The following is a 144179-nucleotide window of genomic DNA, read 5'->3' as shown; positions in this document are numbered from 1 at the left end:
CAAAAGTCCTCAGCATAAAACTAACAAAATTAGAGTTGGGCTGTTAAGCGCAGGTGGCGCAAAGCACAAGGATCGGTGTAAAGATCCCGGTTCAAGCCCCCAGCTCCCCACCTGCAGGGGAGCCACATCACAAGCGGTGAAGCAGGTGTCTATCTTTCTCTCCCCCCTCCTCTCTCCATTTCTGTCTGTCCTATCTGACAACAATGACATCAATGGTGACTACAACAATAAAACAGCAAGGGCAACAAAAGGGAATAAATAAATAATAAAAAAATTTAAAAAAAACTAACAAAATTGTGATTTTTGTCAGGTGAAAGTTGTGTTAAATAATCTTATTATGCAATTATTTTTCAATATATTTGTGTATCATATCATCACAATGTATACCTTAAACTTGCACAAGGTGGCATGTCAATTATATCTCAGTAAAGTTAGGGGAAACTTGAGCTACTATCTTAGACAATCACCATGGCAATATAAACAAAGAGTCTAGTCTAAAGACTTTAATAATAATAATTTTATGAGTTCCTGTATTTACAACTAAACTAAACATGGTTAGATTATAAATTTCTTGAATTTAAAAACTACATATGCCATCATCACCCTTCGACATGGTAAGAATTGAGCTTAATCAGGTTAAAAGACTAATATTCTTGTTAGCAAGAATGAATCAAGGCATTTTGGAATAAGTGTGAAAGAGGATCTGGAAACAAGATTGTCAAGATTCAAGAACTCTGCATCAGCAAGAAAAAGATATTTCTTAGCAAAAGATTGTTTTTAGGTAGAATTTAACTAGGTGATAGAGATGGGAGTCTTTAAATCAGGATTCGACTCACTATACCTTTATATTAAAAGACAGTTGAAAGTAAAGAATGAGGAGACCATGGATAGCAAAATCACATTAAATGAGGCCAAAACCGGCTGTGTGGACACATAGCCACATGCAAGGAAAGGAGTTCAAGAAGTCCCCAATCTGTACCTGTAGCGGGGAAGTTCCTTACAAGCAGTAGAACAGTACTGCAGATGTCTCTCCTTTTCTGTCCCTCTGTCCCTCTTTCTCTCCCTCTCTACCTCTCAGTCTCTCACCTTCTATCAAAAAGAAAGGAAAGGAAATAGAAACAGTGAAGATGTGTAGACACTGGACCTAAGCAATAACCATGATAGTTGTTGTTGTGCGGGCCGCGGAGAAGAGAGAGAGGAGGTCCGGAGCGAAGAGGGAACACAAATCTTTATTTGCGCTGGCACCTCAGAGTTGGGTGCTAGAGAAGCAGGTTGGGCCATGTGGAGATAGCGAAAATGGCCGCCTCACGCAGTAACCTTTCCTGCGTCTGAACACCAAAGTGAAGCGCTGGCAAGAGAGCTAAGTGCGGAAGAAGAAGGGCTTTTATAGGAGCAGCTTTTGAGAAAATGGGAAGGGGGAGGAGTAACCATAGCACTCCAGGATAGGATAATAACTGTCATGAGAATGGGAGGGGGAGGAGTGACCAAAGGACTCCAAATATCGCGGGGGGAAATAGACAATGCCCTGAGGGCACAACATGGTGGAGCAGGCTCTCCAAGAATGTCCCAACTCTCACGAGAACTAGCAATAGCCCGAGGGGACAACATGGCAGATGTGACTGCACAATTTCCCAGCAATAGTAAAAAAATAAATAAATAAAAATGAAATGAAATCACATTAAGCAAAATCAAGAATTGGAGTCAAGAACATCTCTGGTCAGTATTCAAATGCTTGATTTTCCTGAGGCAGATATAGTGCCCTGCACATATGTGCAAGTATTAGGAGCTAACGAGTTTGTTCTTTACATGTGCTTTGATGAAAAAGAATTACGAACAGCTGTAGAATTGACACTGCTACTTGACCCGTGAGGGGAAAAAAAGAGAAAAAGAACAAGGAAAAATACAAACTAAATGCATAAAGCAAAGATTGAGGAAGAAATTTCAGTTAGGCAAAGCACTATTTATTCACAGGAAGAGGAAACATGCTCTATATCTAAAGAAATAAGGCGAAAGAGAGGATACGACAGAATTCATTTTCCAGAACTCCCTTCAAGAGTTAATTCATGTGAGGAAAGTGTTCTGAAACCAAGGGTATGAAAACCACTTAAATGCAAAGTCTCAATCACCATGGCTGCAGGCTGCTTTGTGTAGCTGCTATTTTTAGCCTGCATTCATGCTGCTTTGGGTCAGGGTTGGAGGGACATCTGTGGAGAGAGGAATGAATTGCTTGCAGCAAGACATGTTTTGATGAATAATTACTTGTGTGATAATATGCAGTCAGGGCCAGCTCCATACCAGAGAGTGAAAACGAAGACATGCAGAAAGTAATCATGGGCAGGTCCGCCACAGCTGTGTATGGCTGCCAGAACTAATGACACTTGCCAGTGCTTCCAGGATGATCAAGAATTAATTGATTTGTGTGAAGGTTAGCATCAAGGCATTATGAGACACAGTGCAGTTACATTTTCAAAGTATGCTATAATAATGTTTTGTCCTGATGTTCCAGGGAAGTAAAGAATACTTTTCTTTGTAAAGCTGTTGTCTTTTTCTTCTTTATATTTCTAAGCCCTAGATTTTCTCTTAAGCCTTTTTTTTTTTATGAATTTCTAAAGTTATGGCAAGTAAATGGCAAGTAAAACATTTGTTTTTCTCTGTAATTCTTTTCTAAAAAAGGTTTATTTTTTCTTTCCTGCCACCCAATGATGCTAGCACCTTCTCAACTCTTAACTTTTAATATGTATCATGATACCATAGAATAGCAAAGTTAATCTCTTCTTTTAAAGCCCCATCATCATCATCATCATCATCATCATCAGCTCCTCTCTCTCCCTTTCTCTTATTGGATAAAGGCAGAGAGAAATTGAGAAGGAAAGTAGAGATAAAGAGGGAGGGAGACAGAGTGACAGCTGCAGCCCTGCTTCACCACTGATAAAGTTTTCCCCCTGCAGGGGGGACCAGGGGTTTGAACCTAGGTAATTGCACACTGTAATGTGAGCACTTAACCAGGTGTGCCACTGTCTGGCCACCAGAATTAATCTCTAAATACAGATTTAGTTTTTGGAAATCTAGACTTACAAATTCTCATCATAAAAATATAAACTGGAAGGGGGCATGACATGCTGTGCCTATTTGTTAAAGACTATACTATAAACCATTAATTCCCAATAAAAAATTTTTAAAAAATTAAGAAATATGGACTGGAGAGATAGTTCATTGTCATATGTGCAGCCCATGTTCAATCCCCTGCACAGCATAGGAGGGACGTACTATAGCCTGGAGGTAGGTTTGCTGTTTTGGTTCTTTCCTTTTTCTGTCTCTCTTTTTCTCTGTATCTTTCTATTTCTCTATTTGATTGTAAAAACAACCTGGAAGCAGGAGAATTATGTATGTGATGGCCCTGACTCTGAAAAAAAAATGAAGCAAAGGTACAATTCCTGCTTTATTTAAATATTTCATTTATTTATTATTTATTGCATACATATATAGAGAGAAAAATCAAAAGGGGAGGTGGAGATAGAGAGGGAGATAGAGGAAGACACCTGAAGTAGTGCTTCACTGTTTGTGAAGCTTTACTCCTGCAGGTGGGGACTTGGAGCTTGAACCCAGGTCCTTACTCATGTACATATGCATATACTCTATGCTCACAAATGTTGCTGGTCCTTGTTCTATTAAGAGCTAGAAAACCTATTAGTATTTGCCAGTATATATTTTATATTATTCTGTTTTAATTATTTATTATTTATTGCACATTATTCTAGTTAATCTGTAGAGTCAAATTTTGTATGAATTTTTCTATATATGTTCAAACATCCTCAGTGAACAGCACTTCAGTGTTTCTTATTTTTAATGTAGATTTATCATGATTATTATTATTGTTTACAAAAAGTATTACTTTATTGAGGAAATGTTGATTTATAGGGCTGCTCTTGTCACATGGGTACTTTTTTCCACATTTGACCAAGTAAGGTGTTTGTATACCTCACCTTCCACCAAACTATCATCCTAATGACATTATATGTTATCACAAGGGTTTCACTTTTCTGGGTCAACTCTTTCAAATAGATGATAGGTGATGACAGATGGATAGATAGACAGAGAGTCCAACACCATAGCACCAAAGCATACCCCAGTGTCATGATAGAGTATGCAATGTGCTGGACAGTACAACCTAGGTCACATATGTAGCAAAGCAGGTATATTCCCAAGTTAGCCAGCAACCTGACTAAAGAGTTTATTTATCTAGATTTTATATCTATTTTTTATTTTTGGTTAGCATTGGGGCTTCTCTACTTTAGACCAAATTTTAGACAGAAAGAAATGATTAGGGAAGATAGTATAGTGCTTATTCAAACAGATTTTTATGCCTGAGGCTCTAAAGGCAAAGATTTAACCCCCAAGAATATCATAAACTAGAGATGATGTATTCTGTTATCTATCATCTATCTATCTTTCTCTCTGTAACTTTCATTAAAAATAAAACAAGTTTATTTTTTAAAAGGAGAGATACAAGGAGAAACAAAGTCAGAGAGTGTCACAACACCATGGGGACTGGATTTGAACCTGGGTCACACATATAACAAAGCAGTCATGTTCCTTTGTGATCTCTCTATTTCATCACCCACACCGTGGTTATTGATTTTTTTTTTTTTTAACCAAAGTGCTGCTCAGCTCTGATTTATGGTGGTGTGGGAAATTGAACCTGGGACTTTGGAGCCTCAGATATGAGAGTAAGGGCCATAACTATTATTTTATCTATCCCCAACTTTAACTAATCTTTTATCATTAAACATGTATTTTTATGTCTAAAATAGTGCATATACCCATAATTAAGCATTTATGTATACCTCTAACCTTCCCTTGATACAAATTAGAGAATAAAATTACTGTGTCATGATATAGACATTTTTATCTGTATTGCTAAACTCCACTTAAGATAATTTCCCACTTTTTAATTTAAGCCTAATACTAATTATTTCTACCAGATATGGTTCAAATAATTTCAGTTTATTATTTGCCTTTAGCTATGGTGAGAAAGGTTACTATAATTTGGTTCTATGCTTTTCATATTGTTGATTCTTTGTAATTTTGTTATACTTTTTTGTATATATTTTTATTATTTTTTTCTCTCTGCCTCAGGTCTTGAAATGAGATGGTAAATAGCCAAAGCATAAAACATGTAAAATTGATATGGAGATCGAACACAAGCATAGGCTATTAATGAAAGATTTAAATATTGTGGAAAAACTATTAAGACATATGGGGGTGGATGGTGATTCTTCCAGTATGGCACATGTTAGTTACCATGCTCGAAGACCCAGGTTCAAGCCCCTGCTCCCACTGTAGGGGATAAGCTTCAGAATCAGTGCAGCAGTGCTGCAGATGTCTTTTCAACCCTCTGTCTCTCTCTTTCCCTCTTCCTTCCTCTATGTATCTATTTTTATTTCTCACCACTGAGAACTTACTATCTATAAATTACAATAAAATATTGTTTAATAAAGTTTTCAATATAAACTATTCAGAGACAAGGAGGTAAATCTCTGTCACCAAGAAGATATTAAGCAACAATAGCAATAACAACAAGGACAACAAAATGGGGGGAAAATTGACCACCAGGAGCCGTGGATTCATAGTGCTGAACCCCAGCAATAACCCTGGAGGCAAAAAAAAAGACAGGCAGAGAGAGAGAGAGAGAGAGAGAGAGAGAGAGATTGAGAGAGAGAGAGAAGAAAAGAAAAAAGAAAGAATTTATCTCTGATAACTCTGATAATTGGAAAATGACTATACAACTAGAGGAAGGACATGCACATAAACTTTTGATCCAAATACTCTTTAATCTATTTTAAACTGATGAAATAAGATGTAAAACAACAACAACAACAAATTTAAGAGTAAGGCAAGTTGAAACACCTGAAAATTAATGTACTACTTTTGAAGTTTCATTGTGTTTAACTATGAGATGCCAAATGGCAAATACAATCTTAGTGAAGTAAAGGCATCAGCAAAAGGAATAATATCAAAAGCTCTATCATGTATTGCCTTTTAGAGAAATGGCATTACTGCTGTTTAATATAGCACATCATGCATTCTGGTGTAATGGCTTCCAGTAATAGAATAACATCTTATCCACAAAAACAGAACAACACAAAGAGCAAAGTAGATTTAAATTACATTGACATCACACAAATACAAACCAGTAACCACCCACTCTGCCCTGCATATTTGTATTAAATATTAATTTGAATTGCATCTATATTTTATCCAAGTTCACAAAACCTATAGGAGTAGAATGCCACTTTGTGTCCAAAGACTGACCCATGTTGAAATCAAAGTGTTCTCACCAAGAATATTTCATAATATATACTAAAATAGTTTATCAGGAGAGTAATGTGAAAAGGGTCCTTTCAATGAAAGACTAAGACAAAAATAAACAAATGGGACTACATCAAATTAAAAAGCTTCAGGACAACAAAGAAACCACCACCCAAAGAGACCTCTTACAGAAGAAGAGAAGATAAACCATATATTAGACAAAAGGCTAATAACAAAAAATATATAAAGAGATCATCAAACTCAACAACAACAACAAAAAAGACCCCGCCCCAAAATAAAAGAGGACATGAACAGAATATTCTTCCTAGAAGAGATTCAAAAGGCCAACAAACATACGAAAAAATGCTCCAAGTCATTGATTTTTCAGAGAAAGTGCAAAGAAAGACAACAATGAGATAATACCTCACCGCTGTGAGGTGCCATACATCAGAAATGACAGCCACAACAAATGATGGAGAAGTTGTGGGAATAAAGGAACCCTCCTGCACTGCTGGTGGGAATGTAAATTGGTCCAGCGTCTGTGGAGAGCAGTCTGCAGAACTTTTACAAGGATAGAAATGGACCTACCCCTTGACCCAGCAATCCTTCTCCTGAGGATCTATATCCTAAGGAACCAAATACACCCATCTAAAAAGATGTATGTATACCTGTGGTCATAGCAATACAATTTGTAGTAACACCCATCTAAAAAGATGTATGTATACCTATGTTCATAGCAATACAATTTTTAATAGTCCAAACCTGGAAGCAACCCAGGTGTCCAAGAATATGAGTAGCTGATAAGTTGTGGAATACTACTCAACTATTAAAAATATTGAATTCACTTTCTTCAGCTCATCTTGGATGGAGCTTGAAGGAATCATGTTAAGTGAGATAAGCCAGAAGGAGAAAGATGAATATGAGATAATAGAATTTGAAAACTAAAGACAGAAAGGAAAACACAAGCTAGAACTTGGACTGGATTTGGTCTACTGAACCAAAGTAAAGGACTCTGGGGCAAGGGGTAGTGTTCACATTCTAGAAAATAATGGTGGAGGAGGACCTAGGTTGGGGGGGTTGAGTGTTATGCGGAAAACTGAGAAATGTTACACCTATGCTAACTATTGAATTTTACTGTCAACAGTAAACCATTAACCAACATACCATTTTAAAAATTATTTATTTATTTATTCCCTTTTGTTGCATTTTTTAAAATTGTTGTAGTTATTATTGTTGTTGTCATTGTTGGATAGGACAGAGAGAAATGGAGAGAGGAGGGGAAGACAGGGATGGGGAGAGAAAGGTAGACACCTGCAGACCTGCTTCACCACCTATGAAGCAACTTCCCTGCAGGTGGGGAGCCAGAGGCTCAAACCAGGATCCTTACTCTAGTCCTTGCACTGTGTGCCACCTATGCTTAACCTGCTGCACTACTGCCTGACTCCGGCCATGCTCTTTTTTTTAAAGAAAAAAAGTAAAAAAAAAAAACAAAAAACTTAGATCTTGTTAGAATAGATTATTTCAGCATCTAGTGACCAATTTCAAAATATTAAGAAATGAATAAGAAGTTTTTCTTCTACTTACAACTGTAGGTCAGGCAGCGGGGGTAGTGTAATAGTCATGCAAAAGACTTTCATGACTGAAGTCTTGAGGTTCTGAGGTCCTAGATTCAAATCTTAGCAACACTAAGTTAGCTGGTCTCTTTTCTCTCAGTATCAATCTTTGATATGTATAAATAAATAAATATTAATGTTTTTTAAAAGACTGTAAATGAAGAGAAATTCATTGATGGTAAATCAAGGTCCCAAGCATATAACCCTGGGTGTAATTGTTTACATGAATATTGCATAAAACCTAAGTGGAAAAATAAGCCCAAACACAAATTCTGGTCTTTTGACCCATGTTCCTTTTCCTAGTAAAATAAAATGCTCTGTAAACACAAGTCCATGGCCTAAGACATAATTCTACTGAAGCAAGACAGGAAAAAAAGACTTCTGCTGAACAGAAGTCCATAATTACAAAAGATGATGAAGAACTTAATGGAGTAAAAAAGAAAAGGAAGTGAGCAGATGAGGAGAACTAGGAGAAGAGAGGGGAAAGTCATGTAAGGATAAGATAGAAGAATGGGAGAACAGAAGGAACTGTAGATCATAGAAGAATATGGAAGGCAATTATATAAGCAGTATTTTTAATGAATTAGAAAATAAAACAGGGACAAGAGTGGTGGCACACATGGTTAAGCACATGCATTACCATACTTGAAGACCTAGGTCTGAGCCCCTATTCCCTGTTTATGGGGGAAAGCTTCATGTGTAGTGCAGTAGGTCTGCATCTTTCTCTCTCTGTCTCTCTTTTTTCTTTTTTTTTTTCTCCCTTTGTTTATCTCTTCATCCCCCTTCAAATTCTATCTTTCCTATAAAATAAAATAATTTCTTTTATAAAAGGAAAAATTACTGCTGAGAATAGTGGATTTTTTTTAGTGCCAGCAATGATAATCCATTGCCAATAAAAAATAATAATAAAACACCAGAAAATATAAACTATGGTGCATAAAAAGATATAGTGAGAGAGGAGAAAAGAATAAGCAGATTTATAAATACCAAATTTAACTTCTAAAAAGGTAACTAATTAGCTAAAAAATGGATGATTCAGCTTAAAAAAACATTTAGCTGAAAGGCAAAATGATTAAAATCACAGAAAGCAGTTAAAGATTTAAGATTCACGGAGAATAGAATCAGAAGTTCTCATGTATACAACAGAAATTTTAGAAAGAAATATCAAGAACGTCTCTCTTCAAAAGCACTAGTTAAATTTATAATGCAAAAGAACTTTCCAGAAATAAAAAAAAACTTTTCATAAAGAATATTCAGGAGAATTTTAATGGGATGAATAAAAGTGGATCTGCATCTACACCCATCACAGTTAAACTTGGCATATTGAAGACAAAATGTAACATTTTCTTAAAAGGACAGTCATTAAAAATTAAAAAAATAATAAATTGACAGCAGTTTTTTTTCCCCCTAAATCAGCAATTGGCTCTTCCCCCAGTTTTCTCTAACTCATTAAATGTTTCCAAAGTTGTTCAGGTCCCAAACCTTTGAGTCATGCTTGAGCCTTCCAGTTCCTTCACATTCACCCTTCGTCCTCAATGTAAGTATGATTATCTCTAGCTTCTAGATACCTTCTGTATGTGAACACTTCAGATCACTTTCAGTGACTTTTTCTCTAAAATCAAGACTTCATCTGAGTAAATCTAGAGATCTGAAATCACCTTATTTATCTCCCAATGTCTACTATCAACCACACCACCTTCTTTTACAAATCATCAAAGGTTTCCAGCTTTTCCAAAGTCAGCTTGAACTTCTGTTCCACAGCCTACAAGGTATAAACATAATCTCACATTTCTTTTTCTTTAATTACTCATTTTTTTTCACCCATCTATTTTAAACTGTTTCTCACTTTGGGGCAATTGATGTGGTTGGTCCCTCTCCCAGGAATGACATTCACCTACATTACCATATAGGTTGCTCACTGAAACTAGATTTATTCTCAAAGATCTCTTCAGAAAAGTCTTCATTCCTATAACAATTTTATATACTCTTAGTATTTAACAGAAAGTAACATTGTATATTACATATTTATTAGATTACATGTTTGCCTATCCTTACACTTGAAGGTGATTCTATGAATATTTAGTGTCATGAATTGTATTTCAAAATACCCAGAACAGTATGTGGTATATAGTAACTCTCAATAAAAAATGGTAAAAAAAAATGTTTTCAAGGCTGGAAAAATAGCTCACATTATTAGAGCATCAACTTGATCTCTCTCTTTCCCTGCACTCTGTCTATATCACTCACACTATATAAACAATTTAGGGGAAAAAAATGCTTTTAGAAAAGTGGTTAAACATTGTTTTTCAACCATAAGTGAGACATTTACAAAAAGCTATATTGATATAGACATATACATACAAATCCAAGTAATTTATTACAACATATCTCATGACCATCATGAAGAAATTACCCACATGCTCACTTAAGCCTTTAAATTAAAAGGCAATTAAATTGTCCTTGTAAACTAATTATTTATCTTTCCAACAGAATCTATTATGATTCTGCCTACCAAAAGCAATAGTTGAAAGACATTCATTCAGATAAGAATTATTCAGTATCATTTTTGCCTCGTTCTTGTTTAGAGTTAAGAAGATTTTTAAAATTTTTTATTAGTGATTTTATTATTTCTTTCTATTTATTTATATTTATTTATTTTCCCTTTTGTTACCCTTGTTTTTATTGTTGTAGTTATTATTGTTGTTACTAATGTCGTCATTGTTGGATAGAACAGAGAGAAATGCAGAGAGGAGGGGAAGACAGAGAGAGGGAGAAAAAGGTAGACACCTGCAGACCTGCTCACTGCCTGTGAAATGACTCCCCTGCTGGTGGGGAGCTGGGGGCTTCAACTGGGTTTCTTAGCGGGTTCTTGCTCTTTGTGCCATGTGCGCTTAACCTGCTGCTCTACCACTGGACTCCCTACTAATGATTTTATAATGATCAACAAGATTGTGGGATAGGAAGGGTACAATTCCATACAATTCCCACCACCAGAGTTCTGTATCCCATCTCCTTCATTAGAAGCTTTCCTATTCTTTATTCCTCTAGGAATATGCAGCAAAGATCTTTATGAGGTGCACAAAGTATAAGTCTGGCTTCAGTAACTGCTTCTCCACTGAACATGGATGTTGAAAGCAAGTTGAACATATTCACGTTCAACATGGAAAGTTTCTATCTTTCCCTAGTGGGTTAGAGTTTTTTGTTTGCTTGTTTTGTTTGTTTGTTTTTAATTGCCACCAGGGTTAGCAATTGGGCTCTGTGCCATCACTCCAATGACCATGCTTTCTTTTCTTTTTATTTTTTTTTTATTTGCTAGGATTGAGAGAATTTGAGAGGAGAGAAGAAGAGAGGGAGAAAGACTTGCTTCATCATTTGTGAAGCTTCCCCACTGACAGTGGTGATCAGGGCTCAAACCTGGGTCCTTGCTTTTGGTAGCATAGTAAAGTGCACTTAACCACCTATCCCTCTAAAGAGATTTTTTTTTTTAAGGGCCAGGTAGTGGTGCACCTGGTTAAGTGCATACATTTCTGTACATAAGGACTTGCGTTCAAGCCTCAGGCCCCCACCTGCAGGGTCCTCACAAGTGGTCAAACAGTACCGCAGGTGTTTCTCTCCCTCTCTCCCCCTCTATCCACCTTCTCACTATACTTCTCTCCTATAAAATAAATAATTTTTTAAAAAAGATATTTTTAAAAAGAATATTTCTAAAGTGAAATTGAATAAAATAAATTGCATAAATTTGTATCACATTGAGATCAAAGTTAATGTTATAGAGTTTTAAAAGTCTGGTTGAAAAGTGACCCTTGATCTGCGTCTTCATCAGTGGATAAAATGGAGCAGATACAAATAGGAAGGAGAGAAAAGAAACACTAGTATAGCCACAGGCCCTTTGGAATATAACTAAAATATGCCTACGAGCTATCTACATAATGGACCCCCCCCAACTCTTCATCTGCACTATTCCAGCCTTTAGGTCCATGATTGGTTAACAATTTGTTTGGCTTTGTATGTTAATTCTTTTTTCAGCACCAGGTTCCAGATGCTAGCATGATGCTGACCAGACTTCCCTGGACAGACAACCTCACCAGTGTGTCCTGGAGCTCCGCTTCCCCAGAGCCCTTCCCCACTAGGAAGGCTGGAGAGTATGGAACAACCTGTCAACGCCCATGTTCAGTGGGGAAGCAATGTCAGAAGCCAGACCTTCCACCTTCTGCATCCCACAATGCCCTTGGGTCCATACTCCCAGAGGGATAAAGAATAGGAAAGCTATCAAGGGATGGGATGGGATACAGAGTTTTGGTGGTGGGAATTGTGTGAAGTTGTACCCCTCTTGTCCTATGGTTTAGTCAATGTTTCCTTTTTATAAATAAAAAATAAGTAAATAAAAAACAAAAATAGGAAGGAGAAAGAATGATTTTCATATGGAGAGACTGATAAGCACACATCTGTGCAACCAGATATTGTACTATTGCCTGGGGGTGGGGGTTGGCACAGTTCAAAAGGACTTGCAAAGCTTGGGGTCCTAAGTTCAGGTCTTACATAGCTTGTACCAGAATAATGCTCTGCTTTTCTTGCTCTCTCACTCTCATTAGTAAACAAATCTTCCTTTTTTGAAAAAGGAAAACAGGCCTTGATAGATAAGAAAAAGTTGATACAAATATAAATCATACTGCAGAACATTTTATTAGAGATGTCTGCATTGAGAACAGGGCACACAGAGTTCAGGAAATACATGTAGGAATCTTTCTTGACAAGAGTCAGCACTAGGATGCTTGGCTGAGCTACTTCAGTAGGGCTTCTTTATTTTTATGAGGGAGTGGATCACTACATAAGTAATGTCACTAATTGGTAGTGGACTGAGGGAGTGGTCACCAAAGCATTGTCTAACTCCTGGGAAAGAAAGAAGAATTTTACCTTACATTGATCTTTTGTCTAAAATGCATTCTGAAATTCTGCTACAGATAGTCCACATTATGCAGTCCTGCTGACATCTCCATAGCAAAGAGAAAGCACAGAGTCCCTTGTGATTTGACTAATTTCCAGCCTATTAGAAAAGTAAGAGTGTGAGAATTCTTAGCTGAAGAGTAAATGGCTCCTGGCTCCCATCACTGAGAATAATAATTTAAAAAAAAAGTCTCTGGTTTCACCTCGGAATGAGAGGTCACTAAGTGAGATGAATAATGCTCTGTAATTACTGAGCCATGCAGGATGTGCTGAGTAACATATTTATGAGTAATTTCCACAACTCCTTAATTAGTTTCAAATATCAAGATTTTCCTAGCTGACATCTAAACTTTAATATTATCTGATTCCAGTTAAGTGTGTGGTTTAGAATTTGCTTTGCAAATACTATGTACTTCAGGGTTGCTTATAGGGCACTATTCTAATCTCTGTTGCAAAGGATCATTCTTTAAGATTCTGTCCAGATAATTCTGCTTAGCCACAGGAGTAAAATGCCAATCCCTAACCAATCTGTAGAGATAATGATTTCAGAATATTAATTTATCTGACTTTAAATTTTTTTAGTGATTTCTGAATCATGATGGCTGATCAAATAAATACATAAATATATAGAATTAAATTGCTCAGGGGAAAAAAAGAGAGAGAAAATGAAAAAAAGAAGGAAACCACACACATTTAAGTTTCTACAAAGGGATTTTTGTGAATAGATGGAAGCTCAGATGGGTGAATAAACAATAGATGGGCCTGTGGTGATCATGACCTCTGTGTGTGACAGTGGCTGCGGTGAGGGCCAATGGGAATTAAATCCAGCTGAACATTTTGTCTTTCCTGTGAGACCTGTATCCTGGAGGGAAGACTTTCTTCTCATCTACAAGTATAGCTGGATTAACAGGTGAAAAAAATAAATAAAGTTGGTGATAGGAAAAACAAAGAATAAACATACTTTGTATTTTAAGAAGCACAGGGATAGCAGCTCTAAGTGTGAAGGTAACTGAAACTCTAAGCAACTAGAGGGACCTATGCTTGAGAGATGAGGTCCATCTTCTGTGCTATCACAAGGGAAATGATTCCCAGAAGTACATAGGCTTAGTCTCTGACCAAGGTGTAAAAGATTGTTTCTTTGTTAGCACTTTTGAGAGGATTTTAGAAGATACATTTTAGAAGCATGGAGTTAAATAACCATTGTCACTATAAATACTGAATGCAGACCATTCTCAGCTCTTCTTGTTCAATTGGATTAAGAACCTTGAATAATCTCACTATCACAGGATACATTCATGCTATATTCTTCAAACAAATGAAGAGCAGAAGAGCTAGCTTTGAAGTGAGATTAAACTAGGGCAGGGAGACAGTATGGTAGTAGTGTGCCAATATTGCATACCTAGAGCTGCCTCAGGGGTCCCAGGTTCTATCCCCAGCACTACCATAAGCCAGAGTTGAACAGTTCGCTGATTTTTTTTTCTCCCTCTCTCTCTGTAAAACAAATGCACCTTTAAATGTGAAATTATAAACTATATGAACAATCAAAGGGGGGAAAATATATTGAAAGAAATGGACTATGCAGGGATAAAAAAAACATTGGTATTCATCTGATTAGGAGTATGATGAGATATTGCTTAAATGTCTTCAGTTTGCTTAATAAAATTGACAAACAGGAATTCACAGGAGTTAGAAAAATTAAAAAACTATAAGTGGTTGAAAATAAAACTGAGGAAATCTTTCCAGAAATATAGCAAAGAGACAAAGAAACTATAATAAGAGAAATAGGAGACAAGATCAGGTCATGCAGCAGTCTCTTCATACTGTCTTTTTTTTCTATGATTCATTCAATGCTAGTATGAAGTGACATGTATTATGTCTCAAAATTTTTTTTTAAAAGATGCATGGTTTTTAGATAGCAAGCCAAAGTTTGAGAGAACATCAGTATAATGGGTTATTCATTAGTACCAATGCTATTCTTCTACATATACCTCACATGTGTTTAGATGTAGCATAGCTACTTTATAAGAACAAATCCACCAATGGCTTTGCATAACTTCAACTAATCACATGCATGGACACTGTTTTTCCATAACCAGATTTTCTACTTCCAGAGGACAAGGGTGATATTTCTCTGATTCACTATTCTTCATGTAAGTTTATCTTTGTGGGTACATAGTGAATATCTACTAACTTTTTACTGAAAAAAGTTAAGTGAATTCTCATAAAAGTTTACCTAAGGGTATTTTTGTCATCTATGTATCATAATATCTATGATATATAAAAACACATAATGTATATTTTAATGTGTGTGATATGTTATATATCTCTGTCATATAGATGATATATCATATCACATATATCATTCATATATATATGTGTGTGTATCATTAGATCATATTGATATTAATTCATCTGTTGGCAATCATTTGGTAAGAAACCATAGAGAGTTTCTGTTTTCTAAGAGCATTTCAAAGGAAACAGGAAGTAAAGATCTCAACATACAGCTGTAATGGATGTTACCATTATCTGAATGAACTTGCACAGGGCTCCAAGTTCCAAATGAGCGAACAACTAGAATAGTCTCCTGGTTGTTATTTTGTGAAACTTAGCAGATAACTGAGGTATTTTGTACTCAGATTTCTGATGTCAAAAAACTATAAGATTGTGAGTAAAGATTGTTCTAAACAACTAAGTTTCTGGTAATTCGTTGCACAGTAATGGAAAGTCAATACTGTGATAAACTACAGTGAAATATCCCTTTATATGCCCAGTTAAATTTCAACAATGTCAGTGCTGATGATAATAAACATACACTACTATCTTAAGTGTCTGGGAAAAAAAACCTTTATTTTATACTCTGTCTATAGTATTTTAAACAATTGAAATAGATTGATATGACTATTATGATTATTTTCTGAATGGGAGGCTAGATGAAATATGCTGCAGTGTCAGTCTGTAAATTAGTTTATAATCAAATGCATGAAGTAAAATGGAATGACATATTTATTTTTTCTACTTTGGGATAGTCTTGCAAATGATTCTGATTTCAAAAATGCTACAGTGGTTTTAAACTCTGGCAATAAGTATTCATTGCCTATTATTACTTGGGGGAAAATAAGGCTATTATGAAAATGAATATAATTAAATAATGAATATACATACAATATAAAATTAAGAATCTAAAGGTTTTTTAATATTTATTTATTTTCCCTTTTGTTGCCTTGTTTTTTTATTGCTTTTGTAGTTACTGTTGTTGTTGTAATTGATGTCATCTTTGTTGGATAGGACAGAGAGAAATGAGAGGAAGGGAAGACAGATGGGGAGAGACAGATAAACACCTGCAGACCTGCTTTACTGCCTGTGAAAAGACTTCCCTGCAGGTTGGGAGCCAGGGCCATGTGTGCTTAACCTGCTGCGCTACCGCCTGACTCCCCTTCTTTAAATCTAAAGTTTTTAAAATATAAACTTTAAATCTAAAGTTTTAAATATTTAAATGCTTGCCACTACATTTTATATAATTATGTTCTCTCAATAGATAACTTTTCAATAATTAATATTGAAGATCTCAACTTTTCAATAACTAATGTTGAAAAGTATAGAGATCTTGTCTTAAAGATTTGAGGCTTTGAAATTCAAAGATCGAAGAGGGTGCATTGTCATATCTAGCAGAATTAAAATTCTAACTCTGGTCAATCTGAATGGGAAGATAATATCACACTTAATTTAAACTCAAATTCTATGTTAAAAGCTTTCTCTGATTCCCTGTCTCCAATTCCATGATCCTTAAGTCATCAATGTAAATATGTTTTCAACCTTGGATGGTTTCTCTCATGTGTTGTATCTTATGAAACAAACCTTTTACATTACTTTATATACTAGGGTGCTTTACAAATAAAATCAATTTCCAAACAGCAATCTGAATCTAATTTTCACTTGAGACTATTTTTGTTGCAGTATTATAAGATTGCAACGCATAGTTCCACACCACAGTCACCACCAAAGTTCTGTATCCTTACCCAGATTTCTTTTTTCTTCAAGTTTCATTTTTCTCATGTCTATGTACTTGTCCCCCACCACTCTCACCTCACTTATGATATTACATGTAAATAATGTGATGTTTATATTTCATTAATTATATGTAAATGTGTATATAATTGTATACAAACATAAATGTACATAACAAGATGCTAAACAGAAGATATCATTGGGATAGCAAAAGATAAAATTTTGAAGAAGAAAGACAGAACTTCTGAACTGTCAAAATAATGAGAATTAGTGAAATGATCTCCCACACTTACAGGCTAAGTAAGAAATGGAAATTAGAAGAGGTTTTTAAAACTACTCCCCCCACACATCTGGAATGAAGAGGTGATAGACTATTTATTTACTTATTTATTTATTCCCTTTTGTTGCACTTGTTGTTTTATTATTGTAGTTATCATTGATGTTGCTGTTGTTGGATAAGACAGACACAAATGGAGAGAGGAGGGGAAGACAGAGAGGGGGAGAGAAAGATAGACACCTGCAGACCTGCTTTACCATTTGTGAAGCAGTGACTCCCCTGCAGGTGGGGAGCTGGGGGCTCGAACCGGGATTCTTAAGCCGGTCTTTGTCTTTTGTGCCACGTGTGCTTAATCCACTGTGCTATCGCCGGACTCCCAGTGATAGATTATTCTAGAACTTTGGGTCTAACAAGAAATGCTAAAGCCATGCTTTATGATGAATGTTCTAAGTGTTCTCTAAAGCTGAACAAAGAAAGTGACTGGTGCACAGCTCTTGAAGAGAAAAGTAAAAATAGCATCAGGCCCAAAGAGAGCTGCTGCTGCTTCTGCTGCTGCACTTCTCCTCCTCCTCTTGCATAATTTCCACCTTTTCCTCTTCCTCCTTCTTTTTTCTTTGAGATGAGACAGAGATGGAAAGAAGCAGAGAAAAAAATGAAGGAAATACAGCACCAAAGCTGTCTTCAATGCAGTAGGGTCTTGTATATGGCAAAGCAGTGAACTATCTGAGTGAGCCATTTCTGAGAGGGATATTTCTGAGTAGGTATGCATTGCTTTCCAATGGTGGACTGGACACAGGGTACATGTGACATTTACAAATGAGATGGTCAACTTGAAGATGCATTGGCTTCTTCTCTTAGAAAGGTTAGGGTGACTCCATTTCTATCAGGAACAACAAAAATAGAAAGACAGGACCAATGATAGCTCAACTAACCTTTATGCCTGAAGCAACAGAACGCCTAGGTTCAGTCCCAGGCAATACTATAAACCAGACCTGTAGAATACTCTGGAAAAGAAAAAAGAAATCTTAAAAAGGAAATTGTAGTCTGTGATCTCACAAATGAGATCCTGAAGAGATTCTTTTTGTTTGTTTGTTTTTCTGTTTGTTTTAATTGAGAAAGATAGACACCTACAGTCCTGTATCATCTCTCATGAAGCAGACGCTTACATATGGGCAGTAGGGGTTCAACCCAGGTCCTTGCACTTGATAATACGTGTGCTTAAACCAAGTGCTCCACAGTTTGCCTCCTCCAAAGAGCTTCTTATACACACAAAGAGAGAAAGAAGCAAATTCCACATCTACTAAATGCAGAGAGGACTAAACTTCCCTCTGAAAGCACTTGCCTATGGTGAAAACCTTTCTTTAATTCTTCTCTTTGCATTCCCTTGATGCTAGAACATTAGATGTCAGAGTAAAAAGAGATGGTTAGTGGGAAATGAAGGGAACTAGCAATCTAGAGGCAACTAGCCACAGATAGTAGTTCTGCCCATACCTTATTTCTGCTGCAGAAAGTATTTATTATAAATTAGACTTCTTTCTTCCTTTCTGCTATGAGTCCAACACTGACCTTTCTCTAGTAGACCATACTAAGAAGCTTTAGTGTTAGCTAACTCAAGGGAACCAGTCTAAGATGCTGCCTCTTCACCAGGTCCTCCTCAGACTGTTTATAAGGTGACTGAATTGCAGAAATGTGTGTCTGGAGGCCTACAGGGGTGGGCAGGGACAAGGTTAAGAAATTAAGTTCACCCTCTCAACTTTTCTGCCTAGTTGACATGTTTCAGCAGTAAAGCTAATGATAGCCTGATAGCCACTCAGCCTTATAAAGCAGGGATTGGTTGCCTTAAAAAATAATGCTATTTCTTAATTATTTCTTAGAATTAAGTGAGTCATATTAGATCATCATTCCTGAAACAAATCCAAGATAATAATGCCATAATTTTTAAGAAAATCATGGTCATTATGTCATAAGCTTATTATTAAATGTGTTCCTCCATATTTATGTGTTCTACTTGTAAATGGAGTTCTTGTTAGTTTGCGTGACTCAGAAAAGTCATGGATCTGAGGTAGGCAGAGAAATGATCTATGAGTTTCTTTATGAAAAGACATCTTCAAGTGCTTGCATTAAATATGGTCATACCAACATCAAAAAATAATTTTGTTTTGCCCAATAACAGGTTCATCTAAAGAGTACACATGTCAATATGAATGAATCATTAATTTTCAAAATTATGCTAATACTGACTTAAAAATATGAGTTTTCATTCAACAACAGAAAAAGACTTCCTTAAGGGAGTTGGGCTGTAGCGCAGCGGGTTAAGCACAGGTGGCGCAAAGCACAAGGACCGGCATAAGGATCCCGGTTGGAACCCCGGCTCCCCACCTGCAGGGGAGTCGCTTCACAGGCGGTGAAGCAGGTCTGCAGGTGTCTTTCTCTCCTCCTCTCTGTCTTCCCCTCCTCTCTCCATTTCTCTCTCTGTCCTATCCAACAACGACGACAACAACAATAATAACTACAACAATAAAACAACAAGGGCAACAAAAGGGAATAAATAAACAAAATAAATATTTTTAAAAAAGACTTCCTTAAAGTAATTAACTCTAGGGAAAGACTAAAATAAATTTGGGTTGCAAATATTTTCAGTAGGTCACTTATTACAGTACTTTGATACAAACATATATATATACATATATATATAATTTATTCAATTGCAAACTTTTTGACTACATAATAAAAGGCATTTCATAAGTTATTAGAATAAGCAAGTTATAAAAACGATGTCTGATATTGAGAAATGCAAATTATAATGGCAAGAGATACAGAGTAAACTTAATAATACTGAAATGTATAATATTTACATGAAGATATATGGTGATAAATTCTGTGAAAACAGAGTATTAGAAAGAGGGGGTGGCAATATGATGTAAGGAACAGAAACAGTTTTTTAAAGTAGGCTATTCAAGATAGACCTCATTTAAAAGGATTTTGAGAAAAGTCTCAAAAAGTTGATAATGGTGAAAGTTTTGTGGATATCTGAGGAGAAAGTAAACCTGGAAGAATAAATGAATCTGCAAAAAATTCTAAAAGAAAATGTGAGAAATTATAAGAAGCCAATGCCACTGAGAAAAATGAGCAAGGGCAAATGTTAAGAGAGGTAAAGTAAAACAGATTATCTGGTAACAGCACCTGAAAAGATAAATTGAAATTAAATCAGGTGAAAGAGGCTGCGTGCAGTGAATGGAACATGACCAGTTAAGCTTTGTACATATTGATATGTGGTGCCACTACACATCTACATAGAGACATCAAGTGAGCATTTGGGTATTGATTTCAGAAATGGCAGGAGATATAAATTCATGCATCAGTAGTGATCAGATGTAATAAGAAGACAAATAGTGTGGCTATAGGGGTACAAAAGGTAGAAGAATGAACTCCTGGGAACATTCGAGATAAAGTTGCTGAGGAAAAGACATCAGCAAATGAGAACATTAAGGAGTGGCCAGTGGAGTGGAGGAAAATTAAAGTAGTTTGATATCCTGAGAGACAAGTAAAGAGAAGTATCAAGTGAAGAGGAGAATACCTATGTTAAGTATTGTTATAAATTTCACTAAGACATGAGTTGAGAATTGCATGATGGACTTAGCAATGTGGAGATATGGCCAAAAAAAAAATCTCAGTACATGTCAATGTCCAGTGGACATTAACTTGAAAATGGTGTTACTTAGGATCCTTGGTATTGCTTTGAATTGTATTTAAAAGTATTTAAATGCTTTATACTGTTTGTATATTCACATGCTAAGCATGATCTGGAACATGGTTTAAGGATTTTATCAGAATTTGTCTTCTGAGTCCCTCTAGGTAAGTTGTAGTTCTGGGTTCTGCCTGTTACAGCAGTTACAGACCCAGATCTTCCACCTTCTGCACCCCATGAAGAATTTTGGTCCATTCTCCCAGAGGTGAAGGAACATTAGGCTCCTGTACTGAATATAGGCACCAGGTCAAATTGATGGGGTTTACAGTTAATGGTGTTTATATACTTTTCCTATACCTGGGAACTACTTTCTTCCCTGATATAGCTTTCTAGTCCTATTTCCAGCTCTGAAGTGCCCCCCACCCCCAGACAATACATTTAGCTCACCTCCATGTTAACAGTCAGGCTCAGGAAAAATTAGTAAAGTCATAGGCTCCTTGGAATATAAATGAAAACCCCAAATTTCATATGCTCTATTCTTGCCTTTAGGTTCCTAATTATCTAACAATTTGTTCTGCTTTATTTCTGCTTTTATTTTATTTTATTTTATTTTATTTATTACTTTTTATTTTTTTTTTATTTCTGCTTTTATTTGTTTACTGCTTTTCAGTCACCAAGTTGCAGGTGCTACCATGATGCTAATCTGACTTCCCTGGGCAGATGACCTCACCAATGTGTCCTGGAACCTCACCTCTCCAGAGCCCTGCCTCACTAGGGGAAAATAGGAATAGGCTGGGTGTATGAATCGACCTGCCAATGCCCATGTCAAGTGAAGAAGCAATTACAGAAGTCAGACCTTCCACCTTCTACACCCCATAATGATCCTGGTTCCATGCTCCCAGAGGGATTCTTCTTCTAGCATTTGCCCTTCTTCCGTAGCCAGTCAACAGCGTCAGGTTGAGCGTGATGTCTGCTTGTTACTGGCTTTGAAAGTGACTGGGATCCATGTGGATTCAGTCGGCTAGGAAGGATCGTCAGTTTCCCCAATAAATGGGTACTCACGGGATGCACCACGAGAAGGTCGATCCAATGCATCCCAAAGGGATAAAGAATAGGAAAGCTTCCAATGGAGGGGATGGGATGTGGAACTCTGGTAGTGAAAACTGTGTGGAATTGTACCCCTCTTATCCTAAAGTTTTGTCAATCAGTGTTCAGTCAATCAATCAATCAATACAACACTAGATTATTTAACTTGAAAATGTTCTTAGTTAGGATCTTTGAAGTTGGTTTGGATTGTATTTAAAAAATTGTTAGATGGGGCTGGGGAGACAGCATAATGTTTATGCAAAAGAATTCTATGCCTAAGGCGCTAAGGTCCGAGGTTCAATCCTCAGCACCTCCATAAACCAGAGCTGAGCAGTGCTCTGGTCTTTTTCTCTGTGTCTATCTATTTCTCATTAAAATAAAGTAAACAAAATATTTTAAAAAATTGTTGGTTGTTTTATACTATTTATATATTCAAATGTTAATTTAAATATGTGTTCCACATCAGGAACATGGCTCAAGGGTTCTATCAGCTCTTCATTTTTTTTTCTGAATCCATTATTTATACCGCAAGGAAGTTGTAGTTCTGGGTTTCTGTTCATTACAGTTAAAACTCAGCTTCTGGGGAAATTAAATAGTGCAATTTCCATAGGAGATGACCTCTGTCTACCTGACCTGGAAATGTTGTAATTACCAGTTTGTCCTCCCCTATGATGGGAAGATTTTCTGTTCCATGGTGACCCAGGCTTCTAATTTTCAGTTGTAGAAAACTCAGCCTGCCTTTTCAACTGCATCACTGATGAAGAAAGAAGGAAGCAATGTGCATTCATGTAGGCACAAAATTTAAGTAAGTCTAAACAATAAATAAATAAATGTCAGTAAGGAATAGCTATCAACTTAAGAAAATGGGGATGGGGGGGCCTGCTAAGTCAGAAAGATAAAGATGAATATGTGATGATCTCACTCATCAACAGAAGTTGATTAAGAAGATCTGAAAGGGAAACTAAAAGCAGGACCTGATCAAATTGTAAGTAGGGCACCAAAGTAAAAACCCAGTGGTGAGGGGTAGACATGCAGCTTCCTGGGCCAGTGGGGGGTGGGAGTGGGCAGGAGGGATGGGTCACAGTCCTTTGGTGGTGGGAATGGTGTTTATGTACACTCCTAGCAAAATGTAGACATATAAATCAGTAGTTAATTAATATGAGAGGGGGAAATCAATTGTATGTCTCAAAGTTTCTCAAAACATAAACTGAATCCTTTTAATATATAGGCTGTGTATTTGATATGCGGACTCTCTCAAAAGCCTAGACCAAGTAAATTAGAAGCATCCAATAGCACAGCTATATACAAGATACTGGATACTGTACAGCAAACCATAACAAAAGGACTTTTCAAAGTTAACCCAATTATAAATAATGTGATGATAACATTAACTATCGATTGTCTTTTTGAACCCTAAGACAGCAGGAACCTCACATCTCCACTATAGAGCCCCTACTTCCCCCAGTCCTGGAACCCTTGGATAGGGCCCACTTTCCCGTATGCCTCTCCCAATCCAAACCAAATAATATTGCATCCGCCGATCACAACCTAACCAACGCAACGATTGCCACCTCAACATGCTTCACCTCAGACTGTGTCCAGAGACTTCACGTGTGGAATGACAACCCTTCAGCTTCATTACTCGGGTGAGACCTTTCCTTTTATAGTACACTCTAATTTCATCTCAGGTAGTTCACTTTCTAACAGAGTCCCATAACCTAGATATACACCAGTTTCTGTGAGAGACAGCTTATGTGCACAGATATCCATAAACTACTGCAAAATATATACCTGAAAGCAGAAGTACACTAGAGTTTGCAGTGAGTACCTCCCTAACACTTCCTCTCCACTATTCCAAGCTTGGGATCCATGATTGCTCAACAAATTTGTTTGGCTCCGTATGTCAACTCTCTTTTCAATCACCAGGTTCCAGATGCCACCAGGATGCTGGCCAGGCTTCCCTGGATTGAAAACCCCACCAATGTGTCCTGGAGCTCCGCTTCCCCAGAGACACACCTTACTAGAGAAAGAGAGAGGCAGACTGGGAGTATGGACCGACCAGTCAACGCCCATGTTCAGCGGGGAAGCAATTATAGAAGCCAGACCTTCTACCTTCTGCAACCCTCAACGACCCTGGGTCCATGCTCCCAGAGGGCTAGAGAATGGGAAAGCTATCATGGGAGGGGGTGGGTTATGGAGATTGGGTGGTGGGAATTGTGTGGAGTTGTACCCCTCCTACCTTATGTTTTTGTTCATTAATCCTTTCTTAAATAAAAAATTTAAAATATATATATATTCTAATTAATTTTAAAAAAAGAAAGAAAATGGGGATGTTTTTCCAAGTACTTGTAAAACTTTTGCTACACCTCAGTTCTAGTTTCTTAGGTGACATTTAATAACTGATCTTAAACTGTGATTGCTTTTGAGTATGCCTTTCCATTTATTCACTTTTAAAGTAGAAATAGTAAGAGCCAGGGAAATGTCTCAGTATTAAAAGCACAGAAGCCCCAGTTTCAAGCCTCAAGTTTACTGAACAGTGTTCTTCTCTCAGCTTCTGTTTCTTTCTTACTCTCTCTCTCTCCTGCCTTTCATTCTTTCATAAAAATAAATATTTTCATTCTTTCATTCATTTATTTTCATATGAAAATAAATATTCTCATTTTTTCATAAAAATCAATATTTATTTTTTACAAAATGCTAGGATTAATAGTTGCTGCCTAGCTACGTTAAATGGAATGGTGTATGAAGTTATCTTGAAAGACCGAAATCTGTTTTGTATTTATGTATTTTAATTGAAATGATATTTATTTAATACTACTCTTACCAAATATAATTACTAAATCTGATAACAAACAACAAAGAAAGGTGCCAAAGAGGTGAACTGCTGTATTCTAAAAGAACCTCTGGTCTTGAAAGACAATGCTAAGTTCACAGTGGGAAATCCACATAAGGGTGAGTAAGGTGAAGAATATTGTTTGTGTTTTGGGAAATATTACTGGAATTTCATGCATAAGAAAATTCAACTTTTAAGCAAATAGCAATAGCCATGGAATAACCAAGCCAAGTATTCAATCTTAGAGGAGGGGACTTCCAAGTGTTTATTTCCCAATTGTAGTTTGTTTGTTTTTTTTAAGGTGTAAGCTCTGGGACAACATTCTAGTTCCAGTAAGTTGTGCTGAACAAGTACACAGAGACTGTTTTTCCTCTAAGATTATAATCTGCTGGATATGTTCATGGAGTTTGCAGGATCATCAGCTATTAAATATAAAAGAGGAAGTTGAGTGAGTGTACCATGAATGTGCAACACTGCTTGCATGAAAGAGTGAGGGGAGGTGGTTATATACATTCATTCCCTCATTTCTGTGATGTATTAGCTTTTTGTTTCTTTCAGTTTCTTAATATTTTGAAATTAGAAAACAGCTTAAGGGGGGTAGTTTGTGATATAATTAGTAGAGGACAAACATTATCATTCCCCTAACCCCCACTTGAAGGGAAAAAGCTTCAAAAGTTGTAGGGCAGTGTTCCTCTTTCTGTCTCTCCCTCTCCCTCTCCCTCTCCCTCTCCCTCTCCCTCTCCCTCTCCCTCTCACTCTCACTCTCCCTCTCACTCTCCCTCTTCCTCTCTCTCTATCTGTCTCTGACCCTCTATAAAAATGAAGAAAAAGGGGAGCCGGGCTATGGCACAGTGGGTTGAGCACACATGGCGCAAAGCACAAGGACCGCAATAGGGATACCAGTTGGAACTCCAGGCTCCCCACGTGCAGGAGGTTTGCTTCACAGGATGTGAAGCGGGTCTGCATGTGTCTTTCTCTCCCACTCTCGGTGTTCCCCTCCTCTCTCCATTTCTCTCAGTCCTATCCAACAACAACGACAGCAATAACAACAATAACGATGATAAACAACAAGGGCAACAAAAGGAAAAAATTTTAAAAAACAAATAATTTTTTAAGAATGAAGAAAAAAATGGTTATTGGGAATGGTCACATTGTGCAGACACAGAGCCACAACAATAACCCTGGTAACAAAATAAATAAACAACTAATAAATAAAAGAAAACAGTTTATGACTCTGTTCATTTAGTGCAGTATTTTTTTATTTTTAACGTTTTATTGAGGTATTAATAGCTTACAGTACAGATGTTGACATATTTTTCATCTTTCCATGATAGATACCTACAAAATATTTTCACACTCAATTTAGGTCTGTTTTGCAATATTGCAGTGCAGAATTTTTACATAGTATGTCCCCACAATAAAACCAACTGTTAAAATGATGCATTTTACATTAAAGATATATATTTGCAAAGAAATGCAATAGAGATCACAAGATTTTAAGGCTCTCTGAAGTGTAAAGTACATTTTCAACAAAAGTAATATTTGAGGATGGACAATTTATACATCTCGCATTCAAAAACTTTTACTATGGGGAGTCTGGCGGTAGCACAGAGGGTTAAACGCATGTGGTGCAAAGCACAAACACCAGATTGAGGATCCTGGTTTGAGCCCTGCACCCCACCTGCAGGGGAGTCACTTCACAGGCAGTGAAGCAGGTTTGCAGGTGTCTTTCTCTCCCCCTCTCTGTCTTCCCCTCCTCTCTCCATTTCTCTATGTCCTACCCAACAATTATGACAACAATAACTACAACAACAACAAAAATAAATAAGGGCAACAAAAGGGAAAATAAATAAATTAGAAAAAGAAAACTTTTACTATGTGTCCACTACTTGCTAACCCTACCCCAGAAAAATAAGGTTATAACCTCTTAAAGAAGGTGAGTTATCTTCTGCATAGAGACCATTGCTCATAAATATCCCTGAATTATTTCTGCCAGTACCAAGGAACTCACCCAGATTATTTCTGTATTTCATCTCATATGTTCCTATGCCTTTAATTTTCCAGATGTGTTAATTATAAAATCAGCTATCATAGGAATGTTTGAAGAGTACTTATGAAACACTTTTGCTTATAATGAAGTGATTCTGATGCTTCTCCATTCAGTAACCATGGCCTACTAAAGGGTAGACTTTCATAGATATAACAATACTTTCCGGATGATCCCCAACCAACAATATCAGTAATCAGATCATTCCAATGGGAAGCAAGATTAGCTATCAGATAGAAAAATCACCACTAGATATATCAGATGTAAGCAGCAAAGTTTAGTTTCATCAGCATGATATTAGGACACTAACATGAAAATATTTTCAACATTGCCACATACCTACTGTATAAAGTTAACTACCACAGTCAAAACAGATTGCTGTCTTATTTGTTCCTCAGTGCTTGAGATCTGAAGATTTTTTTCTACATTAAAAAATGAGGAATAATTCCAGGTGGATCAAGGACTTGGATGTTAGACCAGAAACTATCACATACTTAGAGGAAAATATTGGCAGAACTCTTTTCCGCATAAATTTTAAAGACATCTTCAGTGAAACAAATCCAATTACAAAGAAGACTAAGGCAAGTATAAACCTATGGGACTACATCAAATTAAAAAGCTTCTGCACAGAAAAAGAAACAAATACCCAAAACAAGAGACCTCTCACAGAATGGGAGAAGATCTTTACAGACCATATATCAGTCAAGAATTTAATAACCAAAATATATTAATAGCTTACCAAACTCAACAACACGAAAACAAATAACCTCATCCAAAAATGGGGAGAGGACATGGACAAAATATTCACCACAGAAGAGATCCAAAAGGCCGAGAAACACATGAAAAAATGCTCCAAGTCTCTGATTGTCAGAGAAATGCAAATAAAGACAACAAGATATCACTTCACTCCTGTGAGAATGTCATACATCAGAAAAGGTAACAGCAGCAAATGTTGGAGAGGTTGTGGGGTCAAAGGAACCCTCCTGCACTGCTGGTGGGAATGTCAATTGGCCCAACCTCTGTGGAGAACAGTCTGCAGAACTCTCAGAAGGCTAGAAATGGACCTACCCTCTCCTGGGGATATATCCTGAGGAACCCAACACACCCATCCAAAAAGATCTGTGTACACATATGTTCTTGGCAGCACAATTTGTAATAGCCAAAACATGGAAGCAACCCAGGTGTCCAACAACAGATGAGTGGCTGAGCAAGTTGTGGTATATATACACAATGGAATACTACTCAGCTATTAAAAAATGTGACTTCACTGTTTTCAGCTAATCTTAGATGGATCTTGAAAAATTCATGCTAAGTGAAATAAGTAAAAAACAAAGGGATAAATATGGGATGATCTCACTCTCAGGAAGAAGTTGGAAAACAAGATCACAAGAGAAAACACAAGTAGAACCTGAACTGGAATGGTATTGCACCAAAGTATAAGACTCTGGGGTGGGTAGCTGGGGAGAATACAGGTCCAAGAAGAATGACAGAGGACCTAGTGGGGGCTGTATTTTTATATGGAAAAGTGGGAAATGTTATGCATGTACAAACTACTATATTTACTGTTGAATGTAAAACATTAATTCCCCAATAAAGAAATTAAAAAAAATTTTTTAAAAGAAAGAAGAATAGTGGTACAAGGTCTGAAATGGATCAAGTGTGAGACTCCCAAATGTGAGGCCCTGAGTTTGGTTCCTGGTAGCACATGTGCCAGAGTGATGGGGTGTGTGTGTGTGTGTGTGTGTGTGTGTGTGTGTTAAATGAGGAATAAATTCAATACAGTGTAAATACTCACTTTTCTCTCTCTCTATATATATATATATATGTATGCATGTATGTATGCATGTATTCATACCTATGAGATTACTTCATCTGGGAGTCGGGCGGTAGCGCAGCTGGTTAAGCGCAAGTGGCGCAAAGCGCAAGGACTGGAGTAAGGATCCCGGTTCAAGCTTCTGGTTCCCCACCTGCAGGGGAGTCTCTTCACAGACAGTGAAATATGTCTGCAGGCATCTTTCTTTCCCCTTCTCTGTCTTCCCCTCCTCTCTCCATTTCTCTTTTTCCTATCCAACAATGACGATATCAATAATGACAACAATAATAACTACAACAATAAAACAAAGGCAACAAAAGGGAATAAATAAATAAATAAAAGATTATTTCATCTTTCTATTTAGTACCACCTTCAGAGATAATTTTACCTTAAATTATCATGTATTTTCTATAATAAAAGTTGACTTAATTAGCAATAATAAAGAGTAAGAGAAGGGTCATATGAAAAGTAAAACAAATATTAATTCTTTGTAAATCTACCTAACAACCATGGTTTTGCTGAGCTCATGTTTCTTGTATTTAAGAATGTTAAATGGCAGCTCATTCAAATTAAGTCAGTTTGGGTGAAATGTTCTTATCAAATTCCTGCTGAACTTATGTCTTAACTCTTGACAACAAACATGTTTTTTAGGTAACAGCAATATGTATGGAACTACACTAAACAAGAAATAGAAAACAACTCTCCATCCCAAAGCTAATTAACACAATTCTCTGTGGGAAATAAAAATATGAACAGTGTAACTGACTGAAGTTATGCCAAATTACAGCCTTCCCTCTCAAAAGAAACCTTAACTGGAGTAAATGGAACTTTAGACAGTTGTGCTTGATAGTACACACCAAAATAATACAATATAAGGTCAAAAGTTGCAAACAGTAGACAGAAGAGAATCTTTTAGTGAAGGTAACAATCATTTTTAGGTATCCATTGGAACCAAAAAGATAGAACTGAAATCCAATCTCAAGTTATTTCAGAAAAACTCAACATATTATTATTAAAAGAAAATATTATTAAAAAATTCAACCCTGCATTTCATCGTCATTGCCTTGAAGAATGATGCTTAGAACAATCTGGATAGAATTAAAATTCAGCTTTTTTGCCTATGTTTGTGTTAAGCAGCTATTGATATTGTGGTGGTAACAAGTAAAGGCATATATAAAGTATTAAAAATATTAAGACACACTTAAGACACTTCTTTTTCAGATGTGTCTAAGGTTTAAACGATCTTTTTTCAGTATTTTTATTTATGTATGTATTTATTTTGGATAGAGAAATAGAGAGGGAAAGAGGATACAGAGAGGCAGAGGGACACACACTTGGGGACTGAACTTTTCATGTTTTAAATGCACATTTCAAATGGATTTTATAAGGATTAGCAAAGAAAACTATACACTTGTCTGATTCTTTATACATCTCATTTCATCTACTGCATGATAGAACACTGTATTTGGCTGTACAGAGGGTTCTTAATTGATAATGGAAAAAGGAAAAAAAAGATGTTATTGTTTTCTTCAATCTATCTTTTTATATGTTATGTGGATATATAATATTCACAAATGGTTCAAAAAAGAAAGGGAGAAAGAAAGAAACGAAGAAAGAAAGAAATATGACTTTTTTTTTTGCTCGTTTCCCCCTTTCAGCTGCTCATTTTATTTTCATTATTTGAGCCAAAGTGTCATTTAATATAGTAGAACTTTCTTGCCTTGACTTTTAAGTCAATCAAAGATTGTTTCCTGAAATAAAATACTAATGTTTTCCAATAGCCCCTGTGACTAACATTATTGGAAAGGGTAGTGACCTTCCTTCCATATGAAAACTGCTAGCTTTTTATTTCACAAGGAATTTCATGTGAAACTGGAGTCATTCATTATTAGATGTTTGACTCTACAAGGCCCAAATCTAGGAAACAAATCATTGTTTCTAGTCTGACATCTGAAACTGAACAGAATCAGTCTAGTGTCCCATTCCTTATACAAATAAATAATTATTTAAATCTAAGTAGATTCTTGCTTTGCTGTTGTTGTTTTGATAATGAAAATGTCCAGACAAAACTGTGTTTTCCTTGTAGATACAGAAGTTCTGAGTTTCTTCTTTTTGACCACTGAATAAACTTTTGACTCACATTTCTCTTGAGAAATGAGAACATTAGCTTCCTCACAAGTCTAGTCTTCACAAACAATACAACACAGAATGATTATACTTTAAAAAATCACTTTAGTTCATTAATTGTCTTGCAATTAAAATATTTCACTTACTAGAAGATTGGGAATATTTGGCCTGTCAGGAAGAAAATGCATGTGATGCTACAGGATTCTTGATAAATTAATAGGAATGAAAGTCTTCTTAAGTATTTAACTTAAATTCACATGTTCTATAAACTCTTCCCATTCTCTAGTTTCCTTCAAATATAGCACATCATTATTTTCCTTTGATGTTTTGCTTGTATGGTGGTTATAGCCCAAATTTGTGTTTTGGTTCTATATACACAAATATGTCTCCCAGACAGATGGTGGGTTACTGAAAAAAGAAACTTGACCATTTACTGTGTCACTAGAGCCAGAAAATTTGCAAGGCATGCATAAATACTAACTGACTTGAATTAGAAATTGAATTAACTCCATTTTCCAAACACAAATGAAATAGATTCTATTGACTTGTTTCAGGGTCAAGAACTTTGATAGTTGAGAATGAAGCTGATTTAGCTTTTCTGCTCTCATCTACACCGGCTGACATGATACACCCTACTCATGCATTTCATGGAGCTATGTTCCTATGAAAAGCATTGATGCTTGTAATATACATAATGTGTATGTGTTGCAAGAACTACATCTTGAATAAGGAATCAATTTCTATCAAAATTTCTCTGAAATTTACACTATATATGATGCATTTTTCTCTCCGAGTCATTTTCCTATACATATCTAGTAGTCCTTTTATCTTAAAGCTTACATTTTCAATATCTCAATATTGTCTTTTTTTCACAGTTAGAAAAAAATTACAAGGTTGGTGAAAAAATGCAAGCTAATCTTGGAATAATATAATAAGTAAAACTGGAATGGTAGTATTGCACTCTGTAGAGTATAAACATTTTCATGTACAACAATCTGGGTTCAAGTTCCCAGTCACCACCTGCAAGGGGTAAGCTTCAGGAGTAGTGGAGTAGTGCTACAATTCTCTCTTCTTCTTCTTCTTCTTCTTCTTCTTCTTCTTCTTCTTCTTCTTCTTCTTCTTCTTCTCCTTCTCCTTCTCCTTCTCCTTCTCCTTCTTCTTCTCCTTCTCCTTCTCCTTCTTCTTCTTCATCATCATCATTCCTCCCTTCCATTTTAATTTTTATCCTATTAAAAAAAGAAGGGGGTCTGGGAGATGGAACAGCAGTTTAAGCACACATGGCACAAGGCACAAGGAGCAGCATAAAGATCCCAGTTAGAGCCCTGGCTCCCCACCTGCAATGGGGTCACTTCACAAGCAGTGACGCAGGTCTGCAGGTGACTATCTTTCTCTACTCTTCTCTGTCTTCCCCATCTCTCTCGATTTTTCTCTGTCCTATCCAAAACCAACAGCAAAAAAACAACAATAATAACAACAACAAAAAAAGGGAATGAAAATGGCCTCCAGGAGCAGTGGATTTGTAGTGCAGTTACAGTGCTCCAGGGATAACCCTGGAAGCAAAAAAAAAAAAAAAAAAAAAAAAGGAAGGGGGAGAGGAAAGTTGGACCGAGAGAGGAAGAGAAAGAAGAAAGAAGAAGAAGAGAGAGAGAATGGCTAGCAGAAGTGGTGGAATTGTTGTGCAGGCAGCATCATGCCCCAGTGATGTCCCTGGTAGCAAAAGTAATAATACTATGCAGCTCTTAATAATAATAATACTATTTAAGCTCTGGGCTTAAATGAAAACACTAATAAGAATGTCATCATAGAATAAAGATAAACATTTCTGTCTGATTATGACACCAATCTCACAAAATCTAAGTCTAGAACATTGTCACAGACACTTACTACTAATCAAGCTTACATGGTTGATAAACAGTCAATGATATGTTGCAAAATTCTCAAGTCATTTAAAACACAAATGAGAAGGTATAGGGCACTATGTTGTAGGTCCTGTGTGTTTTGATTGCAACTTAAAAAAAATTATTTATAAAAAGGAAACATTGACAAAACCATAGGATAAGAGGGGTACAGCTCCACACAATTCCCACCACCAAAACTCCATATCCCATACTCTCCCCTGATAACTTTCCTATTCTTCAACCCTCTGAGAGTATGGATCCAAGGTCATTGTGGGATGCAGAAGGTGGAAGGTCTGGCTTCCGTAATTGCTTCCCCGCTGAACATAGGTGTTGATAGGTCGATCCATACTCCCAGCCTGTCTGTTACTTTCCCTAGTGGGGAAGGGCTCTGGGGAAGCAGAGCTCCAACATATTGCTGAGGTTGTCAGTCCAGGGAAGTCTGGTCAGCATCATGCTAGCATCTGGAACCTGGTGGTTGACAAGAAAGTTAACTCCAGGACATATTGCTGAGGTTGTCTGTCCAGGGAAGTCTGGTCAGCATCATGCTAGCATCTGGAACCTGGTGGTTGACAAGAGAGTTAACATATAAAGCCAAACAAATTGTTGACCAATCATGGACCTAAGGGCTGTAATAGTGCTGATGAAGAGTTGGGGTGTCCTCCATTTTGTACATAGCTAGTAGGCATATTTTAGTTAAATTCCAAAGGGCCTGTGGCTATACTAGTTTTTTTTTTTTTTTCCTTTTTCTCTTTGCCCCTGAGCCTGAAATCTGATATGCAGGTGGACATGAGTTGTTGTCTGGGGAGATGATGTCATGGCTGGAAAAAGGACCAGAAAGCTGGATCAGGGAAGAGAGTAGCTCCCTAATATGGGAAAGGGGTATAAATATTGTTGACTGTAAACCCCATAGATATGATGTGATCTGGGGCCCATAATTAGCTTAGGAGCCTCTGTGACCTCTGCATCCCTGTAGATCTGAACTCACATTCTTAGTTCATGAGTGGGAATATTCCATGCTGCCCCAATATCAACTCATCTTCCTCAGGTGTAGTATAGACTATGTTGTCCATAGTCCAGGGAAAACAAAAGCAACCGGTGACATAGCTATATACAAATAATGTCAAAGGATATAAAATATGGTGATGGTGTGTATGATACAGCAAATACTAATAAAGGGACTTTTCAGAGTTAACCCACTTGCCAAGCAATGTGATTATAGCAATAACTATCCATTGTCTTCTTAAACCCTAAGACAGCAGGAACCTCCTGCTTCCTCTATAGAGCCTATATTTCCCCCAATCCTGGAACCTCTGGGGTGGGGCTCACTTTCCTGCATGCTTCTCTCAAGTCATACCAAATGATATTGCATCCACCAATCCCAACTTAATCGATGCAATGAGTACCATCTCAGCATGCTTCACTTCAGACTGTGTCCAGAGACTTTAGGCTTGGAATGCCAACCCTTCACCCATATCATTTGGGTGAGACCTTTCCTTTCCTGGTATTCTCTAATTCCATTCTAGGAGGTTTACTTCCTAACAAAGTCCCAAAACCTAGATATAGACCAGGTTCAGATAGAGCACAGGTTCATATATACCCATAAATTATGGCAATATATATACCTGAAAGCAAAAATACACAATAGTCTGTAGTGAGTCAGTATCAAGTTCATAATGAAATAGTGTCTACTTAGACTTAGATACCCTTCTCACCTACTTCCTATTACAGTTATCTCACTTACTCCAAAGATAATATTAACAAAGCAAGGACTGCAAAAGCTGAATAAGGGAGACTGCCATACTTTAATGATGACTCTTAAGTCACTATCAGGCCATTCCATCAGCTGGGGCTCTAATCCGGGAGTTCAGAGATTCCGAAACTGACTTGATGGGCCTAGAACTTGAATAAATTCCTCTCTCCATTGTCCATTGGTCATTTCTATCAGGAACAACAAAATAGACCCCTTTGTGGGACCCCATAGAGCCTTGCTTGGATCAACAATGGTAGAGAATGATTGCATCTTTTTATCTTTCTGGGTTGTTGATTAGCTGGAGGCTACATTTCCCGATGTTTTGAAGAGAAGTGATATACATCTACCTCAAGGTGGGCATATAGAGGCCAAGTAGAGCCAAGAAAATAGTCAACCTAGGAATGAATTTCAGTGATGTTAAATTCCTTTCCACTATTGATGTAGTAGCTGATTTTCAAAAGGTCAGTTATTTTAAAGGATCTCAGTACACAAGAAATAGGTACTGAATCCTGAAATAGGTACTGAATTCTGAAATATATGAAGCAAGATACTTTGTAAATCTGTATCCAACTCTTCTGAATTTAAGTTTCCTAATCAGTAAAATTAAATGACAGAATTCAATTGTTCCATTTTCCCCTTAACTGCTAAGTACATTGGGGTCAATTTCATAGACTTAGCTACTTCTACATTTTATTTTATTTTGGAACATTCTGTACCCCCCAAAAAAGAAAAAGAATCACTGATGAGAAAATCTAAATAATCATAATCTTTATCACCACACTATCACCATATTCGAAATATTACACGTATGACAGCATAGTATGATATTCCTTAGAATTTTCAATTTCTTAGGGCAGGCCATTTTGTATACCTACGGGTTTAATCTTTGGCTAGTGCAAAAGAAAACTTCAATTCTTCTAACAAAATACTTGTATAACTTCAAATGTATTGTATTTATTATATTAGCTATAGACTTCTTAAGTAAATAACCTGCCCTTGTCATGTCTTTTAACATTAAAAAGCTAAAATAACGGTTACTGCATGTATATTATACTACTAATAATAAAAATAAGAATAAAATTTAGCAATTGGAACTTTATGAATCTTCACTCAAAGATGTGTATCTTTCACTTTTTCATTCTTAGGTTTACTAATTATTTATTTTTTATTGAGGGTATTGATGGTTTATAGTCCACAGTAAACATAGTTGTTAATGTGTAATTTTTTTTTTTTGCAAAACACTCTAACACCTACCTAGATCCTCCTCCCCATCTTGCACCAGGATCTGAAAGCTCTACCACCCCATCCCCCACCCCCCAAACCCTAAGTCCTTTACTTTGGCACAATACACCAAACCTAGCCAAAGTAATACTTCATGTTTCCCCTTCTATTCTTATTTCTCAGCTTCTGCTCATGAGTGAGATCATCTCACCTTCTCTTTCTGCTTATCTCATTTAATATGATTTCTTTAAGCTTCAGACAAAATGAAATGAGGAAGGTGAAGTAATTATTTTTAATAGAGTAGTATTCCATTGTGTGTATATATAGCACAACTTTCTTAGCCAGCCACTCATCTACTGTTGGACACCTGAGTTTATTATTTTTCTTGATTTTACCTAGCATCTACACAGCCACCTTGAGGTAGGGATATATCACATCTCTTTAAGAGGTCAGGGAATGTAGCTTTCTGCTAATCAACTACCCAGAAAGATAAAAAACCCTTCAACTTCATTACTCGGGTGAGACCTTTCCTTTTATAGTACACTCTAATTTCATCTCAGGTAGTTCACTTTCTAACAAAGTCCCATAATCTAGATATACACCAGTTTCTGTGAGAGAGAGCTTATGTGCACACGTATCCATAAACTACTGCAAAATATATACCTGAAAGCAGAAGTACACTAGAGTTTGCAGTCAGTACCTCCCTAACACTTCCTCTCCACTATTCCAAGCTTGGGATCCATGATTGCTCAACAAATTGTTTGGCTTCATATGTTAACTCTCTTTTCAATCACCAGGTTCCAGATGCCACCAGGATGCTGGCTAGGCTTCCCTGGATTGAAGACCCCACCAATGTGTCCTGGAGCTCAGCTTCCCCAGAGACACACTTTACTAGGGAAAGAGAGAGGCAGACTGGGAGTATGGACCGACCAGTCAACGCCCATGTTCAGCGGGGAAGCAATTACAGAAGCCAGACCTTCTACCTTCTGCAACCCTCAACGACCCTGGGTCCATGCTCCCAGAGGGCTAGAGAATGGGAAAGCTACCATGGGGGGGGGGGTGTTATGGGGATTGGGTGGTGGGAATTGTGTGGAGTTGTACCCCTCCTACCTTATGTTTTTGTTCACTAATCCTTTCTTAAATAAAAAATTTATAAAAAAAACATATATACCATCTTCTGAATTTTTTCCCTCAACAGGACTATATTCTGGAGTTTCCTCAAACTATTTCTAATTCACACTCTCTTTTTCATTTTGCCATCATGATCTGCATATACATAACACATTTTTGTGATTTTTTAGCTCTGATAGTTCATATTTTCAATACTCTTTCAAATAAACCACCTTTTTGTCTTCTTATATACATGATGAAATACATGCATTGAAGATAGTATAAATATATGTTCATTTTATCAACATTCTAGTTCTTTTTTTAAAATAATAAAGTCTTTAAAAAAGTAACTTGGCATTAAAAGAGAAACACATATAGTACAGGGGTGGGAAATTTATAATAAATTTAGAAAATAATCGTCTACCACAATATATTCTTAACAAGTAGGTTCATATCATCTGTACCTTTTATAAAAATTCCTACAGTCATTTGATTTTGCAAGAGAGTTGTGAGCAGCATTAAATGTGAGAAGCAATGAAGCAACAGTAACTGAGGGACAGCTGTTGGAACATGAAGCTGGGTGGTGGGTCCCTTTTTCAAAAGTATCTTGTTCGTACAATTCAAATGGAAACTGGAAGCAGCAGCATTCTTTGAGAGAGTGCAGCCTTTCATCATAATACTCACACACAAACACACACACACAAAAATGAAGTTAAAGAGGCCAGACTCAAGTCTAATTTGAGATCCTACTGCTTACTTAGCCTTACAAACTCTCTGACCATGAGCATTCAATTCACTTCTCTGTGTTTTTGTGACCTCATTGGCAAAGCATGATAATAATATTCACACCTCATCATTAGCTATTAGGAACATTAAAGAACTTTGTGAATGTTAAATACCTGGCATACAGTTAATGCTTGAAAAAATTTATTTATATCATTATGGGAGTGGAAAGACGACTCATGAGTAGGGTGCTTACTTTTGCCATGTACACAAATGGGGTTCTAGTCCTGACACCACACAGGAGCCAGTTCCCTTGATGATGAGCAAAACTTTAGTACTTCCTCTCTCCCTCTGCCATTCAATCTATTAAGTAAAAAAAAAAAAAAAAAAAAAAAAGTGACCCAAACTAGTGAAATATCATGTGTTAGACTCCAGTTCCACACAAGAAGAAGAAGAAAAAAACACATAGACCAGTATGTGGAGAAGATATTAGTAAAATTGAAAATATTTTGAGGAGCGCCATTTCCATTATCTTTAGCTGATAATATTAAAGAGCACATAATTATATCACTACTCTGTGTAACTATATATGGCTTTATCAGGGTCATTACTGGAAGAGGTCTGGACACTTTGTATTTTTTTAAGTCAAGAAAGGATAACAGAAAATACTTGAATTTCAGAAATGCCTTCACTAATGGAAGGTTATCAGATGCTTGGGACCCCTCTCAGAAAAGCTGTTTTGTAACCATCACTCTTCAGAGATAAGTACCATACTTACTAATATGGGGAGAACCAAGATGTGAAAACAGAAGTTAGTTATCAGTTCTGGATAGATTCCTTTCAGTTAAAAATAGTAGCAGAAGGGATAGAGGAATTTCTTTTCTTTTTAACCAGAACACTACTCAGTTCTGGTTTTTGGTGGTGCTAAGGATTGAACCTAGGACCTCAGAGCCTCAGGCTTGAAAGGCTTTTTGCATAACCATTATGCTGTTTCCCTAGCCCTGGATAGAGGAACTTCAAAGATTTTTTTTTGTAGACTATAATGACAGCTGAGACAAATAAAATTAATATGAAACACACATGAACACATTAACTCACCTTAAGAAGTCCTCTCCATTCAAAAATCTCTCTTTTTTTTTTTTTTTTGAGATGTAAGGACAACTAGAGAATGAACCAAACCCAAAGTCTGACTTTTGTATTAGTCTTGTTATATGTTGGGAGTACTAATGCAAAATGAATTGACAAAGGGAAGTTGTGATCCTCGTAAAAACAAAATAGCAATAAATGTGGGCAGCAGACTGTAAACTGAGGAAGCAAACAATATACACTTCTGAAATGAATGGATGAGTATAAAGGAATGGGATGTGACTTTATTCCTGCCATAGCAAACTTCTCTATTAACTAAAATCTGAGTTTTTATTAAAATTATTTGAGATTTCAGTTTTCCTGACAATAAAATAAAACAGTAGATAATCAGTATTTTAAAATCCCATGCCAGTCTATCAAAAAGAGAAGAAAGGGCAACTTGAGGGAAAATATCATGAATATATATATTTAATGATTTTCATTATAATTGGCTAAACAGTAATTTACAAAATTCTAAGATTTCAGAAGTATAACTTCACACTCAAATATATTTGTGTTTATCTTACTGTAAACATCTTCAAAGTTCCTGTGTATTCCTGCTCCACCACTTATCACCAGTTATCACAAAGACTAAGAGGCAGTTTGGTTACTATTTTCTTCCTGTGAACACTTCTTTGCTTTAATTGTCTATATTTTACATATAAGCAAAACCATCTGCTAGTTGTCCTTCACCTCTTTACTTATTTCACTTAGCATAATCAATTCCTGCTCCATCCATGCTATTCTGGATGATATAATATCATCTTTGTGTTCTTATATCATTTTATTTACAGGATAGAGACGAACAAACTGAAGTGGAATGGGGGGGGGGGGAGAAGAAGAAAAGCAGAGAAATTCCTCCAGCACTGCTTCACCACCTGTCAAGCTTATCCCTACAGGTAAGGACCAGGGATTGGAATACAGATATTGCATGGACACATGTATATTCTACTGGGTGAGCTACTACCTAGCCCTCTTATTTTTATTTAAACTAAATTTTTTAAAGTGTTTATTTATTTTTTAATGAAAGATAGAAAGATATAGAGGGAAAGATCAGAGCACTACTCAGCTCTGGCTTATAGTGGTGTTAGAGATTGAACCTGGGACTTCAGAGCCTCAGTTAGGGAAGTCTTTGCATAACTATTATTACCACTACGTTGTCTCCCTGACTCGGTCCTTAGAATCTTTATCTAGCCATCTGTCCAACTGTGAATAATGCATCCAACTATGAATAATATCCTTCCAAGTTAGTGTCCTTTACGTACATGGTTAGTGGTGGTGTTGCTGGATCATAAATTATTTCCATATTTATTTAAGTATCCTCCTTAGAGGGTAGATAGCATAATGGTTATGCAAACAGACTCTCATGCCTGAGGCTCCAAAGTCGCAGGTTCAATCCCTGGCACCACCATAAACCAGAGCTGAACAGTGCTCTGGTTAAAAAAAAAAATTTAATAAAAAGGATCCTCCTTATTATTTTCCATAAGGGCTTCCCCACCACCAGGATACCAGAGTCCCTTTTTATTCACATCTTTACCAACATTTGTCACGCTGATTATTTTTTTAGGTAAACCATACTTACATGTATAAAGTGGTATCTCAGTATGGTGTCAATTTGCATTTGCTTTTGCTCATATATCTGTGGAGGTGCATGTTTGTCTTCTTTGGAGACTGTCTAATCAGACCTTCTGCCCTTTTTTTTTCATTGAGTTGCTTGCTCTTTTGAGCTATATGATTTGAGTTATATAATTTCTGTCTTTTCTGTGTCAGTCTCATGTCAGATGCATGATATGCAAATACCTTCTTCAAAATTCCAGGTTGTCTTTACATCCTTGTAGAAATTTCTTTTGATGTGTTAAGCCTTTTAATCTTATAGTAAAATTAAACTTTTTTTCTTTCTTCAGTTTCCCTTTCCAATGGGGTTGAGTCTCTGAATATAACACTGATGTTAAGGCCCTGAAGCATATCACCTATGTTTTCTTCTATGCACTGTATAGTTTCAAGTCTAATATTCATTTACACACTTTTGAGTTAACTTTCAGGTATGGCATTAAGTTATGGTCTGTTTTCATTGTTCTAACTAAATCAATTAGTTTTCCCAACACCATTTGTTGAGGGAGCTTTCTTTTTCCTATTGAATGGTGTTGACTCTGTCATGTATTATATACAATGATTATATGAACTTTTTTGGGGGGGGGGCGCTGTTCTATCCCACTGTTCTAAGCGATTGATTTTCTACCAATGCCAAATTGAGTATATATAATTCAATTTGCTTGCTACACATATATTGATAGACTTCTTTTGATTAATTATTTGTTAACAGAATTATCAATCTTCACAACAACTAAATAGATCAAGTTTGATTTTATTCCTATTTAGAAATATAGAAATAGCCCCAAAGAAATTAAATAATTTGCCAAAAAAACTGTCAACAGTTTGTATGAGACAGATACTATCCCTAATGTACCTGCCTATGAACCTTTGCTTATTGCAGTTTGCACCACTGTATGCAGTCAGTCAGAGGCTGACTAAGTCCTTTGCCTGCCTGCTTTCTACAAGGACTTAATGATGTCTAGCTCTCTAGGAGACTGACTTTTACAGATAATAATAGTGCGTTATTAGCTTCTTACTCAAGGTTTACTCCTTTTTGGTAAGGGCTGAATGATTCTTCTGGTTCAACCTAAGAAGCATAAAAACCAATTAATTGACTCACTGGGGGGTGGGGGTGGGGAGGTCAGTAATAAGCTTGCAGACAGTTCCTGGCAGAGAGGATTAAAAAGTAAATAGCATGTTTGGAGAGAGTATTGGAACTGTAGAAAGGAGCAGAATTTGTACTTGAGAATGAGGGAATGTAATTTTGGCTCACAAACTTCTTGCTTAAGAAAGAAGTTATTAACCTGTGATCCAAGTTGTAAATAATTAAACCAGATTCTTCCCAGAACCCTGAATCCTTCTTGTTAGTCATGAAAGCTCTCAGGACTTTGTTATTTTATTTTGTCAATGAGCACTCACACTGACTGAGAAAAGACAAAATAACAACCCTGAAATTTAGCTTGGTTCCCATGTTACTCATTGAGTCATTTTTCTTACAGCTCAAATTCCAATAATGTTGTATCTCATCCCCCATATCCTTCTCTAGGTTATGTGTGAACTCCATCACCTAAAGCCTAACCACATAGAACCATATCTGAATTACTGATAATCTTCTATTTGACTTTTTTTTTTTTACTTTTTCTATCATAACAATATTATCAGGAGACCCTCAGGTTATAGGGTCATAACCAGTGTTCCTTTTCAATCCTAGCATACAATGAAATAGTGTAAAAGTACACTCTCATACATAATTTTTTTTTGCTTTTTCTCTCTCCCTCTCTTCCCTCCTTCCTATCTTTCTTTCTTCCTTCCTTTCTTTTTTTTAAATAATTTATTTCTTTATCTTCCTTCCTTTCTTTTTCAGTGTTTATTACATTAATTTTCCCATCACTGAGGCACTACCACTCCAAGCTGATGTTTTACATAGAGATTGATACAGAGAGATAGAATCTATGAAACAAGACACTTGAATACTGTGCTGCTTTGTCTTATGCACAGTTCAGGTTTGAGCCAGACCCCCAACACATTGAAGGAAGCTTTGGTGTTGTGGTATCTTTCACCCCTCTTCTCCCCCCCTCAAAAAGACATTGAAACAAGGGGAGAGATACGCAGCACCAGAGCATCCTCCATTGCAGTAGTAGCACAGTCTGGGTCTGGGCCATGTGCACTGGCAAAGTAGATGCACTCTCCAGACAAATTATTTTGCCATTCCATGTTAATGTTTTTTTTTTTTTCAAGTGTTTTCATCACAGGAAAAAACCTCTGTAATAATATATGCTGACAGATGTCAACTAGATTTATTGTGGTTATCATTTCATGTATATGTTCATATATATATTTCATATGTATATATATATGTTGTAACATGAACTTGAGAAAAGTATATATATATTTTATATAATATATATACATACATATCCCATATCCATGACCTTAGGAGAATTATAGTGGCTGCTGGAGGAATATGGGAGCACAAATTTTGGTGGTATAGAATTATACCCTTATTATCTTATAAGCTTGTACATTGCTAATAAAAATGAATAAAAATATAAGTATTTATAAAGATATTGTGTACTTGAAATGAATACAATGTTATATGTTATTATATGATCTTAGAAATCTAAATACATAATAAACTACTTATTATTATTGATTTGACTTTGCCTTACAGACATAAAAATTCATGGACACAGAGTCACATCTATATATCTGTGTGTATAACATACTATACTTGTCACTTAAGTGCTGCCCTACAGCTTTTGTGGCACCCACTTTTGTATTTTTGCAAACTCTAAGATACAATTTGTTTACTAAATAATAATTCTTTCGGATGTAGCATCATTATAACTTAATGTTGTATGGAAGCAATTTTCTCAATTACTAAATGAAGATTTTTAGCTAGTAACAGTGAGTGACTTGAGATTCAGCTGCATGAGAAAGTTCTTAGCAGAAAAATAGTGTTTCAAAACGTGTTTTAACATTCAGTTTATTTTCACTAAAGTTATTCAAAATATGAAAAAATACAAAATTTATTGTTCGTTCAACTAGCCATCTGCAAAAATTACAGCAAATATGATATTTTGCAACACATTATATGAAGATTCACTAGAATAAAATATAGGATAGAAATAGTCAGCATTATTGCACCCAAATAAAAGTCTTTGGGGGGGGGGGGAGTTCAGGTCCTGGAATAGGATTGCAGAAGACATAGTGGAGATTGTATTTTTATGTGGAAAACTGAGAAATGCTATGCATGTAGAAACTACTGTATTTACTGTCAACTGTAAAACATTATTCCCCCAATAGAGAAAGAAAGAAAGGAATAAAGAAAGAAAGAAAAGAAATAGCATCCCACTTAATCATGTTTCTCTTCTCTCTAAATGCAGTCACACTTCTGAAATTGCCACATCTTTTCCTTATGTATAGATTTTATATTTTTATTATATTTGCCTGTAATAATAGATACTATGAAATTCTGTGTGACTAGAATGTATGTAACAGCTACCTAGGGTCTTTTATCATCTTATTTCATTCAACGTCGCTAATGGTTTGAGTTTTTGTTACAAAATGTTGTCTTCAGGTGTATAAATTATATTCTTAGGTATTAAGGCATATGACAAATACAAACATAAGAACATGAAGAAAAACACATTTAACTAGCAAATCTTAGGAGGGTATTCATGTGTCATATTTTACACATTTTATAATCTTTAATGAACTTGGCATGATTCTTAAATATGTAACAGTGATGCAAAGATGGAGTAGAGGTAGACTATATTCCCTTGTCCTAGTTCTTTGTTTTAGACCTGCCAGGAAGTGACAATGGAACCTCCTCCTCTCCCTCTCCCTCAAAAGGTTGCTGCCCAAGCAAGCCTCACAAGCCTCCACACCTGCCTTGGAATTCTCTTGTAAATGTCTTCTCTTTAGGAACAAATTATTTTTACATGTCTTCCTTGTTGAATTATTCATCCTTCTGGTCTGGAATTTAAAAAAAAATCTTGTGGCATTTTTTATTTCTTTTAACACAGAATTCTCATTCCCCATATCTATGGCTCTTTGGAAAAAAAATATAAGTAAATATAAGTAATTTTAACAACTCAATGATTTCTTCAATTATATTTCTTTAGCATCCTACTATCATATCACATAAAATGTATGATACCGTTTCTATAAAAAAGTAAAATGATGAATAAGAAGGTCTGAACGTAAGGGTTCAATAAGTGTGCTGGTCTCTAACTCACCTAAATTCCCAAGGTAAATGTCAGAATCACAAACTCAGGGACTCAACTAAATTCAGAGTAGGTATTTGCATGCAAATGCCACATCATAGATTTCTAAACTAGTCACTTTTGTTTATATTACCTTACTTGGTATTCACAGCAGTGGACAGGTAAGAAAATGATATTTTGAGCTGCAGACTACTCATCCATTTAATTTGTCTCTCCTGAGACAAAATACTTGCTTTTTAGAAAGCCAAGCAGAAAGAGACATGTGGCACACCCTGAGGGAATAAGCACTGTCAAAACAGTTTTCTCTAGAGGGGCCTGCTTACCCTTTAGTAAGGTGTACTTAGTTCTCAATATCCCAGTGAAATATTGAATAAATAAATGCAATTCCAGGTAATTTTTCTGTATTTTCTTCACTTGTATTTTTGCCACAAACATTTTCATCTCATAGCTAACTGGTCATAAAATAATTTTGTCATAAAAGATAAAAAAAATAACTGTTACAAAAAATAAAATAACTTTGGTTTCAAGTCTGACTACAGATTACTTCCAATAATCTGTACTATTATTGGTGTTTTTATTCAGAGAGTTTTGTGATGAACATAGGCAAATTTTGTAAAAGAAGAAATTATCAGCACTGGAACGGTCTGTCATTCTGAGTGATTAGTTTTTTGGGTTTGTAGCCTGATGAAATAAAGTCTAGATGATCATCATGAGTTTTCTTCAACTGTAAGATTTTCTGATCAACTGACTAGAGTTTTGTATATTTTCTGGCTATGTTGAACCTGATAGCCACATTCAAAATGAATGTAACTTGAATGTGTACAATTTGCTCTACTAGGGAGTTTTTACTATCATTTTGCAAACCATGCTATTGATCCAGGTAACATCAGATAGAAAGCATAGGAAAAGGAATTCAATCTACTTGTCAACATCACTATGGAAAAGCAATTAACTACTTGATTTCAAAGTGAAAAGCCTATTAGATTTGGTTTGTCATAAAATACTTCAAACAATGTTTAAACATATTTACAAAAAATATACAAGTAATGGACTGGAGAGCTGACATTATTGTTATGCAAATAAGTCTCCTGCCTAAGGCTCTGAGATCCAAGGTTCAAAACCCAGCACCACTATAAGCCAGAGCTGAGCAGTGTTCTGCTATCCCTTTCTCTCTATATATTTCTCTCCCATTAAAATAAGAATTTTAAATACTGAAGTACACACAAGCAAAATAATTAAATATCTACATTGTTGTAGATTTAAGTTCAAAATTTTTTTACAGCATGCTCAGTTAGGTAGTTCATCAGAGAAGATGCCCTTTGTCATGCACTACCTAGATTCAATTCTGGTACCCACTGCACTGGGGACCTAAAATTTTTTGCACAGGCTTTCCCTTCCCTCCCTCTGTGTCTTTTTCTATCTTTCTACCTGAAAAATAAAATTGGCCCAGAATGGTAGTGTTAATGATATATTTTATTTCCTGTAGTTATGGAGTAACTGAAATGAATTATACTATATAACCTCATATAATATGTTAGATTATCCCTTCACAAATATTTTTTGATAGCTCAGGGCTTCATTTGTTAGAGTATTTTAGGGATAAATATAATATCACCCTTCTAGGTAAGGAATTCTTTCCAATTACTTTATCAAAAATGCATAAAGTATTTATTGTTATATAATAATCATCAAGATATTTTTTTTTCTAAAGAGAAAACAAAACTGTCAAATTCTTATCTTTGCAGTTAATTATAATTAAACTTTTGACAAGGTCTTTTCCTGAAGAAAGTACATAGTCACAGAGTTATTTCTATTTGAGCAATGTTTAGCTGTGGTTGTATTTTTTTTCTAAAACTTTTTATTCTTAAACACTGGAATGTTTTGGAAATATAATATCTTTTATTAATGTAAGAGTCCTGCCCGTAAATGCGAGTTCATTCCGTCAGAACTGAGGATAGATTCCTGAATTTAGCCAGAGTTTTAAATGTGTGTTCCAAGTGCCCTTTGCCCCCAACAAATCATAGATTGCATTAATGCAGTTGTCACTGTAATGTTTAATAGTGAGCCTTGTGTAAGATTTTAGAAACTTTCCATTTGAAGGTGTTTTTGTTCCTGAATAATACAGAAGGTATCAATATACAAATAAGGCTGAGAAGACAAAAATCTAGTCGATTGTGCTTACTCTGGATTTCCAGCATGTAGAAAAATGGACATTTTAAAGCTGCAGTCCACAAAGAAAAGACTTCAACTATGCTGTTTTTCACTATGTGAGGACTTTGAAATTAACTGTCAAATGAGTTTGAGTTCAGCAATACGTAGACATAAAAAAAATGTTTTTTTTTTTAATTACTTTTGTCACTGGAGCTGCATCATTCTGAGTTAACTGTTTCAGAAAGAGAAACATAAAGAGTGGAAAGTTACAATAGAACTCAAGCTTCCTCTAGTGCAGTAACATTCAGGCTCAAACTTGGGATATGAGCATGACAAAGCAGCTATCTTATGAGTGTACTATCCAGTAGAGCTATGTTGCTGATACCAAAGTTTTTTGTTGTTGTTGTTGTTTTTGTTTGTTTTGTTTTTAACTTAAGCATGACTGTTGCTGTGCCAAAAAACCACAAGGGAAATAACAAGGATGGCTTTCAGTAATGATGATAACAGAGCTCATTTCCATTCATGTCTGATGCATTTTGTAATTTCTCAAAAATATTGTGCATTCATCCTTGATCTTTCTACATGTAAATTCAACCATTGATGAGCATTCTTTCAGCCATGTATATAATTATTTCTTTATATCCCTAGCTTCGACACTAAATAGAAAATTATATAGGAATAGAAAGATTTTCTTTATTTGTGACTCATGCCAGGCATAGTGCTTTAGATAAAGAAACAAACATGATTGCTTACTCAGAAGTAGTTACCTCGTATATCATTTGAAGAATAAAAGAACTGTGCACAGTGAAGGACTCCCGGCTCCCCACCTGCAGGGGAGTCACTTCACAGGTGGTGAAGCAGTTCTGCAGGTGTCTATCTTTCTCTCCCTCTCTCTGTCTTCCCCTCTTCTCTTCATTTCTCTCTCTCCTATCCAACAACAACATCAATAACAACAATAATAATTACAACAATAAAACAACAAGGGCAACAAAAGGGAATAAATAAATAAATAAATAAAAAGATATAATTCTATTTTTCTTTCCAGTTAGGAAAAAACAGGGAAAAGGGAGAAGAGGAGTAGGTGAGGGGAAAGAGAAAGGAAAAAAAAAAAAAACAGAGTGACACTAAATTGTCATAATTAAAGCAGTCAATTCCCATTTAAGTTTATTTGGGTCACTGCTCACACATATTGTGCCTAACTTGTCACAAATTACTGTTCCTTAAATTATAATTGATAGGTTAATCAACAAGTTGAAAAAAATGTCTCCATATTAAATCACTGTTATGTTTTAGGGACAGTATAGAGATAGGAGGACTGGAACCCCAAATAGCTAGAATGTGGCCACTTTGTTTTGTTTTATCATTTTTCCCCATACCTGTGGGGAAGAACTGTAAGGTAGTACAGGGAAATGATAGAGCAGTTTTTGGAAACCACAAAAGGAAGAACCTTGCACACTTTAGGAGGAGTTTTAGGAAGATAACCACACCCATGTATCTATAACCCAGTAACAGATGATCTCAGTAAATGAATGAGAAGCTAGCCCCGGGTGTAAGGAAGATGGAGGATTTATTTTTTATTTTTTTATTTCTTTATTGGGGAGTTAATGTTTTACATTCGACAGTAAATACAATAGTTTGTATATGCATAACATTTTCCAATTTTCTATATAGCAATACAACCCCTACTAGGTCCTCTGTCATCCTTCTTGGATCTGTATTCTCCCCACCCACCCACCCCAGAGTCTTTTACTTTGGTGCAACATGCCAATTTCAGTTCAGGTTCTACTTGTGTTTTCTCTTCTGATCTGGTTTTTCAACTTCTACTTGAGAGTGAGATCATCCCATAATCATCCTTCTATTTCTGACTTATTTCACTTAACATTAATTTTTCTTTTTTTTAATATTTATTTTATTTATTTATTCCCTTTTGTTGCCCTTGTTTTATTGTTGTAGTTATTATTGTTGTTGTAGTTGTTGGATAGGACAGACAGAAATGGAGAGAGGAGGGGAAGACAGAGAGGAGGAAAGATAGACACTTGCAGACCTGCTTCACCACCTGTGAAGCAACTCCCCTGCAGGTGGGGAGCCAGGGTTAGAACCGGGATCCTTATGCCGGTCCTTGCGCTTAACCCGCTGCGCTACAGCCCGACTCCCCTTAACATTAATTTTTCAAGGTCCATCCAAGATAAGCTGAAAACAGTGAAGTCACCATTTTTTATAGTGGAGTAGTATTCCATTCTGTACATATACCACAATTTGCTCAGCCACTCATCTGTTGTTGGACACCTGGGTTGCTTCCAGGTTTTGGCTATTACAAATTGTGCTGCCAAGAACATATGTGTACACAAATCATTTTGGATGGGTGTATTGGGTTCCTTAGGATATATCCCCAAGAGAGGAATTGTAGGATCATAGGGTAGGTCCATTTCTAGCCTTCTGAGAGTTCTCCAGACTGTTCTACATAGAGGTTAGACCAATGACATTCCCACCAGCAGTGCAGGAGGGTTCATTTGACCCCACAACCTCTCCAACATTTGCTGCTATTACCTTTTCTGATGTATGACATTCTCACAGGAGTGAAGTGGTATCTCGTTGTTGTCTTTATTTGCATTTCTCTGACAACCAGAGACTTGGAGCATTTTTCACGTGTTTCATGGCCTTTTGGATCTCTTCTGTGGTGAATATTTTGTCCATGTCCTCTCCCCATTTTTAGATGAGGTTATTTGTTTTCTTGTTGTTGAGTTTGGCAAGCTCTTTATATATTCTGTTATTACCCTCTTGTCTTATGTATAATATGTGAAGATCTTCTCCCATTCTGTGAAGGGTCTCTTGGTTTAGGGAGAAGTTTCTTTTGCTGTGCAGAAGCTTTTTAATTTGATGTAGTCCCATAGGTTTATGCTTGCCTTAGTCTTCTTTGTAATTGGATTTGTTTCATTGAAGATGTCTTTAATATTTATGGGGGAAAGAGTTCTGCCAATATTTTCTCTAAGTATCTGATAGTTTCTGGTCTAACATCCAAGTCCTTGATCCACTTGGAATTTAATTTTGTGTTTGGTGAAATATAGTGGTTAGTTTCATTCTGCTGCATGTTTCAACCCATTTTTTCAAACACCATTTGTTGAAGAGACTCTGCTTTCCCCATTTAGTAGTCTGGGCACCTTTGCTAAAGATTAGATGTCCATAGGTGTGGGGGCTTACTTCTGGCTCTCAGTTCTATTCCACTGGTCAGTGGTCAGTGTGTCTATTGTTCCAGTACCAAGCAGTTTTGATGACAACAGCCCTATAATACAATATGAGATCTGGGAGTGTCATTCCTCTTCTCAAGATTGTTTTGGAAATTTGTCTTTTCAGTGGCTTAAAAGCCTTTTGGTTCTTTTTCTTCCATGTAGGCTATGGGAGCCTGCGGGCTTTTGAACTATAAGTAGGCTTCTTAGTTTAATCCCTCTTTCCTTACCAAGAGATAAGGCAGGGTGGAGCAGAGATAATCCAGTGGTTATGCAAAGAGACTCTCACAGCCCTACTGCTAGGCCACCAAGGTAGATCTTCTCCTGAGTTTCCTGGTTAGTTCTCTGTCCCCTGGTGTCAGCACAGGGCCTCCCTGCAGTTGCTCCAGATACTGAGGGCAGTAGTGGGAACTCACAGTTGCATTTAGTGAGTCTCAGGGGAGTCCTCTCCTTTCAGCAGTCTTTTTGTTGGTGAAACAGACTGGAGGTTGTGTCTCAACTGGTAAACTGCTGGACTGTCACCAGCCACCCAGTCTCTCCCTAGGCTCCTCTCTGTCCAGGAGCCACACATGTTTGCACTCACTGGTGATTTGGTGGGTTCCTGATGTTGCTCCAGCCCTTTCTTGTTGAGGTCCCAGGTGGTCTCCTTTGGTATTCCTAGTTTATCTGGGAGAGGAGAGGAGAGAAACACAGCTGCTGCTGCTCCATAACCCCGCCTCCGGAAGTTCATCCAGATGGAGGATTTAAAGAGAAGGAAAAACATATAAGCAGGTCTTGTCTTTTTCACTTTTATAGGCCTGGTAGGTTCTGTGCCCATCAGGCTTTTTGTTCGTTTGTTTGTTTTTGAACTTTAATTTCATCGCTACATGATTTCTACTTTACATCTTTGTCATAAAATATGTTTGAAATTTGCACAGCTGACCATGGAGTCACTTGTAATCCTTTTCTAGAGGGCACATGACTGAATCCTCCTGGAAGCTGACTAGTAGTCCCAAGGCTCCCTGAGGACATGGTCCAGTCTCCCCCTCAACCCATGTTCTAAGTAATCTTGACAATAACTCACAAAGATCACATAGTAGAATACTTTAAAATGTTTCACAAACCTACCATATCTCTACAGATGCAAAGAATGCTGCATGTGCTGAACACTAGTTTTCATTAACCAAAATAACTACTGTAGTGAATATTCATTCCACAAACTTTCCAGTAAGATTACAAATGAAATTGACTACTGTCTTTGTTTATGGTTTTTATTTTATATTTTTATAAATGTTAATGATGCAGGCTTGGTGACTTTAAAAGAAGAAGAGATTAGACGTATGCACCAAGATAAAACCATGTGAAGATTATAGGGAGAAGATAACCCATGTAAATATGGAGAAACACCTGGAACATCCTTCTCTTGTGGTCTTCAGAAGAAATAATCAACTGCCATCACTTCAATCTCAGTCTTATAGCTTCCACAAATTGTGAGAAAATGCATTTTATGTTATTTGTCACTCAATCTGTGGTACTTTATTATGGTGTCTCTAGCAAGCAAAGACATTTTTCTAGAAGATAAACACAGAATATACAGAAATGGTCAGAACAAAACTGTCATTAAAGATAGAATCTTGTTTGAGGCAGAAACTTAAGGGGCAATAGATTAATTTCTTACAATGAGTTTGATACTATCGTATTGGAATTTAGACTCAACAAATACAAACACACTATAATATTCCCAGCAATCAATACTGAGAGAAATACAAAGGCTCTGTAAGTGTATGAAAAGATTTCAGATTTTTTTAAAACTGTCAATAGTAATAGCTTTAAGATTGCAATATCAAATGTTCTCTCCTCTCCTGACAAATAACCTTGATCACTACTCTCCTTTTGCTACAACCCAGAGAATTCCATTCTACCCAGAAAAATAGAAAACATGATATACCCTCCTTAAGAGCAATACTCCACACAGAGAAAACTGTGAAGGTGATTGGATAAACATTAAACAGAAACTATGCTTGGAAAAAAATGTCTATAAGTTTTTAAAAATGGACAGAGTGAGTTGTATTACAAATATGGGATATTTTATATATCTCAACATAGCTGTTATTCATAGAAAACAAGCTGATCACTTTTGTCATTGTGTCTCTTTCATATTGCTCATATTGCTGGTCCTCATTCCCCTTAGGCAACACTTAGAAGTTACTACTGTTTCATAAAAAGATAAAAGTCTCTGATGAAAAGTTAGATGGCTGATAAAGATATAAATATCACTGATCTTGGAGTTACTTTTGTAATTTCATTCAGGAAGTGTTCAAAGTATCTTCTTCAATATGCCTTTTTACTTGTAGATCCTGCCACTTGATCTTTACAATTTTCACAAGCAGTCATTTTGGAAACTCCTGCACTATCCCTCTTTCATAGTTGGGTTCTTTCTGGTGCTTGGTGGGCTGTATTTATCAAGTTATGGGACCCACATTCTTGAGAGTGAGCAATTAGGAATAGTGGAAGATCTACTAATGATTTTCCTGGAGCAGGTGAACCCAGTCTTGATTAGGTTTTAGTTGACTCTGTCATATCATCAACAATTTATAAAGTGCTATGAAAGGGCTAGTTATTGCCCTTGACTTCCATTTACTTATTTGATTTAGTACAAGCATTTAGAGAAAGAACAAACACCTCATCACAGACCCCTGCAAGCGTCAACCCGGCTTTGACCTAGCACGTTATGATTAGGCCCTCCTGAATCGCTATCGAACAGGCCATGGCTGGTGCGCCGCTATGTTCCATCGCTGGGGAGCCAGAGACGACCCGAACTGCCCCTGCGGCTACAGACAGACTATGACCCACATAGTCAACGACTGCCACCTCTCTAGATTCAAAGGACATCTCGAAACTTTACATCAGGCTCAACCTGACGCTGTTGACTGGCTACGGAAGAAGGGCAAACTCTAGAAGAAGAAGAAAAGCAGGCCCATTGCCTAGTCTATGAGAACTCAGAAGACTTAACTTCTAGAATTATACTTGAGGTAGAAAGTTTTCCTGGTACCAGAAATGGTGTTGAGTTTAATCTCATGTAACATTTTCAGTGGAAAATTGCTATAGGTTTCACAAACATCCATTTTCTCTATTTTCCATGAAAAGATCTTGGATCTAAGCAGTCTGGCTAGTGTCTCAAGAAAGAAATAATCCACAAAGGAGTGGGGCCAAGGAAACATTGGTTATAGTCCACCAATATTGGCTGAGGGATGAGTATGAAACCAAAATTGGTTGAATCAGAGTGACCCATATGGTGGAGATACCAGGAAATATGCATTCCTACCATCACATTTACCTTGCTTTCTACCCAGATATGAGGGAGCCTGGGTGAGTATCAACATAATTTCTTCTGATTAAAAGGAAACATTTTCCTGCCATGAACTGAATTTTTTGCTGAACTAAAGAGTATAGTAGTTAATTATTCGATGCCATTTAAGAAACATGTGTAATACCAATACTAATAAAAAAACTTTCAATCCTATATTCTGGAGGGAGAGATGGAGAGAGGAAGGAAGGGACAGGGAAAGAGAGAGAGAGAAAAAGAGAGAGAGACAGAGAGAAGGAGGAGAAGGAGGAGGAGAAGGAGGAAGAGGAGGAAGAGGAGGAGGAGGACAGAACTAAAAGATTTATTATTACTAACTTTGGATTTTAACTACTAACTGTTGACATATGTCATCAAATACCCACAATAGATAAAAGAAGTTTAAGTGTGGACTTAAATTTTAGAAACTTTTAAAGTCTCCTTCCAGGGGTTGGGAAGACAGCATAGTGGTTGTGCAAATGACTTTCATGCCTGAAGCTCCAAGGTTCAACAGGTTCAAGGTTCCTGTAGGTTCAATCCCCAGCATTACCATTAGCCAGAGCTGTGTAGTTCTCTGACTTCTTTTTCCTTCCCTTCCCTTCCCTTCCCTTCCCTTCCCTTCCCTTCCCTTCCCTTCCCTTCCCTTCCCTTCCCTTCCCTTCCCTTCCTTTCTCTTCTCTCTCTTTTTCTCTACTCTCATTAAAGAAGTTGTTTTTTTTTTTTTAAACTCTGCTTCCAGAGAAAAAAGGATAGTCTGAAATATCCCTATGTGTGGGGGAAAAAGTGATGTCACAGACACTCCTCTTCACCCAAAAATGATTATAAAGGAAAATATGCTATAGGGTGATACAGTATATATTGTGAAAATGAGGTAATTCAGATCATTACCTCTTCTCAATTGCTTTAAATGTGGATCTACTAATCCACATTAGTATCCACAAAGTAATTAGTAGTAATTACTTTGTAATTCTATAGTGAAGCGTTGATACACAAGAAAAGGCTGCTGCATACAACAAGAAGTTTACAAGTGATGGGCCAGTAAAACCAATATTTTTTACAGAAACAGGTGAATATATTTACAAAATCATCAACACTGAGTAGATATCTCAGTTTTTCCTTAACTTATTTTTATTCAAATGTTTCCACCTCAAATGACACATGGATTTACGATTATTTTAATTAGTGTCAGAATATCAAACTTATTTTGTTTTTTATTAATTTATTATGGAAAACACATTTTAATAAATAAAAGAAATGGTTATATAATGTGTTTGTGTTTTTCACAACTTAATAACTATTTCTCTGCTATAATGACACAAAAATGTTTTTAATCTGAAAGTTAGTGCTACTGGCTTAACAAAGATTTGTTTCGACATATTTAATAAAATGTTAAAGGCTGTTGTAAAGTGGTTCTTTTTTTTCCCTTTAAAAAATTTTTATTACTGTTTACGAGTAAAGTGGTTCTTAAAGTTGGGTCCCTGAGTGATCAGCATCTGCCTCACCTGGGAGCTTACTAGAAATACAAATTCTCATATACCTTCCTAGAGCTGCTGAGTCAGAAACTGAGGTGAACCCAGTAATATGTGTCCCAATAAATCTTTCAAGTGGTTCTGTTGCTGTTAAAGCTGGAGAATCCACAGTGAAGCTTTTACAGAACAATATGTTGTGAATAGTTTAAGTAAAACCACTGGCCTTCCAGCTTAGTACTCAAGAAATATATTTTAGCTTATTTTGAATAGGTGGTGGTATCCAAATATTAGAAGTTGTACATACTATATAACCAATCACATTATGTGAATATTAAATGAGATAATATATGTAAAGTATTTAGTGTGTAGTATGCTATAAGAAGACACTATTCAGTTTATTAGACTTAATTCACATTTTCTCTCCTCAGAACAAAGCAAACAGACAAAAATCATAAAATATCCAACTCTATAACTTCATACACATAGTTATTTTATTAGCATGAATGTCTTTGGGTTAACTCTAACTGCTGTAGTGGTAGCACATAATACATGGAACTCCACTCATTAAGTTATACAACAGCATATAAGAAAACATTTGCAAAATGAAGAAATTATATTAGGAGTTGAAAGAGTTAAGTATTAATTAGAAGAAAAATGATATATTTTAATTTAAAAAGTCACAAATGATGCAGGTTTTCATTATTCTTTCCTTTATGTTATTTCTAATGCTACTTAACTATTAAAAATAGCTAAAGCAATACAACTTATGAAACACAGTATGGCAATTTAAATTTTGAAATTTCCAGTAACAACAATGTACAAGTTTAATGAATTATTTTTATTGTACTTTAATATTACATTTTCAAAGCTGTTTTCTAGTAGACACATTGTTTATTCCAATGTCATTCATTAATTCAGTGTGTTTTGTGTCTTCCAGAAACACAGCTTTCCCAAGTTCAAAATTTCATGAGATATTTTCTACTTTATAGGACATGAAAGCTTGTCATTTCCATTATGTGTATGAATAGCTAGTGACCCACTATTGCGCATACCTCTTTAATTGGCATTCACCTCAAGGCTTCACCTTTTTTCTATTTGTGCCTCAGGTAGAAAACTTTGTTACATTGCAAGCTGAGAACTGAACTAAAATTTCATCATAATGTATCATTAGAGAAAAATACTGAGGAACTGAAAGAATTTTCTATGCTTTCCCCACTCTGAAGTGCTTAAAGATGTTTTAGACTAATGGATTTTGCTCCTTTTAATGATGACAAGTTTGCAATGTAAAGGTCTGATTAACTCTCCTAATTTCTTGCCAAATATTAGAGACAATTTATTATTACTGAGCTAGTAATATCTGATTATGGAAATTCATAATCAGAAGAGAAAAACCATAAAATTCAGAAAAGTAGAGAAAGCTTACAAAAATATTAGAATATATTTCTAAGAATAAAATGCTTGAATATATGTTTAAAATTTCTCTGGAAGTATTTATGAGAGTATAAAATATTCTTACATGTATTAGTAATTTGCTATTGTTTCATCCTTAAGTTATAAGCATGGCAGTCTTCTTTTTCTTAAATGCTTCTTATACCTCTCAACCACAATCACAACACATCCTATATAATCTGAACTGATTAACTTAATCCTACCCTAACTAGATAACAAGACCTCCTGTCAGATCTTAGAGCCTGGATAACCCAGTTATTAATCTCTTCCCAAAATGTTCTGGTTTGCTGACATGCTAGTAAGATTTCAAGAGTGTCCTAAAGAAAGTAAAAACACCATTAAAAATAAGTGTGTCTTGAACTTACAAATTATTTTTTCTTCCCCTCAATTTATTTTCCACTAAAATAAATTCTGTCCTTGAGCATGCATACATAACTCAGGCAGACTATGCTCTCTTATCATCAAATATAAATATTGAAAGCCTTACAGATTGTTCTTAAACCCTAATTCAAATTACCTTTGCCAGTGTACCAAATACCCTAGGGTGGGTGTATTAAAAGCTCTAAAAAGATTCTGCTTTTACTTTTTAGCCAAATGGACATGTTTTATTCAGGATCCCTAAACAAAAACCTTATTCAGCTCCACCACATTACCTTCCAGGGTATGCCTCTCATTCTTCCATCCTCTTTTTTTTTTTTTTTTTTAATTTTTACTTATAAAAAGGAAACACTGATAAAAACCATAGGATAAGAGGGATACAACTCCACACATTTCCCACCACCAGACAGATCAGATCTAATTGATGGAGTTTATAGTCAACAATATTTATACACCTTTCCCATATTTGGGAGCTACTTTCTTCCCTGATGCATCTTTCTGGTCCTTTTTCCAGCTATGACATCATCTCCCCAGATAATAACTTGGATCCACCTGCACATCAGATTTCAGGCTCAGGGTAAAAAAAGAAAAAGGAAAAAAAAAACAAAAAACAAAAAACTAGAACTAGTACAGCCACAGGCCCTTTGGAATATAACTAAAATAGGCCTACTAACTATCTACAAAACAGAGACAATCCCCGCCCCCAGCTCTTCATCTGAGCTGTTCCAGCCTTTAGGTTCATGATTGGTCTTACACCCTCTTTAACTCTTCACCCAAACTCCTTCCATCTCCTGAGCTACTCTCCTGCCTGAGGACTCAATGCATTAAAAAATTGTCTCTTCCAGTCTTTCCAGACCAGAGATAGTGTCTTATCTTCCTTAAGCTTCATCATTTCTTTCCTAAGGACCCCCCTAATTCACATAGTGCTATCTCCTATATATTTTTTGTCTCCTGTTCTCCTATAGCAGTTATTACGTTTGTTATTTTATCTTAAACTACACTTTTTTCATTGTCTCTACAATCAGCCTTACAGAAGTCAGTAGTAATGTCATGATTCTTCTGATTATTAACCTCAAACACCTGTGAAACACCTGTGTACCTACCACAGAGTAGGTACACATACTTTCTGTTGACTGAAAGACAATAAATAAATTATTACAAAAAACACATAAACACAAACATCCAGAGGGTTAACCATATGAGTAAGTATAGACCATACCTTTGTAATATTGTCAACCAACAGTTATTATTTATATTAGCCTCATTCTGTATTTACACTCTGTTTACCTAAAGTTTTATAAAAACACTTTGGTGCACGCACACACATATGTCTTCAGTAGCATATGTATATAGCCATACAGAGACATGTGGTTTTGGAGGTTAAAAATGTTGTGTTTAGCTACAATAAACTGGATAATTAAAAATCACCCTTGTTATTAAAAATACCTGAGAATAAAGAATTGCCTGACATGAACCATGGTTGCTAGTAGAGGAGGATATTGAAGGCACAAGAATGAGGGGGATCTAGTAGATTGTGGTGGAGGAACTTCAGCAATTGTAGGGAATGGGATGACAACTCACAAATGAAGAAGAATGAAACAGTACTCCTGAAATGTATACAGTGATTTAAACAATAAACAAAACAAAGAGGAAGAAGAAAAGAAAAGTGGTGTTCACTATGATCTTAAAGTCAAAGTGGGCCAGGGAGATAGCATAGTTGTTGAATAAAAGACTCATGCCTAAGACTTCATAGTCACAACTTCAATCACTGGCACCACCATAAATCATAACTGAGCAATGTTTTGTTGTTTGTTTTTGTTTGGGGGGGTTTCTTGGTGGAGGGGACTTGAAATGTCCCAAGAGGCTAAAAAAAAGTGTTAAATATGTCATCTATGTATGCAGGCAACATATTTACCAATGATAATTTTTTCAGTTTATCAAGATATGGTATAAAACAGCAGTGAAATTTAATTAAAATGACAAAGCTATGACTTCTCTATGTTTTGGCATGTTTTTTCTATTTTGCTATGTGGCAAGGTGTGTGTGTGTGTGTGTGTCTAAAAAGAACTAAACTTTTCAGGAAAAAAAAACTACTTTACATAGTCACATAGCAACATATCCTGAGCTTAGTTTCTTTACATGGAAAAGAAAAGAGAATAAAATTGGCAAACTCCATTGAGGAATAAAAATAAGATTAGGCGCATATCACTTATAGTCCTATGCAGGAACACAGAGAACATGCTAATTTTTCTCTTCCTACGTTCCACTGGCAAAACTCTTATGTTCTTATTAAAAACACTTTATCTTTTTATCTGTGTGATGCAATTATTCCAGCAGTCATTTTGTTTCAATTTAAGAAGTTAATAGACACTTTGAAATGGCTTCACTTTCTTTTTTTCAACAACAAAACACTCCATTATATACATTTTAAATGTATACTAGAATATGTGCTTGGTCATAAAACTAATCTTGTATTTGGTATAAGATTGTATTTTTATTAAGAAAAACATTTTTTGCAAACAAGAAAAAAATGAGTTCATACACACATATACACTACTCCATTCTCCCCTTCCTAGTCACCTCCTCCAAGAAATATACCTTCATCTCTATACTTCTTCAGAAAAGGAAAATGCAGTTGCTCTCAAAATCTCTAAAGAATTTATTAGTATTAAAACTCCAGTTAAGTCCCGCCATTGTTTCGTCACTGGATTTTTCATTCTGTCCAAAGCTGATTGAAGGTCTTGTAACACGTCTCTATAGCTATTTCCATAGTGAGCACCCCAAGTATAAAGAAAGTCATAGGCAGGTTTCCACATCATCTACAAAGAAAAAAAATAAACTGAAGTAAAACAGTGATAAAAATGAATACTTAAAGATTTAAAAAGTCTCTTAAAACTTAAAGGAAAATAGTTATGACTTACATTATAAAAAGCAGTATGTATAGTAAAGATCTTTAAAAGCTGCCAGTTCCATATTATACTCCTGTGTTTCTAGACCTAGAATTTTTTAAAATGGTGATAGCAAGTAAGAACCCCTTTTCCTCTTGACCCATCATTTTCCACCACTTCTCACACCATGGTGTAAATATAAAAATTTTGAACTATTTTCTCATAACAAATATTACCAATTTCTTACTCTCCTGGAAATTTTAAAAGTTAAAATAAAAAACTGATTTTATTAAGTAATATCTCCTTTATTGCTACACATATTTTGGTGTGTTTTATAACACCAGACATTTTATGAATAATGTGTGTAGTGTATCTAATGCTTTCAGTCATTTCACTCAAGATGGTCTGTAAATAAGGGGAAATGTAGCTTCGTGTTTAAGTACAAAGGAAAGCAAACTGTTGTCCTCTAGTGATACAAGAATTTAATCATACATTTTATGACCAAAAGAAAGATCTATGTTCAACATTCATTATGCTTTCCCTAAGCATCTACCTGTGCCAGTGACATCATTGTTTCCATAGAAATAAATGTACGTTAAAGAGCAGCTTCAAATACCAGCTTGTGTGCAATGGTAACCAAGGCAACCTTGCTCAAAGAGCATAGAGACAAAGGGACTAAATAACAAAAACTCTACAGTTACACACACAAACACACAGTTTAAGATAAAATTTTCTCTAGGAAAATAACCCAATGAGCCATGCACTGGTAGTTGCACTATTTAAAATATAATTTTTCTACTTGCTACTTATTTGAAGTCACTAAATTAGTTTACTATGGCTTTATCATTCATCAAATGCAGGAACAGATAGTGAGCTTAATACTATGCAGAAATGTTTTCTGAAAATATAGCCTCCATTAACAGTAATATCACATGAAGTAGGGCTTTGGGAAATAATATTTCACCCTCTTAGGGTATCCTCTTACACACTACAATTGATGTTAACAAAATGAAAGACCTAAATAAGGAAGTCCATTCAGTCTCAATTCTATTTACATAGAAGGCTAGGCAACAAGCTCAGATAATGACTTCACTTATTTGTTCAAATTGGCATTCCTAGAGAGCCATGGGCATTCATATCCTCACCTCTTTTGACAAAGCTCTATTTCAGAAGGTAGTGAATAAAAGATAACTATCAAAGCTGCACAATATCAGAGTGGTCATAACACAGCAAGATAAACATCTTCAATTTTTGTAAGCAAGTTTTTCCCTCACCAACCTGGTTCCTAAAAATTCTATCTTTGAACACTGACAGAATGTGAATTGAGTGTTCTCTCTCTTGTTTTTTTTTGAGTATTCACAGTGAAAACATACCTCCCAAAGTACATATTGCCATTAATAACAATGGAGACATATTAACAGAACTACCTTTTGGGGATACTCATGTTTTGTCATTTTTCAGAATCAAAAAGGCACCAAACGAATAAATTACTATCTATTGAATATATTCTAACCCTTTGCAAAAAGTGTTGATACCTATCTTTTATGTTGCATTCACTTAAAACTTCCATTTACAATAAGGGTATATTTAGCTACATAGCTAAGGTCTTCTAAGATTATTGCAAGGCTTAACACTTGAATATGAATAAAGAAGTACTCAAAATATAATAGATGATAACAGCAATTGAGAGTATTTCAGTACCAAGGTGGTAACATAGTATCATAGAAAAACATTTCTATTTAGAATCAGACACAGATGACTTTTTAGATTGTTCTCTACTAGGTAAATTCAAAGTACTTTCAGAGTCAAGAGTGACTGCAGCCTCTCCACCTTCCCTCTGCACCACAAATCTTGCTGCAGAACCAAGAAGTGCTATGTAGAGAGAAGCCCTGGCATACTCAGCCTTGAAGCAGCTTCTCAGGGCTGTCAGGAGCAAAGTATATATGAAACTGATACAGGAGCTTGTAACTACAGATGCTGAAGAATTCCAGCAATATATCTACCCGCTGACTTATGCATAAAACTTTCTCACATTTGGAATTGTGTGTTGATAATAAAACAGTCTTGCCATCTCTAATAATTCAGAGAAATTCAGGTAGATTACTGAGTCCTGGACTCCTGAAAGTATATAAAGGCTTCTCAAGAGTCTTCCTGAATTAGTCAGAAGTTCAAGGGAGAAGATGGCCCTAAAGTCATAGGAGATCCTCTGGAGTCTAAACTATAAACTAGTTAGGAAGTGGATATAACAACTTTGAAAAATCTACAGCAATGATAAACATCATGATTTGTATTAAATATGAGTATATTTGGACTAGCAAGATAGCTCACCTGGAAGGGCAATGCTTTGTCATGCACTCTACCTGACCCAGGCTCAAGCCCAACCCTCAACTACTTGGAGAATCTTCAGTTTTTTCCTCTCTCCCACTCTCTTTTTTCTCTGTCTCTCCACAGATGATGTCCTCATATCATCTGCAAATAGTGACAGTTTGACTTCTCTTCCAATCTATATCACTTTAGTTCCTTGTTCTTGCCTGATTGCTATGGCAAGAACTTTAACACTATGCTAAATAGCAATGGTGATAGTGGGGAACCTTGTCTAGTACCAGGTCTATGTAAGAATGTTTTCAGCTTCTCACCATTGAGTATGATGTTGGCTGTAGGTCTGCTGTATATGGACTACACTAGGCTAAGGAATTTTTCATCTATTTCCATTTTTGTAGTGTTTTGATCATGAAGGGATATTGGATTTTGCCAAAGGCTTTCTCTGCATCTATGGAGACAATCGTGTGTGTGTGTGTGTGTGTGTGTGTGTGTGTGTGTGTGTGTGTGTGTGTGTTGTTTGTTTATCATGAACATAAATATTAAGAAATAAGAACAGAAGGGGAAACACAAAACAGAACTTGGACTGGGTTTGGTGTATTTCAACAGAGTAAAGGACTCTAAAGAAGGCATGGCAGGGGTGGGGGGGCTTCGTGCAAAATGGTAGAGGAGGACCAAGGTGGGGGGTATTTAGTGAGTTTTGGAGAAAACTGAGAAATTTTACACATGTATCAACACCTATATTTACCGCTGACTGGAAGCCATTAATCTTCCAAATAAAGAAAAATAGGAAATAAAAGACCAACAAGAAACTGGAGTAAGATTGGAAGAAAAAAAAGAAGCAAAAGTCAAAGACTGGTAGTATCCTAAAAGAAAAAAAAATTCCACTGGTTGATTGGAATGGATTTGAAGTTTGTTTCTAAAACTGACTGTTCACATAGTTATGTATTTAGTTGCATAACACTCGAAAGTTAAAATCATCCATATTGACTATGTTTAAACCAGGGAAACTAGAAAAAGTTATACGTTAGACTTTTTTTCATAAATTTTATTTTCTTTTATTTGATAAGACAGAGAAAGATAAAGAAATAGAGGGAAAGAGAAAAAGAGACACCTACAGTACTGCTTCAGCATTCATGGAGATTTACCTCTGCACGTCAGAACCTGGGGCTTAAACCCACGTCTTTGTGTAAGGCAACATCTATACTCAACTAGGTGCTCTACCACCCAATTCCCCAAAATTAGCTTTTTTTCTTTATGATCAAGTTTTTTTTTTAATATTTCCTCTGTTGAGGGGGATTAATGATTTACAGTGGACAGTAAAATACAGCCGTTTATACATGTAGAACATTTCCACGTAACAATTCAGCCCCCTCTAGGTCCTACTTTGCCATCATGTTACAGGACCTGAACCCTCCCCCGAACACCAGTCTTTTACTTCGGTGCAATACACCAACTCTAGTTCAAGATCTGCTTTGTGTTTTCTCTACTGTTGTTATTGTTAAACTTGAAGTTGAAAAATAAACAAGTTGTTTAATAGTGATCAATATTCCACTCTTTGAAGATATCATTTTCTGTTATCTCCTCTGCTACCACTGATATCAAAGTACATAAAAGAATGAAGAGATAAAAGTAAGAAATTTGGCAACTAGTAGTAGATCTTTGGTAACCTTAAAGAAGATAGTTTAAAAAGAATAGTGGTGGAGTCGGGCTGTAGTACAGCGGGCTAAGTGCAGGTGGCGCAAAGCACAAAGACGGGCATAAGAATCCCGGTTCGAACCCCGGCTCCCCACCTGCAGGGGAGTTGCAGGCGGTGAAGCAGGTCTGCAGGTGTCTATCTTTCTCTCCTCCTCTCTGTCTTCCCCTCCCTCTCTCCATTTCTCTCTGTCCTATCCAACAACAACAATAATAACTACAACAATAAAACAACAAGGGCAACAAAAGGGAAAAAATAAATAAAATAAATATATATATATAAAAAAAAGAATAGTGGATACATATGCCTATGTTATAAGTAGCACACTTTTTTTTCTTTATTGTGGGATTAATATTTTACAATCAACAGTAAATACAATAGTTTGTACATGCATAACATTTCCCAGTTTTCTACATAACAATTCAACCCCTACTAGGCCCTCTGCCATCATATTCAAGGATCTGAACCCTCGCCCCAACCCACCTCAGAGTTTTTTTATTTTGGTGCAATATACCACCAACTCCAGTCCAAGTTCTGCTTAGTGTTTTCTTATCTTGTTTTTCAACTTCAGTAGCACAATTTTTAATAGCCAAAACTTGGAAGCAACCAAGGTCTCCAACAACATATGAGTGACTAAAAAAGTTGTGGTATATCCCCACTCTCAGAAGGGAGATTGGGTCAACCTATCATGCCACTCAAGGAAAACTGGTCCTGAAATAAATGCAGCCTAGAATATTCGTAGCCATGACAATGGACTGTGAGCCTAGATTGATAGGGACTCAGTGGTTATATAGGCTACTGTGCTAAATATGAATAGATGTGGGCCTTAGGTCAGATTGATGGGGTTAGCAATTAATGATATTTATATAATCTTCTCATAATCTCTGCTCTCATCCAGTTTTCTAGTCCTATTCTAAACTCTGACACCATCTTCCCAGACAAGACTTTTAGTCCACCCACATGCTAACTATTAGGCTCAGGTAAAAGTTAATGAAGTCATGGGCCATATCTTAAAAAGACTTTCCAGTTTCCTCCTCCACAAAGACCCCTAATTTCATTTGCCCTTTTTCCACCTTTGGGTGCCTGGTTATGGAATAAGTTGTTTTATATCATATGGCCTTTCAGTCACCAAGTTTCAGATGCTACCTAATCTCCCTGGACAGATAACTTCACCATTGTGTTCTGGAAACATGCCTCTCCAGAGACCTACCCTACTTGGGAAAAGATAGAAACAGGTTTGGGGTATGGATCAACATGCTAATGTCCATGTTCAGTGCAGAAGAAATTACAGAATAGGGAAGCTTCCGATAGAGGGGGAGGGACACAAAACCTTAATGTTGGGAAGTGTATGAAATTATACCCCTGTTATCTTACAATCCTGTTAAACATTACTAAATCACTAATAAAAAATGAAAAAGGTGGTATATATCATGGATATAAGTTTAGAAATAAGAACAAAAAAGGAAACACAGTAGAACTTGGAATGGGTATGGTGTATTGCACCAAAGTAAAGGACTCTGGGGGTGGGTCTGGCCAGGTCCTGGTACAAGATGGTGGAGTAGGTTCTCATCTGGGGTTAAGAGTATTGTGCACATAATTGAGAAATTTTATATGTCTATCAAAATATCAAAAACTGCGTTTACTGTAAAACATTAATTCTCCCAATTAAAAAAAATAGTGGAGGTCAGTGTAAACATATACACTGGTTCCAAAGAACTGGAAGCCACAGAGCAAATGAGTCATATTTGATAAAAGAAGAAAACATCAGAAGGAAAAACAGAGGAAAGCAAAAGTAACTTTAAAGTGAAAAATCAGTAAAAACTAGTATTTTACAAAATGTGTCATGATTATTAACTTTTCCAGATGAATAACTTAAGTTGCTGAGGATTAAAGCAAAGACATATATAAACCACTTCGCTAAAAAGAAAAAATTGATGACCATAAACAAAGACTAGAACCATTAAAAAATGGGATAAGTAATTAAAGAGTAATTATCAAGAAAAATTTATAGGAAGAAGATGACCAGAGGGCTCTGAATACCAACTCCAACAGGACGCAGAGAGAGAAAAGGAAAAAAAGAAAGAATATTTGGATGTAGTCATAGGTTTGTGTGTGTGGGGGTGTGTGTGTGTGTGTGTGTGTTTATGAGAAAGAGAGAGAGAGAGGTGGGAAGGAATAGAAGATGAAACTTTTAAAAAAATAGGCAAATATCTACAAATATAGACAGTTGTAGAAATAACAGTTAACCTATATCTACAACCTTAAGAACTTTTTTTTTTTTCTGTTTTCTTAAAAATATTGGTTAGGATTTTTTTTTTTTTTACCAGGCCACTGGTTCAGTTCTGGCTTATGGTGGTGTGGTGGATTGAACCTGGGAAGTTGGAGTCTCAGGCATGAGAGTCTGTTTGCATAACCATTATGCTATCAACCCTCCACCCTTGGTTGGGATCTTGACGGGGATTGCATTAAATTTGCACCACAACTTACTCAGTCACTCATCTGTTGTTGGGCATCTGGAAGAGACCTGATGTAGCTTACCATGGAGGGATTGGGGACTCCGGCAGTGGGAATGGTACAGAGTTGTACCTCTGTTATCTTGTAATTTTGTAAATAAACATTAAATCACTAATAAAAAATGAAAAATATCATATGCCAGTTATTTACTTGATTCACTGTTGAAAAATAATATTTGATGTGGTCTGAGAGGTGGCACAGTGGATAAAGCACTGGATTCTGAACCATGAGGTCCCTGAGTTCGGTCCCTGGCAGCACATGTACCAGAGTGATGTCTAGTTCTTTCTCTCCTCCTATCTCTCTCATGAATAAATACATTATTTATAAAAAAAAAAAAAAGAAAAGAAAAGAAAAATAGGAGTGGGCCGTAGCGCAGCGGGTTACGCTCACGTGGTGCTAAGCGCAAGGACAGGTGTAAGGATCCCAGTTTGAGCCCCCAGCTCTCCACCCACAGGGGAGTCCTTTCACAGGCAGTGAAGCAGGTCTGCAGGTGTCTATCTTTCTCTCCCCCTCTCTGTCTTCCCCTCCTCTCTCCATTTCTCTCTGTCCTATCTAATGACGACATCAATAGCAACAACAATAATAACTACAACAACAATTAAAAAAAAACAAGGAAACAAAAGGGAAAATAAATTTAAAAAAAAGAAAAATAATATTTGAAACAGTGTTTCTTTTTATTTTGTGAAACTCTATGAGGTGAGATAAATGTAACTTTTTCATAATGATATTTGCTTTAACCAGTGCTTAGCAGAATTCCAGCTATATTAGTGAATGAAATAATCTATTCTATAATCTAGTCAAATGTTTCTTATCCTCTGTAGCATAGATATATAAATTTTAACTTGTCTTAAGTACTATTTTTTTTAATTTCCTCAACATTTCTTATTGTCTAGTTTCTTTCTCAGCAAATGAACATGTGCTATCAAAGGCAGACTCAAAAATAACTTTTATACACTAAAGATATATTTTATTACATTATTTTTAGTAATATATAAATGTGAAGGTCACAGATGTTTCTAAATTTTTCAATAAATTTAATAAAATATGAAGTCATTTTCTCTGGAGATGTTTGAATGAATAATATGAGCAGAATAAACAGTTTTCTCTCCAGGATGATCTCAGTTAAACCCTTCCCAAACTGGAAATGGTGGACTGCCAAGATCTTTTCCAGGTTTATGTTATCTTATAGCTATTCTGTGTTTTAAAAATACTTCTTCCACTCTTGCTCAATGTTATGTTTTAAGAGAAGATATACAGAAATTCCATACTAATGTTTTGACAAATTAAAAGGAAACCTAATCCTGAGGGTTTGTTTTTGTTGAATTAATCTTAACCACAAAACAAACTTTCTGACTCCTCATGGCTGTCACAGTATCTCACAAAAAGAGATCATTCTTAACCCTCTAATCTTAGATATATATTTTTTAATATTTACTTATTTCCTTTTGTTGCCCTTGTTTTTTATTGTTGTAGTTATTATTGTTGTTGTTATTGATATTGTTGTTGTTGGATAGGACAGAGAGAAATGAAGAGAGGAGGGGAAGACAGGGGGAAAGAAAGATAGACACCTGTAGACCTGCTTCACCGCTTGTGAAGCAACTCCCCAGTAGGTGGGGATCCAGGGACCCGAACCAAGATCCTTAAGTAGGTCCTTAATCTTCAAGCCATGTGTGCTTAACCCACTGTGCTACTTACTGCCCAACTCCCTAATCTTAGATATTTTTAATGTTAGTTTTATGGTGTTACATGTTCACATCTGAATAGGAAACATGGGATGATAAAAACAATGTTGTTAACTTATCATATATGTGCTTTGATCTCTTTATAAAGAGCAGTGCCATAAGCAAGCATTTAATCAAAGCTGAACAGTTTTCCAAAGTTTAGGCATTTGAGTAGAAGGAATATGGCTTTGGCTTATCATCTAAGTATTTGAAAAATAGGTTAAAAAAAGAGTAATAAAAAAGTAATAAGTGGAATGTCAAAAGAAATTAAAGAGGAACTGAGGTTTAAAAAATCAAGTTTTCCAAATTTAGAGTGCTTATTCTCAGAAGCTTGTAAGACTTATTAGATAATGTACAGGTAATGAAATGCAATATGAATAAAAACAATACAGATGTCAGCATAGCATTCTATGTCTTTTTTTAGCCCATAGAAGAGAATAAACATAAAAATGCAATTGGTTTTAACTACCTTTGGATAATTATATTTGGCCCATTAAACAATTAATAACCCACCTACTTTCGTTATAAAACTATAGTTTCATTTTAAGTACAATTAGATGAAGAACCATTAGGGAAATTGTCCTTATTAGTTATTACTACTATATTCAGAACATCACTTAAATTATCCAGGTGGGTTTTTTATCACCTGTAAGAGGTAAGCATTCACTTCATAAATACTGTTGAAAATGAGGTCACCATTATCTTCATAATAGAAAAGAAGCTAACATCATAAGGGTTCTATTTCTTCAGAAGGGAGATGATCCTTGGTTAAGACAGAATTCTTGGGTCAGTAAAATAGCTTACTCAGTGGTCAAGCTGTAGCACACGTGGTAGAGTACATACATGACCATGCATGAGGACTCAGGTTCAAGATTCCATTCCCAAACTGCAGGTAGAAAACTTCATGAGTGGTGGAGTAGTACTATGGGTGCCTCTCTCTCCTGCACACTCTCCCTCTCAATTTCTCTCTGTCTCTATAAGAAAAGTAAAGAAAGCCATGCAGTCATCATGCAGGCACTAAGCACCACTGATAAGGCTGGTGGCATAAACAAATGAAAAAAAAAAAAGGCCATCTAGATTATTTGCCTATTTTGTAGGCACATGACCCAGTTTGAAGTATGTCCTCCCCCCCATAACATTGGTGGAAGCTATTGATGCTATGGTGTCTGTACATACATCATCTATCTATCTCTATCTATCTATCTAATCTATCTATCTATCTATCTATCTATCTATCTATCTATCTATCATCTATCATCTTGCTTTCTCTCTATCTTGAACAATCTGCCCAGAGTGATGAAACCTCAGTGATGACAAAGAAAAAATAAAACCTCTTGAAAATGTCTCTTTGGGGACATATTTGCCCTAATGATAACCACCTGAAACTTTAAAGACCATGCATGAGCTAGAGGAAGATAAAATGAATGCCTTCTACTAATGTATCTGCTCAAAATAGTTTAACAAAGAAAAACTTTCTGGGGGCCAATCAGTGGCACACTTGGTAAATCATTTTTGTGATTTACTAGATGCTAAGCATGCTTTAAACCACATAGTCCATAAATTACATTATGTAGAACAGCTCAAATGGATTGAAAGCTTATGTCTATATGCATTCATACATATAAATGTGTATATGAAAATTATCATAATTGTCAAAACTTGTAAGCAACTTAATTGTTTTTTTAGGAAATGAATGAATACTGTGGTATGATCATAATGGAATATTCAGCTATAGTTTCTAGACAATGAGAGAGAACACATAGAAAAACCTTAATTTTTAATATTTTATTTATCTGTATTAATGATAGAGATACAAAGAGAAAGAGACAGAGAAAGAAAGATTCAGAGAGAAGCCAGAACTCCACTCAGCTCAGTTTATAGGGGAGCTGGCCATTAAACCTGGGATGTTAGAGCCTCAAGTATGAGTCTTTTGCATAACCTTTGTGCTCTCTCCCCAGCCCAGAATTTTCAATTCCTATTAAATTAATATTACTAGACAAGGAAGCCAACTGAGGCATGATTGCAACTATATCATTTCCTGGAAAAGGCAACAGTGTGGACAGAGAGAGTTGTCAAGTGATGGGATGAATGGAGATGTATATTCAGAGTACAGAGTATTTTAGGCCAGTGAAGTTGCTCTGTGTGATATCATACTGACGGGTTCATGTCATCATGAATATGTCCAAATCTATAGACTTTACAATACTGATAGTGAATCTTAAGGTGAATTATGGACTTCAAGTGAGTGTGATGTGTCAGTGTATATACCTTAGTTGTAACAAATACACTTCTCTGGTGGAGGACATTTACTGCATAGAAGACTACGCTGTGTTGTGGCATAGAATGTAGGGGAGATCTGTATCTTTCATTCTTCTTTCTTTTCTGGATAGAGACAGAGAAATTGAAAGGGAAGTGGGAGATAAAGAGTGAGAGAATAAGAGACACCACACCTGCAGCCCTACTCCACTGCTCACAATGCTTCCCTCCTACAGGTTAGGGACTGGTGACTTGCTCCAGAGTCCTTGAACATGGCAACATCTGTGCTCTGCATGGTACATCTCCAGCTGGACCCTCTCTATCTTTTTCTCAATTTTCCTTGAGACTAAAATTTCTCTAAAATTAAATCTTTAAAACCCTGTTTGGTTGAAAGCAGAATTTATTTTCCTTAATAAGGCTCTGCTTTAAAAAAGATTTTTGTTGAGAGTTACTTAGCAAAGAGTTATTCTCCCGACTTCACTAAGAAGCTTACTTCACTTGGGAGTTGGGTGGTAGCTCAGCGGGTTAAGACATGTGGTACAAAGTGCAAGGACCAGTGTGGTGTAAGGATCCCCACCTGCAGGGAAGTCCCTTCACAGGCAGTGAAGCAGGTCTGCAGGTGTCTATGTTTCTCTTCCCCTCTCTGTCTTCCCCTCCTCTCTCCATTTCTCTCTGCCCTATCTAACAACAACAACAACAATAATAATAACTACAGCAATAAAACGACAAGGGCAACAAAAGGAAATAAATAAATATTTAAAAAAGAAGCTACTTCACTCTAATTGTGGTTGCTTGTGGTTTGTCTTTCCTCAAATCTTGATGGAAGCAAATAGCTTACTTTTCCACTGTTTACTATCATACAAACCTAATCACAGATCACCAGCTTTATGCCCAAGGCTGATAAGTACTTAGATGTAGAAAGAAAAGTCCCTAGATGTCTTTCTAGGGACTATTTTGTAATGTATAGTTATTTATTCTAACAGTAATCCTCTAGCCCATGTTATAAAACACTGAGGAAATAAGCCCTGATAAATTGATTTAAAGCCATTCCTGATAATCTGTATGAACATTTATATTTCCCTAACAAATAATAATGTTTATTTACATTTAATTAACAAGTAAGTAACTACATTTTTTTCCCTTCTAGGAAGGAGATGTTTCTTAAAGATTATAAATTTCTTAAAATTATAAATTACGACCCCACTCATAAACAGAAGTTGAGAAAGAAGAACAGAGAGGAAAACTCAAAGCAGGATTTAACTGAATTTGGAGTAGGGCACCAAAGTAAAAACCCTGAGATGTGGGTGAGGGTGGATGTTCAGCTTCATGGGGGCAGGCGAGGGGGGGTAGTAGGATGGGACACAGTCTTTTGGTGGTGGGAATGGTGTTTCTTATGTACACGCCTATAAAAAAGATTATAAATTTCTAAGTCAACTAGTTGATTTGAAAAATATTAACATGAATTCTGGGTAAAGATGAGTGAGGACCAACATTAGGTTACGGAGACAAGGCTTTGTATTTTCTATTCTATTCTTATTTCCTTCATTCTAACTTCCTCAGAGTGCATATATTTCAAACTTTTTATTTTTTGTATGTCAGTGACTATAATTTGGTTCTCCTTCTCAGTTTGTTTCCTTACAGCTTCTCTTTTTTCTATTTTTAATCTTTTTTTCTTCAGGGTTATTGCTGGGGCTTGGTGCCTGAACTAGGAATCCACTGCTCCTGGAGGCCATTTTTTCCCCATTTTGTTGCCCTTGTTGTCATTATTGTTATGGTTGTCACTGATGTTGTTGGATAGGACAGAGAGAAATTGAGAGAGAAGGGGAGAAAGAGAGAGGGAGAGAAAGACATCTGTAGAGCTGCTTCACTGCTTGAGAAGCAATCCCCCTGCAGGTCGGGAGCCAGGGGCTCTAAGAGGGACTCTTAGACCTGTCCTTGCGCTTTTGCGCCATGTGTGCTTAACCTGCTGCGCTACTGCCTGACCCTCTATTTTTTAATTTTTTATTTTATCTAATAGTTGTTTAGCACTTACCCTGTGCCATAAACTGTATGAGAAATGTTACAGAAATTAGTTTCTTCAGTACTTTCACTGAAATTGTATGGGACAGACCTTTTATTATTATTATATTCAGGGAGGTGTAAAAGGAGGCAAATGAGGAGGGTATCTTGGTCTAAGTAAAAACTATTTCATTATGTACTTTAAGGTGTTTTGTTTGTTTGTTTGTTTTTGGTCTTTTTGCTTGCTTGCTTGCCTTTATTGACACACTGAAAACTACTGTGCCTGCACTACGAATACACTGCTTCTGGAAGCCATTTTTCCCATTTTGTTGTTGTTGTTGTTATTAGATAGGACAGAGAGAAATGAAGAGGGGAAGACAGAGAGGGGTAGAGAAAGACACCTGCAGACCTGCTTCACCACCTGTGAAGTGACTCCCCTGCAGGAGGAGAGCCTGGGACTCAAACTGGGATATCCTCATGCTGTTCCTTGCACTTCACATCATGTGTGCTTAACATGTGCAGTACTGCCTGGCCCTCTAGACTTTCTTTTTCAGTAACTCTTATGAAGAATTACAAACAGTAAAGAATTTCAGAACTTCAATATCCAACAAATTATAAGGCTTACATCAGCATTGTTTTTTTGCAGGTACAATGTTTTTTTTATTGATAACTATTATCCAAATTCCTCTGGGAGGAATTTGGATAAATTCCAAAGGATTGTTCTACCAGGTGCCCATACTGGGGTCAGGTAGTGCATACCAGTAGAGTGCACACATTACTGGTGCAAAAGAATCTAGTTTCAAGCTCTGATCTTTTAGAACATGAACATAACTAGCATACAGCTGATGTCAGCCTAATGAGCAAACTATGAACTTAAACCCACAAGGGATTGTGGATTTATAGAAAGTTATTTAAATGAGTGTCTAGTGGAAGTCTCTCTGTTCCTGCTGTTTCTTATACTCCTTCTGCCCAAGACCCACCATGATGCTTCCTCCAGGACCTAAACATGTGTAGCTGGGAGTTGGTTAACTAGCTTATGGACTCATGACTCCCACCATCATCATTAGCCAATGTTTGCCCCTGTGGCTATTTTTCTATACCTAAATAACTCACTATTTAGCAAACATTCCATTTGTTTAAACCCCAGACAAAGTTCATGTGAAGTCTTTTATTTTCTAATTACAATACTGATCCTCCTCTGCAAGGGGAAACTTTGGAAGTGGTAGAATAGTGTTGAAGTGTCTCTCCTTTTCTGTTTCTCTTGTTCTCTATATCTATCTCTCATATCTATCATATAGATATCTATCATATAGATATCTATATCTATCTCTGTCAAAATGAGGAGAAAAAAAAAGGAAAGAAAAATAGCTATTGGGATTAGTGAAGTTATACATGCACCAAGTCCCAGAGATATCCAGTGGAAAAAAAATGCCCACACCTTTTCATTTTATGTCAGGAAATGACTAAAGGGGCAGGGCTACTCTTAGCATAATGGTTATGCAAAGAGACTTTTATGCCTGAGGCTCCAAAGTCCCAGGTTCAACCCCCCTGTACCACCACCAGCCAGAACTGAGTAGTGCTCTGGTTAAAAAAAAGAAATCAGGAAATGACTAAAGGTTCCTATTCCACAGCACTTGATGTTGTCAGTGTTTTAGATTTTCCCATTGTAGTAGATATGTTGTGGTCTTTCTGTTAGATAATTTTTATTCTTGCAATACTGAGGAGGCCTCAAGCTTGTATAGCTCCATTGATCCTAGGTCAACTTTTATATTTATTATAATTTTTTAAAATTTCAGATAAAGGTGAAGAGTGATACATGGAGAGAAGGGACAATACAACACTACTCCACCACCTATAGAGCTTTCCCATGTGGTGCTGAGGTTAGAGTCAAGAGGCATACCATACCAAGTAATTTTTCAGTTAGACACGTTTCTTAGAAGGAGAGAGAGAGGCAAAGAGAGAGACTGATAGAAACTACAACATAGAAGCTTCCCTCAGTGTGGTGGCTTGAGCTTGAACATCACACACATAGTAAAGCAGTGCACTATCTGAGTGAGCTATGTTGTACACTTTTACACACTTTTAAGTCAGTAACTGAAATTACAGTAACTGAAATATAGGGATAGTATATTCCTCATAATACTGTACTTTGTTCCTTTCTTAAATATTTTTCATATTGGCCAGCACAGGAAGAAGCTCAATGCTTAGAAAGAGTCCTTGCTAGAGAGTCAGTTTATATGCCTGCTGAGACTTCCACTGAAGATGTTGGTAGTCACCTGACTGGACATTACTTTTAATTTTTCATGGAAAGCTTGTCATGTTATGTTCACTGGCAGCCATGTTCACATTAGGGTTAGCTAATTTTCTCAAGCAATTAGTACCAAGCTCTGTGTCCTCCAAAGGAAATAGGGAACACAGGTGTGGTTTCCTTAAATAAAATATCATTAAAATGCTTACATTCACCTGAGAGAAAGATATGGAACATTTTACTATGTACTGTGGTATTGTTATTTTAGTCAGTAAAAATGCATTCACATCTAATAAATAAAGTATCTAACTTATGCCTAACAGTGTATATTTGCTTTTATATTAATATGAACATATTTACATGGTAAATGTTTATTTTGTTCTAAATGCTATCACTCACTGTATATCACATTGTACATAAAACTGTGAAGGAGATAATGGAACTCAGAATTTAGCTATCTGGAAATAGGACCAGAAAGCTGGATCAGGGAAGAAAGTAGGTCCAAAATATGGGAAAGGTATATATAAATGTTGTTGACTGTAGCCCCCCAAATTTGATCTAATCTAGGGCCCATATTCAGCTTACGAGCCTATGTGACCTCTGTATCCCTATAGATCTGAGCTCACGTTCTGTGGTCATGAGTAGGAACATTCCAAGCTGCCCTGATTTCAGGACCTATCTTCCTCAAGGGGAAGATAGATTAAGTTGTCCAGCCTCCCTTCAGAGGATGGAACATTCTCTAACATTGTTGCAAGATCCTTTGGGGGTCTACAAAGGGATCTATTGTGGTGTTCCTGATAGAGATGACCAGTAACAATGGAGAGAGGGATTTATTCAAGGTCTAGGCCCATCATGTCTGTTTGGCCTGTTTATCAGGACTGCCTGACTAGGGCACCCCCAGCTGATGGGGTGGCCTGATGATGACTCTTGAGTCATCCTTAAAGAATGCTAGTCTATTGCCTTATTCAACTTTTGAAGTCCTTACTTTGATAAGGTTAGCTTTGGAATGAGTGAGGGAAGTATAAAGAATAGGAAAGCTACCACGGGAGGGGAGGGGATACAGAGATCTGGTGGTGGGAATTGTGTGGAGTTGTACCCCTCTTATCCTATGGCTTTGTCAATGTTTCCTTTTTATAAATAAATTGCAAAAAATGAATTTAGCTATCATTCCAGTGCCCTCCTCAAAAAAATCTTGTCACCAAACCTCATTCATCATATATGACTAAATCTATGTCTAAGGACAGTATATCCTCTTTCCTTGTCCCTATTTGCTTCCATCTTATCCCTTCAGTGTGGATTCATTTCCCACATCCAGCTCTTCTAGCCTTGCCTACCAACAAGCTGTTTCCATTTGGAAAATTCTCTTGATTCATGTTAATCTACAATCCAGTGGGAGAAACAGCAGTATATTTCAAAGCTTTCCTGATGCCTTTAAAAAGTAGCAATCACATATTTCATATGTTGAGGTTATATATGCAAAGATAGGGCCAGAAAGATAGTTCACCTGGGAAGGCACCTGATTTGCCCAACACACAACCTGGGTTTGAGCCACTAGTCATCATGGATCTGGGGGAAGCATTGATGCTGTGCCTTATGCTATCTGAAAGTCACCTGGGAATAATGAAGCCCCAACTATGACAATAACAAGGAGGAGGAGGGGTGAGGAGCAGAAGAAGGGGGAAGGAAGAGGGAATGGAGGAGGAAGAGGAGATGGAGAAGGAAAAGGAGATGGAGAAGGAGAAGGAAGGGAAAGAGAGAAGTGAAGAATGAAAGGGCAATGATTTGTTTAGAATATCCTCTAAGACATGGCCTCAGTTAATCCATGGATGGCAGTACAGACTTGACAAGAGTTTATTAACTTGGTCATTGGTTTTTCACTTTGTAATCAGACAAACAGAAATCTTACCTCATCAGAAACATATCCAGTTTTTCCTTGGTGAGGAGTTTCATATGCTTCCATTTGTTGTTTTGTGAGTCTTACTAGCTTTTCAGCTAGTTCCCTCCAGCCTTTTCCAAGTTTGACAGCTGATGTCAGAATAGCAGCTTCCTGGATGAGATGTGCTACTAAACCTTGACAATCCATTTTCAGCAGAGCCTACAGCAAAAATAGCATGTCATAATTAAAAGCAACTAACTTATTTTTTTCTATAAATTAAAATTGTATTAAATATTCTAGAAATATTATTTTTCCCAGCTCATAGATTTGAGTTTCCTAAAATTCAAAACATTGACTTTTCTTTTAAGCATAACTTAAAATTTCATAATACTATCTGATGCACTAGACGAAAATGAGGGAAGATTTCAGACAAACTCAGCTACCAGAACACCCTGGGTAAACTACTTAACTACTGTGTTCCTTAATATCCTTACTTGCAGACAAAGAAACTTAACTAGATACTTCCAAACATAACCTGAGACATACACATCTATAGTTTATCTTCCCAGTGATGATTATTCACCCAACAAAAGGTATGTTAATTCTGTACCAGAGTATGAGTTGCAAGCTTTCTGTAAGAAGCACCTGTGGTAGCAGGTGAATATTATTCAATATTTTATCAAAAGGTGGCTTAAAATTTCCCAGGACCATGACTATTGTATATAACTGAGAGGCCCTGACAAGTATGAACTAATTTATTGATATTTATAACTTAAAAATTTAACTCACTTTCTTCAACACCAGTGTAATTAATTGTACTATATAGAAACTTGAGTTATTAAAGATGAAATGCTTAACCTTCAACAATGCAAAACAGAATACCATCAGACTTTCTTCCCATATTTCTTAGGTCTCTCGGCATTTTCAATTGTGATGAATATTCAAAAACATAAACACGCGCACACACACACACACACACTTATTTTAGATAGAGGCAAACATACGTTCACATGTTATATAGAGACAAAGATATAGAGATGCACAGAGATGGTGAAAGAGATCACACTGCCAAAGCTTTCTTCAATGTAGTATGGGGTGAGAAGGGTAGCACAGATCACAAAGCAGTGTACTATCCAAGCGAGGTATTTTGCCTACCCCTTGAACGTATTTTTAACATATGAAAATAGATTTACATGTATTCTGTTCTACAAAATAAGTAAATAAAACTCCTTGGTAACCCCTCATATTTAATAACACTTAGAAGATTTTCCCTTTATTATATAAACATCAAGTAATAATGAATGACTAAGTCAGGCAATCCATGGGTTGCTAATTCCAGCAGAAATCTTAGGACCACCATAGACTTTTACATAAGGACTATTCTAATCCATAATTTTATAGTGAGACCCATAAGCTTAGGTAGAAATAGTAAAAACTCTTAGGGTTAGGAAGACAATAGGTAGTTATTGCTGTAATCACATTATTTGGCAATTAAGTTAACTTTGAAAAATCCCTTTGTTAGGATTTTCTATGTCATACACAACATCATCATAATTTATGTCCTTCGACATTATTTGTATATAGTTGTACCACCGGGTGCTTCTGTTCTCCCTGGTCTAGGCTTATAAGAGAGTCAACATATCAAAGACTCAGCCTATGTATCTCCAGCTTCCTCTATAGAGCCTATATTTCCCCCAGTCCTGAAACCTCTAGGGTGGGGCTCACTTTCCTGTGTGCTTCTCTCAATTCATACCAAATGATATTGCATCAGTTGATCCCAACCTAATCAACACAATGAGTACCACCTTGGCATGTTTCACATGTGTCCAGAGACATCAGACATGGAATGTCAACCTTTCACCCTCATTACACGGGTGAGATCTTTCCTTTCATAACATTCTCTAATTCCATTCCAGATGGTTCACTTCCTAACAAAATCCCAAAACCTAGATATAGACCAGGTCCCGTGAGATAGAGCATATGTTCACATGTATCCATAAACTAGGGCAAAATATATAACTGAAATCAAAAGTACACAATAGTCTGCAGTGAGTTAGTATAAAGTTCCTAATGAAATAATATCTAGTTAGACTTAGATACCCTCCTCACCTACTTCCTATTACTTTTTTCTCACTCACTCCAAAGCTAACCTTATCAGGACAGCAAAAGCTGAATAAGGGCAAGAGACTGGCATACTTTAATGATGACTCTTTAGTCACTATCAGGCCACCTCATCAGCTGGGGCCCTATTCAGGGAGTCCTGAGATTCCCAAAGAGACATGATGGGCCTAGACCTCAAATAAATCCCTCTCTCCATTGTTAATGGTCATTTCTATTAGGAACAACAAAATAGACCCCTTTGTGGGCCCCCCACAGGATCTTGCCCTCAACTTGGATCAACAACAGTAGAGAATGTTCCATTCTCTGAAGGGATGATGGACAACATACTCTATGCTACACTTGAGGAAGATGGGTCCTGATATTGGGGCAGCTTGGAATGTTCCTACTCATGACCACAGAATGTGAGCTCAGATCTATAAGGATGCAAAGGTCATATAGGCTCCTAAGCTGAATATGGGCCCCAGACCAAATAAAACTGATGGGGTTTACAGTCAACAATATCTATACCCCTTTCCCATATTAGGGAACTATTCTCTTCCCTGATCCAGCTTTCTGGTACTATTCATCTCCCCAGACAATAAGTTGGATCCACCTGCATATCAGATTTCATGCTCAGGGAAAAATAAAACAAACTAGTATACCCACAGGCCCTTGAGAATCTAACTAAAATATGCCTACAAGCTATCTACAAAATGGAGGATTCCCCCAACTCTTCATCTGCACTATTCCAGCCTTTAAGTTCACGATTGCTCAACAATTTGTTTGGCTTTGCATGTTAACTCTCTTTTCAGCCACCAGGTTCCAGATGCTAGCATGATGTCAACCAGACTTGCCCGGACAGACAACCCCACCAATGTGTCCTGGAGCTCCACTTCCCCAGAGACCCACCCTACTAGGGAAAGAGAGAGGCAGGCTGGGAGTATGAATCAACTTTTCAACACCCATGTTCAGCAGGGAAACAATTACAGAAGCCAGACCTTCTACCTTCTGCATCCCACAAGGGCCTTGGGTCCATACTTCCAGCTTGAGTACAGGAAAACTATCAGGGTAGGGGATGGGATACGGAGATCTGGTGGTGGGAATTGTGTGGAGTTGTACCCCTCTTATCCTATGGTTTTGTCAATTTTTTCTTTTTAGAAAGAGAGAAAGAAAGAAAGAAAGAAAGAAAGAAAGAAAGAAAGAAAGAAAGGAGGAAGGAAGGAAGGAAGGAAGGAAGGAAGGAAGGAAGGAAGGAAGGATGGAAGGAAGGAAGGAAGAAGGAGTTAAGACTCAGGTCAGCATAAACTTGAAGGAACTGTTATTAAACTGTGGAATGATTTAGCAATGCTTATTCCAGAAATTTATTTTAAGAAGAACAAATCTTCACTGAGAATTACAATAAGAAAGAGAGAGAGAAAGAAAGAGAAATGAAAAGCTTCTGCTCAGTACATGAAATGATTGCCCCCCCCCAAATTTTTTGCATACCATAAGTGACCCAGGATTATAAAAAAAGATATGCAAAGAAACTCACAAAAACATATAGGAAATCACTGAAAAAGAACAAAAAATTTAAAATGGGGGTGAATATACATTTTACTGAAGAAGATACGCATATGTCCAATAGGCACATAAAAATACTCATTATCCTTTGTTATCAGAAAGATGCAAATCAAGACAACTATAGGATATAATTGACACTTCTGAAAATGACCTCCTGACAATTCTGAAAATGACCAAGAGAAATAAGTGCTAATGAGGATATGGAGAAAAGGAACACTTTTATAATTTTAGTAAGAATATAAATTGGCCCAGATCCTAATGAAATCAATATGGTATGCAGTTTATTCAGTGTATTGAAATATACATGCACCATATTATCTGGCAGTTCCTCTCCTAGGTATACATCTGAATAACTACTTAACTGAAGATACATATGTATACCCATGTTCAATGCAAAGACCATGTATAATAGCCAAGATTTGGGGGTAAAAAAAGTGCTCAGTGGCAGAAGAAAAATGAGTAAGGAAGTTGTGGCACAAATATACAATGAGACTTTACTCAGTGATAAGAAAAGTAAAGACCATATCCTTTGCTAACTACAAACGTGGAACTAGAGGTGATTATGTAAGTAAAAGTTAGGGAAAAGAAAAGTACCTGATGGTACTTGTAATGTATGTATGATTTAAGAAATGAAGAAAGGGGGGAAAAGAGTGAAATATTATTAAATGTTTGTTTTAAATAAGCAGATCCGAGGAAACTAGTTGGGAAAGGGAGAAAGGAATAAGAAGTGGGCTTGGGGGCACAGTTCTCTGGGTGAAAGGAAATGGAACTTTGTTGATGGGTGAGGTATGAGACAATAGATTTAGGGGAAATGTGAAATTATTCACTTGAGACAATTTTCTTGTCAAATAATTCCTAGATAATAACTTATATTTATTTACTTATTTATTATCATTATTATTGTTGCCTCCAAGGTTATTGCTGGGTCTTGGTGCCAGCACTATCAATCCACTGCTCCTGGTGGCCATTTTTTCTTTTTCTTCCTTCCTTTCTTCCTTCCCTCCTTTTTTTTTCTTATTAGATACGCCAGAGAGAAATTGAGAGAGGAGGAGGTAGAGAGGGGGAGAGAAAGAGAGACACCTGCAGACCTATTTCACAGCTCATGAGGTGTCCCCCCTGCAGGTGTGGAACCAGGGGTCTTGAACCCAGATACTTGTACATGTCCTTGCGCTCAGTACTAAGTGAGCTTAGCCAGGGATGCCACTGTCCTGACTACCCACCCCATAAACAAAAATAAAATAAATCCAGCTCCACAAAGTATAAAACTTCTGGGGAGTCCTGGACCAGATGGCTTCACAAACGAATTCTACAAAACTTTCAGGAAACAGTTAATACCCATACTTCTTAAGCTATTCCATAAGATTGAAGAAACAGGAATACTCCCTTCCACCTTTTATGAAGCCAACATCACCCTGATACCAAAAGCTGATGGGGGGGGCGGGGAAGGAGGAAGATGGTGGACTGAGAAGCTGCTAACAGCGAGTGCTCTGATCACATCGTCGGCAACGGTAGGATTTTCTGCCTTTAGCAGGCCTGTCAATAAGGGGTGACACCAAAGAGGTGATTATAATTTAATTTGGGTTAAGAATTAGAGTAAAGGTGACGCGGACTAGCGGGGCTCCAGACTTCCCAGGCGGTGCTGGGCAAGGCGAGTGCACCGGGCATTGTCCTCCGTCCGGGAAGGCGGCTCCTCCGCCGGTTGCAGAGCGCGGCGGGCAGAGGACCCGGAGAGAGCACTTTAGCTCAGGGGCTTTCTCTTGGGAGTCTCCAGGATCCGCCGCGCCCCTGAGGGCGGATCCAAAGACTTCTTGAGTATAGCTCTCATTGGATCAAAGGACTTGCAGCTAGTTTTCATTTTCGAGAAATCCTTTAAAAAAGTCTGGAGGGGGGGGTTTCCCGGAAGATGGCGGATGGAGAAGCTGCTAGCCTCTGAGCTCCGAACACACCCCCCTGGAGACAATAGGATTTTCTGCCTTTAGCAGGCCAGCCAATAAGGTGTCCTTAGACACCAAGGAGGTGACTATAACTTAATTTGGGTTAAGAATTAGAGTAGGGAAAAAAATTCTTTTTTCTTCCTTTTAATTTTCAAGCATACATCCTTCCCGCCGCCCCCCCCCCCCATAAGCAGTCCCTGGGACCAGCTACTAGCAGGATACCCCATACCACCAAACAGGGTGGGTTTTTTTTTGTTTTTTTTGAATTCACTGATACACATTTGGGAAGTTCCTTGCACTGCTCTTTAATTACAACTCTTCTTCTTATCTTCTCCCTTTTCTCTCCCATTTCTCTCTCTTATCTCTCTCTCTCTCTCTTTTTTTTTTTAATCTTGTCATACACTTCTTTCTTCTTTGCCTTTCTGAATTTGTGAATTACTTTGGGAAAGAAATCTGACTCAGAGTGGACTTTCTATGTGTGTATCTCTGCTCTAGTTCCCTTTCCCCTCTTGTTACCCCTAGAATATACACTGGATAGTAGATTTGCATAACTGTCTATTCTTGCTATCCTCTCTTTTCTCTTTCTTCACAGGGATTTGGTTACTATTTTTTTCACGGACTGGAGAAATTGTTTGGCTAACTGGTAACGATTAAACTACTTCAATACTTACTTCAGTTGCTACTGTAATTCCGGAGGTTGGTGAGTGCAATTGTCATAAAGGTCTTTAGTACAGTGTTACTTGTACTCAAGACACAACAACTGAGGAACAACAGAGCATAAAAAAAAAGAGAGAAACACATTAAATAAAAAAATGGGTAGATTAAAAACAAATAAAACTGCTACCCCAATGAATGAAGACAAGAGCCCAGAAGAAACTACAAATCAGTCAGAAGTAACCATAGATAAGAAAAGTATGCAAGCAATAATAAACTTATTAATCACAAAAATGAAAACAACATTGGAGGAAAGGAATGGCAGTATTAGGGAAACAACAGTTGAGACCCCCAAGGAAAATACTGATTATCTTGAGGCAATTAGAGAACTTAAAGCTGAAATAGCTGTAATGAAGAAAGAAGCTGAGGCAAGGGAAAGCAGACTAACAGAAGCAGAAAACAGAATTAGTCAGACAGAGGATGAGTTAGAGAAAATGAAGAAAGAGGTGAAAGAGCTTAAAAGGAGAATGAGAGACACTGAAAACAACAACAGAGACATATGGGATGATATCAAAAGAAGTAACATTCGTATAATTGGCCTGCCAGAGGAAGAAAGAGAGGAAGGGGAAGCAAACATTCTAGAGGAAATAATAGAAGAAAACTTCCCAGACCTGAATAACAGAAAGGATATCAAGGTTCAAGAGGCCCAGAGAGTACCAAACAGAATCAACCCAGACCTGAAGACACCAAGACACATCATAGTCACAATGAGAAGTAGTAAGGATAAAGAAAGGATCCTAAAGGCTGCAAGAGAGAAACAAAAAGTCACATACAGGGGAAAACCCATAAGATTATCTGCAGATTTCTCCACTCAAACTCTAAAAGCCAGAAGGGAGTGGCAAGGTATCTATCGAGCCCTGAATGAAAAAGGGTTTCAACCAAGGATAATATATCCTGCTAGACTTTCATTCAAGCTAGATGGAGGGATCAAAACCTTCTTAGACAAACAACAGTTAAAGGAGGCAACCATCACCAAGCCGGCCCTGAAAGAGGTACTAAAAGACCTCTTATAAACAAGAACATCACTATAATACTTGCAATATATCAGAGTAAACAAATTGTTTTTTAGAACAATGGCACTACAATACATTAAATTCATAATATCAATAAATGTCAATGGCTTAAACTCACCCATCAAAAGGCACAGGGTGGGGGGATGGACCAGAAAACATAACCCAACCATATGCTGCTTGCAAGAATCCCATCTGTCACAACAAGATAAACACAGACTTAAAGTGAAAGGATGGAAAACTATCATACAGGCTAACGGTCCACAAAAAAGGGCAGGAACAGCTATTCTCATCTCAGACACTATAGATTTTAAATTAAATAAAATAATAAAAGATAGGCAAGGACATTACATAATGATTAGAGGATCAATCAGCCAAGAAGACTTAACAATTATTAACATCTATGCATCCAACGAGGGACCATCTAAATACATTAAGCATCTACTGAAAGAATTTCAAAAATACATCAATAGTAATACAATAATAGTGGGAGACTTCAATACCCCACTCTCACACTTAGACAGATCAACAAAGCAGAGAACCAATAAAGATACAAGAGAATTGAATGAAGAGATTGACAGACTAGACCTCTTGGACATTTTCAGACTCCTCCACCCCAAAAAACTGGAAAACACCTTCTTTTCAAATCCACATAACACATACTCAAGGATAGACCACATGTTAGGCCACAAAGACAGCATCAATAAATTCAAGAGCATTGAAATCATCCCAAGTATCTTCTCAGACCACAGTGGAGTAAAACTAACATTTAACAACAAACGGAAAATTATTAAAAGACATAGAAATTGGAAACTAAACAACATGCTCCTTAAGAACCACTGGGTCAGAGACTCACTCAAACAGGAAATTCAAATGTTCCTGGAAACAAATGAAAATGAAGACACAACCTATCAAAATATTTGGGACACAGCTAAAGCAGTACTGAGAGGGCAACTTATAGCTATACAATCACATATTAAACACCAAGAAGAAGCCCAAATGAACGACCTTACTGCATACCTCAAGGACTTAGAGGAAGAGGAACAAAGGAACCCTAAAGCAACCAGAAGGACAGAAATCACTAAAGTTCGAGCAGAAATAAACAACATCGAAAATAAAAGAACCATACAAAAGATCAATGAAGCCAAATGTTGGTTCTTTGAAAGATTAAACAAAATTGACAAACCCCTAGCCAGACTCACCAAACAAAAAAGAGAGAAGACTCAAATTAATAGAATTGTAAATGATGCAGGAGATATCACAACTGACACCACAGAAATCCAGAGAATCCTGCGAAACTTCTATAAAGAACTATATGCCACCAAGCTAGAGAATCTGGAAGAAATGGAACAATTCCTAGAAACCTATGCACTTCCAAAACTGAACCAAGAAGAACTACAAAATCTAAATGCAACAATCACAGACAAAGAAATTGAAACCATTATTAAGAATCTCCCCAACAACAAAAGTCCTGGACCAGATGGCTTCACAAACGAATTCTACAAAACTTTCAGGAAACAGTTAATACCCATACTTCTTAAGCTATTCCATAAGATTGAAGAAACAGGAATACTCCCTTCCACCTTCTATGAAGCCAACATCACCCTGATACCAAAAGCTGATAGGGACAGAACAAAAAAGGAAAACTACAGACCAATATCTCTGATGAACATAGATGCCAAAATATTAAACAAGATCTTGGCCAACCGGATACAGTAACACATCAAAAAGATTGTTCATCATGACCAAGTGGGATTCATCCCAGGAATGCAAGGCTGGTTCAACATCCATAAGTCAATCAATGTCATTCACCACATCAATAAAAGCAAAGCCAAAAACCACATGATTATCTCAATAGATGCAGAGAAAGCCTTTGACAAAATCCAACACCCATTCATGCTCAAAACTCTACAAAAAATGGGAATAGATGGGAAATTCCTCAAGATAGTGGAGTCTATATATAGCAAACCTACAGCCAACATCATAGTCAATGGACAGAAGCTGATAGCATTCCCCCTCAGATCGGGGACTAGACAGGGCTGTCCACTGTCACCGTTACTCTTCAACATAGTATTGGAAGTTCTTGCCATAGCAATCAGGCAAGAGAAAGAAATCAAAGGGATACAGATTGGAAGGGAAGATGTCAAGCTCTCACTATTTGCAGATGATATAATAGTATGCATAGAAAGACCTAAAGAATCCAGTAGAAAATTACTGGAAGTTATTAGGCAATATAGCAAGGTATCAGACTACAAAATAAATGCAGAAAAATCAGTGGCATTTCTTTATGCAAACACTAAATCTGAAGAAGAAGACATCCAGAAATCACTCCCATTTACTGTTTCAGCAAAATCAATCAAATACCTAGGAATAAAGTTGACCAAAGAAGTGAAAGACTTGTATGCTGAAAACTATGAGTCGCTACTCAAGGAAATAGAAACTGATACCAAGAAATGGAAAGATATCCCATGCTCATGGATTGGAAAAATAAATATCATCAAAATGAATATTCTCCCCAGAGCCATATACAAATTTAATGCAATACCCATCAAAATTCCACCAAGCTTCTTTAAGAGAATAGAACAAGCACTACAATCATTTATCTGGAACCTGAAAACACCTAGAATTGCCAAAACCATCTTAAGGAAAAGAAACAGAAATGGAGGCATCACACTCCCAGACCTTAAACTATATTATAAAGCCATCATCATCAAAACAGCATGGTACTGGAACAAAAATAGGCACACAGACCAGTGGAACAGAATTGAAAGCCCAGAAGTAAATTCCAACACCTATGGGCATCTAATATTTGATAAGGGGGCCCAAAGGATTAAATGGAAAAAGGAAGCTCTCTTCAATAAATGGTGCTGGGAAAACTGGGTTGAAACATGCCGAAGAATGAAATTGAACCATTTTATCTCACCAGAAACAAAAATCAACTCCAAATGTATCAACGACCTAGATGTCAGACCAGAAACAATCAAATACTTAGAGGAAAACATTGGTAAAACACTTTCCCACATACACCTCAAGAACATCTTTGATGAATCAAACCCAATTGCAAGGAAGACTAAAGCAGAAACAAACCAATGGGACTACATCAAATTGAAAAGCTTCTGCACAGCCAAAGAAACTATTAAACAAACAGAGAGACCCCTCACAGAATGGGAGAAGATCTTCACATGCCAGACTTCAGACAAGAAACTAATCACCAAAATATATAAAGAGCTCAGCTAACTTAGCACCAAAAAAGCAAATGACCCCATCCAAAAATGGGCAGAGGATATGAACAAAACATTCACCTCAGAGGAGATCCAAAAGGCTAACAAACATATGAAAAACGGCTCTAGGTCACTGATTGTCAGAGAAATGCAAATTAAGACAACACTAAGATACCACCTCACTCCTGTAAGAATGGCATACATCAAAAAGGACAGCAGCAACAATTGCTGGAGAGGTTGTGGGGACAGAGGAACCCTTTTACATTGCTGGTGGGAATGTAAATTGGTACAGCCTCTGTGGAGAGCAGTCTGGAAAACTCTCAGAAGTCTAGACATGGACCTTCCATATGATCCAGTAATTCCTCTCCTGGGATTATACCCCAAAGACTCCATAACACCCAACCAAAAAGATGTGTGTACATCTATGTTCATAGCAGCACAATTCATAATAGCTAAAACCTGGAAGCAACCCAGGTACCCAACAACAGATGAGTGGCTGAGAAAGCTGTGGTATATATACACAATGGAATACTATGCAGCTATCAAAAACAATGAACCTACCTTCTCTGACCCATCTTGGAGAGAGCTAGAATAATTATGTTAAGTGAACTAAGTCAGAAAGATAAAGATGAGTATGGGATGATCCCACTCATCAACAGAAGCTGACTAAGAAGATCTGAAAGGGAAACTAAAAGCAGGACCTGATCAAATTGTAAGTAGGGCACCAAAGTAAAAACCCAGTGGTGGGGGGTAGACATGCAGCTTCCTGGGACAGTGGGGGGTGGGAGTGGGCAGGAGGGATGGGTCACAGTCCTTTGGTGGTGGTAATGGTGTTTATGTACACTCCTAGCAAAATGTAGACATATAAATCAGTAGTTAATTAATATGAGGGGGGAAAATCAATTGTATGTCTCAAAGTTTCTCAAAAGACAAACTGAATCTTTTTAATATATAGGCTATGTATTTGATATGCAGACTCCCTCAAAAGCCTAGACCAAGTAGATTAGAAGCATCCAATAGCACAGCTATATACAAGATACTGGATACTGTACAGCAAACCATAACAAAGGGACTTTTCAAAGTTAACCCAATTACCAAATAATGTGATGATAACATTAACTATCGATTGTCTTTTTGAACCCTAAGACAGCAGGAACCTCACATCTCCACTATAGAGCCCCTACTTCCCCCAGTCCTGGAACCCTTGGATAGGGCCCACTTTCCCGTATGCATTTCCCAATCCAAACCAAATAATATTGCATCTGCCGATCACAACCTAACCAACGCAACGATTGCCACCTCAACATGCTTCACCTCAGACTGTATCCAGAGACTTCACGTGTGGAATGACAACCCTTCAGCTTCATTACTCGGGTGAGACCTTTCCTTTAATAGTACACTCTAATTTCATCTCAGGTAGTTCACTTTCTAACGAAGTCCCATAACCTAGATATACACCAGTTTCTGTGAGAGAGAGCTTATGTGCACACGTATCCATAAACTACTGCAAAATATATACCTGAAAGCAGTAGTACACTAGAGTTTGCAGTGAGTACCTCCCTAACACTTCCTCTCCACTATTCCAAGCTTGGGATCCATGATTGCTCAAAAATTGTTTGGCTTCATATGTTAACTCTCTTTTCAATCACCAGGTTCCCGATGCCACCAGGATGCTGGCCAGGCTTCCCTGGATTGAAGACCCCACCAATGTGTCCTGGAGTTCAGCTTCCCCAGAGACCCACCTTATTAGGGAAAGAGAGAGGCAGACTGGGAGTATGGACCGACCAGTCAACGCCCATGTTCAGCGGGGAAACAATTACAGAAGCCACATCTTCTACCTTCTGCAACCCTCCACGACCCTGCGTCCATGCTCCCAGAGGGCTAGAGAATGGGAAAGCTATCATGGGAGGGGGTGGGTTATGGGGATTGGGTGGTGGGAATTGTGTGGAGTTGTACCCCTCCAACCTTATATTTTTGTTCATTAATCCTTTCTTAAATAAAAAATTAAAAAAATAATAAATAAAAATAAAATAAATAAAAAAAATTTAAAAAAGAAAGAAAAAAAACTTCTGGGGGGTCACAACTTATTTCTCTTTAATGATTTCCAAAGTGTGTCAAGACCTGTAAAATCATTATGGAAGTAGCATCAGATGTCAAATTCTTTAGAGAGAGAGTCATGTGTTAAGTATATGCAAACAACCAATCCCAAGGTCTAGAGATGAATAAGGGAGTTTGAATACGTAGTCTTTATCAGCACCATTCCAGTTACCCTAAATTAATACACGCCAAGAAAACCTGTACTTACTATGCAAATTAAATTTCAAGAGCTAGCCTCTGAATCCTGTACCCCTATACTCAACTGTATTTTTGCCAGATATCCAGGCCTAAGCTCCTTCAATACTTCTCTGATAGATTGGAGGCTTCTAAATATGTGTGAGTAGAAGAGAGTTTTTTTAAAACTATTTTTCTCTGGCATAGATGAAATCCTTACTCTTGTTTCAAAAATGCAATAAAGGTCTGGATTCTGGGAAAAATAGCAACTGAATAACAAATCCAAGAAACCAGTTGTATTATCTTGAAAAGATCAAAGCATAAAGTAGCATTTATTATTTAAACTACTGACAATGTTTGAACTTCTTTCATATGTTTTGTTATAAATATTGCCAAGTTTAAATAAAGTTTTCCATAGTAACTATATTACTATGATCAAGAAATACTCACCACAATAAGTTCATAGAAAAACTTCTTGGTACTTCTATCTGCATGGCAATCTTCTTTTAACTTCTTTACAACGTATGAAACTTTTTCTGATTCTTTGTCTGCCCGGATTTGGTCAAAATCTTCTGGGGCCAAATGTGAGAAGCCCAAGACATCAGCTAAAACTTTCCAATCATAAACCTTTTCTGACACCAAAGTCAGTACAACTGAATAGATGTAAGTCAGTTTTTTTAAGGGTAAGGCTATCTGTTCAAGAAGATGCCTAGTTGTAAAGATACTATGTGACATAGACATTCCTTTTTTCTTTGTAATCACCTTAACATTTTTGCAATGTACAAGTCCAATCTTACCTCTCAGCACTCCCACATACCATTCTTTCACCTTGGAATGTCCTATGGCTTTTACTTTATCTTCTCCAAGAAGAGCTACCGTGTCCCCTTTGAAATACTCAAGTAAATAGTCAATCTTGCTTTGCCTTAGCACTGTCTTCAAAGTTACCCCATAAGTTGTAAAGTTCAAGTTTTTGTCCTGAAATGTGGGATATTTAACATGCACTGTTGGTAATAAAGGAACAGACTTGATTTCCTTCTCCTGGGAATTCCCTGGAAGACTTGACAGCCTTAGGTTTGGGGCTGGATCAGGGCTAGTAATACAAAACTGGATGGGTGGTCTACCACTGGAGATATCCACCTGAATACAAAAAACAAACAAGTGCATTTCTCTGGAATCAACTAAAGAAAATAAAATTTTTTGGTGAACTACTTGGCCTGCTTGCAGCTGCTTTTGTTTAATTTCTTGTCTTTCTTCCTTTGTCTTTACTTCAAAATCAGGATCACATGAATATGCAGAAATATTTAAATTTTGTGGCCTGTCTAGTAAGAATGAATGCTTCCCCCAAAGTTGAAACACAACAGGGGATGTGTTTTTCCTGCCTTTCTTAATATCAGAGATTGTAAGTTTACCTGGCATATAACTGTGTCCACAAACTGTGACAATAATAGTGAAACTGGGGTGGATATATTTAGGCCCATAAATTCCAATGGAAGTGGTTTTGTGAATATAATCCCAAATGGTTGCAGCTGGTGTCTGAATAGCTTTAGCTTGTGCAGCAACCACCAAATACATCACCTGACTCAAATCTATTAGTTTAATTTGAATGATGTCTTTATAAAAGTAACAATTGGTTAACACTTTGAAAGGGCCATCTTTACCCATGCTGTGTAAACACACCATTTCTGTCATGACTTGACTGAAAGGGTCCTTTCTTACTTCAGCCCCAATTTTCATCTCCAGCAATATTCCTTCCATTGTTTTGAGATTGCTTAACATGATTTCAAGGAGTGGGCTTACCGTGCATGAAAGATCATGGTTAAGCATTTGTGGAGGATCAAGAAAAGCCCTTAGAGACACTTCTTGGAATTCTCCCACTGTCACGTGCCCTTGGGGTACGTGAATACTGATACCTGATTCAGGTAATTGTACTGAACCTCCTTGATGGTTTAATCTACAAACTATAGGAGTCTCAGCAACTTGTGTTTGAGCCCATCCAGGACTCTGATTAACTGTATTCAAATCCAGGCAGGAGCGAGCAAGCTGACGTTGACTTAGCCAAGCCATTTTATAAGCCTCTCGATCATTTTGAAGCCATTCTAGGTCTTGTTCTAAGATCTGATCAGAGTTATGCATATTCCGAAGGGAATGTGTTGTGTCATCTAAAATATCCAAAAGTTCTGAAACACTTTTAGATTTTCCAGATTTCCCTGAGGAAGGTTGCCTAAGCAATTGATGCACATCAAGTTCATCACCAGAGGAATCAAAAGAATTTTCTGTTTCTATTTCTCTATAAAAAAGATAAGGGTCTTCCTTCAAGATGGAGGTATTAGTTTTCTTCTTGTTATTTCGTAGCTGAGTTATTTCATCCAAAAATGGATTAGAAGCAGATAGTTCATTCCAGAATGGATTTGTAGCCTTGGAAGTATTGTCATGTAGTTTGAAAGCATCTGGACAGTTGAGAAACAAATCTGGGTCTGCACAATCTTGTTATTTAAACAAAAACAAAGCAAAACAAAGATGAAATGAAATTTTGAGATAAATCCAAGATTAATTTTTGTTAAAGCTTAACTATTCAAGAATTTACTCAGCATTTTTATCTTCATCCTTAATAGCTGCCACAAAATTAACATTAAATTCAGTCAAATTTATATATTATGAGGGTAGTGAAAGTCTTCTATGACCATACACAATGTTAATTAATATTAAAATAGCATGATTAACAAGCAAATACTCAATGAACATTTAAGAGATTTCCTTAAAATAATTTAGGCTTGTCAACCTTATTACTGTTATATTTTAACAAAATAATACCTATAGGGGGTGGGGGTATATAGCATAATGGTTATGCAAAGAGACTCTCATGCCTGAGGCTCCAATGTCCTAGGTTCAGTTCCCTACACTGCCATAAAACAGAGCTGAGCAGTGCTCTGATAAAAATAAATAAATAAATAAATACCTCTGGGGGAAAAAGAATTCAGTCAGTTATGCAGCTTTTGCTGAAAAATGTATAGTTTAATTAGATGAAGTTTACTTAATTAATGCTTTATTTTTCTGGTAACATTAAATATTTGAAAAATATAATAAATGCCTTTAGACAACTAAAATTTGTTCCCAGAATACACCAAACTAAGCAATCATATATTTTCAGTGCATTTTATGACAAATTTTATTGATAAATAACACTGAAATTTTTATAACAAAACATTTTATGAAAAAGAACATTAAAAACCTAGCCACAATTAAACTACAATTATGGCATCTGAAAACTTCTGTACCTGTAATATTGCAATTTCTGGAGGATTTATTGTCTTCCATACCAGTCAAATTTCCTTCAGACCTTCTTCTTGGAATTCCTTCTGACCAAAAGAGAATTTTTTCACTGGTTAACATTTTCCACCTACCAAAGAATCATATATGTATATGTATGTACTTCTTTTTTAAAAATATTTATTTATTTATTTATTTATTCCCTCTTGTTGTTTTATTGTTGTAGTTATTATTGTTGTTGTTTTTGATGATGTCGTCATTGTTAGATAGGACAGAGAGAAATGGAGAGAGGAATGGAAGACAGAGAGGGGGAGAGAAAGATAGACACCTGCAGACCTGCTTCACTGCTTGTGAAGTGACTCCCCTGCAGGTGGGGACCCAGGGGCTTGAATCGGGATCCTTATTCTGGTCCTTGTGCTTTAGGCCATGTGCGCTTAACGTGCTGTACTACTGCCGGACTCCCATGTATGTATTTCTTACAAGCATATACAGGTTAATTCTCCCTCCAAAAGTTATATATATTTCAATAAGAAACTACATATTAAAAGCACTTTAGATAGATACTATACTCCAGATAAAATGTTGTATTAGATATCCTAAAATATATACTAGCACTATAACGGAAAAATGGCCAGACCCTAGTTTAAAAACAACAAGCAAACCTCAAATATATCCTCAACCAACCATATAAGAAAGTAATAATAAAAATTGCTGAGATAACAAAAAAATGAATGGTAAACTTCAATAGATGGGCATTCTGTGGTGGTTGGAATACTAAAGATCATGAAATAGAAAAGTCATCTTGCAAACCCTTTTATACAGCACGGTTGCAAGAAAAATCTTGTATGCATGGATGTGCTTGTAACTTCTCAGAATATCTTAAAATTTATAGAGAAATGGAAAGGGTTAGTATTCATAACAGTCCAAAACAGTATGATAGAATGACACCAGTTATAAGCATTTATTTTAAATATGTATTAGGTAATAGATAATGTACCATGTGCAATTGTAACAGAAACAGTCTAAGGACACAAAGCACCCCCAGGAATATATAAGTGACCATGAAAAACAGTATGAAAATGGTGGACTATTCTACAAGTAGAGGTGATACAATTCTATGTCCATGTTGAAAAAGATATATAGATATAGATATAGATATAGATATAGATATAGATATAGATATAGATATAGATATAGATATAGATATAGACATATACATAGATATATAGTTATAGATATATAGTTATAGATACATAGTTATAGATAGATAATACACAAACTTCATTTGTAAGAGATTTTTAAGGTAAAATCAGAACTTTAAAACTTGACAATAGTGACTGGGGAGATAGCTCAACTGCTAGAGCCTCATATGCCTAAGACTCCCAGTTTGAACACTGGCACTACATGTACCACAGTGGTATTCTGGTTTCTCAATCTCTCTCTCTCTCTCTCTCTCTCTTTATATCCTCTATCTAACATAAAATAAATGAACATGTTTTTCAAATTTAACAATAGATACTAAAGAATTATTTTCATGTTTTCTGGAAAGCAGAGAATTTCTCAAGTAAATTATAAATACACAAAATGTCTTCCTCTGCATCTCTCAAAAATAAAAAACACATAAAATATTTAAAAAATAAGTAAATCTTTAAAAAAAGAAAAGAAAACCAAGTAACATTGTAGAAGGGCATGATTTACACTAGGTGAAAATTCTGGGAAAATTAGAGACTGGGAGAATGTATCTTCATTACATATAATTTAAGAAAAACAGAACTGAATTCCAAAATATATCTAAGTTTCCTAAAAATAATTTTTCTTTTTTCCTAAATATATATTATTTTTATATTTGTTGATTGGATGGAGACAGCTAGAAGTTGAGAGGAAAAAGGAGGGAGAGAGGGAGAGAGAGAGAGAGAGAGACACCTGTAGACCTGCTTCACCACTTGCAAAGCTTCCCCCTTCAGGGAGGGACCTGAAGCTTAAACCTGGGTCTTTGTGCACTGTAGCATGTACACTCAACCAGGTGCACCACCACATGCCGCAAAAGTTATTTTATAACTGTTTTAACAATTTTTCACATTTATTATTTGTTTATTATTGGATAGAGACAGAGAGAACTTGAGAGGGGAAGGGAAAATATAGAGGGAGAGAAACAGAGAGACAGCTACAGATTTTCTTCACCATGGTGAAACTCCTACCCCCTGCACATGGGGACCAGAACCTTGAACCTGGGACTTTGTACCCTGTAAAGTGTGTGCATAACCAGGTGTACCACCATCTGGCCCCCTACAAATCAATAAGTAAAGATAGTAGTATATAAAAATGTGGGGAAATGATGAATAATTCTTTCTAAAAAGTGAGCACTTTCTAAAAAATGACCCCTTAGTAAATTAAAATATTCTGAATTTATTCTTAGTCAGGAAATGCTAAAAGAAACCATAACAAAATACTGAGAAGTCAGTCTGACATTGTCTAGCAAAGGTGTTTATAGCGTACTATCTAGCTATTCAATGGATCTTATTTATTCTAGGGAAACTTTTCATATGTATATAAGAATAGATACATGTGGATATTCATTATTCTAATAAAAACAAGATTCAATAAGTTCTGTGTCATATGAATGGGACAATAAATTGCAGAGTTTAAATACAATGTAGTATGAAATTGTGATAACAGACAAATTACAGTTAAAGGAAAATTCTTCTTTACACATTATCATAAATGTAAAGTGACCTATGAGAATACTGAATATAGCAACTTCTACTTTATTACAGATTTATTCATCAATTACTAAGAGAGAGAATCCAGACCATTACTTTGGCATATACAATGTCAGGATCAAACTCAAAACCTTATGGTTACAAGATAGGTGCTCTACCTGCTGTACAAGCTCCAAGCAGCTGAAAAAGCTACTTAAATTCAAATATTACAGAACACAAAAATGTATCTCAGAAATTAGTACCCTTTAGATACATGTAAATAAAAAAAAAGTGAATGACTTGAACAGTAACAAAACTCATACACATTTCAGCTCCTCTGTATAATCCACAACTTGAGTTGCCAGAGACTTAACTTTCAAGTCAAATATCCAATCATGCCAAAACTTTTCTTTGGTGCTTTATGTGTTAATTTTGTTGTCATCTTTAGCAATTATTTGGTGCTATACTCTTTAATCCTGTTATGTTTTTTGTTTTATTTCAGAATATTCAAAAACATCACCACTATCATTCATATATATATATATATATATATATATATATATATATATATATATGCATTTTCTTTTTTCCTAGAGTACTGTGTGGTGACCCCAGCAGGAGTTTGGGACTATTAGCATACATATGATGTCACCCTGAGGAGGTGCTTGAGAGAAGGGAATGTATAAAAGCAAGGGACTTTGAGCACGTGGGGCTCTTTGGCTGCTGCTTCTTCTCCTAGTCAGAAGCTTCTTCTGGTCGGGAGCACCATGGCTACTTCTGGGAACTGAACACATGTGACTCTGCTAGCCTGTAAACTTTTAGACCCCTCTACAGCCATGAGCAACCTTTACCAGAGCTTATAATTATTTATCTATGGGACTAAACTTTTGGTAACTATGCTTAGACTTTATGGACCTAGCATACTCTTAACCCTTGATGATAAGTGCTTTATTTGCCTTTTACCTGTTTCAGCCTACTAACCCATTTATTGTTTAAATAAGTTCCCAACTCCTGCTGTGATTCCTTTTATGTGCCCCAAGCAGCAGTCACAACCTCCAAACCTCTTCTTAAGTTAATTTCCAACAGTACTGTTTAGCTCTGACTTATGTTGGTGTTGAGTATTGAACTTGGGACTTTTGGTGCTTCAGGCTTGAATATCTTTGTGTGTAACCATTATGCCATTTCCCCAACTTGACATATTTCTAAGAAGCTTAATTTTTAAAGAAATTAAAATATATTCTCATATAAAAGAGAAAAAGAGCAAATTAAAATAACAGAAATGAGCAAAAGAGAAAAAAGGAAAGGGAAAACAGGTTTTCCAAATTCAGTGAGTAAATAAAAATAAAAATTAACTTATCATACATCAGACAAGAGACTAATCACCAAAATATACAAAGAGCTCAGCAAACTTAGCAACAAAACAGCAAATGATCCCATCCAAAAATGGGCAGAGGATATGAACAAGACATTCACTTCAGAGGAGATCCAAAAGGCTAACAAACATAAGAAAAACTGCTCCAGGTCGCTGATTGTCAGAGAAATGAAAATAAACATAACATTGAGATACCACCTCACTCCTGTAAGAATGGCATACGTCAAAAAAGACAGCAGCAACAAATGTTGGAGAGGCTATGGGGACAGAGGAACCCTTCTGCACTGCTGGTGGGAATGTAAATTGGTCCAGCCTCTGTGGAGAGCAGTCTGGAGAACTCTCACAAGGCAAGACATGGACCTTCCATATGACCCAGTAATTCCTCTCCTGGGGATATACCCCAAGGATTCCATAATGTCCATCCAAAAAGATATGTGTACATCTATGTTCATAGCAGCACAATTCATAATAGCTAAAACCTGGAAGGAACCCAGGTGCCCAACAACAGATGAGTGGCTGAGAAAGCTGTGGTACATATACACAATGGAATACTATGCAGCTATTAAGAACAATGAACTCACCTTCTGTGACCCATCTTGGACAGAGCTAGAAGGAATTATGTTAAGTCAGCTAAGACAGAAAGATAAAGATGTTATACCCCAAACCTTAACAAAGGACTTTTCAAAGTTAACCCAATCACCAAATAACATGATGATAACAATAACTATCCATTGTCTTCTTGAACCCTAAGACAGCAGGATCCTCACATTTCCACCATAGAGCCAATATTTCTCCCAGTCCTGAAACTTTAGGGTGGGGCCCACTTTCCTGCATGCTTCTCTCAATTCAAATAAAATAATATTGCATCTGCGATTGCAACCCAATCAATGCAATGAGTGCCACCCCAGCATGCTTCACTTCAGACTGTGTCCAGAGACTTCAGGTGTGGAATGACAACCCTTCAACTTCATCACTCTGGTGAGACCTTTCCTTCCATAGTATTCTCTAATTCCATTCCAGGTGTTCCACTCCCTAATAAAGTCCCCAAACCTAGATATAGTCCAGGTCCTCTGAGATAGAGCATATGTTCACACGTGCCCATAAACTAGGGAAAAATATATACCTGAAAGCAGAAGTACACAAGAGCCTGCAGGGAATACCCCCCAACACTTCATCTGCACTATTCCAGTCTTTAGGTCCATGGTTGTTCAACTATTTGTTTGGCTTTGTATGTTAACTCTCTTTTCAGCCACCAGGTTTCAGATGCCAGCACGATGCCGACCAGACTTCCCTGAACAGAAGACCCCATCAATATGTCCTGGAGCTCTGCTTCCCCAGAGACCCACCCTACTAGGGAAAGAGAGAGGCAGATTGGGAGTATGGATAGACCAGTCAACGCCCATGTTAAGAGGGGAAGCAATTACAGAAGCCAGACCTTCCACCTTCTGCAACCCACAACGACCCTGGGTCCATACTCCCAGAGGGATAGAGAATGGGAAAGCTATCAGGGGAGGGGATGGGATATGGAGATCGGGCGGTGGGAATTGTGTGGAACTGTACCCCTCTTACCTTTCTTAAATAAAAACAAAACAAAACAAAAAATTAACTTATCAGGTAGCACACTTCAAATAATCAGATGATGTAAAAAGTTTTTTTTTCCTCTGATATGTGAAATTGCTTTGAAATATTGGGTGAAAACCCAAATTATGCAATAAGCAATTTGTACTAAAACCTCAAGTTTCCTGGCAGATCTTCAGACTTCTGTGGTTGATTATACCAAATAGAATGTCCAAAGCTAAAAGTTCTTAGCATATCATAGGTAGCCAACTTTGGTATAGAATAAGTTTACATTTTGAGAAAAATTAACTACCAAAATCAAATTAAAATCTAAAATGTTTAAGACATATTTTCAAGAAAGATAAAGTGCAATGAATGGAAAAGTAATTTAGATGAAAAGTTACCTACATTTTTTAGCTTATTGACAGAAAGAAGACTAGAAAGAAACTATTTATACTCAGGATTCCTTTGAAGCAAACAACCCTTGATGTAAAAAATAACTTAATGAAAGACAGAGGTCCTCAACCACAAGAGAGCCAAAATGGTTGATGCCTAAGGCAACTATGATTCAGGATGATCAGAACATCTCTGAAACATGAGCATAAAGTGACCATCAGTTGTAATTCTTTGTGAAATAGTCCTCTTCTTCAATAACACTAGTAAGATCTTCGTTCTATTTCAAGGCAGACTTTTAAAAATAATTTGTGGGGGAAATAATGATTTATATATACAGCTATTGACACACTGAAAGTCTGATACCTCCTAGTGATAGATGTCTGCATCCCACTCCCACTGTCAACATTAAGTCCCTCTTCACCATCATGAATAAAATAGTGATTCCTAATCTCAGTGGCACAGGAATCACCAGGTTTGGTTAAGCACATCTTACTGACTCCATCCCAGTATTTCTGGAGGTCTAGAGTTGTGACCAGGAACTTGTTTCTAATAAAGTAGTTAAATGATGTGGTTGGGGTGGGAGGGAGGCGTATGTTAAGCAGTACATTCTGAAAATTATTATTCTAAATTTTTCACTAGCTCAATATATTTCTCTCTATTCTCCCTTTCTTCTCACTGTCCCTAACATAAACTCCTGGTATGTCCTAATAATTTTATACACACACACACACACACACACATATGCACACACACATACACACACACACACAAACACACAATCATGCCTACATCACAGGACTTTGTCCAGAATTAGCAATTTTTAAATAATTTCTTTGTTATTAATAGTTTACTACAAAATTATAAGATTATAATGTATAGTTTCACCACCAAAGTTCTGTATTCTCACTATCCAACCTCCCAAAGATAACCACCATAGTTCCCACATGTCTTACAGTTGTGAATCAAATATATAGATTCCATATATGAGTGAAACCATCTGGTAATTGTCTTTCATCTCTTTACTTATTTCACCTAAGCATAATCACCCTCAGTTCCACCCATTTTATCCCAAAGGACACAGTATCATCTTTTCTTGATTGCAGACTAGTGTTCCATGAAATATATAGCCCATAACTTCTTTATGCAGTCATCAGCTGATGAGCATTTAGGTTTTTTCCACTGTTTGGCTATTGTGAATAATGCAGCTATGAACATAGGTGTGCGTATGTCTCTTGTAAGTAGTGTTTGAGTGTCCAGCAGATAAATACCAAAGAGTGGTATTGCTGGATCATAAGCTATTTCCACTTTTGTCTTAGGATTTTCCATACAGTCTTCCAAAGTGGCTATATCAATTTACATTCCCACCAGAAATGTAATAAAAATTTCCTTTTCTCCACCTCTCCAACATCTGTCATTTCCTGGTTTGTTAATGTAACCCATTCTTTCAGGTATAAGATGGCACCTCATTATAGTTTAGTTTGCATTTCTCTAATGATAAATGAAGTGGATCATTTCTTTATGTGCCTGTGAGACATGTGTATCTCTTTAGAAAACTGTCCATTTAGATCTTTTGCAGACTTTTTTATTGAGTTATTTGTGCTACTATTGTAGATCTGTATCAATTCTATATAGATGTTTGACATCAGTCACTAGTTTCATGTGTGATGTGCAAATATCTTCTCCCATTTACTTGGATGCATGGTCATCCATTTATAGTTTGCTTTTGATTTGTAGAAGCTCTTTAGTTTCAAGTAATCCCATTTATTATGCCTTTTTTTTTTCATTACCCATGCCTAAGGGGTTGATTCTCCAAATACAGCTTTTTTTTTTTTCAAATACATCTTTGATGTTAAGATCCTAAAATGTTTCACCAACATTTTCCTTTTTCTTCTTCTTCTTCTTCTTCTTCTTATTATTATTAATTTTTATTTATAAAATGGAGATACTGACAAAACCATAGGATAAGAGTGATACAATTCCCACCACCAGAACTCCATATCCCATCTCCTCCCCTGATAGCTTTACTATTCCCTAACTCTCTGGGAGTATGGATCCAGGTCATTATGGGGTGCAGAAAGTGGAAGGTCTGGCTTCTGTAATTGCTTCCCCACTGATCGTGGGTGTTGACAAGTCGATCCATACTCCCAGTCTGTCTCTCTCTTTCCCTAGTGGGGCAGAGTATGAAACCCTTCACGAATTTTCATGTCATCCTTGTGCAGGGGCCATGCTAATCTCTGTATCATTCCAATTTTAATATGCTGCCAAAGCGAGCACTCACTAACATTTTCTATAAATTTTAGAGTTTCTGGTCTAATATCTAGATCTTTAATTTAACCATTTTGATTTAAACTTGGTTTATGGTGTCAGGTGGTGGTCTAGTTTCACTTTTCTACAATTAGCTGTCCAATTTCCTTTCACCATTTGTTGAAGAGAACTTCTTTATCCCTCTTGAATGGTTTTGGCCCCTTTGTCTTATATTAAGTGGCTGTATATATGTGGGCTCATTTCTAGGCTTTTGATTCTGCTACATTGAGCCAAGTGTCCATTTTTATTTCAGTACCACACTACTTTGATTACTATTGCTTTGTAGTATAAACTGACATTGGGGAGCATGGCAACTCCACAGTTTTCCTTTTTTCTCTATGGAAATACAAAGTTTTGGATAAGCTGCTCAGTTTATTTTTAAAAATCCATTGGAATTTTGATAGGGATTGCATTGAAAATGTAGATTGCTTTTGATAGAATAGCCATTTTAATAATTTTATTCTTCTAATACAGGAACAAGGAATGTCCTTCCATTCTGTGTGTCCTCTATTTCTTTTAGCAATGTACTACAGTTTTCCTTATAATAGTACTTCACCTCCTTTGTGAGACTCACTCCAAGGTATTTTATCTCTTTGGTCTCAATTATAAATGGGATTGTGTCTTTTATTTCCCTTTCCTCTGACTCCTTGTTTGTAAATGCCACGGATTTATATGTATTGGTTTTGTATCCTGCAACTCTACTGAATCTATTATTTCCTGTAGATTTTTTATGGGGTTTTGGGGAGGTTCTCTAGGTATAATATCATGTCATCAGCAAATAGGGATAGTTTGTTTTCCTCTTTTCTAATGTGTTTGCCTTTGATATATTTTTCTTGTCTGATTTCACTGGTGAGGACCTTCAGAACTATGTTGATAACAGTGGAAATAGTTGACATCCTTGCATTCCTGGGATGAATCTCACTTGGTCATGATGAACAATCTTTTTGATATGTTGCTGTATCCGGTTGGCCAAGATCTTGTTTAATATTTAGACATCTATGTTCATCAGAGATATTGGTCTGTAGTTTTCCTTTTTTGTTCTGTCCCTGTCAGCTTTTGGTATCAGGGTGATGTTGGCTTCATAGAAGGTAGAAGGGAGTATTACTGTTTCTTCAATTTTTTTAAAAATATTTATTTATTCCCTTTTGTTGCCCTTGTTGTTTTATTGTTGTAGTTGTTGTTGATCTCATTGTTGTTGGACAGGACAGAGAGAAATGGAGAGAGGAGGGGAAGACAAAGAAGGGGAGAGAAAGATAGACACCTGCAGTCCTGTTTCACCGCTTGTGAAGCGATTCCCCTGCAGGTAGGGAGCCGGGGGCTTGAACCAGGATCCTTGCACTGGTCCTTGTACTTAGCACCACCTGTGCTTAACCCACTGTGCTACTGCCCAACTCCCCTGTTTCTTCAATCTTATGGAAAAGCTTAAGAAGTATGGGTACTAACTGTTTCCTGAAAGTTTTGTAGAATTCATTTGTGAAGCCATCTGGTCCAAGTCTTTGGTTGTTGGGGAGGTTCTTAATAACGATTTCAATTTCTTTATCTGTGATATGTGCATTTAGTTTTTGTATATGTTTTATAATTTTATTTGTTTATTTACTTTGTCTCTAGGGTTATTGCTGGGGCTCGGTGCCCTACACTATGAATCCACTGCTCCTGGAGGCTATTTTTCCCATTTTGTCAGAGAAATGCAAATTAAGACAACACTAAGATACCACCTCACTCCTGTAAGAATGGCATACATCAAAAAGGACAGCAGCAACAAATGCTGGAGAGGATGTGGGGACAGAGGAACCCTTTTACATTGCTGGTGGGAATGTAAATTGGTACAGCCTCTGTGGAGAGCAGTCTGGAAAACTCTCACAAGGCTAGACATGGACCTTCCATATGATCCAGTAATTCCTCTCCTGGGCTTATACCCCAAGGACTCCATAACACCCAACCAAAAAGAGGTGTGTACTCCTATGTTCATAGCAGCACAATTCATAATAGCTAAAACCTGGAAGCAACCCAGGTGCCCAACAACAGATGAGTGGCTGAGAAAGCTGTGGTATATATACACAATGGAATACTATGCAGCTATCAAAAACAATGAACCCACCTTCTCTGACCCATCTTGGACAGAGCTAGAAGGAATTATGTTAAGTGAACTAAGTCAGAAAGATAAAGATGAGTATGGGATGATTCCACTCATCAACAGAAGTTGATTAAGAAGATCTGAAAGGGAAACTAAAAGCAGGACCTGACCAAACTGTAAGTAGGGCACCAAAGTAAAAACCCAGTGGTGAGGGGTAGACATGCAGCTTCCTGGGCCAGTGGGGGGTGGGAGTGGGTGGGAGGGATGGGTCAGTCTTTTGGTGGTGGGAATGGTGTTTATGTACACTCCTAGTAAAATGTAGTCATATATATCACTAGTTAATTAATATGAGAGGGAGGAAATTAATTGTATGTCTCGAAGTTTTTCAAAACACAAACTGAATCTTTTCTCAATATATGAAGTGTAATTGATATGCAGACTCTCTCAAAAGCCTAGACCAAGTAGATCAGAAGCAACCAATAGCACAGCTATATACAAGATACTGGGTACTGTACAGCAAACCCTAAAAAAAAGGACTTTTCAAAGTTAACCCAATTACCAAATAATGTGATGATAACATTAACTATCGATTGTCTTTTTGAACCCTAAGACAGCAGGAACCTCACATCTCCACTATAGAGCCTCTACTTCCCCCAGTCCTGGAACCCTTGGATAGGGCCCACTTTCCCGTATGCCTCTCCCAATCCATATCAAATAACATGTCATCTGCCGATCACAACCTAACCAACACAAAGATTGCCACCTCAACATGCTTCACTTCAGACTGTGTCCAGAGACTACACGTGTGGAATGACAAGCCTTCAGCTTCATTACTCGGGTGAGACCTTTCCTTTTATAGTATACTCTAATTCCATCTCAGGTGGTTCACTTTCTAACAAAGTCCCAAAACCTAGATATACACCAGTTTCTGTGAGAGAGAGCATATGTTCACACGTATCCGTAAACTACTGCAAAATATATACCTGAAAGAGTTTGCAGTGAGTATCCCCCTAACACTTCCTCTCCACTATTCCAAGCTTTGGGTCCATGATTGCTCAACAACTTGTTTGGCTCTCTTTTCAGTAACCAGGTTCCAGATGTCATCAGGATGCCGGCCAGGCTTCCCTGGATTGAAGACCCCACCAACGTGTCCTGGAGTTCCACTTCCTCAGGACCCACCCTACTGGGGAAAGAGAGACGAAGACTGGGAGTATGGACCGACCAGTCAACGCCCATGTTCAGCGGGGAAGCAATTACAGAAGCCAGACCTTCCACCTTCTGCAACCCACAATGACCCTGGGTCCATGCTCCCGGAGGGATAGAGAATGGGAAAGCTATCAGGGGAGGGAGTGGGATATGGAGATTGTGTGGTGGGAATTGTGTGGAATTGTACCCCTCCTACCCTATGGTTTTGTTAATTAATCCTTTCTTAAATAAAAAAGAAAAAAAAAGAAACTCAGGAAAGTTACTTAAAATTTACTTCTTCCATCTCTATCTCTCTCTCTCATCAACATGGGCTTCACTGCTCCAAGGAGACTTTTCCAATAGGAGAGAGAGAGAGAGAGAGAGACCACAACACAAGTTTTTTGTTTTTTTTTTTTAGTGTGGCTGGGCCTGGCTCAAACCTGGGTAATATGCACAACAAAGCAAGTGGATTATCCAAATAAGTTATCTTGCTAGCCCTATTAATAGTTCTATTATTCTATTCATGGAAGATACTCATTCCTACAAGGTGACACTTTCAGTTTATTAGAATATTGGGACATGGTATATCACAATCATTAAGAAATAATACAAGACCAGGTTCAATTCCCCACACCATCATAAGTCAGAACTGAGCAGTGCTCAAACATACACACACACACACACACACACACACACACACACACACACACACACACACGCACACACATGACAGGAGCAGGTACAATTCCCCACACCATCATAAGCCAGACTTGATCAGTGCTCAAACACACACACACACAGAGAACCGGGTTCAATGCTCCACACCATCATAAGCCAGAACTAAGCAGTGCTCAAACATAAACACACACACACACACACACACACACACACACACACACACACACACACACACACACACTTCTGATTTAGGGATAAATACTCTCATCAGGAATATACTTTGCTGGCTTTAGTGTTTTCTCTACTTTAGAACTATAAACTACAGATAGAGACACTTCTGCAATTAATGTATTATTAAAATCTACAAAAATATCTGCATTTAGCATTATTACTGTCTGTCTAAATCTTATCAAAAAAGTTTTCTTATGCTCCAATTGACATTTTCTGTTTTTAATATTTTATTTCATTATTTATTGGATAGAGATAGAGAGATATTAAGAGAGGGGGGAGAGAAAGGGGTAGAGAGAAAGACTTGCAGCACTGCTTCACCATTTATGAAGCATTCCCTCTATCGATGGGGACCACAAGCTAGAAAGAACCCAGGCCTTTATGCATGCTAACAGGTGCACCACTGCCCATCCCCTACTCCCCAAATGACATTTTATTTTCTTTTTACAAATTTTTTATTAACTTTTTTATTGGATAGACTCAGTCAGAAATCAAGAAGGGAGGGGCTTATAGAGAGGGAGAGAGAAAGAGGGACACCTGCAGCACTGTTTCACCATTCACAAAGCTTTCCTCCTGCAGGTGGGAACCAGAGGCTTGAACCCAAGTCCTTGACCACTGTAACGTGTGCTCAGCCAGGTGCATCACCATCACACCCCTCAAATGACATTTGCTAGTTTACAATGTAAATACTTATATGTGTGTGTGTATATATATAAAATAACATTTCTCTGATTAGTATTTTTCCAGGTAGTAAGAACCTCTAGGATTGGGTCACCAGGAGAGTGTGCCTTCTTTGTCACACATGTAATCTAGGTTCCAGCCAGCTCCTACTGCAATAGAGGAAACTTCAGTGCTGTATTGCCTCTCTTTCTCTTTCTTTCTTTCTTTCTTTCTTTCTTTCTTTCTTTCTTTCTTTCTTTCTTTCTTTCCTTCTTTCTTTCTTTCTTTCTTTCTATCTAAATTTCTTCCTTCCTTCCTTCCTTTCTTTCTTTCTTTCTTTCTCTTTCTTTCTTCCTTCCGTATTACACATGAAAACATCAGTCAGGAATGGTGAAGTCCCGTGGACCTTTGGGCCATGTGCATGTTAGCTGTCAGGCTCTGGCAAAAATTAGGAAAATCATGGGCCCCTTGGAATGCACCTAAAATAGACCTACTAGCTTTCTCCAAAAAGGAAACCCCAAATCTCATCTGCTCTATTCTTGCCTTTAGGTTCCTGGTTACTAAACAATTTCTTCTTCTTTATATCTTAAAGCTTTTTCTGCCACCAAGTTCTAGATGCCAACTTCACTTCTCTGGGCAGATGACCTCACCAGTGTGTCCTGGAACCCCACCTCTCCAGGGCCCCACCCCACTAGGGAAAGACAGAGACAGGTTGGGAGTATGTCGACACCCATGTGCAGTGGAGAAGCAATTACACAAGCCAGATCTTCCACATTCTGCACCCCATAATGACCCTGAGTCCATGCTGCCAGAAAGATAAAGAATAGTAAACCTTTCAAGGGAGGGGAGGGGATACGGAAGTCTGGTAGTGGGAATCATGTAGAATTGTACCTTTTTTTTTTTTTTTTTTTGCCTCCAGTGTTATTGCTGGGGCTCAGTGCCTGCACTATGAATTCACTGCTCCTGGAAGCTATTTTTTTCCCTTTTGTTGCCTTTATTGCTGTCTTTGAATAGGACAGAGAGAAATTGAGAAGGAGAGGGGAAGACAGAGAGGAGGAGAGACAGACACCTGCAGACCTGCTTCACCTAACCCCTGGAGATAGGGAGCCAGGGGCTCTAACTCTGATCCCTACATTGGTCCAAGTGCTTTGTGCCCTATGCCCTTAACTGCTGGTACAACCATTATGGGGAACAGTATGGAGACTCCTTAAACAAATACAAATGGAAATATCTTATGGTCCAGCAATTCCACACATTTACTGATATATCACCCTAATATTAGTGAGGCTTTCCATGGTCTTTTTATATACAATCAATAGCATATACTTCTTATTAATTTCCTTATTTCCTGGCATATCTCCTTATAACATCCAGTATGCAATAAATGTGATTCAACCATTATATTATGTCCTATTTTCTACTCACTAAACCTTAAGAGATATACAAACAAAAATTTGTCTAAGCTGGTAATTTTATATCCTCCAAACCTGGAACTGTCTTCAGCACAGAGTAGATGCTCAAAAAATATTGTATATTTAGTATTTAATGGTTTCTCTTAAACAATGAGAAGTATATGTGCTGAATTAAGAGATCAAGTGTTTGTACAACATACAAAAAGATATCTGTTAACTTCTAAGTGATTTGTAGATATCACACACATATAAGCAACTTTCTTGGAATAAATGCAAAGTACATTGTTAAATGTCAAGGAAGACTAATAAAAAAAAAAGGACAAGGGTGCAGTGGATTAAGCACACATGGCGTGAAACACAAGGACCAACCAAAGTAGGCATCCTGTTCCAGCCCCCTCCTCCTCACCTGTAGGGGGGTTGCTTCACGTTCCTGAGTGGTGAAGCAGTACTCCAGATGACCTTTCATACCCTCATGTCACTCCATTTCTTTCTCTCTCTTGATTTCTGTCTCTATCCAATAATAAATAAATAAATAAATAAATAAATGACATCATGTAAACAAGTTCAGTGCAAAGATGAAATGAGTTGATGAGTGGTAAGCATTTGAAAAATATCTGATTTATGCAAAGCACTGAAAATTATTTGGTCTTGCAGGTAGGATGGTAGTACAGCGGGTTAAGTGCAAATGGTGCATAGCACAAAGACTGGGATAAGGATCCCAGTTTGAGCCCCGGGCTCCTAACCTGCAGGGAAGTTGCTTCACAAGCGATGAAGTAGGTCTGCAGGTGTCTTTCTCTCCCTTTCTCTGTTTTCACCTCGTCTCTCGATTTCTCTCTGTTCTGTCCAACAACAATGACAGCAACAACAACAAGAAGAAGGATGATAAACAAGAAGGGCAACAAAGGGGAAAAATAGCTTCCAGGAGCTATTTTTAGATTCATAGTGCAGGCACTGAGCCCCAGAAATAATCCTGGAGGCAAAAAAAAAAGACAAGGAAGAAGCTTCATGAGCAATGTATCATGTCTATTTTTCCTCTCTCTCTCCCCCTACCCCTCTATTTCTCTCTGTCCTATCAATAATATAATAAAAAATAAACAACATATTAGAATGCCACTATCTATTAGTTCTAGGTCAAATTGATAGGGAATTAGGAAGGCAAACAAATGATCAGATAGGCAAACCATCAAAGCAATAGGGATTGATACAGAAAGAGAAACAAAGAGATCTGGGAAAGTATATAAAACTGACTTCTTTCTTGTCGTATGCTTTACATTGGTTTGTTCTAGCCCTCCCCCGCCAAGAGAATTGGATCAGTCCAGTTAATTTTGTGGGCCCGCTTGGCCCCGCCCCAAGGAATCCAGAGAGAGAGTTCCTGAGCTCAAGAGTGCCAGAGTTGCAGAGTTCCTGGGTTCCTGAGTTCCAGATTTTTGAGAGTTACAGAGTAAGAGAGAGTTCCACAGTGGAAGAGTTTCAGAGTTCGAGAGTTGAAGAGTTGCAGAGTTCGAGAGTTCCTGAGTTCCAGAGTTAGAGAGAGTGCTTGCGAGAGGGGTTCCTGAGTTCCAGAGTGGGAGAGAGTGCTTGTGCCACCGCAAAGAGACAGCAGAGTTCTGTTTGGTGATTAGTTTGTCTTAGTTTATGGATCGTTGTTCCTGAATAAAGAAATACAGCTTCTTTGCCCAGCCGTTGTCTCCGCGTCTCTGTTACCTGCCCGTGAAGCTAGCCCAGCCGGCTGGAGCCTCCGAATTTTAACAACACTTTCTACCTTCAAAACTATATCAGTTTTATCCTACATTAGAGAATTAAGTGAATAGTGAAGATAGCCACCAATATTTCACTCTCTTAAATTATATTAAGATTCATACATTTGGAAGTTATTTTGGGGGACCAGGTGGTGGCACATCTGGTTAAGCACACACAGTACAGTGCACAAGGACCGGAGTTCTAGCCCTAGGTCCCCACCTGCAGGGGGAAAGCTTCACGAGTATCGACTGCAGGTGTCTCTTTGTCTTTCTTCATCTCTATCTCCCCCTTCCCTCAATTTCTCTCTGTCTTTATCCAATCATAAATGAAAAAAAGAAAAAGAAAAGAATTTTTAAAAAGAAAGTTATTATTTTCTTTTTATATTCTATTAATTTATTAAACAAAGACAGAAGAAATTAAGAGGGAATGGGGAGGTGTGGGGGAGAGAAAGAGGAAAGGAGAGAGACACTAGAAGCTCTACATTATCACCCGTGAAGCTTCGCCCCTGCAGGTGGGGACAAGGGGCTTGAACCAAGGTTCTTGAGAACTGTAATACGTGTGCTCAACCAGATGTACCATTGCCAGGACACAGGAATGTTATTGTTTTTGTAGTGTTCCCCCTTTATACATCTTGCTGGGGCTTTTTGCCAGCATGATGGAGTCCACTATTACTGAGACCTGTCCCCTCACTCAATTGTTTTTCAGGTAGAGACTGAAAGAGAGGAAGAGAGGAGAGGGAGAAAACTACAGTATTGTTCCACCACTTGTGAAACATCGCTGTTGTGGTGGTCAGGAGACTTAAACTGAGTCTTTAAGTATGGTAAAGAATGAAATTTACCCAGAGAGCTGACTTTCCCTTGTAATTGTGACATTTATCCTAAAACTTAATCAGTGAAAACTGGACTAGTCCACTATTAATGGAATTTGGTTACCAGTTTTAAGCATTTGTTGTCAATCATTCACAAAGACAGTCATATAAAGTGATACCCTAAAAAAAGGTCCAACTGGTTTTAATAAATGTACATTTAGTTTGACTGAATTCAATATTTAATATTACAAAATGACTTAATGCTAAAAGGGGGTCTAGTATACAAAATAAGTAAAAGTAAACAACACTGTAAACATAGGAAATTTCTTAACCGAAATTTATTAGTCATCAGACCAGACCTAAGGTGGCAAAAATATCAGGTCCATATTATATATATTTGTTCAAATATGTGCATAGTACATCAATTTTGCGTGATTATTCTTAAAGTTAACAAAAGGCACATCACATTCAATAATTAATTTGGAACATTTTATTTTTATTAGCTCTTCTTTCAAAAAATTTGAAAAGCATATTTTAATTATTAATGTTTTATTTGTAGATTATTTAGTTCAACAAATTAATAAATGGTTGACTAATTTTTTCCTTTTCCTGTTTCTTTTTTTTTTTTGCCAGCTGAGGAGCCTAATATATATGCACCATTTCACTACTCCTAATGAACTCTTTTCAACTTTTTGATAAAAACAGAGAAGAAGACAGGGTAGGTGTTGGGGTGGGGAGGGTAACAAAATACCTCTACATTGTTTATGGCACTTTCCCTGGAGTCCAGCATGGTGACCCCATACGGTGTCAGCAACTTGAACTCAGATCCTCATACATGGTATAAAGTGCACTTGGCTTGAGTAAGCTATCTCCTGATCCCAAATTAATTTTCCTCACAAATTTTAAAAATTGGCAAATATACATAATTAAAGTCTTAACATGACTAATAAATATCCTCCTTTGCTGATCTCTTTTTTCCAAGAAGAATCTTTTTTTAATCCTATAGTTGGCAGAGCTAATTTTGAAACATGAAAATTCGAGATTAGTTCATTGCTTCAAAATACAAAGCTAAAAGCAAAGTTACTAGATTTCATCAAATGAGGAGAAATGGAATGGTTTCATTATAAGCTGTTTGTCTAATAGCAACCCACTTTTTCACGTTTGAAAGCCTTCCTGTGAGCTGTTAATGACAGAATAATCTCTGGACATGTTCTGAGACACTTACTATTATAAAATTAAATTTGACACTGACAAATAAATGAATGTTATTCCCAATAATGATTGTTTTCTGCTTTGTGAAAATATAGCCTTTTCTTGTATACCATATCTGGCATTATGAACACAAAGCTTATAAGCAAGAGAGGATATTGGAATTCTGAAGTACCAATACCTTCTGAATGATTTGCTCACCATTCTATCAAACCCGCTGCATTCATCTGAAACATTTTTCTTGAGTGGATGTTTTATCCACACCGTCAAATTGACAGCAATAAAAATAGTACCACTCCAGGTTCAGAAAAGAAAGTAGAAATCATTTGAGGTATTTCAAGCAGAAGACAATAGTTATAAAAGAGAAGGGCAAAAAGCAGAATGTGAATTAACCTAGGCTATCAATATGTTCAGAAAGCAGTTATCTCCAGGGCCAGGGAAGCAAAGAGAAGAAGAAGATAAGAAAATCCAGGAATCTGCTTGTTGCTGCATTTGGGAGGATAGACTTACACACACACACACACACACACACACACACACACACACACATCTACCAGTCACTGCACCATGGTTGAGGAGTCAAACAATAAGTACTTGGACTCTGGGTGGTGTGTGCTGCACACCAGACTGGAAGCACAAGCAGTCTCTATGTAACTAGTGCTGCACCTGCTAAGAAGGTGCCACTCAACTGGAATTGAGGCTGCCCAGAGGCTCATTTTATAGGTGCCTTGTAGTCAAAGAAAGTGCCACTTGGCATAAGCATAGGATCTATGATGTGGCACTGGTTCTAGAGCACAATAATTCTGTGTTATGGATGCTGAGACAGCCAGGGTATGCTGGAGTTCACAGCTTTGTACTGATGTGAATAGAGGCCCAGGAACTAAAAACAGGAAGTGAGTCACTTTTCTCCTTCATTTCTTAGTCTACTGCCAAAATCTCCTATGGACAAGATTGAATGAACAGAAATCTTGCTAATAATAGAAACCTGAAAGGCAATTTAAAGCCTATCAGAAGTCTATAATACATATACATATACATATACATATACATATACATATACATATACATATACATATACATATACATATACATATACATATACATATACATATATATATATATATATGATAGAAAGGCAGAAATGGAGAGTAATGGCAAAAGGGCAAATGTTTGGCATATCTCTGATTGGTCAACTTCACATGACTAGTTATACTTGCTAACGAAAAATGGTATCTTTTTTATCATCTTACAAAAGTAATAAAAATATCTAGGACAAAATATACAACATGCATTATTGTTGTTATTTAACTTAAGAAGGGTTTGTGGGACTGCTGCAGTGTGTGAAAGGATTCACAGCGGGAAGCTGGGAACTGGTTTAAACAATACAAGGTTTATTAGGGTGAAACAGGTAAAAGGCAAAATAAGCACTTATCATCAAGGGTTAAGAGTACTCTAGGTACATAAAGTCTGAGTATAGTTATCCAAAGTTTAGTCCCATAAGATAAACAATTATCAGCTCTGGTAAAAGTTGCTCATGGCTATAGAGGAGTCTAAAAGTCTACTGGCTAGCAGAGTCACACGTGTTCAGTTCTCAGGAGAAGTGGCCATGGCGGATACCTGGCTCACCTCTGCCGAGATGCTTCTGACCAGGAGAGAAAGCAGCAGCCAAAAAGAGAGCAACTTCTGGCTGGCTGTACCTTTTAAGTCTATTCAGTCCACCCACAATACTTTGTACACCAGCACAGACTGGATAAACTCAGTCCACCATGAGCCTGCACAGATGACTGCATACTCTGTCACCAAGGCTGACGTCAGCACTGTGATGGGACTTCCATCCATGGTCACCAGTATACTGTGTCACCACACATTATAAGATTATTTAAGCCTGATATTTAAATTTTTGATAAAGGTACATACCTTAGCAAGTTAGAGATTATCTTTATTTACTGACATGAACTCATATTTCTATTTGATGACTCTTTATCAGTCTGCTCAAATTTCAATAGAAATTTCTGATTTTTTTTTTTCTGTTTTAGAAGAACATAACCAGAAAAGTTTATTCATCTTTGGCAGATGAAAAGTGACTTCCAACTCAGTTATTTTCTATTTCCTCTTTATTCTCTCCCTTCAATCCTGACTACCTTTAATGACATTTCAGAGTAGAATACAGAGAAAACAACATGCTGGGTTTTACATAGTTGGGTCATAAAATAAAAACTGTGCAGTCTCTGCCCAGGTCTTTCAAACTATGTCCTGAAAAGTGTCAGGATGAATGTGAATCCATATTCAACCCTCCAGACCAGTCCATCCATACTGGATTTAGTGTGATCAGCAAAAGTCACCCAGCCATTCCTCGACCTACATCTTTCCACTAATGAATCAATGAATCATACACCATAATAAAATAATGACTTGTTTCAGGCTGCTAAATTTGAGATACTTTATTTATAGGAATATAATCTTTCTAATAAGAAAAAAATGCTCACAATAGCAAATTATATTTGTCAAATGTAACCAGTTATTTACTTAAAATAATTAAATCATAAATGACAGTACTCATGAATCTTCAGAAATAAAGTTTTCCAACCTACTAATAAAAGTGAAAATTATTATTGTCAAAAGGGAAGCCTTTTAACAAGATAAAGCTGATGAAAATCAAATTTAGGGTGATACGTACTGAAACCTGTCCCGAGGAAATGTGGAAATGTACCTGGGTGACAACAGAAATCCAATTAATCAACAGTCCCCTAGCAAATAGAAACTATATTGGAAAAACAAAAATTTGCAATTTTTCTTTTTTTTTTTTTTCTTTGCTTAAGGCAGATCACTGCTCAACTCTGGTTTATGGCTTGGGGTGGGAGGTTAAACACAAGACCTTGGACCCTCAGGCAAAAGAGTCTTTTTGCATCGCCATTATGCTATCTCCCCTACCCAAGAATTTCAGTCTTTAAACATGCTATGGAGTACATAAAAAAGGAACCTATATGACCCCTGACAGATATAATGAATTACATCCAGGCAATGGAGTGGATATTAGGAATTTATGTGTATAATTCACTATTCCATCTCTCAAAGAGCCCCCTTCCTGCAGTTGTATAAAATATGTCTCTGGGGTCAGTGCATGAAAAATGAAGCTAGTTGACATTTGCTCCCTTCTTGTCATGTTCATAACAGTAACATCTAAAAGTGTTCTTCTGGTAGTTCCCCCTACTTGACATATATTATTATTAGACTATTAATATTTTGTTATAAGATTATAAGATTACAATGTATAGCCCTGACCTGATTGGAGCTTATTAAATAAAGAACAGTAAAAAATATTATATATAGGGGGCCGGGGGTAGCTCAGCAGGTCAGCAAGTTAAGTACACATGGCACGGCACGAAGTGCAAGGCCAGGAATAAGGATCCTGGTTCCAGGCCCTGGCTCCCCACGGGTGCATGGGGCGGGGGGGTCACTTCACAAGCAGTGAAGCACTTCTGCAGGTGTCTATCTTTCTGTCCCCCTATCTCCCCCTCCTCTTTCCATTTCTCTCTGTCCTATCCAACAACAACAGCAATAACAGTATCAACAACAAAGGCAACAAAAATGAGAAAAATAGCCTCTAGGAGCAGTGGATTCATTGTGCAGGCCCCAAGCCCCAGTGATAATCCTGGAGGCAAAAAATAATAATTATATATTGTTGTTAAATTCGGGGACTCCATCTGGCTGGGCTAGTGTTGCGGTGGTAGACAGAGACAGACTCGGGGACACATGGCTGGGCTGAGAAGCTGCAGTTTAATATGAACGGGCAAATCACCACACCATGTGCTTCTCATCATTATTCCTCTGCCGCTGCTGCTGGGACTCTGGGCGTCCTTAGCATACGGGGCGGGGAGAAAGAGGAACACGAAACTAGCAAGGGCCAAACCATTTCTCTCAGAGGTAGGGGGAAGGGGACCAAACCAACACGAAGAATACCAATAATATATATATCTTATATATATGTATATAAGCAATATATGTTACATATATACTATACAAATGTGCTTATAACATATTTTATCAGATCATTACATGGCAGAAAAATATACTGAAAATAGTTTGATGTCCAATAATAGAATAATTGAAAACACTAATTTAAGCTAGCCATTTGAAGTATGATGCCATCTTTTTAAAGTAGTATTCAAGTTTCAAACAACATGGGGAATTGTTTATAATATATCTAAGTCAGAAGGTTAGTCTTAAAAGTAAACTAAATCATAAACTATGATTGCAAGTATAAAAATGTGTGTGGTACAGATAAAAACTAGAAGGAAATTTGGGGAAGTAAAAACTGTCATGAGGTGATAGCTATAACATACAATTTTGTCTTTAGGTTTTGTCTTCACATTTCTCAGTTAAGTTGCATCCCAAACCAGTTTGTGGTAAATGACAAGCTCTCTCAGAAATATCTGAGGCTTTCCAACAGATATCCTGTAAAAAGCGCTCTAAACTAAACAAATTACTGTAATGTCCAAAGCTAAGGAAAACAGTCTGTGGAGAGCTACTTCTCCCTGTTGTTTTGGAAAATGTAATGTGGAAAATAAACTTGTCATTCAGGAGGTAAATTCAGACTCATAGGGAAGCTCAACTTCTTTCTATTCCCTTTTTGTCTCATGGATGACAAAGTAAAACTAATCAGAGATAAAAATCAAAGAGCACACATTGTTCTTAACCAGCACATCTGCTATCCTTACTCACACCTTTCAACTAGTTAATAAGACCATTAACTATTGTGATGGATTTTAAGATATTGTGGAGTGGTAGGGAAATAGTAACAAGGTCTGTAATAGTAACAAGTTAGGGGTTTGCGGTCAACTGGATACATAACCAGCAATGATACTGCTTGTTGACAGTTTCCATGTCTCCATCTATGAAACAAAGGGTTACTTAATATTTGACCACAAAGATTATGTCTCTTGTCATTGTCATCTGATTCTTCACAAATGAAAGATTTTTAAAAGGAAAGAACATTGGGGCACATGTGGTGACTTCTCTGCTAGAACAGAAAATTTATGATCAAGGACCGAGGTTCAAGATCCTGGTTCTTTCCTGCAAGGAGGAGCTTCATATGCAGTGAAACAGTGCTACAGGTAACTCTACCTCTCTCTCCCTTCCTATTTCTCTCCGTCTCACTTCTATCTAAAAGGAGGAGGGAAAGGAGGGAGGAAAGATGAACAATGAACCATCACTCCACACCTGTGAGAATGTCACAAATTAGAAAGGACAGGAACAACAGACATTAGTGAAGACACAGGGAAATTGGTCCAACCCCTGTGGAAAACAGTTTAGAGATTTAGCAGAATACTGGAAACAGTCCTAATATGTGATCCAATCCCCCTCCTAAGGTTCTACCCAAAGGACACAGAAACATTCATCCAAAAAGATCATAAATGCCTATGTTCACAGCTGCACTATTTGTGTTTTCTCAAACTTGAAAACAATCCAGATGCCTGATGACCAATGAGTGTCTCAGAAAGTTTTGGTAAAAATGATGTTCTCATCATTTGCTCATCCTGGATGGAACCAGAAGAAATCATGTTAAATGAAATAAGGTAGAAGGAAATAGATGAATACTAGCTAACTCATTCATAACAGATGGAAATTAAGAGAGAAAGAAAGAGAGAAAGAAAGAAAGAAAGAAAGAAAGAAAGAAAGAAAGAAAGAAAGAAAGAAAGAAAGAAAGACACAAGCTGAAACCTGGACTGGGTATTGTCTATTACAGCAAAGCAAAGAACTGCATGAAGGAGTGGGAAGAGAAAGTAGAGGTAGACTTGGGTGGGTGATGGGTTTGGGATGCAGATACAGACCAAGAGGAGATAACAGGCTGTACTCATGTTTCAACAGGGACCTCTATACAATTATTTCTTTAACAAAATGACTTGGAAAGAAACTTTACTCCCAGAACCCCTCCCCTTCCCCACCCACACAAACAGATACACACACATATGAAAATATGAAAATGACTTGTGGGAATAGTAGAGTCACAAAGACACAAAGGCTCAGTGATAAACCTGGTGGCAGCATGAAAGAATAAACTAGTGAAAACACTAGTCTGAATGGATCAGATCTCTTTTTTATATCATAATTGTAGATCACAGAATCTTATATATTTATTTACTTAATTTGCTTAATGAGAAAGATTTGAAAGATATATCTGAGCATATTCTTACCATAAGCAGTGTTGAGAATTGGACTCAATGCCTTGGGTTTGCTAAGCATGTTTTCTATTCATTTCCCTAGCTTGTAGTACAGATTTTTAAACTAACGGTTTACAGTTGACAGTAAAGCCATTGAAAACACTTCTAGCAATATTACAATAAAATAATTTTGAACATAATTCTCCCATATTTCTATAATTCTTTAAATGAAATATTGCCTCCAGATTAAAGAACTCTATTTGGGGAAGAAATGAACAAAAGAAAAATTCATCTGGTAGGAAGATAAAGAAATTAAAAAGTCCAGTCCAAGTTCTGTTTTGTGTTCATTGTTCAACTATTTTCCTTTTTTTCTAATTGGACTTGTTTCATTGAAGGTGCCTTTAAAATTTAGATAGAAAAGTGGGCTAGGCAGTAGTGCAGTGCCTAGGGTTAAGCACACATAGCTCAAAGCACAAGGGCCAGCGTTAAGGATTCCAGTTGGAGCCCTCGGCAGGGGGTCGCTTCACAAACAGTGAAGAAGGTCTACAGGTGTCTGTCTTTCTCTCCCACTCTCTGTCTTCCTGTCCTCTCTCTATTTCTCTCTGTCCTATCCAACAACAGTAACAGCAATAACAATAATGATAAAACAACAATGATAAAAAACAAGGGAAACAAAGGGAGAAAATAGCCTCCAAACAAACAAAATTTAGATGGAAAAGAGCCGAACAATAAACACAAAACAGAACTTGGACTGGATCTGGTGTATTGCACCAAAGTAAAGGACTCTGTGGTGAGGAGGGGGAGTTCAGGTCCTAGAACATGATGGCAGAGGAGGACCTAGAGGGGTATTGAATTGTTATGCTGAAAACAGAGAAATGTGAACAGGGGCAGAAGGCATAATGGTTATACAAAGAGACTCTTATTCCTTTTGCTCCAAAGTCTCAGGTTCACGGTGAATTTACCTTCTTTACCTCATCTTGGATGGAGCTCAAAGATATCTTGTTAAGTGAGATAAGTCAGAAACAAGAGGATGAATATGGGATGATCCCACTTATAGGAAGAAGTTGAAAAACAAGATCAGAAGGGAAAATTCTCAGAAGAACTTGGACTGGAGCTGGTGTGTTGCACCAAAGTAAAAGACTCTGGGGTAGAGGGGAGGGTTCAGTCCCTGAAATATGATGTCAGAGGAGGACCTAGTGGGGATTGTATTGTTACGTGGAAATGTTCTGCATGTACAAACTATTGTATTTTATTGTTGACTGTAAACCATTAATCCCCTATTAAAGTTGTTTTTTTTTTTTAAAGAAGAAATTAAAGCCCAACTGCCTGACTTGGCCAGTCACCTTTTTCACTGCATGGTGAGCTCTGATGTTAAGCCAAATTATACAAGCTTTTTTTTTTTTTCATGGATCATATTTGAATACTATCCAATAAATTTCAGTAGATTTATTTTATAAGTATGGAAATGGGAGCATTAAAATTTCAAGTCATCTAAAAATACTTGACTACTTGGTGATAAGGTTGACATCAGACCTCAGGTTCCTTGATTTCCAGGTTCTGGTGTCTGTCGTGACAGAAAAGTCAATCCCTTGACTTAATATACTCAACTTAAGTTTGAGACAGGCCCCCACTGCAATGAAGGCAGCAGCTTCAGTAATGTGTTGTGTGTGTGTCCCTCTCCTTCCCCTTTCTCTCTCTCTCTCTCTCTCTCTCTCTCTCTCTCTCTCTCTCTATTAAAAGAAATAAATCCCAACCCTGACAGTGTTTAAAAGGGGTAAGTGACATGAAATTATGTTAAGAACTGAAGATAGTATAATTATGTTCTTCAACCCAACAAGACAAAAAGTCTTACTTTCTTTCTTTTATAGTCCTCTAGGCCTATCCTGAAAAAAGAATCCCAGCCCTCTCTTCTTTCCAGATTTGCTTTCAACTGCTCATACCCTAGCATGTTCCTTAAAACATTTTTAAACTCTGAGTAAAGAGTTATGCAATCTTTTCATTTTTGTTTGTTAAATAGACATAGCAAGATAATGATTATGTGAAATCTTCGTGACAATTTGTTTTAATGAAGTCTGCAAACTCTTTTGCATTCATGTTATTAGTAAACTAAATTTACTGAATTAACTTGGAAGAATGGCTTATATTACAAGTACCTCCAAACGAAAGTCAAGAATGTAAATGTAATTGCATGATGAGCAGACTTCAGACATTACATCTTGCAGAGTTCAAACAGTTATATTTGAGCTGCAAGTCCTCATAATTTCATAAAGAATAGAATATTTTCAATCATAGTTTAATCATCTGATAATAAGATTTAATGGCATGGCTTTTAGGAAAACACTTGCAAAGCTACCATTCATTTCCTATCATTCTTATCACTTACAATAAAAAGATGTATTTGTCCAATAGAATATATAGGCAATTTCACTTACAGAAATATTTATTTAATAAAATTATTTCAACATAAGCAATTTCAAGAATCATGAAAACACTACTCTCTAGTGGTGAAACCTTTAAACAGCAGTCATGAGAGTCACCTATCCAGTTGCCACAATGACTTGTCCAGGTAGAGAAAGAAATAACAAACAGGAAGATCTTGAAATTTGGGTTTTAGTAAAGAAAGTTCAACAAACTACATACATCTAGAAGTTCTTGGAAGCACAAGAGACCTGGAATATGAAAAGTGCTGGGAAGAGAAGCAAACCATTACAGAAAATATACTCATCAAGGTAGAGGCTCATCCTTTTCAAGAGTGCTGGGAAAACCTGGCACTAATTAAACTAATGCCTGGGTAAAGCCCCCTGGGACGTTTCTGAACCAGAATCAAGCATTGTATCCCAAGGTTGTACTAGAGCAAGAGGGATAAAGAGTCAAACTTATTATGCTAGTTGATAGCATAAACAGTGAACAAAGCAGAACTATTTAATGGATGTTAACTCCTAGTGAGCAAGATAAAGGGGATCAATTGGACAATGTAAATAGGGTTTATCCAAACAAGTAAACATTTTCTTCAGACTCCACCCTTTATTTACTCAATCATGTCTCCATAAGCTTCTTGAATGTACTCCTAGTCCTAGCTCCACGTGGAGTTCTCCATTCATAACTTAATCTAATCTTCAATCTCTCTAGTTTCCTTTTCATGATGGAAGACTTTTAAAAGGCTTACCAATTTACAAATCAGATCACAGTATATATATATAATATATATTATACAATTAACTCAATGAGAATAATAAAGCCAATCCCATTTGTCCTAGATTCGTCCTAGATTCATATGAATGAGAAATTGGACTAACAAATATTAACTGGATTTTCAAAGCAATAGACAGTTCCTGAAAAAGAGAGATTGCAGAGGACTGAAGAAACTCTGTCCATAGAATTACAATGCTGAAGTTACAGTAATTTGAATGCAAAGGGCCTATCATTTTAGACATTTGCGCTTTTGAATGTCAGTTTATTAATTCAGCAGACTCTTAGCCAATATCAATAAAGAGGAAGAAGACTATCACAAAATCATCAGAAAGAAATTAGACTGATGTGTAAAAATAAACTAGAAAAATAGACTGTTTTATAAAACATAACTAAGAAATTTTTCATCTTAAAATATCTAGAGTAAATAAAAAATAGATAAAACCAAATATGTAAAAATATCAGAGATAAATTTGTGGACAGTGTATATTTCCATAAAGAAATGTAATCTTTATCTTGCAGAGTTTAAAAATAATAGTGACTTAGCTAACTCCTACAATTATTGACAAGATGGAAAATAAAACAATTGACCATATCCTTTTACAAGTATACACACATACCCTCATAAAATTACTACAAATGGAAAAAAATATATATATATATATGTATGAAAAAAACTAGATAGCATCTAATAAATGAAGAAGTTATCAAGAGACGTCAGGTGACATCAGCATTCTCAATCCATTTACTTGTCCTAACAACAAATGCTGGAGAGAGTAAAGTATTGTCAAATTTCACCAGGCAGTGCAAATATTAATTATAGAGAATTTCAACTTTAGGAAATTGCAAAACTTACTCAAGATATCAGAGGTCTAACAACATAATTATATAAGAGAAGTACTGAAGCACTGTGTTCAGCCATCAGTGCCTACTTTCTTTACTTGATTCAGGAGAAAGATTCTGATTGGTGTTAAACTTTTGACATATTTCCAGTCATCATAGTTTAGAAACAAAATTACTGCACAATATTGGGCCAGCAATATTTTCAGGTCTATTCTCTGCTTCTAGAGAGACTGGATATGCCGTGAGAAAATCTGGTCCACATCCAGTCTAACAGGTTAGTGTCCAGAGCATATCCATTCTTGAATATTATTACTATCAATGAGCTAGAAGTTGTCAGTCTAAACCTATGCAGCTAATTTTATTTTATTTTTATTTTTTTAAATTATATTTATTTATTTATTGGATAGAGACAGCCAGACACTGAGAGGGAAGGGGGTGATAGAGAGGGAGAGAGACAGAGAGACACCTGCAGCCCTGCTTCACCACTCAAAAAGCTTTCTCCCTGAAGGTGGGGACTAGGGGCTTGAACCCAGGTTCTTGTGCATTGTAAGATGTGCACTCAACCAGGTGTGCCACCACCTGTGCCCCCCCCCTCTGTTAATTTTCATCTCTCTTAAAGCAGTTAAAAGTTGTGGTGTGTTGTGTGGTGTGTGTGTGTGTGTGTGTGTGTGTGTGTGTGTCTGTGTGTGTGTGTGTGTATGTGTGTTTGTGTGTGTGTGTGTGTGTGTGTCTTTTATATTTTTATAGATACATTTGTCTAGTGATTACCTTACTGGAAAGCACTATCTTTAGTTTTAGTAATCTTTAGTTTCAGTAATACCTTGTGCAAATTAATTAGTTCTACCATACTCTAGAAATGTATAAAATAATATATTGCCCTTTAAAATAGTGTTTCAATCATAAATAAATTAGGTCACCTCTTGGGATGGAACAGAGCACCATCATTTTATCCACCATGTTTCTTTTAAAAATGTATTCACTAGGGGAAGTTTTCTCCAACACCACTCACAAAAATTCCCCCAGTATCTTCTGGTCACTCTTAGAATTAATATATATATAGTGGTTATTTTAAATAATGGTTACTGGAATTTTAAAATATAGTTTTGATATCCTATCCAATGTTGTCATCAGCATGCCAATTTTCTAATTAAAGATAGATTCCCCTCTCTTCTTCTCTACAGCTCTATAGTTATTAGGGGAAATAGTACAATGAGTATCTTCTCTATTTCTACCTCATCTGCTTCATCACTCAATTTGAACTGAAATAACAGAACAAGGAAAGAAAGAGAGAAGAAAACCATAACATGTTTACTCTGCTGGCATGCTTTAATGCTCAGTTTGTACTGCTAACATTCTGATATGCCTGTACATGTGAACTTAATGCATATATGTGCCAGTGAGCTTGAGAGGAGTCCTGGGAATATCAGAACTGCACTGTGTATAATGTGAGCAATGCTCCTAATTCTTCTGTCAAATATGTGTCCCCTAATTCCAGTTTTCAAGTTGGAAAACACATCAGGCTTTCCAGGCACAGACAGCACAATCCCTTATTCCAGGCTGGAGACAACAAAGCAACACCTCTCAACCCCTCATTTCAATTCTTCTACATAGAGATAAATCTCCCACAAAGTCATCTCAGTGTTTTTTTTTTTTTTTAGTTCTCCCTTTATTTCTCCTGATAACCTGGAAAAGGATGAGAAGTAAAAATTTCCCCCTTCTGGAATTTTAATCATTTATCTTTTAGGTATTTGAAATTGATTGTCTTGGAATCTTTGCTAAATTTCCCAATCTAACATTCTGTTGCTGTCCAGAAATATCCACCATGACTATGTTATTAGTTGTTAAAGTCAAATTTTCATAAATGTCATCAGCAGAATGATGTAGAATTTAGTAGTATATCCATATATACATATCCACTGTGGTAACATAAATGACATCTTCATATGCAATAAATTGAATCAATCACCAAAATACAGTAAGTAAAAAAGGAAAGATACCAAACTATATACTTAAATATTTATTACTGGAAATTTGTCAAAGAAACTAAAAGTTGTCATGCCGTACTTCTGAGAAAAGGAACTTGAAGACTAGAAATAATAAACCTGAAATTTCAGTTTACTTTTTATTTTATATGATCTTATATTATTTAGAATGATTTTTTGTTGTTTTGTTTGTTTTGTTGGCTACCAGGTTTATCACTTAGACTTTTTTTTTGACAATTCTACTGTTCCCCATGGCGATTTCTTTTTCTTTCTTTCTTCCTTCCTTCCTTCCTTTCTTTATTCCTTTTTAAAAATTTCTTTATGGGGGATTAATGGTTTACAGTTGATAGTAAAATACAATAGTTTGTACCTTCATAACATTTCCCAGTTTTCCACATAACAATTCAACCCCTACTAGGTCCTCCTCTGCTCATGTTCTAAGACCTGAAGAACCCCCCCACCCCCACCCCCCAGAGTCTTTTACTTTGGTGCAATACACAAACTCCAGTCCAAGTTCTGCTTAGTCTTTTCCCTTGGCTACTTACCTTTGATCTTTTATTTTTATTTTTTTATCTTTGTATTATTTTGTTTATTGGACAGAGACAGTAAGAGAGAAATGCAGAGGTAAGGAGAGATAGAGAGGGAGAGAGGAAGAGAGCAGACCCGCGTCACCACTCATGGAGCTTTCCCCCAGCCGGCGTTTGAACCTGTATCCTTGCTCACTGTAACATGTTTACTTAGTCAGGTGTGCCACCACCTGGCCCCTTATTTTTCTTATAGAGACAGAGAAAGAAGGTGAGAGAAAGAAGGTGAAAGAAAGAGAAAAAGAGAGAGAGAAAAAGAGAAAGAGAGAGAGGGAGAGGGAGAGGGAGAGGGAGAGGGAGAGGGAGAGGGAGAGAGAGGGAGAGAGATCTACAGTCTTTTATGCATTGATCATGGGGACTGGAGGTGTGAACCTGGGTTCTCATCCATGGTAATGTGTGTGCTCTACTGGATGTGTTAATTTTTTGGAATTTCTAACTGTGCATAAGACCTACTTACTTTAGGTCCAGATGATAGTGTCTTAGGTAGAATAAAAGTCTTATTATGCACAGGGTCCAGGATCAAACTCAATATTACAGGGGGCACACTACAGCATCAGAGGAATCTGTGATTAATTTTTTACTGAAGTTTACTAAAAATTATCAAAAATGACCTAATGAACAGAGGCTACTCACTTTGCTGGAAATTTGCTATTTTTCAATTAGTAAAGGATGAAAAAGTTCCTCCTACATTTTTGTCAAAAGGCCCAGAATTAAATTTATGATATAAGTATTAAGAAGAAAGTCACATAAAATAAAAAGTGCATGTCTACCCGTCACCACTGGGTTTTTACTTTGGTGCCCTACTTACAATTTGATCAGGTCCTGCTTTTAGTTTCCCTTTCAGATCTTCTTAATCAACTTCTGTTGATGAGTGGAATCATCCCATACTCATCTTTATCTTCCTGACTTAGTTCACTTAACATAATTCCTTCTAGCTCTGTCCAAGATGGGTCAGAGAAGGTGGGTTCATTGTTTTTGATAGCTGCATAGTATTCCATTGTGTATATATACCACAGCTTTCTCAGCCACTCATCTGTTGTTGGGCACCTGGGTTGCTTCCAGGTTTTAGCTATTATGAATTGTGCTGCTATGAACATAGGAGTACACACCTCTTTTTGGCTGGGTGTTATGGAGTCCTTGGGGTATAAGCCCAGGAGAGGAATTACTGGATCATATGGAAGGTCCATGTCTAGCCTTGTGAGAGTTTTCCAGACTGCTCTCCACAGAGGCTGTACCAATTTACATTCCCACCAGCAATGTAAAAGGGTTCCTCTGTCCCCACATCCTCTCCAGCATTTGTTGCTGCTGTCCTTTTTGATGTATGCCATTCTTACAGGAGTGAGGTGGTATCTTAGTGTTGTCTTAATTTGCATTTCTCTGACAATCAGTGACCTAGAGCACCAAATAATATTGCATCCGCCGATCACAACCTAAACAACGCAACGATTGCCACCTCAACATGCTTCACCTCAGACTGTGTCCAGAGACTTCACGTGTGGAATGACAACCCTTCAGCTTCATTACTTGGGTGAGACCTTTCCTTTTATAGTACACTCTAATTTCATCTCAGGTAGTTCACTTTCTAACAGAGTCCCATAACCTAGATATACATCAGTTTCTGTGAGAGAGAGCTTATGTGCACACGTATCCATAAACTACTGCAAAATATATACCTAAAAGCAGTAGTACACTAGAGTTTGCAGTGAGTACCTCCCTAACACTTCCTCTCCACTATTCCAAGCTTGGGATCCATGATTGCTCAACAAATTGTTTGGCTTCGTATGTTAACTCTCTTTTCAATCACCAGGTTCCAGATGCCACCAGGATGCTGGCCAGGCTTCCCTGGATTGAAGACCCCACCAATGTGTCCTGGAGCTCCGCTTCCCCAGAGACACACCTTACTAGGGAAAGAGAGAGGCAGACTGGGAGTATGGACCGACCAGTCAACGCCCATGTTCAGCGGGGAAGCAATTACAGAAGCCAGACCTTCTACCTTCTGCAACCCTCAACGACCCTGGGTCCATGCTCCCAGAGGGCTAGAGAATAGGAAAGCTATCATGGGAGGGGGTGGGTTATGGAGATTGGGTGGTGGTAATTGTGTGGAGTTGTACCCCTCCTACCTTATGTTTTTGTTCATTAATCCTTTCTGAAATAAAAAATTTAAAAAAATAAAATAAAAAAAAAGCGTTTGCTATAAGAATTGATATGTGAATCAGCATGTCTGCTCTAGAATGACAAATGAATGGGAAGAGAAACCCCACATGAAATTTTAGCTCTGATAAATTTTCATGAGGTCACAATTGTCTAGTTTCTAATAATGTAAGTTTGGTTATAGAATGTTTCCTCTAACTTCAGTCAGGAGGAGAAGTTGAAAGCTCTGTTTTAGAATCAAGCAAAAGTAAACATTTGATTTCATACAAAATGAAAAAGAAATCAAGAAAAAAAATAGATCACAGGACTGAGATAATTGTTCTAAATATGTGTTTTCCAGAACAAGGCAAGTGCGGGAAGAAGTCTAGATTCCCAATGCTTCCCTTGATCCTCCTACTTGCCCAATCTATGACTGAATTGGTTCTGAGTTCACTTTCCCTAAACTCTCTCCTCCCACCACCTTGCTTTCTTGAATTAATACCCTGATAGTTTTCCTCCTACTGCTTTATTACTTGAATTACTCCTCCTTTGATTTTTTTTTTTTTAAAGATTTGTGTATGTGTGAGAGAGAAACCAGAACACTTTTTAGTTTTGGCATGAGGTGCTGAGGATGGAATTTAGGCCCTCAGACATACAAGTCCTGTGCTTTAATGCGCTGTGCTATCTCACCAGCTCTCCTTAAAAAAATAAAGTGCAATTTTATCGTTTTAAGTTTTTTATATGTATTTATTCATTTACTAATATGAGAAAGAAAGAGAGAGAGAAATAAGGACATTAAGTGTCAAGGACCAAACTCCGGCCCTCATGCATGTAAGTCCCATATTCTTTCACCCTGCCACCTCTTGGGTTCCTTCCCTGTTTTGTTCAATCATCTTATCTACTTGTTCATTGGTCTTTTCCCACACTTGTTCTTGGTTCCAGTAATCTCTCCAAATTAGTCTAGCCTTTCCCATAAACCCAGATCATTATTACAGGGAAACTATGGATATTTTTGTCTATAACTTAGGTTTTCTATTTTGAGCTATAGAACCATGATAGCTACCTTCAAAATTCCTCCATGTGAATTCCTCACCACGCCCCTTCAGAACATCATCTACATTCCAAATCAACACAGCAAAAGGGAAACTCATCCCTTCTTCCTTACATTTCACCAATAAAAACACCGACTTGTTTCTTTTCCTGAACTTTGCTGATGGTTTCACAATCTTCCCAGTCATTTTGGATTAAAATAATGGTAACTTTTTAAATATCATCTTCTCTCATACACATCAAATCTGCTTATTTAATAAAACTTGCCATCACAGTCTCAATCCAATGTCAAGGAAACCATCCTGGGTTAGCAGTAATCCTTCTTTCTAGAACCCCAAACTCCTCTCTGCTGTACTAGTCCTAGACCTTCCCATCTTTTTCTTCCCTAAAGCACTTTACCTTCCGTCACTAGTCATCCTTAAACAAAGGATAAAACATAACATTCTGGTGTCTGTTCTTGCCACTTCATTGAACTGCTCTGAACATCATTTTCAGTAAAATTTAAAGGGTGTTCTGTTCTGTTCTGTTCTGTTTTGTTTTGTTTCTTATTTAAGTCTCTGTGAAATGTGACACGTAACATGCCCTTGTTTGGAAAGTCTTCACCCACTTTGCTCTACACTATATTTCCTCCTTGTTCTTTAATCTTTTATCCTAAAATACTTCCTAGAACGTTACTCATTGAGCCCCCCCCCTTCACCACACGTCCCCAGGATAGATTAGGTATCTCTAAACTGTACAAAACCCTGCCTTACCTTGAAGTATCAATTTTAGATATAAATATTTGCAACTTCCTCTGTAATCTGAGCACTTCCCTCTCTTTATCCCAGGTCTAAGCAAAGCAAAGGTAGGGCAAATGTTTACTGAATAAACAAATGAATAATATCATTCAGCTCACAGTGACTCAGACTGATTTGTGGCTGCCTTCAGAATAAAGTGCACCCTTCTTAGGTTGACACTTATAACACCCTTTCTTATTAGAGGCAAGCAATCTCTCAGTCTTATTCCTTTCATACTTTACTACCTCATCCCAAATACTGCACCTCCAAGTACACCCACCTGTGGGTAAGCAGTGTATCTTTCTCATTAGGTATTGTATCCTTCAACTCAGGTCAGTGTCTCACAGACAGATATTCAGAAATTATTTGTGAATTCATTACCAGAGAAATTGGGATTTTTAAAATTAACATTGGCTTATTATTGGATATAAATTATATCTCAAATTCTGATCTTAAAAAAATATATATCTTTTACCCGGATCTGTGGCAAAGAGGACAAATGAAAGAAACTCTTCCTTTAAAATGTAATTAAAGTCAATAATTCAGGGAAGAGAAATTAGTTTTATCAAGTATTTATTTCTCTATAACTTCTAAAAAATCTCTACATTTTTAAAAATTATCTATAGTTTATTCCTCTTTTGTCTCCAAAGCTCAGTGAAGTTTGGTCTCTGATACAAATCAGCTTCTGATCTTTTTTAAATAAAATTAAATCCTTTTCAATAAAACCACAGCACCAATATATGATTGTTCATTAAATTTCTATGTTATTTAAGTATTAATTGACTTGTAACTATTTAGAGGCTAAAGATTATGGCACTTTGATGCCTCTTTTCCTAATACCTTTCCTACCTAAACTTTCTCTCCTATACTTGTTTAAATAGCTACAAAATACAACAGCCCTCCTTACTGTGATGTAGTATTTCTGTGAAACAGCTTACTGATCTCTAAAATAGAATAATAATGTTATATGACTAGAAAAATTCATCAAAATAATATACTGCTTATGCAAGTAGTTGGCATATGGTAAACATTCAATTAATGTTAATAGCTGCAGTGTAATTTATCATTACTAGTAACACAATCAGTACTAAAGTGAAGTTCTACGCAATTGACATGTCAATTAAGACTGTTACTCTATTATTATTATAAAGGAGGATTCAACACTCATTATAAAAATTTTAAAGTCACTTAAACAATAAAACTTTGTCCTTGAGGAATTGAAAGTACTTTGAAAAAATTACTTATACAATGTGCAACACAAAATTATGGCCTCTCTAATTTGCTTATTGCTAAAAAAAAAAAATCCTTTCATCCAAACAAAGTTTGTGAAATACTGTCTAAATGAATAGTCTCTTCATCTTCTGTTAATTTCAACTCTGCATATCATCCCAGGTCTGGTTATAGTTCTACCACTTCCCAAATACACACCCTTCTAGGTCTGGCTATGATTTCACTACTTCACAAATGTCTTCTTGGTATTCAGTATGTCATGACTTTCTCTCTCCCCCTAATATTCTGGGGATGTGTCTCTTTTATTTTTTGTTTTGAGAAGCCATTCTACTATGCTTTTAATTAACAAACATATGTCTTCATTTTTTTTCTGGTCTCCATTAATTTCAATTAAAGATTTATCACACTTTCTAAGGTATAGAGATTAATGAACATAGATGCCACAATGCTGCAAATGACTGATGACCTCCCGTTATAGTTTTTATTTTCTTAATTGTTTTCTTTTAGGAGGATTAATGGTTTACAGTCAATAGTAAAATACAGTACTTTGTACATGTATAACATTTCTCAGTTTTCCACATAGCAATTCAACCCCCACTAGGACCTCCTCATGCTATTTTGTTTTATTTTATTATTTTTCTTTTACCAGAGCACTGTTCAGGTCTGGTTTATGGTGGTGTGGGGGATTGAACCTGGGATTTGGGAGTCTCAAGCATGACAGTCTGTTTGCATAACCATTCTGCTATCTTCCCCATCTGGTTAGATAGGACAGAAAGAAACTGAGAGGAGAGGGGAACAAAGAGAGGGAGAGAAAGATAGACACATGCAGACCTGACTCTCTGCTCATGAAGTGACCCTCCTGCTCAAATCCGGGTCCTTGTAGGGTGCCTCCACATAGTTTTATCTGCGTTTAACCAGGTACACCACGGCCTAGCCCCTACTTCAGTTGCTTTATAGTGCCAAGATCTTGTCCAGTGGGATAATATTAAATTGCTTGAGACAGTTGTTAGTGAATAAAATGTCATTTCCTAGAGAGTGTACGCCTTAGATGGCACTCAACTGAAGAGTTTACATGTATATGGTATATCACATGCACATTCATTGCAACTACTAGTTTCTATCACTTCCAGATGTTTAGTTTTCATAAGTAATGACATTGTTTCAAGTTTAAAATACTATCATACCAAATTATTTTCATCCTCCAAATTAGCTAAAGCATTGTAAGGTAAGGTCATGTTTAAACAGACCCTATGTTAATATATAAAAGCAGTCTTTGTATATAACTGTGTAAATTATAATTTAAGAAACTATAAAGTATGAAAAATAGAATAAATAATGTATTTGAATTATATCTAAACTTTCTTAAGTCCTAACGATTATGACTGTATAAGTTTTATAGTCTGTATACTACTCATGAAATCACATAAAATTTACTATTAAAGGTAGAGACAGGCTGGAGGTATGGATCAACCTGTGAATACCCATGTCCAATGGAGAAGCAATTAGAGAAACCAGACTTCCAGCCTTCTGCACCCCATAGAGACCTTTGGTCCATACTCTCAGAGGGATAAAGAATAGGGAAGCTTCCAGTAGAGTTGATGGGATATGGCACTTTGGTGGTGGGAATTGTATGAATTGTACCCCTCAACCTATAATCTTGTAGATCATTATTAAATCACTAATAAAAAAGAATTTGAAAAATAAGAAAACTCAAAGCAGAACTTGGACTGGTCTTGGTATACTGTACCAAAGTAAAAGACTCTGGGATGGGAAGGAAGGTTTAGGTCCTGGAACATGATGACCTAGAGGGGGGTGGATTGTTAATGTGGGAAACTGAGAAATACCACACATGTACAAACTGTTGTATTTTACTGTTGACTGTAAACCATTAATTTACTATTAGATAGTGCTAGAGGGATTTTGGTAGTTGGGAATGGCATGAAAAAATACTTTTGAAATTATAATTACTCCTTTACTTATCATGAGAATAAGGGGGAGAGAAAATAAAATGAGAGAGAGCGAGAGAAGGAGAAGGAAGGAAGGAAGGAAGGAAGGAAGGAAGGAAGGAAGGAAGGAAGGAAGGAAGGAAGGAAGGGCACATGAATAGAGCTCAGTTCTAAAGCAATTAAACCTACAGCTTCTGTGGTCTCAGACATGCAAGTTGCTGTGTTAACAAGCTGAGCCACTGTCTTGGTCTAACAACTTACTTTCGAAAAAAAACATGAAAAAGCACTTGAAGTATTTACTCACCACTATCACTGAAATTATGTAAATTGTGTAAACCAATGCTATTTCAACAACAAAAATGTTAAAACTGTATTGAAAATTGAATTCATTGATACTGTTATAATAAAGCACTGTCATATCCATTAATTAATAATATATATGAGATTTAGCAGGGTTTTTTTTTCCTTGAAAAAAAATAAATAGATTTGAACTGATGGTACTTTCTCTTGTTCTCAGTGTGATTAATATTTCTGAAGAAGGTGGTGATATACTCAGTAGAGAATGTTTTATTACTTTTTCGTGAAAGAGGATCCAGGTTCAAGTCCCCATTCTCCACATGCAGAGGAAGGGTTTTATGAGTGATGAATGCATAAAATACTAAAATATTTTCAAATTATTATTGTTCATTATAGAAAATTATCTGATTGAGTTAAGGAAGTATAAAAAGACGACTAAGCATGAGAAAACTGCAATGATATGCCAGAAATCTATCATTATAAACATCTTCATCGTCATCACTCTTTTCATGTAAAAACTACATGCCAATGTAGGTGATTCAATTTCAACCTTGAAATTATTTTTCTGATACTCATTTATTAATGTGTGAGATTGAGGAGAACCAAAGTATCAAATTTAATAACTAGGGCCCTCCAGTTTAGAAGCCCAATGCTTTGTCCACATCATCACCTCCTACCTCTGGGTCTGCAGACACTGAAAATGGAAAACTCTCTCTCTCTCTCTCTCTCTCTCTCTCTCTCTCTTGCTCTCTCCCTCTCTCTCTCTCTCTCTCTCTGTGTGTGTGTGTGTGTGTGTGTGTGTCTGTGTCTGTGTCTGTGTGTCTTGCCAAAGACCATGCACCTTTTACCTATTAGTGCCTCCCGATTCAGATTTTCAACTTTAATGTTCTCATTCTTTTCACTATTACTGTTTAACTTAGAAAATATTTTTAAAATTCAGTCAGTTTCAACCATCTACATGTTTGAGGAAAATCAGTGATATTTTATGTTAATTTTTACATTTCACTTTTAATGTATCCTTCCTCCTTTTAAATAAAATTTTTCACTCTATGCTGACTCAAGGTGTTATTCTGTGCCTCAAAGTTTATTGTGAACTACGCTCTTGCACATCCACAGAAAATCTATTTCCCTTCCTTTCTCTTTCCCTTGCACAGTTTGGTAAGTATTTTATTTGTTCAGTTCTGAAAAGGATGCAATGTCCTTATACATAGTACATAGCAGTAGTAAAAAGCATATTAATTTTAATGAGTATAATTAATGTGAGGCATTGTTAGTTTCATGAATACCACATGCTTTAATTTGCACACTATAATATGATAAAACAATAATTAATGTTTATTATCAAGCAGAGATATAATTTTTTCTTATGATGAGGACTTTTAATATCTATTTTATTAGCAACTTTCACATATGCAAAGCAGTACTATTAACTATAGCCATCAAATTACACATTACATCTCATGCTTTGTTTCATAACGAAGTTCTTACCTACCTTTTCACTCTTTTCACCACACCTCTACCACCATTAAAATTATATTAATTCTTCAAAAAATAAAACACTTACAATTGTGGAAATATACAGCTGCTTCAATCCAGAAACATTATTTTAGTGGATGACAGTCACTCTACCAACATCAAAAGTTATTTTTAAGCATGTATTGTTCTTTCTGTCTCACTTAAACTGCGACTGGCTAAGGCACCTGGGAATGGAAGTCCTCCCAGCATTCCTCTAAGACTTCTAAACCAGGAACTCCAAAAGGCAAGAGAACTACAATACCCACAATTCAGACTCCTCAACTGAAACCAGGAGAAGTTGGATAGACAGTTTCACTCTAGAAAGAAATAGTGATGGAAAAGCAGAGCAGTGATTAAAAAAAAAGTGTATATGCAAGAACAAGTATGTATCTGTAAATATGAACCTATTTCTATAAAAGGAAAGAAAAGTAATTTGGTATTTACCAGGACATAAGAAGGTGCCTTCATTGTTGGCAAGAATGTCAAAATCTTACTGCAAACATATCCTCCTTTAGCTGTGAAACCGGCCCCACTAGATTCTCTTTCAGTGACTCAGAGCTGAGGATGCTGCACTACCTAGTAGAGCAGGTGAATGAATACTTCTAGGGTGCAGTCTCTTAATTCCCCTAACACCAGCAGTGTGATTATCATTCAGACATGCTACAGACACCATGAAATCCTTTCCACTTTTCACACCCTTCAACTTCAAGATGTCCTGGAGTTGTTTTTTTAAATAAGATACATTGATTGACTGATTGATTGATTTTATGAGAGGAAGTATGAATATGCATGCAGGTAAGAGAGATCAGGGTTCAGGTAACACTGAGGATCCAACTAGCCACTCACATATGCAAAGGATATGGCCCACCCTCTGAAACACTTCCCCAATAACAACCCTGGAGTTTTTATATATATTTTCTTTTAAAAATGTGACTAGTCTGGAGCCTTTCCTTTTTTCTTTCCATTTCCTTATGCTATTTTCATTTTGTACATACTAGTGTAATTTCTGATTCGAGGGGGAAAAGGGAAAAAAATCAAGCACTAGAGTAAAATGAAAAGTTTGATAATTGTTTCACTTCTGTGCAATTATGAGAAGAGAGAATATGAAAAATAAGCAAGAAAGAAAAAAAAAACTAAGGGTTGTGTTTCCTCCATTCAAACACATAGCATTTGTCGCCAGCTTTTTGTTTCCTGTTAGACACAGCCCAGAAAATCAATGCAGACAAGCCCCGGCTTGGGCTGAGCCCCAGAAACTTAATGGGAGTATTCATTCAACGTAAGCAAAGGGCACAATCTTGACCATGGAAAATCTGCTTTACAATTACTATTTTTTGCACCTTTTTTCCTTGCTTTCTACCTGTCAGCTATTTCAAGAATACTGAAGTTTCATGCTTCCTAAGCTTTAAGAAGAAGCTCTAAGAAGAAAATCTACTCAAGAGTTCTCTTGACATTTTCCCTTAGGGAATCCTACAATCCAAACTGAGCTGTTCTTTTTTGTTGTTGTTAAAAGTTACCTGATCTTCTGACTAGAACCTAATTTTCCTTTGCTATTTATATTTATTTCAAAGTAACTAGCTCCTTGCTTTTCTGAATTCTACAGGTTTTGTTCTTTTTGTTTGTTTTTTAAATATTTATTTTTTATTCCTTTTTTGTTGCCCTCGTTTTATTGTTGTAGTTATAATTGTTGTCTGTCTTCATTGTTGGATAGGACAGAAAGAAATGGAGAGAGGAGGGGAAGACAGAGAGGGGGAGAGAAAGATAGACACCTGCAGACCTGCTTCACCGCCTGTGAAGAGACTCTCCTGCAGGTGGGGAGCCAGGGGCTCGAATTGGGATCCTTGGAACTGGTACTTGCGCCACTTGTGGCAGTCCTTACGCTTTGTGCCACATGTGCTTAACCCGCTTTGCTACTGCCCGACTCCCACAGATTTTGTTCTTCATGCTGTTTTCTCCTGAAATATTCTTGACCTTTGAACACTCAGGTAATTTTCTTTCTACCAAAACTCAATAAAAAACACTGTTCTCCAAGAAGCCCTCCTTCTTCTTCTTCTAGCGTTTGCCAGAAGCCCTCCTAAATTTGAGCTAATCTCTCAAATCTAATAAATTTCTACTATCTAATATAATCTATTAACACATTTTATGTCTTATTTTCTTGTATACACATATGAGAGTCTATTTTTTTCAATCTAAAGTAAGGCTTGTTTTATTTCTATTTAATTCAAATAAATAATCAGTGAATTAAATAGCTGAACTGTTAACTCAAAGCTACCTCTGTCTCTCCCTTATAAACATAAACATTTATAGAATTCTCTAAATATCTGGTAGGAATTCTGTTATTGGGACCTTCCTATCCTATCTTTTGGGATGGCTTTTGTGTAGACAAGTAAGGTATTAAACCTATCAATTTAATCCCTGACAGCGTCTGAAAAGAATGGATCAGAATTTTTTTTTGTTCTTGTTTGTTTGGTTTGGTTTGATTATGAGTCTTTTTTTCCCCCATTCTATCTCCTAATAAGTATTTACCATTCTAATTGTATTACAAGGATTGACCTCCATCACAAGACTCTGTTCTAGCCTCTCTTTGTTTATGATTTTTCATGATAAATTCCAACATTTATGACTCTCTCACCCTGTATTATTATTCCTTTAAGTTGTACTTAATTACTGATCTCTCATCCCAATAGAAAGTTTTTTTTAGTAGTTTTTAGTTCCCCACACATATTTTTTTTTTCCTCAGAGGAAAACTATTTACATGTGCTGTACATCATGGGAACAGTGGTGGAGGTCTTATGTTCCTCTGTTACTCCACTACCACTACTACCCACTGCCTCATGGCTGCTTTTAATTTTTTTTAATTTCTTTATTCATTTATTTATTAAGTAGGGGAGAGAGAAAGAGAGAGAGATATGAAACTGAAACTGTGTGTGGTATATTGCACCAAAGCAGAAGACTGAAGAAATGGAGAAGAAACAGCAGAGAGGGTAAATAAAGGATTGGGGTCCTAAATGGTGAGAAAGGATATGTTTGGTGTGAGAGTGTTCTTTAGCTATCTATCATAGAGGGAGTCAGGCGGCAGCACAGTGGGTTAAGTGCACATGGCACAAAGCACAAGTACCGGAGTAAGGATCCAGGTTGGAGCCCCCTCTCCCTACCTGCAGGGGAGTCGCTTCACAAGCTTTGAAGCAGGTCTGCAGGTGTCTGTCTTTCTCTCCCTATCTCTGTCTTCCCCTCCTCTCCCAGTTTCTTTCTGTCCTATCCAACAATGACATCAGTAACAACAATAATAACTACAATAAAAAACAAGGGCAACAAAAGGAAACAAATAAATATTTTTAAAAAGATACCTATCATAGGAGAGATGAGAAATTATATCTACATAGCAACAACTGTGCTATAAACATTTTATTCCCCCAATAAAATGATTTAAAAAGTCTTTTCCAACCTGTTCACCTTTTCTTGTTCCCCCTTTACTTGTTTCTAGTACTGCTATGAGCAGTTATTTGACTGGGATGATATTCTGTTTATGCCAATCCAAAATGTTTTCATTTCTTCCCTGAAATCATCACCACCAGTCAGAGATTTATTGTATGAAGTAGATATGATTTTACCTGCAAAATAGAAGAGGCTATGGAAAGCCAGCATTCTACTCCAGTGTATGGACAGAAGGAAGCCAGAAATTGAATGAACTTCTATAGGGGTTTCAATAGAATCATACTGAGAGGTAGTAAAGACTACTGTATCTGGGAACAGGCCCTCCATTTTTAACCACACTATTTATACCATTGTATATTGTGCCCAGTTGGGAGAGTAAATTGGGAGTTAAATATATCTATTCCTTTTAAGGTAGGAATGTAAAGGTCTGAATATGCTCAGTAGACCTGCAGAGGCCAGAGGTTAGAGTAAGAAGGCTGTATTGTGCTTTTGTGACTTGAGAAAAATGTTAATTATAAATTAATGAACCCCATGCTTGCAAATAACCCAGAAAAGCAGCCTCTTGATCAAAAGCCAGAATCAAATTTGACTCTCCCCTAGAAGGTGAATAGCCTATCCCTCAACATACTTCACTTCAGACTGTATCCAGAGATGTCAGGTGTGAAATGTCAACCCTTCAGCTTCACTGCTCTGGAGAGACCTTTCCTACCTCATAGGACTCCTTAATTCCATTTTGGGTGGATCAGTTTTAAACAAAACCTCAAAAAGTAGATATAAACCAGGGTCCACAAGATAGGACATATGAACATGCATCTATATCTTAGGGTAAAATATATACCTGAAAGAAAAAGTGCACAATAGTTTGCAGTTGAGTAAATAAATGAAGTAAGTAGAAAGACCTAAAAAGACACTTTAAAGTACCTAATGAAACAGTTTATACTTATACCTAGATACCCTCCTCACCTACCTCTTATTATACATCCCTCAATCACTCCAAAGCTAACAAAAGACAAAGTAAGGACTACAAAAGCTGAGTAAAAGCAAGAGACTGGCATGCTTTAATGATGACTACTTAGTCACTACCAGGCCACCTCATCACCTGGGGCCCTAGTCAAGGAGTCCTGGGATTCCCACACAGACATGAGGGGCCTAGACCTCAAACAGATCCCTCTCTCCACTGTCACTGGTCATCTCCATCAGGAACAACATAATGGACCCCTTTGTGGGCCCTTATAGGACTTTGTCCTCAATATGGATCATAAATGCTAGGAAATGTTCTATTTTCCAAAGGGAGGTTTTACAACATACTCTTCCTACTACCTGAGGAAGATAGGTTCCTGAAATGAGAGAAGCCTGCAATGTTCTTTGCCATAACCACAGAATGAGAGCTCACCTACAGGGATGCAGAGGTTACATAGGCTCCTGTGCTGAATATGGGCACCAGATCAAATCAATGGGGTTTACAGTTAACAATATTTATATACTTTTCCCATATTTGGGAGTTACTCTCTCCCCTGATCCAGCTTTCTAGTCCCTTTTCCAGTTATGACTCCATCCCCCTAGACAATAACCTGGGTCCACTTGCATATTAGATGTCAGACAAAGGAAAAAACTAGTTATGTCATGGGACCCTTGGAATATACCTAAAATAGACCTACTAACTTTTTCAAAAATGGAGACCCCCAAATCTTCATCTGCAATATTCCAGCCATTAGGTTCATGATTAGTCAACAATTTGTTCTGCTTTATGTCTTAACTCTTTTTCAGCCACCAGGCTCCAGATGATACTGTGATGCCAGCCTGACTTCCCTGGACAGATGACCCCTCCAATGTGTCCTGGAGCCCAGCTTCCCCAGAACCTCACCCCACTAGGGAATGAGAGAGACAGGCTGGGAGTATGGATCAACCTACCAATGACCATGTTTAGTGGAGAAGCAATTACAGGAGTCAGACCTTCCACCTTCTGCACATTTGTAGCTTCTGCATAATGATCCTGGGCCCATGCCCCCAGGAAGTTATTAAGGGAGAGGATTGGATATGGAGCTCAAGGGGTGGGAACTGTGTAGAAATGTACCTCTCTTATCCTATTGTCTTGTCAATATTTTCCATTTTATAAATAAAATTAAAAAAATAGTTTCATGCAACATGTAGAAACATCTGTGTACAGATATAAATGGTCATATATAATTGAAAACCTTAAAAATGATAAAAAATACATTTATTTATGTGTGGGGGGAAAAAAGGTAAACAACCAGGATCTTGATGGTATCATATGAGTTTCACTCTCTTCTATTCCCCCCACAAACCCTAATTTTGTCTGTTATTCTATCATAACCAAGGTAACTACATGAAGAAAAGTCAAAGAAAGAAGAAAAGAGAATCAGAAGAGTGAATAATAAGGAAAGGAGTTCTGCAAAGAATATTAAAGCTAAAAGAATCTGGGATATACTTAACTATGAACTTGAAATTTGTTTTATTCCATGTTTTATTCCACTGATGTCAACCTATATGAAAGCTTAAGATGCCAGTAACTCACTGCTTTCATTAACCTGGCAGATAAAGGGAAAGGCAAAACATGTAAAGAACTGCCCAAGTAAAATTGTCAGGGACCTGGAATTAGATACTGACAACATAGAGAAACAGGGATAGGGTAGTATCCACTCTTATGAGCAGAGACAGCTGTTCAGTGTTTGATCTGGCTATGACTGTCGCAATCATAGAGAGCATTGTCCAAGAGTTTCAGCATTGGCCTTGCACATTGTAGTTCTAAGGCTTAGCATAAACAACAAATCTATCCCCTGCCATTAGTTTGGCCACTGTTTTTCCTTCAAAAGGATGACATCTGTTTCTTCAGCAGCTATGGACCTGGACTTTGTTGGTTCCTTTCCTTTCCTTTCCTTTCCTTTCCTTTCCTTTCCTTTCCTTTCCTTTCCTTTCCTTTCCTTTCCTTTCCTTTCCTTTCCTTTCCTTTCCTTTCCTTCCCTTCCCTTCCCTTCCCTTCCCTTCCCTTCCCTTCCCTTCCCTTCCCTTCTTTTCCCTTCCTTTCCTTTCCTTTCCCTTCCCTTCCCTTCCCTTCCCTTCCCTTCCCTTCCCTTCCCTTCCCTTCCCTTCCCTTCCCTTCCCTTCCCTTTTTAATTTTTGTCTTTATTGCTGCCTGGGTTATTACTGGGGCTCTGCTGTGCCTGCATGGTGAGTCTACCACTCTAAGAAGCCATTTTGTTCTTTTTAAAATATTTTTACTAATTTATTATTGGACAAAGACAGAGAGAAATTGAAGGGAGAGGAGGAGATAGAGGGGAGAGGGAGAAAGAGAGAGAGAGAGAGGGAGAGGGAGAGAGAGAGAGGGAGAGAAAGAGGAAGAGGGGGAGGGGGAGGGGAGAGGGAGGGGAGAGGGGGAGAGACAGAGAGAGAGAGAGAGAAAGGGACACTCGCAGCCCTACTTCACCACTTGTGAAGCTTTCCCGGGCAGGTGGGGACCAGGGGCTTGAACCTGGGTCCTTGTGCACTGTAATGTGTGTGCATAACCAGGTCCATCACTGCCTGACCCCTGTTTTCACTTGATAGACAAAGAGAACTTGGTAGGATGAGGAAATAAGTAGTAAAAGAGAGACACCTGCAGTGCCACTTCACTTCTGGATAAACTTTCCCCCTGAAAGTGGGATCTGGGGGCTTGAACTGAATTATGTTTCAATTTAATCAAAGTCATTTGATACTAGTTTGGAGTTGAAAACTCTGAAACATACATCTACTGAAACTCCTGCTTTACTGTCATAGATATCGCCTTTGCCTCTCTCCTATATTTAAACCCACCAGTTCAGAAAGTATATATTATTGTGCCTTACATATACAAAAGTTTCACAGTGCATGAACATAGTTCATATTTGTTGACATAGGTTGAACTGTCCAGTAAAATGAGGAAGTTATGCTTAAAGCTGCTTCTAACTTAAAAATTCTCTGACCACATGGGATCTGTCAGTTGCTTATTAATGCAGTGGTAATTTTTTTCTCTAATTCTGCAGTTGGTTTGGCATTACTTCCTCTCTGTATCTAGTGAGGGACAAAGCAAGTGATTTCCTACACCCAGAGGGGGAAATCAAACACAGAAAAAGTGGTTTGAATTTGCCCAGAGTGTTACTTAATAATCAAAAAAGGGACTTTCTTAGTTTCCTTCAATGACCTATGTCAAATGTCACTCATGTTTGGCCCCTATAGTACAAGTACACCAGAAAGGAAGATAGGAAACAGTCATATTACCCACATGCTCTGATTTTTCTCAGTATGAGGCTATCTTGGAAAAAGAAAGACCACACCAGATTCCCCCCTGGAGTTTTGGTTTTTTTTTTTTTTCTCTATCCTTTTTTAGCATGTATTAACTTTTTAGACCCCACGTGCTACCTCTGATAATAGCTTTCTAGGTCACTTTGTTCCTGAGTCATAATCACCTGTAACATTCTCAAACCAGTTAATAATTGTGTTATTTATCACTTAACTACAGTGGGTAACTCACATCATAGTATAATAGTAGAGCCAATTTAATAGATGCCAGGTTGATTTTATTTCCCTACACTAAGTAAGTCAAGTTGGCCTTACAATTTCATAATTTCCTTTATTATAGCATTATGATTTGTTATTTAATCCTAGAATGAATTATCTATGATTTGACCTCAAGGAAGCTGTAGTTAGGAGGCCATTGCTGATTTATTTCATTTGTTGTTTCTGTATACCAACTATTTCATGAACATAAAATAGTTACAATCTGCCTTTTTGTTGCTAATTAACAGAAAAACCTCTGTGTAGTTTTCCTTGTATCACCTATGTATTATTTGTCTTATATTCATAATGTAAAGAATTATTTTGATATGTTACATCTATTTACTTATTCCTCTGTGTCTTTTTAACTATGGTCATAGATATTGTTTATTTAGAAATCATTATTTTTCATAATTTTCTTTTTATTATTGGGGGAATTAATGGTTTGCAGCAAATACAACTGTTGATACATGGGTAATTTTTTTTTATTTTGTGCAAAACATTCTCACCCCCAGCCCTTGTCCTCCACTATCGTGCACCAGGACCTAAAAGCCCCTGTCACAGTGTTCTTTACATTTGAAGTGATACACCAAACTCAGTCCAAGTTATAGTTTATGCTTCCCCTTTCTGTTCTTACTTCTTGACTGTCCATGGTGAGATCATTCCATATTCATCTTTCTCTTTCTGGCTTATCTCATTTAACATGATTCCTTCAAGCTCTATGCAAGATGTGGTGAAGATGAATTCCTCATTCTTAATATTTGAGCAGTAATCGATTGTGTATATATACCATAGCATTCTAACCCACTCATCTGTTGTTGGACAACTAGGTTATTTTCAAGCTTGGGCTAATGCAAATTCTGCTGCTATGTATACACAAATCTCTTTGGATGAGTGTGATTCCTGAAGCTATATCCCCAGGAAAGGAATTGCTGAGTCATAAAATAGGGTCCATTTCTAGCCTGCTGACAGTTCTCCAAACTGCTCTTCGTAGGGGCTGGACCAAGTTTCATTCCCACCTGCCTGTAGGAGGGTTCTTTTACTACCTCAAGCTCTCCAGCATTTATTGTTACTGTCTTTTCATATATCCATGATATATGACAATCTCATGAGTGAAGTGGTATCTCGTTGTTGTCTTTATTTGCATTTCCCCGAAAATCAATGACTTGGAACATGTTTTCATGTCTGTTGGCCTTTTAGATATCTTTTTTAGTGAATATTTTTTCCATATAGTCTTCCCACTTTTAGATGGTCATATTTTGTTGTTGTTGCTAAGTTAGGTGAGCTCTTTATATATTTGGCTATTAACCTTTTGTCTTTCTATGCCATGTAAAGATCTTCTCCCATTCTGTAAGGAGTCTCCTTGTTTGAGTGGTGGTTTCTTTTGCTGTGCAGAAACTTTTCAATGGCTTATTTTTGTTTTATGTTTTTCTTGCCATTGGACTTGAGTCATTGAAGGTGCCTATAAAACTTAGATGGAAAAGAAAGCTGCTGATATTTTCCTTTAAGTATTTGATAGTTTCTGGTCTAACATCTAAGTCCGTGATCCATTTGGAGCTTATTTTTGTGTGAGGTAAAATGTAGTGCTTCAGTTTTATTCTTCTGCACATTTCAACCCAATTATCTAAGCTCCATTTTTTAAGAGACCCCACTTTCTCCACTTAATAATTTGTACCCTCTTGTCAAAAAGTAGATGTCCATAGGTTTAGGGGCTTCCTTTATTGATACTATTGCTAATTTCACACAAAATAACTCTTTGGGAAAATGTCCAGCTGCCTTTTCAACTTCCCTCAAACTTTAATTATTTTTCAAAAATATCCTATGTCTTTTTTTATCTTTAAATCCTAAGAATATGTAGAATTTTGTGTCTATTAATTAGAATAATGACTTTGTGTGTTCCATTACGAAATGTTTGTGTGTTAGTGCATTATGCATTATGTATTTATGAACATATATATATAATTTCACCTATATAGAGGGACTTGTTTATTCAGAGTTTCTGGTATACCAGATAACTTATTTGAGAATGGAACCTGTAATTGCATTCTAAAATTCTCACTATCTATTAACCAAGAGAGGAGAGTGATCTGTCAGTAGATCTTTGAGTATAGACAATGTTATTTCTCTATATACACTTAAGTGTATATTACATGTATATATAAATACGTGTACATGTGTACATATGTCTTTTGAAAAATTTTAAATTATGTGCATGAACGCAAAAAATATTTTTGATGTTATCATATATTCACAAACTGCTATGTGCTGTGGGCATAATTACTAGAAGCTTCAAATTTATTTATTATTATTATTATTATTATGAGCACTGCCAGTGTTTCTTGTATTTAATCCACTCACAGGTTTTGAAAAGTACACATTATTATCTCATTCAAAAGATGAAGAATGGAGATATACCAGGGTAAGACTACTGCTGCAGCTTATGAAAAAGAAATTCCGTGGCTTGGCTCACTAGAAGCTGGTTTCTCCAAAAGGGTGAATATAGGATGATCTCACTCATAGACAGAAGTTAAGAAACAAGATTAGAAGGGAAAACAATAAGCAAAACGTAGACTGGAGTTAATGTATTGCATCAAAGTAAAAGACTCTAGGGTAGGGGGAGGGGTTTGGGTCCTGGATCATGATAGCAGCGGAGGACCTAGTGGGGATTGAATTGTTAAGTGGAAAACTGGGAAATTTATACATGTACAAACTACTGTATTTTTACTGTCAACTGTAATCCATTAATCCCTCAATAAAGAAATGAAAAAAGAAAAGAAAAAAGAAAGGAAAAAATGGGTTTCTCACTCCCATCAGGTTCCATGGGTGGTTATAATAGAGGAGAAGATATCTGATTCACGTAATCATTCAGGGACCTCAGGAGTATGGAGTCTCTGAACCGCCTTCAGTGCATGCCTTTGAGGTCACCCAGAGAATCAACATTTGATGGGTAACATGAGCAGATTCCTGGCCAAGCTTGTGCATGTATGTGCTTGGGGTTCAGTCCCAGGGACATGTCCTAGGGCACAGTAGATTGAAGAATGCTAATAAAATTGAATGCTAAGAAAATGGTAATTGGATGGTGGGAAGGATGTTGGAAAAACTGTGATTCATAAAGCCTAATTACTTATGTGACCCATTTCTCTAATTACTAACAATTATGTATTAGAATCAGACATGTCAAAAATACTTTGCCTTCTCTGTCTGCAGCTGCCAGGGATGTTTGGCTAATATTATGGTAAACAGACAGAGGGTCAAAGGGGTCAAAAATAGTTTGAGTCTCTTATTTTGTAAATTTCTGTTTAGTACCACATCAGAGTGACCTCTTTTCTCTAACCGGGATATAAGAGATCAAACTCCATAGAGACACAGAACAAGACAAGCTACAAGATCCCAGTAGTCTCTAACATAGTAGAAGAAGAGTATCTCTTAATCAATTTCTACACTATAAGGACTCCCATATGGATGCCAAAATCTCTATGAAATTTTTTATATTTCCACATATTTGCCTGGTTAACAAGTTCTTTCACAATGTCTTTATTTCCCACTACTTCCATGATAAATCGCCACAGAGTTAATGACTCAAAATATACTGATTCATTTTCTTGGAGTTTGAAAGCCAGGAAATTGACAGTATCCTTACTGGCTAATGCCAGTGTGTCATTAAGGCCATACTCCTTTTAAGAGGTTCTGAAGGAGAAATTACTTACTTGTCATTTCTGGCTTATTAAGGTCATCCATATTCATGAACTCAGATCCATTTATTTTAGCAGAAACATCAGGTGGAGCATTCCAAACTCTTATTTACAAGCCTTCTGATGTTACTTCTCTCTCATACACACATACACACACTTTCTATTTTCCCCCCTCCCCCACAGTTCCTAGGAACATGTTTATTCAAAGGACCCATTGATTGCATTGGGGACAATACTGTAAACCAGAATAATGCCCCCATCTCAATGTGCAGATCCTTAATCCTATCTGCAGAGGATTTTAGCCATACTAGGTAGTATATTCAGATTCAAGGTATTAGGGTATAGATATCTTGGAAAGATCAGCATTCTCACTAACACATTAGAATACAGCCTCAGGAGGTTCTCTCGTTTTAAAAATCTTTATTTGGGGCTTACTAGTGATTTTCAAGATTATACGATACTGGGAGTGTGGTTTCTCCCACCTCCACCACCAAAGTTTCTGTGTTAATGATAATCACCATAT

At 36.9% G+C, this 144179-nt stretch overlaps 1 protein-coding gene and 1 pseudogene across 2 annotated transcripts; both read right to left on the bottom strand.

Annotated features, from left to right (window-relative positions):
• Positions 1-57491: 57491 nt before the first annotated feature.
• MACC1 (MET transcriptional regulator MACC1) lies at positions 57492-132322 on the bottom strand. 2 transcript variants are annotated; one of them, XM_060196118.1, is made up of 5 exons: positions 132048-132322; positions 91986-92063; positions 89161-91184; positions 75931-76119; positions 57492-59203 (listed from the first exon to the last, which is right to left on the bottom strand). In XM_060196118.1, the coding sequence occupies exons 2-5, from the start codon at positions 92023-92025 to the stop codon at positions 58991-58993; spliced, it is 2466 nt and encodes an 821-aa protein (XP_060052101.1). In that variant the 5' UTR covers positions 92026-92063; positions 132048-132322; the 3' UTR covers positions 57492-58990. The 2 variants fall into 2 exon arrangements, with proteins under 2 accessions (XP_060052101.1, XP_060052100.1); XM_060196117.1 differs by lacking the exon at positions 132048-132322 and having other exon boundaries at positions 91986-92100.
• Positions 100176-100273, bottom strand: LOC132540034 (U6 spliceosomal RNA; annotated as a pseudogene).
• Positions 132323-144179: the final 11857 nt, after the last annotated feature.

This window comes from Erinaceus europaeus, chromosome 8 (assembly GCF_950295315.1).
Source record: "Erinaceus europaeus chromosome 8, mEriEur2.1, whole genome shotgun sequence".
Classification (NCBI taxonomy): Eukaryota; Metazoa; Chordata; class Mammalia; order Eulipotyphla; family Erinaceidae; genus Erinaceus; species Erinaceus europaeus.
The sequence above is the reverse complement of the archived record's forward strand: the minus strand, read 5'-3'. Positions and strand labels throughout refer to the sequence as shown.

Coding starts and splice junctions, on each gene's coding strand:
- MACC1 (XM_060196117.1), bottom strand. CDS start 92,100: ATGTTAACCAGTGAAAAAATTCTCTTTTGGTCAGAAGGAATTCCAAGA. Junction 91,185..91,985: donor CAGAAATTGCAATATTACAG/GTACAGAAGTTT, acceptor AAGATTGTGCAG/ACCCAGATTTGTTTCTCAAC. Junction 59,204..75,930: donor CTGGATATGTTTCTGATGAG/GTAAGATTTCTG, acceptor TTTTCTTTGTAG/ATGATGTGGAAACCTGCCTA.